Source organism: Juglans regia, chromosome 4, assembly GCF_001411555.2.
Source record: "Juglans regia cultivar Chandler chromosome 4, Walnut 2.0, whole genome shotgun sequence".
Lineage (NCBI taxonomy): Eukaryota > Viridiplantae > Streptophyta > Magnoliopsida > Fagales > Juglandaceae > Juglans > Juglans regia.
This window is the reverse complement of record NC_049904.1, coordinates 25,457,607-25,596,122: the sequence shown is the minus strand read 5'-3', so window position 1 is coordinate 25,596,122 and position 138,516 is coordinate 25,457,607. Positions and strand designations below refer to the sequence as shown.

At 34.4% G+C, this 138,516-nt stretch overlaps 15 protein-coding genes and 1 non-coding gene across 24 annotated transcripts; 9 read left to right on the top strand and 7 right to left on the bottom strand.

The window, feature by feature from the left end:
* The first annotated feature begins 2,974 nt into the window (after positions 1-2,974).
* LOC109018710 (nuclear transcription factor Y subunit B-3-like) lies at positions 2,975-4,052 on the top strand. The gene has a single exon (XM_019000860.2). It carries the CDS (start codon positions 3,297-3,299, stop codon positions 3,882-3,884), a length of 588 nt encoding a protein of 195 aa, XP_018856405.1. The 5' UTR covers positions 2,975-3,296; the 3' UTR covers positions 3,885-4,052.
* Positions 4,053-7,730: 3,678 nt separating this feature from the next.
* Positions 7,731-10,825, bottom strand: LOC109018708 (nudix hydrolase 2-like). The gene is made up of 8 exons (XM_019000859.2): positions 10,681-10,825; positions 9,753-9,818; positions 9,486-9,623; positions 9,099-9,176; positions 8,910-8,960; positions 8,715-8,749; positions 8,365-8,473; positions 7,731-8,090 (listed from the first exon to the last, which is right to left on the bottom strand). The coding sequence occupies exons 1-8, from the start codon at positions 10,759-10,761 to the stop codon at positions 7,890-7,892; spliced, it is 759 nt and encodes a 252-aa protein (XP_018856404.2). The 5' UTR covers positions 10,762-10,825; the 3' UTR covers positions 7,731-7,889.
* A 10,745-nt stretch (positions 10,826-21,570) lies between these two features.
* Positions 21,571-24,225, top strand: LOC109018704 (trihelix transcription factor GTL1). Its single transcript, XM_019000853.2, has 2 exons — positions 21,571-22,101; positions 23,213-24,225. The coding sequence occupies exons 1-2, from the start codon at positions 21,653-21,655 to the stop codon at positions 23,958-23,960; spliced, it is 1,197 nt and encodes a 398-aa protein (XP_018856398.1). The 5' UTR covers positions 21,571-21,652; the 3' UTR covers positions 23,961-24,225.
* Positions 24,226-28,130: 3,905 nt separating this feature from the next.
* On the top strand, positions 28,131-30,704 carry LOC109018705 (nuclear transcription factor Y subunit B-6-like). Of its 2 annotated transcripts, none has more exons than XM_019000857.2 (2): positions 28,131-28,302; positions 29,821-30,704. In XM_019000857.2, exons 1-2 carry the CDS (start codon positions 28,248-28,250, stop codon positions 30,396-30,398), a joined length of 633 nt encoding a protein of 210 aa, XP_018856402.1. In that variant the 5' UTR covers positions 28,131-28,247; the 3' UTR covers positions 30,399-30,704. The 2 variants fall into 2 exon arrangements, with proteins under 2 accessions (XP_018856402.1, XP_018856401.1); XM_019000856.2 differs by having other exon boundaries at positions 28,134-28,302; positions 29,812-30,704.
* Positions 30,705-30,932: 228 nt separating this feature from the next.
* TRNAT-CGU lies at positions 30,933-31,004 on the bottom strand. The gene has a single exon. It is a non-coding gene; the product is annotated as a tRNA-Thr (tRNA).
* Positions 31,005-35,983: 4,979 nt separating this feature from the next.
* LOC109003615 (tRNA (guanine(9)-N1)-methyltransferase) lies at positions 35,984-37,758 on the bottom strand. Its single transcript, XM_018981831.2, has 3 exons — positions 37,240-37,758; positions 36,714-37,073; positions 35,984-36,275 (listed from the first exon to the last, which is right to left on the bottom strand). Exons 1-3 carry the CDS (start codon positions 37,651-37,653, stop codon positions 36,072-36,074), a joined length of 978 nt encoding a protein of 325 aa, XP_018837376.2. The 5' UTR covers positions 37,654-37,758; the 3' UTR covers positions 35,984-36,071.
* Positions 37,759-49,454: 11,696 nt separating this feature from the next.
* On the top strand, positions 49,455-68,742 carry LOC109003616 (sister chromatid cohesion protein PDS5 homolog B). 5 transcript variants are annotated; one of them, XM_018981836.2, is made up of 35 exons: positions 49,455-49,712; positions 51,924-52,127; positions 52,240-52,421; positions 53,422-53,548; positions 53,693-53,911; positions 54,101-54,317; positions 54,428-54,573; positions 54,710-54,855; positions 59,357-59,506; positions 59,635-59,683; positions 59,768-59,959; positions 60,342-60,524; positions 60,613-60,767; positions 60,854-60,980; positions 61,122-61,271; positions 61,409-61,468; positions 61,642-61,778; positions 61,926-62,043; positions 62,184-62,318; positions 62,447-62,643; positions 63,262-63,424; positions 63,546-63,692; positions 64,415-64,495; positions 64,586-64,771; positions 64,877-64,976; positions 65,061-65,257; positions 65,366-65,476; positions 65,759-65,838; positions 66,530-66,581; positions 66,704-66,790; positions 66,884-66,930; positions 67,121-67,183; positions 67,270-67,421; positions 67,709-68,130; positions 68,221-68,742. In XM_018981836.2, the coding sequence occupies exons 1-35, from the start codon at positions 49,620-49,622 to the stop codon at positions 68,269-68,271; spliced, it is 4,926 nt and encodes a 1,641-aa protein (XP_018837381.1). In that variant the 5' UTR covers positions 49,455-49,619; the 3' UTR covers positions 68,272-68,742. The 5 variants fall into 5 exon arrangements, with proteins under 5 accessions (XP_018837381.1, XP_018837380.1, XP_018837379.1 ...); XM_018981835.2 differs by having other exon boundaries at positions 64,874-64,976; XM_018981834.2 differs by having other exon boundaries at positions 64,586-64,976.
* LOC118348323 (transcription factor GTE6-like) lies at positions 55,503-56,484 on the bottom strand. The gene has a single exon (XM_035689855.1). The coding sequence runs from the start codon at positions 56,344-56,346 to the stop codon at positions 55,513-55,515; it is 834 nt and encodes a 277-aa protein (XP_035545748.1). The 5' UTR covers positions 56,347-56,484; the 3' UTR covers positions 55,503-55,512.
* A 1,741-nt stretch (positions 68,743-70,483) lies between the features above and the next one.
* Positions 70,484-73,998, top strand: LOC109003617 (protein C2-DOMAIN ABA-RELATED 11). Its single transcript, XM_018981837.2, has 4 exons — positions 70,484-70,682; positions 71,195-71,349; positions 71,884-71,979; positions 73,319-73,998. Exons 2-4 carry the CDS (start codon positions 71,239-71,241, stop codon positions 73,613-73,615), a joined length of 504 nt encoding a protein of 167 aa, XP_018837382.1. The 5' UTR covers positions 70,484-70,682; positions 71,195-71,238; the 3' UTR covers positions 73,616-73,998.
* A 1,096-nt stretch (positions 73,999-75,094) lies between these two features.
* Positions 75,095-77,124, top strand: LOC109003618 (DNA oxidative demethylase ALKBH2). Of its 2 annotated transcripts, none has more exons than XM_018981839.2 (4): positions 75,095-75,406; positions 75,780-75,896; positions 76,027-76,216; positions 76,656-77,124. In XM_018981839.2, the coding sequence occupies exons 1-4, from the start codon at positions 75,179-75,181 to the stop codon at positions 76,844-76,846; spliced, it is 726 nt and encodes a 241-aa protein (XP_018837384.1). In that variant the 5' UTR covers positions 75,095-75,178; the 3' UTR covers positions 76,847-77,124. The 2 variants fall into 2 exon arrangements, with proteins under 2 accessions (XP_018837384.1, XP_018837383.1); XM_018981838.2 differs by having other exon boundaries at positions 75,097-75,406; positions 76,647-77,124.
* A 1,601-nt stretch (positions 77,125-78,725) lies between these two features.
* LOC109003620 (acetyl-CoA acetyltransferase, cytosolic 1) lies at positions 78,726-88,100 on the top strand. Its single transcript, XM_018981842.2, has 14 exons — positions 78,726-79,046; positions 79,599-79,697; positions 79,830-80,003; positions 80,108-80,213; positions 81,642-81,780; positions 82,299-82,376; positions 82,457-82,522; positions 83,494-83,579; positions 83,699-83,798; positions 83,880-83,990; positions 84,086-84,127; positions 84,345-84,431; positions 87,181-87,266; positions 87,884-88,100. The coding sequence occupies exons 1-14, from the start codon at positions 79,001-79,003 to the stop codon at positions 87,915-87,917; spliced, it is 1,254 nt and encodes a 417-aa protein (XP_018837387.1). The 5' UTR covers positions 78,726-79,000; the 3' UTR covers positions 87,918-88,100.
* A 213-nt stretch (positions 88,101-88,313) lies between these two features.
* LOC109003619 (cellulose synthase-like protein E6) lies at positions 88,314-93,921 on the bottom strand. The gene is made up of 8 exons (XM_018981840.2): positions 93,579-93,921; positions 93,095-93,428; positions 90,382-90,522; positions 90,142-90,276; positions 89,802-90,014; positions 89,460-89,684; positions 89,017-89,364; positions 88,314-88,930 (listed from the first exon to the last, which is right to left on the bottom strand). The coding sequence occupies exons 1-8, from the start codon at positions 93,872-93,874 to the stop codon at positions 88,385-88,387; spliced, it is 2,238 nt and encodes a 745-aa protein (XP_018837385.1). The 5' UTR covers positions 93,875-93,921; the 3' UTR covers positions 88,314-88,384.
* Positions 93,922-102,339: 8,418 nt separating this feature from the next.
* LOC109003622 (WEB family protein At1g12150) lies at positions 102,340-106,316 on the top strand. The gene is made up of 4 exons (XM_018981844.2): positions 102,340-102,418; positions 102,560-102,627; positions 103,520-103,713; positions 104,121-106,316. Exons 3-4 carry the CDS (start codon positions 103,537-103,539, stop codon positions 105,609-105,611), a joined length of 1,668 nt encoding a protein of 555 aa, XP_018837389.1. The 5' UTR covers positions 102,340-102,418; positions 102,560-102,627; positions 103,520-103,536; the 3' UTR covers positions 105,612-106,316.
* A 313-nt stretch (positions 106,317-106,629) lies between these two features.
* On the bottom strand, positions 106,630-111,928 carry LOC109003623 (phosphatidylinositol/phosphatidylcholine transfer protein SFH2-like). Of its 2 annotated transcripts, XM_018981848.2 has the most exons (11): positions 111,577-111,928; positions 111,465-111,493; positions 110,355-110,438; positions 110,188-110,241; positions 109,367-109,444; positions 109,126-109,179; positions 108,916-108,975; positions 108,716-108,811; positions 108,370-108,471; positions 108,078-108,158; positions 106,630-107,196 (listed from the first exon to the last, which is right to left on the bottom strand). In XM_018981848.2, the coding sequence occupies exons 1-11, from the start codon at positions 111,629-111,631 to the stop codon at positions 106,882-106,884; spliced, it is 1,008 nt and encodes a 335-aa protein (XP_018837393.1). In that variant the 5' UTR covers positions 111,632-111,928; the 3' UTR covers positions 106,630-106,881. The 2 variants fall into 2 exon arrangements, with proteins under 2 accessions (XP_018837393.1, XP_018837394.1); XM_018981849.2 differs by lacking the exon at positions 111,465-111,493 and having other exon boundaries at positions 111,577-111,927.
* Positions 111,929-124,056: 12,128 nt separating this feature from the next.
* LOC109003626 (U-box domain-containing protein 35-like) lies at positions 124,057-126,044 on the top strand. Of its 2 annotated transcripts, XM_035689797.1 has the most exons (5): positions 124,057-124,173; positions 124,356-124,676; positions 125,330-125,448; positions 125,546-125,661; positions 125,784-126,044. In XM_035689797.1, the coding sequence occupies exons 2-5, from the start codon at positions 124,409-124,411 to the stop codon at positions 126,013-126,015; spliced, it is 735 nt and encodes a 244-aa protein (XP_035545690.1). In that variant the 5' UTR covers positions 124,057-124,173; positions 124,356-124,408; the 3' UTR covers positions 126,016-126,044. The 2 variants fall into 2 exon arrangements, with proteins under 2 accessions (XP_035545690.1, XP_018837396.2); XM_018981851.2 differs by having other exon boundaries at positions 124,057-124,676.
* A 1,039-nt stretch (positions 126,045-127,083) lies between these two features.
* On the bottom strand, positions 127,084-131,796 carry LOC109003625 (serine/threonine-protein kinase D6PKL2-like). The gene is made up of 3 exons (XM_018981850.2): positions 131,399-131,796; positions 129,406-130,492; positions 127,084-128,113 (listed from the first exon to the last, which is right to left on the bottom strand). Exons 2-3 carry the CDS (start codon positions 130,368-130,370, stop codon positions 127,237-127,239), a joined length of 1,842 nt encoding a protein of 613 aa, XP_018837395.1. The 5' UTR covers positions 130,371-130,492; positions 131,399-131,796; the 3' UTR covers positions 127,084-127,236.
* Between the last annotated feature and the right edge of the window lie 6,720 nt (positions 131,797-138,516).

Below are 138,516 nucleotides of genomic sequence, written 5' to 3'. Positions count from 1 at the left end.
TATATCAATCAAGTTTACTACATGTAATATAATTTTTCTAAAATTAAATCGGGACGGTCGAATGAGGACAATTAGAAAAGAAGTTAAAGGTCTTTTCAAAGAAAAAAAAAAAAAAAAAAGTTAAAGGTGGCACGGGATGATCGCTAGCCATTCACATTTCACACCCAAGGGAAGTCTTTGTATGGCCCCCACACACATTGGGCAGAAGTACGGACACCGAGGTTTCTTACTTTTAAACTTTTCAACACGGCCAAAAGTTTTTTTTTTTTTTTTTTAATCTTCTTAAATATTTAAAAGAAAATTATAAAATCATTAAAAATATTTTTTAAATCATTATAAAAAAAATAGATTCCATCTAAAAAGAGTATAATTTTTTTTTATTATTAATAAGACCCATTTTTTATAATTTATTTATTTAAAATTTGCAACTTTCTCGTAGTGGATGGAATGTCTCGCTAAGAATAGTATTTTCCGCTAAAATTAATCCACCAAGCGTCATCAATTGTAAGGATGACGATCGATGTATATTTATAGCTCTACGTTGGACATTAATCTAGCAGCGGCTAGCTTGAGTCATGTGTATATATATACATATCTGCGCCTTGCGCCTATACTTAAAAGTGGCTATGCATGTACTGTTTATTATTGTTAATGTCACTGTTTATCAACAGTAATAAACAGTGTAGAGGTTTCTTTTTTTTTTTTTTTTTGCAATTGTTTATATTACCTTCATTACCGTTCATCAACAATAATGAACAGTGTAAAATTTTTTTTTTTTTCGCATGTTTTTTTCTGCAAGTGTTTATATTATCTCTTTCTCTTTAAATAGACTTTTTTTTGTATTCATCTAAAGAGTAAAATAAATTATTACTTCTATCAAATGCTTGCTTTATAGTCGGATTGTTATGTAATTGTTATTTATAATTCTTGAATTTTTAGTGATTATATTAGAATTTGTAAAAGCAAGTATATATAATTGAATTGATTGGATCAAATTTGTGTGATAAGTATTTTTTAGATTTTTATTTAAGTTATTTAGACTTTTATAGAGTAATACTAAAAGTGATATATCATTTTTAATTTTCAGATTTAATCTAACGGTAGAAGTTTAAATATTGATTTAAACTAACATAAAATAGATAATTAAAATATAAATATTCTATCATACACTTAAAATTAATTTCAATTTATATATATATATATATATTTGTCGATATCTTAAAAGAGGCTATCATATTACTGTTAATCAACAGTAATGAACAGTAAATAAGCTGTGTGGTTTTTTTTTTTCGCATATTCCTATACTGTTCATTACTGTTATGAACAGTAAATAGGTTTTTTTTTTTTTTTTCACGTTTGTTTTGTTTTTTTGTTTCTTTTAGGTTCGTCTGTGTGAATGTCAATGTGCGACGTAATACCACAATTGTGCGTGGGGAATGAAAGAGAGAGAGAAATGAAAGGTGGGGAAAAATATTGGTTTATAGGTTTTAAATTACAACTCTTCATCTTTAATTTTCAGATTTAATCTAACGATAGAAATTTAAATATTGATTTAAACTAACATAAAATAGATAATTAAAATACTAATTTTTTATCATTAAATAAATAATAAAATTTTACTGTACATTTTTAAGAAAAAAAATTATCTAATTAATTTAAATTTTTAATATAATTTAAATTTCATAATAAATGATGAACATAAATAAATAATAATTTTATTTTTATACATTAGAATATTTTAATATTCAAAATTATATTTTATTTTTTTCTTTAATTTGATAGATGTGGCAAACGTGCTTTGCACGTTTATCACCACTAGTGTATATATTATATATATATATATATATATATATATGGCTCACCCCAAAATTTATATTATTTATGCAAGTTTAATTAATACGATTATTACGTTTGTTTATATCATGGACTCCAAAATTTATAAAAATATGTTCATGCACTCCATTTTGAATAAGTCGACAAATATGTGACACATGCACATAAAAAAAATCATATTTTTAATGGTGGGTCTTTCTATTTTTTAAATGAAATATCCGAGATTTGTATAATTTAAATCTGCATTTTAAAATTACTCGAGATATTATATAATTCTAAATGCATGATATCTGAAATAGATGGAACAAAAAGGCCAGCTCATTTGGATGTTGAAATCACTCATCTTATGTCATTTTTTTCTCGACCATCATTCAAACACAAACACTTTTTAAATTAAAATATTCAATTTTTTTATCTAATTATTACAACTTTATCAAACTTATAAACAAACCACAAAATATAATTCAAATTTTTCAATCTCAAAATAAAAATATATAAAAATTATATTCTAACAATATTTTAATTTTATAATATTTTTATTCAATTTTTTTTTCATTTTTTAAAACCAAATAAAACACTTAACTCAAAACATTTCACTATTATTAATTTATTTATAAATTTCTCATTTTATCTCAACATTCAAGTGAGTACGTCCTAATTATATTTAGATAATGCTATATTCTATCGTGAAGTACGCAAATACAATACAGTTATTTTAAAAAAAAAAAATTATTATTAAAAAATTAATTTTTTTATATAAATTTCATATTTATTTACTTTTAAAAAAATAATTATACATTACTTACTTATTCACAATTACAATTATCATTTATCCCTAACATTTATCCCATTCTATGGAATCCCTTCAAGCATATACATGTAAAGCATAAGAAGCTGTACCGACTGAGCCTAGCCAGCCGACACCACCAAAGAAGACCTAGCTACCAAGATCATCACGTGCTGGAAAAACCTCAAGGAAACCAGAGATGATGGATGATCTACCTTGTTCACATTTCAATCCAACGGTTAATGAGACACCCACGTCACAGAAACTTATCGATAAAACGAACGGTCCAGTCGTGTTCTACCTGTCACTCATGAGGCCTTCTTAAATATTAATATTTAATATTGGAAATATTTAATTTAATTTTAGTTAGACATCGATCCCATGACTTCAACTGCTACTACTCACAAACCTAGCTAGCTACCTTCAATATCCCACATATAATTCCCACAGCTTTCCATACCCTACTGCTCTCTTTGATCCAAAACCCTATATTTACAGCCAGTACCGTACGTGTTTATCTCTTCATGCACTGTTTCTCCTGTTTTTTTGTGAGGCACATGAGATAGATCCAGATAAGTCTCAAGCTAGAGAATTTTGACATCTTCTTGGCCTGCCCGGCTTGCTTTATACGTAGTACTGCCAATTTAATTGGTTGTGTGGCCGCGCCAGCTCGCTCATGGCTGACTCCGAGGACGAGTCTGGAGGAGGGCAAAACAACGCAAACTTCAACGGCGAGTACTCTTCCCTGAGAGAGCAGGACAGGCTTTTGCCTATAGCAAACGTGAGCAGGATCATGAAGAAAGCGTTGCCGGCCAACGGGAAGATCTCCAAGGAAGCTAAAGAAACCGTACAAGAGTGTGTGTCGGAATTCATCAGCTTCATTACCGGAGAAGCCTCCGATAAGTGCCAGAGGGAGAAGAGGAAGACCATCAACGGCGACGATCTTCTGTGGGCCATGACAACGCTGGGGTTCGAAGAGTATGTGGAGCCGTTGAAGATTTATCTGCAGAAGTTCAGAGAGATGGAGGGAGAAAAGAGTAGCAGTACTACTAGTACAGCTGTGGCCGGCGGAAGGCAAGGGGAGAGGGATATTGGCGGCGATGGCAGTGTTGGGAATAGTGGGAACTCTGGGGTTGGGATGATGTATGGTGGGGTGCAATCCACTATGATGATGATGGGTCATAATTATCATGGTGGCCATGACATGTATGGATCATCAGTCAGTGGAAGTGGTAGTGGAGCCTCCTCTGGAAGGCAAAGGTAGGTCCAATTGTTTCAAGGATAATGCTTTTTTTTTTTTTTGGGTATGCATGCATGATAGAAGGATGATGATGATTTCAATTTGATAACTTTGTTGAATGTTTACTTAGTTGATGAGTCTGGAATATTATGGATGATTACATATATAATATATTAATATATTGGTATGCCATGGTTGATGTTGATTAGAGGGAGGATCCATTTTTGTGGGGATAACGTGGGTTCTCATGAAATGTTCTTTTTATAAAGTAGTACTAGAGGATGAAAAAGACAGATAAATGGCATAAATTAGATCTTCCAATTATCATGATCGTTGTTCTACCTAAGATCAGAGACGGAATCAGAATTTCTTATGATTAAGTTGGAGTGCAGCTTGGAATTAGTAGTTAATGTATATTAATATATTATTCCATTTAATTGGAAAATAAATTTTTTGATAATTCATCAATTATATTATATATTAAGATGTCTTTTAATTTTGATGGGTCAAAACCTATATTTTATTTTTTGGATATATATTAAGAGAACATAATGCTAATCTATGTTCCACACATCCAAGGAAGCATCATTTTTTAATCTCATTATGACTTGGTCGTTCATAAGAGATTATTTCTTGATCAGAATAGTGGAATGAAAGGCACTACAAGAAAGATATACCCATTTTCAAATCATCCCGCAAAGATGAACGTTCAGAAAGGTTATCGAGATTATCAATCGCTCTTGTTAGTGGGGAGGAATAGGGAGGGAAGGGAACGAGACCAAGCCGAGCCACTAGGAGAGTAAGCCCTTCCCACATGTCAAGTTGAATAAATGAATGCAGCCTCAACCAGAGAAATCAACCCGCGCCTTTTAGTTCGGTTTTAGAAAACTTGCTGGTCGCGGATTAGTGCATTGTGCCGAGCTTTCCTTTGGGACTTGACGCTTTAGCTTTAGATGGTCATAACTATTTGAACCACTCTTCAACAGCGTCCTTCAGCTTACCATATGGAAAAAAAACAACCTCGTGTCTGATTCCTATCTTTATGCTTATTCGCTTTGTTCCCTCACTCTGACGCAGCCATAGATTGAGCCCTGAAGTCCTTTCCTCGCGACTCCATGCACTAATATTCGAGGAAGTAGCTCTCGACATGAAAGATATACAAGAAAATAATTAAAATAACTATGCTCCTGTCGATACCGCATCACATCATAGGTATTTGCATCAGTTGTGAGTATGTTAACATAAGTATCGCATACGGGTATTTGCACCCGATGCATACGTAATGTACGCATCACGTGACAGGTAACTTCACTTGCATGAGTGCGCATAACATGAACGTGAACTGTGGTTGGCACTATCGGCGTTGGTGCCTGATTTCGCTCTGGTGGCTAGTTACTTAGGCCTCATTCTAAGCCTATTGATGGTACTTTTTCAACCCAAGAGATTTCACACTAGTTTATTTTAGGGGTGTTAGAATGGGGATAAACACCATGGAAAGTTACTCCAGGAGGTATCCTTGGCTTAGTTGGCTGGGCTGCATGCCCAATCGAATTTCTTGCAATAATAGTCAATCTGATGTTGTTCTACTATCCTTCTCATTTTCTTCAATTCTCTAAGCCTCTAATGTTCCAGGATTCATAAGATAAACTGTTCATCATGGCCCCGGTCTTTTTTTCTCTTGGGTACTTTTCAAATAGAGGAGGCAATTTGATATATCAGTTAGAATCACTAGCCATTTCAACCGATCCTCTTCCTCCTGATCATTTCTGGTTAGGAATGAGTTTTCATTGACTCACTTTCTGATTGCAAGTTTCACGTACAGTACTTATGGGTTGTGTAAGCGCCACACACTCTTTTTGAAACGAAAAATTCTATAGGCAACCGGCCTGCGTCCCCCTTGCGGCCTAGCAGCTAACGTGGAATTATTTAAAAATAAAATAGATAGAAAGAAAATGAAAGCAAAGAGAAATGAAATGGGTAAGCTTCGTCTTCGCCTTAGCTGTCAAAGCTCAAGCTGTTTTCTCCTGAGCTATCTTCTCCTTGTCTTGGCCCGAGTTTCATCCTCTCTCGAGCTTCGTCTTCTCCCAAGCTTTGTCTTTCTGGTCTGTGGCTTCTATGTTCGTGCGAGAGCATAACCAGAGAGTGGAAGTGAAGCATTCTGTCTGTGGTCACCATCGTGGGTGAAGGATTCCAGTTGTTGTGGTCGCCGTCGTCACACAATCTAGATCTTTGAGTCGCAATCGTCGTCGTTGGTGAGAGAGAGGTCTGCGGTCGCTGTGAGAGGCCCACTATGATTCGGAGAAGATAGGGAGAAGACGATGGAGCGGGGGGAAGATAATGGCTTCTGTGTTCGTGGGGATGGGGGTTTCGATGAGTCAAAGACAAAGGACTTCGAGAACTGTCTTTGATTCATTTGGTTTTTGTTTTTTTGTTTTTTTTAAATAATTCCACATCAGCCGCGTGGCCACGGCAGGGACGCAGGCCGGCTGCCTATAGAATTTATCTTTTGAAAAAAGTGGTTACATATGAGATTTACATGAAAAATTAATTTTTTAATAATAGATCTCATGCACTTTTTTTCAAAAAGAATGCGCAACGCTTAATTTGCCTACTGGTTGTGGAATATCCAATCATGGACTATATTATTTTTGAATGGCTAGTTAGCTGATCAGGAAAGATTTGAAATAGCTTTTTCGGCCTGTTCTGATGGTTTGATATTATTTGCAACGATTGGAAAAAGATTTCAAATCACATCTAAGAGCTTATGTTCAAAATAAGTAATTAAGTTTATAATTGGGTCGAGTTTCTTAAAATTATTATAAACCACAAGAAAGTTTCTATATCTAAGTGCATGGCTGCATGCGTGGCTTAGTTCATGATCAATCTTGCATGCGGCCAATCAATCTTGCATGCGGCCTTTTGCCAAAAATCAACAGGTATATGCCTCAAATTGTATATGTATTAGAGTTTCAATATTGTAATAAAGGGACGCTCATAGGTGGACATCCCTTCTCCTTCATTATTTGCACCTACATGCAGGGTTATGAAGTTGCTTAATAGCCATTTGGAGTGGCTATATATATATATAGTCCTTCAACTCCCCCCTTTGGGAGGGTATATATAAGCTTCTTCTACAAAAATGAAAATATCTCTCTAAAATATGTGTCTATTTAGTCCTGTCATTTAGGCTAGTGTGGAACATGGAAGTTAGTATTGTCCTGGTTGATCTACCACGTGACACACTTCATCATCGACAAAAATTATTTCGGACGAACAACAACGGTGAAAAAATTCGTCGAATAACCCCACCCAATCTAATATTTGCGGCTAGAAATAACACCGCTTCTGGTCATGTACTCTGATCTAAAATTTATAAGAAACAAGGTCAATTTAGAAACTACTGCATCAAATTAAGCACTCGAAAAGTTCTAAAACAGTTTATAATTTGCCCCGAGCTAGACTTACCCACGTAGTAGCTATGTAGAGATCGAGATAAATAATTATATTATATATAAGAACAACCTTCATCATTGCTCCAAAAGGCTACACAAAGATTTGACTTGATCATGGCCGGCCTACACCATTATATATATATATATATATATATATATGTGCATGAAGCCCATTTTCATGACCTATGCAAATGAAATCGTCACCTTATAACAAATGAAGGTGTTGGACTCTTCAACGGTTTCAATAAACAAGTCCACATGAATATACAAATGACATAAAAAATTAAGGTAAAGAATCATCAAATTTTCATTTATTTTACATATTAATGCTCTATATATGCAACCACATAAATTACTAATTCTCAATATTATTTCCCCTTCCAATTGGATATTATATTTCCAATACTACTACTAATGCTAGCTTGTAGAATGTTGGAAAATCAACTGCTGAAAAGAACTACTACGTACAATGCAGCAACTTTATCAATTAATATTATTAGTTGCAGTGCATGTAAGCTGGCCGTATACAACGAATATGAATCAAATAATATTAATGTGTCTCCAAACTAGCTGTTAATTACTCCCTACTGAGGCCCCATGATGATCTGTTCATATACAAATAGCTCCTTTTATCAGAAGAAGAAGTTGATGTTGCTGGCACTGCAGAAAACCCAGAATACTCCCTATCTATCTTCGCCGAACATAGATTGTTGATGAACTTCATGAGCTCGTGTTTTTGGACATATGGCTGTGCCGCATATTCCTCGAATGGCATCCACTGCAGGCAGGCAGGCAGGAAGGCAATTAATTATTATGAATATGTGTGAGGCAATTTATAAGTTTGTTGATCAATATTGCTAGCTGTAGTAGTACTGCTACTAGGGCTCTTATATATATATATATATGCAGTTGTGTTGGGAAATCAAGTTAAGAGGTAGTACTCATGATGTGATCTTGAATAACACAGTTTATATAAAAAAATATTTCTTATTGAACAAAAGTGAAAAACATGAGATCCTGATCCTCTAGTTTGACCAAAAAAATTATATTACCTGAGCTGCCTCTATCTCTGAATCCTGTTTCTGGATAGCGAAGGAAAGGGGTCGCAGCATGCACACAAAGAATAAATCCGACTTCTCAAAGAACGACTTGTGGGTTTGTCTGTAAATTATTTGGAAGAAGAGTCATTATTCTGAGTTCCAGAAAACAACCAGAAGCTAACAAGAAGCTTTGGAGATAAAGAACGAAAATGATTATATCCATCTGAATAATTGCATGAATGCAGGAGTTTTCTTAACAGATCTACAATTTTAAGGTAGAGTAGTGCATGCTCATGTTAATGTATTGATACCATGTACAGGCATGGATTCGCTAGTAATAATTCCACTAACATGTTAATTACCTGAATGTTAGTACTTCCACAAATTCTGCGTCGATCTGAAGCAGCCAAATTCCGGAAAATTTGAAAGCAAAATAACATGATGATCAGTACGTAAAACTAAGAAATGCAAGAATATGGCTTAAGTAAATGATATTTTTACACTCAAGTTTAATTAAAAAATAATAATAATTAAGTTGCATGATTATGATCACTTACTCCCGTCTCTTCTTTTACTTCCCTCTCTGCCGCTGCACAGATGTCTTCCCCCTTTGGATATCATGATAAAGTAAGTTCATTGATCAGGAGAATATACAAAATTACTGTATTTAATTAGTCTTCTAGTTTACATGATGTGTATGCATGGTTGACGAGCTTATTAATTAGCGGCCTGATCGATGTGCTTACCTCTTCGACAGTTCCTGTAGGGAGTTTCCAGACTCCTTTACCCCGCAAAGATCCATACTTTTCTTGGACAACTAGCAACTGCATGATGGCCAATAACAGATAATATTGATGATTGAAGTAATTCAGACCCCAAAAAATTAAATAAAACTAATTTCAAAAAATATTGTATCATTCAAAATATTATTATTAATTAATTATTGATCATCATGAGTTTATTTATATAATAGATCATACTTCTAAAATCAAAACCTAAAAAAGGGGTTGGGGTGGGGGACGAGGCGGTGGGGCCATACCGCCCCCCAACCCCGCCATGTTTTGCCCGGCAGGGGCGGGACCCGCTGCCCACCCTTAATCAGTACCATTATTTATAGTGAAATTAAAATATACCTCTCTTTTTTCATTCATGATAAATGCACCAATACCCACTCGGTGGGAAGCATTTGCAGGAAGAGTATGAGCTCCTCCAGGAATCCAATATATGAGCATTAAGTAATTCGGTTCTGCATGGTGGTACAAGAATCCTTCCTGCACATATCAAAACCATGAAATAAGGTTTAATGGAGTACATTATATCATGTAATTTGATCTTAATACTCCATGATCCAGCTTCTTAATTCTGAGAAATCACTGAAAAATAGGGGGAAAAAAACTGACCTTAACAGCAGCTTCCACAAGATTGACCATCTCGATGGGTAATTTGAGCCAGATTCCCTTCTTTCCCTACAGTTCAAATTAAGAACATAAAAAGTCAGTACTACAAGATTTTGACAGAATATTGTAGCTTTTTTTTTTTTTTTTCTTTTTTGCATGAACAAATTTAAATACATTTCATGTGATCAAGTGTACGTGCTTTGTAAATAAGTACCCAATCATGAATAGCATACGTGAAGAGATCATGACGACCAGATTGGTCAAAGCATGCACCGATATTTCAGGAAGAAAAATACAACGGCCACCATAATCATGATATATATATATATATGCTAATTAATTACAACCTTAATATAATATCATATCACCATGGTCATGCATATATATACAACAACTTTATAATACTCATGATTACTGTCTGCATGCCCGGCCCAGCTAGCTCGATCGATGATCTCTTTTGTAATTAGAAGCATATAATTACACGTAGGGTTACGTACGTACGTATAGACAAACAGCTCAAAACCAGGCCGCCATTAACACAACAATAATCATACATATATACAATTACATGCATAAACAAACACAACCATTAATAATTGTTTAATTAAGATATTATAATGATTTACGTGTCCGCGCGCGGGCATGCACCACTTGGTTTTAGCAAAACCATGGGGTTCTAGTTGCTCATTGCCTGATCTCATCTCCCAACATGACAAATATAGATAATCAACTCATGACAATTGACATGCTGCACTAGTACTATATAGCAAAACCATGGGGTTCGGTCGGACTTTCCACACATATATACATATTATGTGTGTATATATACACACACACACACACCAGTAATGCTAGTTACTAGTTATAGATAAATTCTAGGTAAGCCCTTTATAAAATGTTGGATCCCACTACAAAATATTGAAGTAAATACCTGCTGTCTCCAACGTGAAATGGAAGATCTAAGAAGAGAGCCAAAGACAGCAGCGTCGATGGGGTGCAGGGCCGGGGGCATTGCCACAGTGACCCCACTAAACGGATCATTCACTTCATGCGCAGTTATTAGGTTTTTTTCATTACTTTCTTCACCAAACACTCGATTCCCGGACGCCGACATGATGGCTACGTACAACACCAACTATAAAATATATTTAGTACAGATCTTGTAACCTCGACAACTTACTTCGGAATTAAACAAGCTGTTCTCGTGATTTATTTGGCTTGTATAAGAAAACCGAATGTGTATATGTATAAGAGATCAGAGAGAGAGAGAGAGAGAATGCAATAGGATGCAGTGGATCTTGGGAAGATCAGCTAATTCCATCCATCGTTTTTATACACACTTCAATTTGTTCTTAGTCTTTCGTTTTGAACCGTTCCTCTCCACTGTCTTTCTCGGCAACACAACTTCCGGTCCCCTGCGTACGAGCAGGGCTTCGGACTTTGATTCTTTGCTCGCTTATAAATTTGCTGATCTACGACTCGATCTTTGAATTGGACACAAATTACCGCTCTGAAACTATTGATCACGCGCGAATTCGCAGAGATATATCGACTTGCATACGTACATATAATATGATAGACCTTTTGGTTTTTGCAACCGGGTCTCCTGTCCTGGAAACTACCATGCAATTATTCATGAGAAATCTGGCTCATGGTCTTGTTAAAATTTTATTAAATATATTTTATTAAAAAATAATAAATGAGATTGTTTCAAATGCAGCAAATAAGTTTTTTTTTTAATAAAATATATACAGCAAAATTTTAACAAAACGTAATCTATACTCGAAGATCAACGCAATCATGTCCGTATATTTTTAAGAATACTGTTAGTGGATATCGAGAAAAGCTATTTAATAATATAAATTTTATTTTTCAAACATTTTTTAACTTCCTCAAATATTTTTTGAAGAAAAAATCACAATTTCGTTAAAAAAAAAATACTTTATTAACTATTCACCCATTCACACTGTTGTCAACGAGTCAAGCTGCATGCGCGAATAATCTTGTCGCCTTTGACTTGTTCTTTCGTATATATAACGAAAGGAAATCTCGACGTTTCAAATATACTACTTTTCATTATTATATAAAATCTGAGTTTATATTATGATAAAACAACGAGTCTCTTGGTCTTCAACTATATACGCGTATATGTCATTCTTTTCCAATTACATTGATTTATACCACGCGTTTCAAGAGATTACATAAGTCAACTAGTCAAGTATCCAAATAAATAAATAAAGAGTTAGTCTATATAAATTGATCCCTAAATGGAGACCGTTCATACAAGTTCAAACAGTTATATGTTTAAAAAAAATTTAAATTTATAATAATATTTTTTTTAAAATAATATTTTTTTTTCCTTTTATCCTCATTTATTAATGGGACTAGACACGTATTTTCTTACTCAATACTACAAATAGAATTTCTCATAAATAAAAGCTACCTAAATTACTACACATCAAATGAGTAGAACTAACATTTTTTAAAAAATATTTTTCTTCTTTATATAAATTAAGTTGTTTAAAACTCGATGGATTTTAATTTAATTATTAGATATTTTTAAGTTTTGAGTTAAGTTTGGACGAGTTGAGACTAATCAATCAAGCTCAACTCGAATATTGACTGCATTTGGATGTGATTAGTTGAGTTGATTAATAAATAGTAGTATTTTGTTAATCCTATTGAGATGAGTTTAACTTTTTTAGTTTGAGATGAGTTTAATTTTTTAGTTTGAACATATGCCTCCACAATGGATCCTTTTGGCCAGGCTTTGCTTAAATTTGTCCAAATGCCTCTCGAACAGATACATCTACCTGTATTGACTGGTCCTACGAGCAATAACTCTCGGGGTAAATGGACAGTTAGATGGGCCATTACATCAAAGAAGTTTGGTGGAAATATCATTATCATCTTGCAAAGAATGAGAACAATGTCAATCTCAAGATGTTTCACTACTTCTTACACGTCCGTGCACATAATTTTCTGAAAAATGTGCAAGTTCCATCAATACCAAATGTATGTCATGTCTTAAGTAGCCTACGATTGTTGTTGGTAGTAGCCTTTGCATGAATATGCTTGTATCATGACTTTCATACCCGATATCTTGCAGTCACTAACATTAATTCATCTCGAAATATTAGACATTAAACCATCAGGAATTTTAACACTTTTCATTCATACACAAAACTCTTCCTTTCATCTCCATGTAGCATGAAAAATACATGAAGGATTATAACTAGATCACCAACTTCCATCAAATGTAAGTCTTTTCTTATACCGATTTCGGCTAAGTCTCATCGAGCATTGATACTATATTTTGTTTTACCTAGAATATTCATCAATATACCTAACACATTGTCACAAATGTTTTTTTCAATGTACATTACGTCGAGATTTTGTCTAAGTTTAAGAGATGACCAATAGTGCATATCAAAGAAGATACTCCGTTTTATCTAGTTTGACTCCTCAGGGTTGTGTTTTCACCTCTTACTACCTTTGCCAAAATCAACATGACCAATGCTATTTAAGTCATGCATTATATATTTCAAACGAAGGTTGTGTAGGTGTCATCCGGTGATCTTCTTTGCCATTAAATATATTCTTCTTAGTTCTCCAGATATGACCTGCTGGTAGGAAGCCGGGATGATCCATGTAACAATGCTTCCACCATATCTCAACCACAAAGATTCTGTATTCAAATTATAAGAAGGACATGCCAAATTTTCTTTAGTATTCCACCCAGAAAGGTTATCATATGCAGGAAAAAAATATATTGTCCACAATAAAATTACATGCAATCGAAATCTTTGTCTAACCATGGAATCATACGTATCAACCTCATTTTCTCACAAATCAACTATTTTATCAACTAAAAGGTTTAAGTAGACATTAATTTCAATCCAGGGTGATTTAGGCTCAAGAATTAGCATAGACAACATGAATAATAGATATTTCATACATAACTATGGAACTAGATTCACTAGCCATATGCTATATGGTTTGTTCATATTATTGAATGGGTTGAATCCATTACTAGCAAGACTAAGCCTCACATTACGAGCATCTTCAGCAAACCAACGATGTTGTCTAACAAATGCGATCCACACCTCAATGTCCACAGGATGCCACAGAGTGTTTTCATCCTGAACCCTTTCTGGTTGATGCCACCTTATGTATACTGCAGTTATCTTGGACATAAATAGTCTCTACAACCTTGACTTTAGTAAAAAATATTGCATTACCTTTTGGAGTATTGGTCGTTGAGATGGTATAGAAGAAAACCATCTGGATGCCTTACACTTAGGGGATGTTTGGGAACAATTTCCATCTCATCACATATTATCTCATCTAATCTCATATCATTTTTTTCCCAAACATCATTTAAATACAAACACTTTCAAATTAATTATTAAAACTTTTCCAAATTTTCAAACAAAAAACAATTCAACTTTTTCAAATTCTAAAATAAAAATTATATTAAAAAAATTATATTCAAATAATATTTTAACTTTATAATATTTTTATTCAAATTTTTCTCCCCGTTTTCAAAACTCAAAAAATACTTAACTCAAACTATCTTTATACTACTATTCTCAAATAATCTTACTACTATTTACAAAATTTTCATCTCATTTCCCAAGCATCCCCTTATGGCACTCTTGCTTATTGGCCTTTTCCTTCCAAAATAGTATGCAATTGTTTAAGTATGCATGTTTTCAAAAGTTGTAGCAAGATGTCAAAGGACTTTACACTCCACCTACCAACAGTTTTGATGTGGAGCAACCTCACCATGATGAGAGTTTAGAAAATGTTGTGCAACCATCATAAAGTGGACACCGAGCATCTTGCAACAGCTTCTCAAAAATGCTTCGTTCGGGTTCAACCGTGTTAATTCCCACTATATGTGCAGTCATGTCTTCATCAACACCAACGGTGGTTGCTACATGAATATCACCCAACATATTGTCAATATCATCAATTTAACCTTTGTCACCATTATTATTATCATCTTCGACCTCGCTAGTCAAATTCATGGGTTCTTGCTCTCCATGAAATATCCATCGTTGTAATTTGGATCTATGCCTGTAATAAATAAATGTTGTTTCACCTCGCTTATAAGTAGGAAGAAACTATTGTGACATCTACAACATGGACACTTGACAGTTAACACTATTGTTTCTAAGAGCATGAGCTCGAACCATTATGAGAAATTGCTTAACCCATTCGCCATATTCCCTTTACCTAAACCTATCAGCGAGATGCATCCAACTTTTTTCTATCTGAAAATAATGTAAGATCACGACTATATTTATTATCATAGACATCTGATCAATCAAACATGGGATTGGAGTTAGTATACAAAAGATGTAACATCAAAACATAATGTTAATACATTCCCTTAATCATTATAATAAATTAAAGTTATCACACAATTGTTATTAAACATATCGAATGAGTCTTTAACAAATATAAACAATTTGAATAATTCCATTTCAAAGATCAGTTTGTTTGAAAATTAGGATCTATAGGCAAGACAATGGAAATAGATCATATAAGGACAAACACGTGGAGTAGTTTTTATTACTTGGTGCTCATCCTACCATAATTCATCTCTTATATAAGTTTTCATAGTCCTTACATTCTCAATGTCCTTAATTATTAGGCCCAATTATAAGTTTTCTCAAGAATTTTCTTAGCCCAGAAATATCGATATTAATTATTAAGTACTATAGACGTATGGCTGGTTTTAATTCGTAATGTAGTCATGCATGGGTTTGTTTAAAAATGATCTATAGGCATGAAAATGGAAATATATCTTATATGGACTGACAATTGAAGGTGATAAATGAGGAAGAATGGGGATTGGGGGTTACGATTTATACAGTAACCAGATGCATTGGTTACTATTACACAAGAAAATGAGTCTCTGGTTAGATTGCATGATCATATGGAGAGTGATAATAAAGATAATGTTTCTAGACTTCTTATTTGTTTTTATCTTTCTCATTTGTGAAATGGTGTTCAATTATTAGGCAGTAACCAATAAGAGTTATATTGTACCCTCACCATACATGATAAAAGTGGATGCAATAATTGGCAGATTTATGGTACTATATAAAATGCCCAACAGGCCTTCACCTCTACACACAACAAATACAAGTTTTGTACCATTTAACAATGTTGATCGTGTTGAAAGTTTTTGTGATGTGAATAGTAAGATTGCTTAGTTAAAGACTACATGAAGTGTGTGTAGAAAGTGCCACTATATTGTCAGCTCCTTGTTTTTCTTACTACACAGGGGGGAGAATCGGTTCGAGCAATTCTGTTAGAGTCACTCTATTTGCTGACATTTGAAAAGTTCATGGTCTGTACTATTCTATTTTCGTACTCTCATCGATTGGACATAAGGTTATGACTTGAGTTACGCCCATTCCATTTGAAGAAGATTTATTAATCTACATCAGTCCTATGGTCTTTTATCAGAGCACTCTCAATGGCTCTTGTAAAATACATTTTTCTTTAAAATATAAAGAAAGATAACTAAAAGTCCCTTTCATTGGATCATCTATTCTATTTCTATTTTACATTTAGTTACAGTAAATCATCTACATGTAGAGGTAACTATTCATTCCTCTAAACAATTTTTTTATTATCATTTCTCTCTCATTTCATCCTCTTTCCTTTTTATCTTATTTTCATTTTAACCATTTTATCACTTTTGCACAAGCTCCACTCTCTTACTTCTCATATACTCTCTAGCACTCCATTTATAGTCCCTTCAACTTTTATGCAAGCAAAAGTTTTGATATTGTTAATAATAAAGACAAGTATTTTTTTATCGTTATACTTTGTTTTAAGTAATTTAAAATATTACATTATACGTAAAGAAATATTACAAATATCAAAATATATGATGTATAGAGAAATATTTAAAATATATGTTGAGTAGAGAATATAATATTTGAAATAAATAAAAAAGATTAAAAAGTATAATATTTAAATGATATAAAAAAAATAGATAAACTGATATATGACGTATTGTAAAAGTCAATATGTAAAATTAAAAAAAAAAATAAATTTTGATGATGTATTTTAAAAGATATGATAAAGAAGTCATTGAGGGTGCTCTCACAAAACATGTTTTTGGTTGAGGATATGGATAGGGGAAAAAATTAAAAGATGGCAGGGACAAGGGATCTTCTTTTGTTTTTCCATGTCTCTAGCCATGCTTGTTGGCATTGTAACCTTGTTGTAGGGTTATTAGAATAGATAGATGGCGCCCACCATGCATATGGTTCTTCATAAATATGAGACAATTTGTTAGCTTGTCAAGGGATCATAATGAAGTTATGCCAAATTTAATTTGTTTTAACAAACTTCAGTTAAATTTGTATTATGCTAATCATAGTGTTCAAATGATAAAGTCTCTTAAATTGACAAGTCTGAATGTTTAGAAATTTTTTAAGTATCTACCCTATTCAAACCAAACACTAAAAAGGGTGCAATTGGATTTAACACACTAGCACTATAGCCAACACTAACATCTAAATTCCATCTTTGAATGTAAACTTCAAAATTTCATAGGTTCTAATGTACTATGCCCCATGCAATATGCTGGCTCAGTGAAAGGGTTGTACCTATGTGAATATAATTGGCTTAAATCAACAATCACCTAATAATTTTACATATCCTAATTTAAATGCAAAAGAATTTCAAAGAACAAAATAAAACAAAGAGCCTAACTCATGGATACATGAAGTAATATCAACTTCTTGATTAGTAACTTTACAAATCATCCTGATGCATTTAAAATCTACTTAAATATTGAGTTTTTCCTCTCTCTGCACCTAGAGTAGAGGCTTTCTCTCGTCTTGCTACGAGTTCTAGTGGAAGTATGGCTTATGCATTTATGATCTCCTGCTGATGACTCGCAATTCTTATGTGGGCAAGTTAATTGGCAGTATGATTGGAGAATTCCTAGAAGTTGATTTGGATAAGGGGAAAGTAGAGTAGGGTGAGTTCATTAGAGTAAGGGTTCTCTTAGACATTTCCAAACCACTTTAACAAAGAAAAAAATTAAAAGTGGGGGATGAGAGTTATTGTTGGGTTCAATTGGCTTATGAAAGGCTTTCAGATTTTTGCTACCAATGTGGTTTATTAGGTCATTCATATCGTGAATGTCTAGATTTTAATCCTGTTACTGATGAGGTCGAGCATATGCCATATGGAGTTTGGCTTCGGGTGGGGGTTTCATTGGTTAGACATGGGTGGAAGGCAGGTTCTAAGGTTAGGGTGATGGGGTGCGGCGGAATGGAGAGACACTGTCACCTACGTGGTTGAACCCATAAAGGCGGTAGTTATTCATCCAGTGGAAGAGCCCGTAAATGCTGGAACAGTTGAGAGTCATCCTTCAAGGGGTAACGACTCATTATCAGAATGTGTGCATGATGGGGAGAAAAAAATGGGTACTAAGAATGTGGAAAGGCAGTCATATTTGGAGTCTCAGCTAGATCAAAGGGGCAATCTCTTATCCATTGATGGTGACGATAGACTTGGTCAACAACGATTGGGAAAAGAAATCACAACGGCTATAGAGAAAGTGTGGGACTTATTGTGTTCGAATGAGGATGAAGGGAGTCTGTTATGGGCATGGGCCCAGCCCACTTGACATCTGCTACAATTGTGTTGTCCACAAGCCCACATGAAAAGAAGCCTAAATCACACTTTCAGGCATAAGCGAGATTTAACAAACCGATTGAGAAAAGCAATGATGTGGAGATTGAAGAAGAACAACACAGAAACAAAGGGACAATGCAGGCTTCTCCTGAAGATTCAGCAACTGTTCATGGACGTAAAAGGAAGCTTATTTCTGTGAATGAAGATAAAAGGCCCAGGAGTAAGAGGTTTGCATATAAATAGGTTCAAGTCTTTGATGGCTTTAGCAAGGAAGTTACAAAAGTGATTTGTTGGTCACCACCCCCATCTTATTTTCTAAAATAAAATGTGGATGGTGCAATTTTATTTGATCATCACAAGGCAGGAATTGGGCTTATTCTTAGATATCAACAAGGTAATGTGGTTGTCACTTGCAATAAAGTAGAAAGAGAAGTTGATTCTTTGAAGTTTATTGAGGCTAGTGCAATGTTGAGGGGATTACAATTTTGTGCTCAATGGGGTGTTCAAAAATTGATATTGGAAATTGATTGTTTAATTCTTGTAAATGCTTTGAACTTCCAAACTGCGTATTTAACAAATTTTCCTTTTCTTATTCAAGACATTCGTCGCATGCTGATGGGTTTTCAACAAGTTTAGATTTTACATGTCAGTAGACTAGGCAATGTGGCAGCGCATCCATTAGCAAGGAATGCATGGATTGTTGAGGATATTGATATGTGGTGGGGATCTTGTCCTTCTTTTGTATCACAAGTTGTAAGGTTTGATAGAAATAATATCTTGTAAGGACTTTTTATTATTGGAATGAATGATTCATTGGTTATAAAAATAAAATAAAATAAAGTTTAATATCCATCTGATCTCATCACCAACCAAACATGACACAATATACAAAAGAAATTAAAATGATAGGGGTAGGGATAGGGTGAGAGAAATCGAGAGAAGTGGTTGTGGGGACAGAGCTAAATCATGGTAGATGAGTGACAAAATACCTTAATTTTACGGTAACGTATTTGTAGGGCAGACAAAATCTCAAATGGAGTGAAGAATGTGGGACTAATCGGTCAGTTTTGTTTATGTGATGAGAGAGAGAGAGCGAGGGAGGGAGACTTACCAGCTAGACAAGGCAGCGGCAGCGCTGCATGGGAAGGGATGGCAACGGGCACTTTGTGCAATTGAGAGACACAAATGTTTATGTTAGATAAAATTTAGATTATCAGGTTGGAGGAGAAGAAAAAGAATGGAGTATATTATTCCTCAATTTTTTGTGGCACAAAAAGTCACTGCAACACAATTAACTCTTAACCTTTTATTGTGTCGTCTCAAAATCACCGTAATATACAAGAAAATCACACTAAAAGATTTGTTGATCAAAATTCTATGCAGCAACATGATTTTCATTGCAAAAATTAACTCATAGCATCTCAATTGTGGTCACCATAAATAAATCGACCAGAATTGAATTTTGCGTCAAAAGTATACCACATCAGAAATAAATAAGCTACAAAAGGTAGATTTTTTTTTAAAGAAAAATTTTGCTTATAATCTCCTAAACCACACACTAACATGTGATGTATCATTTTTGTCCTTTTATTAAAACATACACATATTGATGTATAAATATGTATGTATAAATAAAATGACAAAAATAACAAATCGCATATTAATGTGTGGTGTGAGGATGATAAGTAGCATTTCTCTATTTTGTAGAGACCTGAACTCGGTTTGACACTCGAATTATAATCAAGACAAGTGTCTAATCAAAATTCAGCTAGATTAGAGAATTTTTTAAAGTTATTCTCTTAATTTAAAAAGTAAATAAATTAAATGAGTAAAAATCGAGATTTTTATAACTAGTACATACACATACATATATATATATATATACATATATATCTGAATACTATCTACATATAATACACTATTTATATAATGTATCTATACAAGTGAGTGAGATAATAAGTCAAATTGAGTTTTCTATGACCTTATTCATGAATACTAATTATATTGAAACGAGTCTTTTAAAAATTGTATTGTTTGATACTCAGTCATAATTTCATATTACGAATGGACTAATAGTCTTATTTAATAAATAAAATAAGAATTTTAAGTAGGTGACAATAGGGGTGAAAAACTTACTCCTCAGTTCGGTTCTGTACAAAAATCGAAATCGACCGAAACTGGTATTTGAGAAGAAAACCGACCGTGTAAGGGGTAAAATCGTCCGTTTTGGTTGCTGGGCGGTTCACGGTCGGTTTGGCAGTTTGTTGGAAATCAGTTCTTGCAACCCCACCACCAAATTCAAAAATATCTGGCAATCCCGAAATAGCCATTCAATCCCACAACAAAATCAAAAAAATAGAAATAACATTAGACAAAATAGGATACCACAAAATACAAATCATGATGGCACCCTCTGGAGTGAAAGTATTAACTAGAAATCAACCCAAAAGAACTTTTTTAGGAGTGAAAACTAAAAAGGCTAGTGGATCCATGGGAGTGGGATGCACTGTTTGTCGAAGGGACATGGACGTCGTGGAGGTTGGGCCGCTACCGCTGTCACTGTCGATGCCACAGCCGCTGGAAAGGAGGGCTGCGGAAGGCAGAAACTGGAGATCGAGGATGAAATGAGGGCTGAGGGCTCGAATGAGAAGAGAAGAATAGGGCACACCCTTTTGAATAAGCCCTAAGATGAAATGGCACTGTTTGGATCGTCGTTCCCCTTTAGTTTTTTTTTTAAAACTCAATAAATAAAACGATGTCGTTTCACTTATTTTAGAATGTCATATATATAAAAAAGGAGTTGCTGATGTCGACCGGTTTATCAATTTTTTCTTTATTCAAATTGAGACCGAACTTATCGATATCGATTTTGTTAAAATTTCGCCGCCGACCGACTGATTCATTGTCAATTTTTCCAATTCTAAACTTCGACAGCCGGTTTAGATCGGTCCCGTCGGTTTGCCGGTTTCGGGTAGAGCCTTAGGTGACATTATGAGGATGAGACATCAAAAATTTGTTAATTTTTCTATGCTAACATCAGCTCGAAGGACACCACCGTAAATATCTACAACAAAAGGCTATCCGCGTGATTTCACTCGCTTGCCCTCACGCAGTCACTAGAAAGTACGGAACGGCTTAGGGAAAATATTTTTTACCCTCTTTTACTCTCTCATTTTACTCTTTTTAGACTTTTACTCTCTCACCGAAACCCTTGGAAACCTTAAAAAATGGAGCCCTTCGCCGGCGACCGTGGAGTTCCGGACCCCGACGAGGCCTTCCCAGACCACGTCACTCCATTTCCCGATACGATGGACCTGATCTACGATCACCCGACGGCAGCAGTTCACTCGCCAGAGTTGGTAGCGCACCTCCAAAACCTGCCGCCGCAGAAGCTCCGCCCGATTAGGTGCTTCAACTTCCGGTCTCCGGAGAAACTGGAGGAAACCCAAAGGAGGTGCTCTCCGGAGGAGGCGGTGGCGCTTGGGTCTATCAACGGTCCCGTTGCCGAAGTGCCGGGGGAGTGCTTTGGGCATCCGGTGAAGGTAGAAGTCGGCGAGGCCTTCAAAATCGGGAAAGGTTTGGCGGCGGATGATTCGGAGCGGTTCGGATCGGTTACTGGTTGGGGTGAGTGGGGTCCGAACTGTGTGGAAGAGGACGTAGAGTCTGGAACCTCAAGGTGAGTTTTTGGCTTTTTCCCACTTAATCCATGCATCTACCTATCAAAAAAATAAATATATATTTGGATCTTTGTTATTATTTGAAGTAACTCTACTATTTTGACATTGTCAGAGGTCAATGAAATGGGTTAATAAGGGCTACTCTACCAAACTAATTACCATAAAGTTGTTGCCTTTGTTTTTTGGTTTCTTATGCGTTTAACTGAAATTTGAGGTACTTCCAGTCCCGTTAATTTTTACATTAGCAAGGAATATGATGTTTAGAATTTTAAATGTGCTACTTTTCCCCCACATAGATTAAAAAAAGAGCCACCTCTTTTATCTCTTTGTAGGCCTTGTACTCTATATGGAACGTGTGTGGTGAGAATTTTAGAAATTGGAAAGTAGGAACGTGCTGTCCTGTTGTATATTGTTGTGTTATGCGATCATGCTGATTTTGCAAGTACGAGTTAACGTATGTGGCCTATTGAACCATGGTGCATGTACTGTTTAATGGATTTCTTTATTTTTTTTCTTTTGCATGTGTAATAGAATATTTTGTCGAGATGAGAATTAGATTTGGTTGGTAGCTTTTTGGGATACTGGCATTATGGTAGTATACTGTTTATGTTTGGTATTGAAAAGTTGCTTTAAGGGTCTTGTAGTAAGGCCAGGTGATGTAGGAACTTGTAGGCTTTTCTGTTCATATAATTTCCAATATTTTTATAAAATGCTATATTAGGAGTAGAGAAAGGATTTATATAAGTCTTAAATAGACAAGCTTCATACAAGTTCTTATAAAAAAGTAGACCCTATCTAAAAAAAAGTGTAAAAGAAATTATATTTTATTAGTGGGATCTACTTTTTTTCACAAGGCTTGTATGAGACTTGTCTATTTTAAGCTTGTACTTAGCATTACTCATTTGGAATAACGTATTGTCGGCGGCACTTATGTAAACAAATTTTTGGCGGCTATGATTGGCTTAAGAATAATGTTATATGGAAGTGTTTATATTTGAATTAAGGATCGTTCCTTGTTCTTAAATCTATCAAGGGGTTGGATCTCAGGGCATTGCTTTAATCCAAACCCCAAATCACTTCTGGAACCTAACTTATTCTTTTTGCTTTCAGCTCTTCTTCAGATGACGATTCCACAGCAAATATGAAAGAACCAATGAACCGGAAGAGAAAGGGAAAATCAAGTAGAAAACTTGAGCTTTTTTTGGAAAGTTTGGTGAATAAAGTGTTGGAGAAGCAAGAGCAGATGCATAAGCAGTTGATAGAGATGATAGAGAAGAGGGAGAGGGAGAGAATAATCAGAGAAGAAGCTTGGAAGCAGCAGGAGATGGAAAGAATGAAAAGGGAGGAGGAAATGAGAGCCGTTGAGACATCTCGCAGCCTAGCCCTGATTTCCTTTATTCAGAATCTGTCAGGCCAGGAAATCCCAGTTCCACAGCCAGTAAACACCCAATGCAAGGAAGAAGACGGTTCTGAAATTGGTATGGAACACGACATAAAATGTGACCCAAATGGTAAAAGATGGCCAGAAGCTGAAGTACAAGCGCTGATAACTCTTCGAGCTGCTTTGGAGCACAAGTCTTGCCTTACTGGCTCTAAACGATCTATGTGGGAGGAGATCTCTGTGGGAATGTGGGGTATGGGCTATAACCGGACTGCAAAGAAATGTAAGGAAAAATGGGAAAACATCAACAAGTACTTCCGAAGGTCAATGGAAAGTGGGAAGAAGCATTCTGCTAATGGTAAGACGTGCCATTATTTTCATGAATTGAACATGCTGTATAGTAATGGACTAATGGATCCCGGATTGCTTGTTAAAATCACAGACAGTGAGACTGAGGCTAAGAGTGAAAATGAGTGAACATTTGTGGTGCTCGACATCTATATGGTTATCGGTAATCCTTGATAACCTTTTGGCCAATTGTTATAATGGATCGAGCTTTAATTGTATCAGCTTTGAACCTATATATATAAAATATACTCAAAAGATTATTTGGCTGGCTAAGGGGAGTGTTTTATGCTGTGTTTTTTGTCCAACTGAAACAGATGAAGCCTGCAGTTAGCCAAGTAATCCGAGTGCTGGGCTGGAATCGGTATTCTTTTCATGCTTTCTCCTGTCTTCTAAATTCTTGGCCCCACAGGACTTAGTTCTAGTTCTTTTTGGCAATTCGAAATTGGATTTGGTAAAGAGGAATAAGGACTCATTTGGACATTTATGATATCTCAAAATTACTGTGAATAGTAATAAAATAGTTTGAATTAAGATGTTTTATTAGATTTTGAAAAATGAGATAGAAAATTTTAAATAAAAATATTTTAATATTAAAAGATTGTTTGAATATAATTTTGTAATATTATTTTTATTTTAAAATTTTAAAATTTTGTATTATTTTTTGTATTTTGTTTGAAAGTTTAGAAAATTTATATCGAGTTTTGTATTTGGATAATATCAGATAATGATTAGATAAAAATTTGAATATTTAAAATTAAAAATATTTTATGTTTGAATGATGTTTGGCAAGTAAATATCTGATAATATATGATAATACTTTGTTACACAAACAAGGCCTAAATGTGTTTAGAGAAAGATAAAAGAATAAATGTAATTGTGCACTAGGAACATGCATGGTTTGTGATTTGAGTGATTTGAAACTCTGACTTAGGTCTCGTTTGTTTTCAAGAAACATTCCATCTCATTTCATCTCATTTCACTTTATCATTACAATTTTCTCAAATTTTTATATAAAATAAAATAAACAATTCAACTTTTTTAAATTTTAAAACAAAAATAATATTAAAATATATATTCTAACAATATTTTATTTAACTTTTTAACTTTAATTTTAACTCATCTCATCTCATCTCTGAAAATAAACGAGCCCTTAGAGTGTCGAGTGTCGAGGTATAAAAGGGTGGGTGCATTTCCTATTACGATTGCAAAATTAAAGATATCAAAATGAAAAAAGATATTCAAGGCAAATTACCATTAATGCTTTACCATCTTATGCCAAAAAATTAATAGAAATCGGTTTTTTTTTATTTTTATTATTATTATTATTCCTCCCAAACTTAGAAAATTTCTGGTGGTCAAGTTATTGAATCAAACCACCATGTGCAGGTAGTTTTCTACCCATAAAAGACAATATCTTAATGAAGAGGGAATTGCGTGTTCCATATATATATATATATAAAAGGCTGAAAATAACAATTTTCATTTAAATATAAGAGTAACACAATTATAAATAAAGTAACTTAAGAGAAGCATGTGAGAAGATCGGGAAGCCAACAACCTTACTTGTTAGTATATATATATATACTACCAGAAAGTGAGCATTTGTGATGGATTACTTGTTATTTGTAGGAAATAATTTATCACAGATAAATAATTTTCTTGTAGTTTTCTTCTCTAGACCAATATTTTGCAATGATCGATAATTCTACTACTACTTTTCCTCTTTTTAGTAATTTAAACATGGTATTTAATATCTACACATGACATCGATCAGATTAATTAAGCCATGAAATATATATATAATTACATAAATATATATAAAAAAAACCTCGATGACAAAAATACAATAAACTTCATTAAAAGGAACTAATTAGAAGGGGTACTAATTAGGAGAGAATATTCTAGTAATTTGTAAATGATTACGTACGTACACACTCGCACATCAACCCAAAACCCGAAAATCATCATGTGTATCACAAAATTAGACGTGTATATATATATATACACACACACCCACCAACGACATCTGTGTATTTATATGATATAAAAATTACATAAGACTAGGCTGCTTGATAAAGGAAAATGAGAATGATAATCAAAACCACAGGGAAAACAAGGAGTAGAGGGACCGTAGGTGGTTGCAATGTACTCATCACCAAAGGGAGAAAGCTGACGAGGATAATCGCCACCACTATTATCATCATCACACTCGAAGCCGCAGCAGCACCATGCTGATCATTCTCTTCCATGATCTTGATCTTCGATCGATTGAGCCCTCCTCACTGCAAACCTTTCTTACCCGATCGATAGATCAGTACTAGTGCACGAATTAATATGTTAATTTGACATTACATGATCAGTAGGTGTGGTACTAAGGCATATATATATGTATATATATATATATAGATAAATAGCTTTGCATGGTGTCGATTGGGAGAGGACACCTCGGTTGGCTAAGTATATATATATATATATATATATATATATATATATATATATATATGTGTGTGTGTGTGTGTGTGTGTATATAATGGAATTTGTTCATTTCCAAATTCCATATTTAGTAGTGGTGAAGTCTCTAAGGTAACGAATTAAATAGAAAAATGTCTGTACATAATTATCAGTATCTACCCTTAATTTGATATATATATATAAATATATCTATATATATAAGAAAAGTCTCATCTCTCTTAACTAGTATTGAAACCATTTATATATAAATATTCTTGGGAGACCAATATTCCATGGCTGAGAATGTTTTATGGTATTCGAATGGTGGGACTTTGAATTTTTCTTCCAGTACTAATAAATTATATTCCACGCGGACAGCTGAAGACTTTGGCCACTACTATATTCTACGATTGGGCTCCATGTTTTCAAAAACTTGGAATGGTAGTATTTTGTAAGTATAGTTGAGATGGATTTAGGCCTTCGTTTGGTTGATAAACTCCTCTCAACTCATCTCAACTCATTATTACAACTTTTTCAAATTCCAACACAAAATATAATAAACAATTTAACTTTTTTAAATCTTAAAATAATAATATTATTAAAAAATAATATTCTAACAATATTTTATCATCTCAACTCAACTCAACTCAACTCACTTTAACATCCAAACACAATTTTAATTTTTTTAAATTAAGATGAGTTTAACTTTTTAAGTTAAAATGTATAAAATAGATAGAGATGGATTTAACTTTTTTTTTATGAGAAGTTAAAAAAAATAGTGAGTCCTATCAACAACCAAACGCAACCTTAATTGTTTCAATTAAGGTTGCGTTTGGATGCTGAGGTGATTTCATATGATTTGAATTAATCTATGAATAGCAATGTCTTGTGACTTTTATTAAGATGTGTTTAAATATAAATAGGTTGAAATGTGTGTTTCATGAATATATGAAGCTGTATGTTGAGATGAGTTTAACTTTTTATAGAAATAATTGAAAAAATTAGTAAATCCTATCAATAATTGATTTGAAATGGATTGAGATCGATCACTTTAACAAGCAAACATAGACGTCGTTTTGGAGATAGATAGGCAGCCCTATAGCATTTAATATTATCCCAATAATAAAATCAACATTTAGTTGAATCCATTTAGGATATTTAGGATAACAAATATAAGTGGAGATTCATACCCATCTGGGCTGTGAGAAATTCCAATCATTCTAAGATTATAGTTTCATTAATGCTTGGGTGGAGATCCTAGTTGATCAATTCTCTCCAAGATTGTTATATTAATTAATCAACTATGTTTAACTAAATATTAATATGCTATAAATTGTAATCAAGAACATATATTCAACCATTAATCATCTCTAATCCCTGTCTAAAAGTGTAAAAAGATGAGACAGAGATCTTATAAAAGTAATTAATATATGGATTGATATGATTTAATATATTAAACTATATTAATTTATAAGTTTACTCTAATAAAATAATTAGTAGACCTATCATTTCTTGCGTAACAACATTGGAGCTAAGAATGTTTTTCGAGGCTAGATACAAGCTGCCTACAATGGTCGCATCCCAGTTGTTGATTGAGCCCATGGCTTCCATGGAAGGTGGGGTGCAGCCTCAAAGCTAGCTAGCTAGGCCCACTCTTACCGTAAGCTCAGGGCAGCAAGCAAGCTAGCTAGCTAGCTACGTGGGGTCCAACTTGAGGGGGTCCGAGTGCTGTCCAACTTGTATTTGACCGGCAAAGCTAATGCCAATGGGTTCCTCGTTCACGTCGCAAACTGCCATCTGGTGTCCGCTTTTTGGCACTATATATCTTCATATTACTGCTTATGTCATCTCTCAACTCTCCCTCTCTCTCTCTCTCTCTCTCTCTCTCTCTCTCTCTCAACATTGATCTGTTTTTCAGAGACAGAGAGAAGAAAGAGATCAGTTTTCACTTGAAAATTTTCAGAAATGGAACGTGGAGCAGGCTTCAATGGCTACCACAAAATCCCCTCCAATAGCCCCGGTAATGTGTACTATATATAATATAAAACATCAAGACAACTAGCTACCAACGTCTTGAAATATATACCTATATATATATATATATATACGCATGCAATATTTCATTAATTATGTGTTAAATGTGGCTAGCTCTTTATTTTTTAATATCCTTGTTAATGGTTTTTCTCCAAGAAATCTAGCTTTTGATTCTTGAAAGGAAGCAAAACAAGCTTTTGATATGTCAAAGATATCATCCCCTGTAATGTTGTTTTTTGCATGCAAATGTATCGCCTTTTTATATACAAATGTATCTTCAATCTCAGAACAAGTTTATGCACCAAAGCCACTTAATGCAAGGACTTTCAGGCCCGATCAAGCCATCAGCTAGCTAGGCTAGTGAAGGATCTGAGCAGACCACTTCCTGCATGGATCTTTTGGCATATTTTCTCCTTTAGATTATTTAAACTGCTTTGAGTTTCTCTATATGTTCAGTTTATGCAACTCTCTCTCTCTCTCTCTCTCTCTCTCTCTCTGTGGTACATGATCTTCTGGTTTTATATTCAAATATGAATGTCCTGAAGATATGCATGCTCATTGATCAATCTGCTTGAACTAGATAGATATGTTTATGATCTGTTTGAAAACTGTTAGGCTGTTTTGTTAGCTTTTGATTAGAATAATGCAGAGATCAGATTATAATCTCCTGCTCTTTTCTTTCTTTTATGTTGTTCACCTCGATCGATCTAGTACCATTGAGGTGCTGTTTGGTTGGGAGGAAAACGGCAGAGAAAATATTTGAAACACATGCAGGGGTGGGGTTGTACAAGTGGCATGCTTCATACATGCAATCTATGTCCCCACAGATGACAAGTGCCTGCCATGCATACATGATATGCAACCCCATCAGTGGGACACCCATCACTTTATAACCACATTGAACTGTTGTCCAAATTAGAGAGAAACAAAAGTAAATTAAAAAGAGGAACGTTAGGTAGAAATTTTAAACAGTACAAGTCTTTTTTTATTAAAACAAATGAATTTTTTACACTTTTTAGTGTACACATAGGACACAGCCTACTTGGTCTTTCCTTACATAAACACATCTTATTTGATTTGGCGCCAAAATTTCTTTTCAATTCATCTCAATTCATTTTATTTTATTATTATAATTTTTTTAAATTTTTACATAAAATATAATAAAAAAATTTTACTCTTTCAAATTCTAAAATAATATTTTTAAATTTTTATATAAAATATAATAAATAATTTAATTTTTATTCTACTATTTATAAACCATCTTAACTTATTTCTGAATCCAAACTATTCACTCTTTTTATAAAAAAATTGACAAAATTTGACTATTTTTTAAAAAGATAATAAAATTTATACATACGTTCGTGTTAAAACTGTATTTAATATTATTTATTTTTAATATTATAGAGTGCATGATCAACATCACATTTCAAAACCATTTTAGCTTAAATTCATAGATTTGGTAACCATTTATCATGATATCAAACGTTAATTGTAGTTGTTACAGGGAGGAAGCTAACAAATATCAAAATAAGGCCGGCGCCGGAGACCAACCACATCAGCAATCATTCAACCACTACTGATGACAGTGAATGCACTGTGAGGGAGCAAGACAGGTTCATGCCGATTGCCAACGTGATAAGGATCATGCGCAAGATCCTCCCGCCGCATGCCAAGATCTCCGACGATGCAAAGGAGACCATCCAAGAGTGCGTCTCCGAGTACATCAGCTTCATCACCGGCGAGGCCAACGAGCGTTGCCAACGCGAGCAGCGCAAGACCATCACTGCCGAGGACGTGCTCTGGGCCATGAGCAAGCTGGGGTTCGACGACTACATCGAGCCCCTCACTGTGTACCTCCACCGCTACCGGGAGATGGAGGGTGACCGTGGCTCCATGAGAGGCGAACCGCTGGGGAAGAGGGGCGTCGAGTTTGGCACGTTCGGGGTTGCTGCAACATTTGCACCGGTGTTTCACATGGCCGGCGGACATCATCAACATGGGTATTTTGGAGGTGCAGATCATCACATGGGGGGTGGATATCTGAGGGATTCGACCAATGCAGGCAGCAGTGGTGAACGGTGAAGCACATCCCCAGTAAAAATAAGAGTAGTACTACTGCGTGCAGTTAACAACTTAGTGCTGATCTCAAATTTTCAGATGTAACACTAACGTAGTTAGTGGGAAGAATGAAAAAGTAGGGGAGACAGAGAGAGAGAGAGGGAGAGAGAAGAGACTTTTAAGTTGTTTGAATTATCTCATGCATGGAATTGAATAGCATGGTGTTTTTTGTGTGTGTGTTGAGGTACTGGTGCTGGTGTAATGCATAATCAGGGCACTGGCATGATTTATGCTTTAATTTGCAGTTTTGATGATGATGATCTCAGTCTATATTTCTGCCTTCTACTGCTCAGTTTTGCATTTCCAGTATTATAATATAGGCAAATTCAGAATAAAAAGTATGATTACTCCGAATTAGATAGGCAAATTCATGATCATACATCCACCTAAGTCCAGAAATCAGCAAAAGGCTTGAAACTCGAGGTAAAACAAGCCGAAATGTGCACTAGCGACGTACAAATTGAGTAGAATGCATCACCGGGTGATGCAAAATATTAAAGCTCCCAGCGAGGATCGAACTCGCGACCTTTCGCTTACGAAGCGAACGCACTACCACTATGCTATGGAAGCCGCGCTGCTGTTGTATGCGAAAGTTCTTTTCTTATTTTCTAAGAAAAATGCCATATCGCACAACAGTTATAAAATATGAAACGCACGAAATATGAAAAGTCTAATTTAACCTTCTTTAAAACAGAATCCTAGTCTGCTCATTTTTCATTTGGAAGAGGACCTCCCACAGAACCTTAGGCTGCGTTTGAGTAGTCAACATATCTTAATATTTTTCAAGTATTCTTATATTATTATAAATACTCCACATGTCAAATGTAATGAACTATCTTCATATCAAAGTCTTTTCAAAAATTACTATAATATTTATCACTATTAAATAAAAATAAAATGACTATAATATTTATCACTATTATATAAAAATAAAAAATAAAATCACTATAATATATAAATAAAAAATAAAATCACTATAATATTTATCACTATTATATATAAATAAAAAATAAAATCACTATAATATTTATTACTATTATATATAAATAAAAAATAAAATCACTATAATATATAATAAAAAATAAAATCACTATAATATATAAATAAAAAATAAAATCATTATTATATATAAATAAAAAAATAAAATCACTATAATATATAAATAAAAAATAAAATTACTATAATATTTATCACTATTATATATATGAAAATAAAATCATTATAATATTTATCACTATTATTTATAAATTAAAAATAAAATCATTATAATATTTATCATTATTATATATAAAAATAAAATAAAATCACTATAATATTTATTAATATTAAAAAATCACTATAATATTTATTACTAAAAATAAAATCACTATAATATTTATGAGACCCACACATTTTTCAACTATCTATCCAAAAGTCAACAACTCAACATACTTCACACATCCAAACAACTTAAAATAATCTCAATAGGACCCACAAACTCACTCCAATCTCTACTCATAACTATTCATAAATATTATCAACATTTCTCAAGTATTCTCACTACCCAAACGTACTTAATCTGCTCTTTTTCATTTGAGATCTGGTTTTTACCCTTCCTTCCAATTTCACATCAAATTCACACAATTAGAAACCATCAAGTCAACTTTAAAATTTCAGAATGTACATAAAAATGATTTCTTTAAGAAAAAAACACTGCAAATCTTGGCCATGGCTGCCTGCATTTTTTTTTCAAATTTTTTAAGCTGTAGAAGGCCTAAAATATACACATACAAATAAAGATAAAATGGATGCTATCAATTTAGTTAAAAATCACTAAATACACATACAAATGAAGATAAAATATAAAGAGAGTAATCTCAGATTATCCAAAAATTTACAGATCATTTACACACGTATTTTACTCAAAAAAATATATTTATAAATTTCTTCCCTTACACACATGTTACACAGACCAGGGAGAGAGAGGTGATAAACTTATCTGGGAAGCGTGAGATGCTACGGAGCGAAGGATGAACAATGTCAGTGCATGAGAAAAATATTTCCTTGTTTTCGACGTTTCTGGGCGGAAGGATGAGAGACTGTACATACGAGGAAGAAAAAGTAAAAAGTAAAAATAAACATTGATTTGACTTTTTGTTATTTTGTTATATTTTTTTATTTTATTTTCCTTTACGTACCCACGTCAGCAAATTCGTGCATTTCGTATAAAAAAAAATAGGCTTCCCTGTAGCAGCTCTCTTTTATGAAACTATATTATTTTCATAAAAGCATTTTCGCTCCTTAAAAAATGATGGATGCAACCGGCCTGACGAACCCTCGCGGCATCGCATCCGATGTGGCATTAAAAAAAACGACGTTGTTTCAGTTTTGTTTGAAAATGCAGAGGCCTCCATCCCACGAGTCTTCGTTTGTGCTCTTTCTGAAATTCCCAAGTCTTCTCCATCGACGAATGCAACACCCCCACGTTTGCCAAAGACGACAACATCTCAGGCTTCTCTCCAGTTGCTATCGTCTTCTCCACTGACGACGTCTGAGGCTTCTCTCCAGATTGTCCATACACTAACTCCTCCACACGTTGCCTGCACCAAGAACACAAAAAATCATCGCAATTCGACACCTGTATTCACATCTCCTCGAAGTTCAATTCGGTGAAAGTTTGAGCTTGGATTTGAGCTAACTCCCAGTGAAAAATGGAAAATGAACTCCGCAAAAGACTCCACTTCGAAGAAAACTATGAGCAACGGCAGTGAAAAAGGCTAAATTTTTGGAAGCAAATTGATTTTTATTTTTCTTTTCTTGTGTGTATATGGCAAAGAAAAAAAAAATAAAACAGAAAAAATCCTCAGCACCAATGAGATCCATGAACCTCCACCTCCACCCTTCTTGAAGCACCAAATTTGACATGGGAATCTCAGGAACCTAGTGGGAATTTCAGAAGAAGAATCAAAAGACGACCCAAAGCTCTAATTTATCTCCTACCCACTAACAAGCACGGAGCTGAGACCCACGAAGACGACCCCTCTGCTAATTTCATTCGGGCATCTGTTGGTCTTCTAAGAAATTAGCAGCTTTTTAATACAAGTCCCACGAAGAAGACCCACGAAGACTTTTCTTCATGTCCGTTTACTTTTTCCATTTTACGTTTTTGCAGCTTTTTAACTTTTTGTTTTTTTCTTTATTAATTTTTTTCCACATATGTTTTGCCACGTACAACCGGTTGCATCCCGTTTGCGCAAGCCAGTTGACCGTAGCAAAATTGTTTAAAAATTGTGAAAATTGCTGTATTTGTATTATTTTTCTTAATTTGAGATTAGAGTTGAAATGTTTGATCGACTTGGAATGGCCTAGGTTCATTAAACAAGATACAACATTCCCCTTCTGCCTGCCCACTCCTTTTTCTCAAAGTTTTTTAGAACTTAAAGGTCTTGTTTGGATATAGAAATCGTTTTATCTTATCTCATCTCATTATTATAAATTTTTTAAATTTTTACACAAAATATAATAAACAATTAAATTTTTTCAAATCTCAAAACAATAATAATATTAAAAAATAAAATAATATTCTAACAATATTTTATTCAATTTTCATTTAAAACCATCTCACTATTCAAACGGGGCCTTAAATTTTCTTGGGAGCACTAACATTTAAGGTTATAGCACACCAACTACGATAGCTAGGTTGCTAGTTTTCATGAAATTCCTAAAAAAATCTCAAGAGGATTCGCCATTTGATCATTTTAGAGAAGTATGTTACAAGTCTAGTGTCTCACAGAACTTAGAACGAGTTTAATCACGTAGCATGCATATAAACTCTTAGACATCCTTCAAGGGGAGATCTTACCAAAGGATTCATATAATTTGGTATTAGGATCAATCATCACATCGAGTATGGAATTAGAAATAGCACATCGAGTATGGGATCGATTGATTTGCTACTTTGTAATTGGGTCTGAAATGGAGTAACCTAGAGCTTAATTGAACTTTCTTGAATCCATATATAGACATAATGCTACCAATGTAATCAAATATTGATAGATGAGTGGAACCCTTAAAAAGAAAATGAAGCACCATCGGGTAGTGTCAATAGAGTGCGTGAGCGGCACATGTTTGTCTATTGTTATCCAAGTGTCTCACAATGTAAGTTAAGTACTAGCGTTGTGCAGGAAACTCTAAAACCCGATCCGTCCGTGCGACCCGATCCGACCCGATCAAAAAAACTGGTTGAAATAACTTGCAGGTCGAACCCTCTGAAACCGAGCCGTCCCTCCCCATTTTATAAAAACTTCAGAATGTCACAGGTGAAATCAAAATTATTATCTTCTGTGGTAAACAAACCCTAGACAAAGCCCGACAGAAAATGGGAGTGAGAGAGAAGGAGACCCATTCACAATCGACGCGTTCGCATCTCTGTTTTTCTTGTCCATGACCTTTTAGTTGACTTTTCTTTTGGATTCAGATCTACTTCTACTCAAATCCTTGTTTCTTGAATATATATTTTATATTATTCACGTAAAGGACGCTTTCTTCATTTGTTTGGATTCTGATCTACTCCTACCCAAATGGTCCCACGCAATCGATATTGTTTTCTTCATTTTATTTGGATTTTGTGGTAGGTGGTTCAAAAATGATTTGTAATGTTTTGGTATTTTGTTTTCGCATGGAGTCACCGTACCACGGGTTTCGCCTTAGCCAAAACAACATTCAAGCTCAAACATCCATTAGGTTTCTTTCATGTCCATTTGTTTTCCCCCCTTTATGTATTAAGATTGGATCTTTGGTGATACTTGTGCGTTTTACTATTTTCTCATGGCTACGGAGATCGGAGAAGGTGATGCTAATGAGGAGGTTCCCAGGCCTGGTGATTAATGTTTGCAAAATCAGCCTTCGCTACTACTTGATTTTGATTTGGGTTTTGCAGTGTTCTGGCGTCGATTTGCAATTTGCCTGCTTCCAATCTCGGGTCGGGTCAGCCCATATCGGATTGATTTCGTCTTGAGTAAGATCAGGCCCAGACATGGGTCGGGTTGTAGCCCTATTAAGTACAAGCTTAATCACACACATAAGCTCTTGGAAATCCTCCCCTTGCAAGGCAATTTCTAAGGATTAGTTATACTAATACTCGTGGTTTGGTATCAAAGATTCAAGAGTAAATTGAAAAGTACAAAAGGAAAAACTATTTGTAGATGAGTAATATTATACCGTCTCAAGGGTGTATAAATCTAACACTCTTTCTAAAAAAAAAAATGAGATCTACTATAGAAATTGATTTATCAATTTCTTTTATATGAATCTCAGATTTATCAACATTTTTTCAAAAAAATTCCACACGTTCTAAAACTGTAAAAAGCATTTCCTTTTGCAGACATGGGTAGCTCATCCCACAACGATCACCGCGCCACAGACAATGGATGCAAGAGCGCTGGTGTACCCATAATGCCACAACAAGGAAAGGTGCTGTGAGGGGGTGGCTAGCATCGGGCCCGGTCTAAGCAAGGCCCTGGTAGCGCACGTGATTATATTATGCAGAAGACTTGCCATGCACCAGAAAATTTTGAACCTCAGCTTGAATTTTCGCTTTTACAAATCCACTTCTTCCTGGGGAAACATATAGAACAAATTCAAATTTCAAGTTAAGAACTAGGAAGGGACTTCAATACACTTCTTTTTTGAATCCAATTGGTCATCTTTCTCTTCCTTTTCTTCCCCTTCTACTTTCTGATATCCTTCTGAATCAGCTTCAGGTCTTTTCCTTTGAGGAATCACTTGAAAAAAAGAAACTTTCCAATCCTTTGTTTCCATAAACTTGAGGAGTATCTCTATCACTTGGTTCACAGTTAGGACCTGCACTCAAATAGAGGAAAACAATCAGCCTCATGATAGCGTTGGCAGGAGAGAAGACCCCACACGGATTGTAGCCAAGAATTATTACATTTCAATATTTGAATTAAGTACTATCACAAACAGCTTTGATAAAATAAGAATACAACATGATAGAGGCAATATTCCAAAATATACTCCCAAATCCCATAATAGCTGAGGACCACAGATTTTTTCAAAGAATGAATACACAAACTCTTCATGGAAACCAGAACCATTTGAATGAAGAAATGCTTGCTGTGAATATGCAAAGTCACGGATTGAGAACCTGCCCACTTATGGTTTGGTAGCTTGGGGGCTAGAAAATCATTTAACACTTGCATCCTAACCTCCCACGCGTGAAAATGATGCAAGGGGTAGTCCTATCCTTGGCATATTCAAGCAAGAGAGACAGAACCATACCTGGGAACTTGACATCTTCAAGTAACTCCCAATCGGGAGCTTCGCTGTCTGGATTCCTTGCTCTTTTGCTTTCTTCATGGTTATCCCTTTCCACCGATTACGGTCCACTAACCCACCAACAATATATATCTTCTTGGGATCAAGTTCCTCGAGAACAGTTTCTGCATCGGCCGTGAGATACACCAAGCTTTCCTTTTGATCTTCTAATGCTTCAATATATGATCGATCTTCCTTCTCAATTATCCACTTATCAAACCCCGGGAGTCTTTGCAATTGGCTTCCCATTTCTCCCTCGCACCCCGTTAACCAGAGATGGCAAGGGCTAGAGCATCTTCCATTCACCGCATAACAATACATAATCTGCAGATTCAATCAATGGCAGAGGGCATAAAATTATCAAAACAACTCGCCTAAATATTGAACTGTTCCCCCAACAAACATGAATCATCCACTATTCAAAGAAAAAAAAAATACAGGTAACAGAAAGGAGGGAAAAAGAGAGCAACTTGGGGATTAGGAAAGAGACCTGTTGAACGAGACTGTGAATCTCAGTGGGGGTCATGAGGTGAGCGAAGTCGAGGTCTATGACGATCTTCTGGCCCCAATCTCTGGCTCCAGTGAGCCTCTCGATCTTCCTCCCTCTCTCCTCCGACCTCTTCTCCATCCTCTCCTTCCTCAGGCTCCTGCGGGACTCGATGAGCTTCGATCGCTCCTCTTCGGTTACGCTGGCCAAAGTCTCCTCCCACTCCTTTCGCCTCCGCTCCAAATCTTGCCTCTTTTGCTGCTTCGTTAGGGCCTTCTTCTCCGCTTTCTTCGCCTCGAACCTCTGTTGCTTCAGTAGCTTCTTCTGGGCGCTCTTCGAGAGAGGTTGTTGAAGGGGGGTGGGGGCGGGATCCGGGGGGTTTTCGAGGGCGCTTTGGTCATTTTCCACGGCCTCCATTGTTAGCTACGACCACAAAAAAACTGCGACTCTGTGCGCGTGGCTCTTTGAGCAGACGAGGGACTGTGTTTGAGTTTTAGGTTTTTTGTTTGCTTGAGAATTGGAAGCTGCAGACAGTGAAGCGTTATGTCGCCTTATTAAGTGCTTCTGCCACTCGCCAAACATAGCAGGAAGCGAGGGGCATGACGAAGGTTTTATTAACGCGTAAATAAAGTTATAAAAACGAACATATTTCGCCTCGAAACAGCATTTTGGTGACGCTAATGTAGTTTTCGTTATCATACTATAGGGCTCGTTTGAAAACAAATTTAATCTCAAAACTCTATCTCATCTCACCTCTGGGGTTGTAGTCGGTCTAATTTGGTCTGGTTTTAGACAAAATTTAAGATTGAATTGGTATACACCGATTTTAAATTTTTTAAAATTAATTACGCACCGATTACTCTTCTAAATTGGTACTTCCAGTTTTACCGGTTCAGTCCAGTTTTCGATTTTAATAAAATGTAAATTTGTCATAAAAAATATATTTATAAAACTATGATTCGGAAAAAAATTTCTTATTAAAAATATGTTACTATTTACAAAAATCTATTTTATAAAAAAAATCTGTTATGTAAACAAAATCTGCTATAAAAAATTGCTATAAAACAAAAATTGAAAACAAAGATTTGTTATAAAAAAAATTTTAAAAAAATATGCCATAAAATTTTATTAATGTATATATTTTATATTTAAAGCATATGATCAAATAAATTTTCACGTTTAAAATTAAAATTTTATGTTATAAATTATAATAACATTATCTTATATATAATTATATATTATATATATAAATTCTAAAATTAATTAAAATATATAATATAATGAACCGGTCCGGTCCGATCCTAAAAAGCATAGAACCGGAACTGGATCGGTACCGGCCAGTTTTGGAACTAAGGGAACTCGTCCAGGACCAGATCGGTCCAAAACCAGGTCAGGCCAGTCTGGTCCGGTTTCTCGGTTAATATTTACACCCATACTCTCATCATCTTATTCTCAAATATCACTCAAATATAAATAATTTCAAACTAATCATTACAACTTTTTCAAACTAATAATTATAACTTTTCCAAACTTTAAAAAAAAATCAACTTTTTCAAATTTCCAAACAAAAATAATATTAAAAACTATATTTTAATATTAGTTTAACTTTATAATATTTTTTTTCAACTTTTTCTCTCTCATTTTCCAAAACTCCATAAAACACGAGTGGTTTGGTTACACAAAATCAAATTATTTCATCTCATCTCATCTCATCTTATCTCAATTTTCTCAAACTCTCACACAAAATATAATAAACAATTCAACTTTTTTAAATCCTAAAATAAAAATTATATTAAAAAATTAGATTTTAACAATATATTATTCAAAACATCTCATCTGAACTGCGTAATTCAAACTATCTCATTACTATTCACAAATATTATTACTATTTACAAAAATTTCATCCCATATCACTCCTCAAGCTTGTCCTAAGCTGAATCCGGCGTATATCATTAATAGAGGAAATGTGATAAATTGAACATATTTGGAACTAAGGGAACCCGTCCCGGACAGGTCCAAGACTAGGTCAAGTCAGTCCAATCCGGTTTCCCGGTTTCTTGGTTAATTTTTACACTTATACTCTCATCATCTTATTTTCAAATATTACTCAAATATAAATACTTTCAAACTAATCATTACAATTTTTTCAAACTAGTAATTATAATTTTTTCAAACTTTAAAAAAAAAAAATCAACTTTTTCAAATAAAATTATATATTAAAAAACTATATTCTAACAATAGTTTAACTTTATAATATTTTTTTTTCTAATTTTTTCTCTCTCCATTCCCAAAACTCCATAAAACACGACTGGTTTGATTACACAGAACCAAATTATCTCATCTCATATAATCATTACAATTTTCTCAAACCCTCACACAAAATATAATAAACAATTCAATTTTTTCAAATCCTAAAATAAAAATTATATTAAAAAATTATATTATAATAATATTTTATTCAAAATATATTATATGAACTGCATAATTCAAACTATCTTATTACTATTCACAAAATTTCCATCCCATATCACTCCCCAAGCTTGTCCTAGGCAGAATCCGGCATATATCATTAATAGAGGAAATGCGATAAATTGAACATAATCTTTGAATTCAGCCTTGGGCATATTTTCTTCTGTGTCTCTCTTCCTCCGTCTCATTGTGTTTGAATGTCAAGATCACATCAATCCATCTCAAACTAATCATTATTGAGATCTATTATGTTTTCAATTTCCCATAAAAAGTTTAATTTCAGCTTATTTTATACATTTAAACACATATATCAATATATTTATATTCAAATACATTTCAAGAGAACTCACAAAATATTACTATTCACGTATCAATTCAGATCATCTGAACATCCAAACTCAACCTTACTCTTCTCATCTTGGGTTTGCAAAATGAGATAGAGTAATAATACATGTACAACTATTTTTACAATCATTTATATAAGTATGTTTTGAAATAAAGATATTTATATAAAATGACGTTATAAGATATAATTTTATAAAAAGTGATAAGAAGTATTATATATCTATCATTTTCTAATGAGATATGGGTCTCTCCTTGATTGTTGAGGCTGGGAGTCTTTGCATTGGTTGAGCATATCATCCTGGATAGCTATGGCTAAAGGCAAAGGTTTTGGATCTTAAGGCGGTTAGGATGACCTTGCTTAAAGCATGTCTTGTGGTGGTGACGAGTTGTTGGTGGTGGCTAAGCAAATATGTCCTCCTGTTGGATGGATTAGAACTTGGGATGGATGGAAATAATGCCACCTTGCCAAGCGAGAGAGGGGCAGAGATTCAGAGGTTGTTTGGATACAAGAAATTTCTCAATTTATTTTATTTTATTTAATTATTATAATTTTTTTAAATCTTAAAATAAAAATAATATTATTATAATAATATTTTATTTAACTTTTATCTCATATCATCTCAATTCACTATCAAAACCTCTCCTTATTATTATTATTATTAGTAGTAGTATAAGGTCATCCCACACGTCAATCTTTATCTAATATATTATGGTTGTCAAATTATTATTTATCTTAAAAATTTAAATTGATGAGAAATGATAGATTTTTATTATTTAATTTATTGAAATATCTATGTGGAGTCACTTTTGCGTACTCCTTATGCATTCTGCTAATTTGATTGGTTATATCATTTTTTTTAATATAGAATAAATGTCGAGTTCTGCCATATTAATAGAATATACAAAGAGTACGTAAAAGTGATTATATATAGCAGAATTGTTAATTGATATATTAACACTCACTCATAGCCAGACTCTCCATCAATGAGTGAGTCTAACATGAAAATATTTAACTAAATAGGATAGAGTGTAAAATCAGGATTTGAACTCATGACCTCAACAATACCATGTAAAATCATCACTTATCCAAAAAACTTAAATTAATAGGTAGATTTTTATTATTTAATTTATATTTTAACCTGTCACATCCCTAACTTTCATGTGTGTGTATATATCTCAAAGTTTTAAATTTTAAACTCACAATTCTATAAACATCAAAAATTAAAGAATAAATATATAAAAATATTGACATTCAAACATATGCACATGAGAGAATTCCATCCGGAAAATTAAAGTCGAAAAATTAAGCAAAGGGTATAAACATCAGCCCCTAAGTTGATTTTCAGGACAATTAATCCTTCCAATATTCAACAAAAGATGATTTGAAGCTGATTAAGAGAAAATATTTCTTGAGGAGCCACGAACGTACTGAAGTTATTTATTTGAGATAGATTTTATTACAACAACTAAGAAAATCAAACCTAGTAATGACTCATTTGAAAGCATAAGAAAGAATGGGAAATGGGTTTGTGCAATTGCTAGTAAAAGCTATAAGACAGCCGTTAAAACTGAGAGCACTGCCATAATCACATGTTAATTTGACATTCCATACATTACAGTGTCTGTCACAATGCTTGTTCACTTCCTTCGCAATGTTAGCATAATAGAAGTCATTGATATACGGGTGTAATTACAAAATTTGTTGAACATGTTAGAAACAACTTCATCATCACCCATCCAATTATTAATTATTCCATTTCGACAAAGTATTTCGACATCCTTTGGAGTGTTAATAAGATAATCCATGAGGGTCGCAAAGTCAATGACATAGCTGAGGTCAATATCTTGACTATGTTCCTCATAGGCAATTAAGTTTCGGAAGATTGACTCTATGTGATCTCCTATGTTTAATGGTGGAATTTCCATTACTCCATCGTTAAACTTTATGTGAAACGAGTTACCTATCCCTGCCTTCTTGAATTTGGCTCCAACCTCTTGAAGTTCCATGACATTTGGTATCGTCTTCCATTCCTCCCACTTAAGCTCACCAAGTAGAATATCCCTAAATTTCTCTACCACCTTGATTTCGAGTCGAAAGTTTGTGGCATAAAGTATTGACTTTCAGTCTTCATTCTCATTTGGACCAACTAGATCCTTTAATTTCGATGTCTCTTTGAATTCGACCTTTCCCTTTTGAAGCTTTGTGTTAAACCAATGCACGATCAAGAAGTCTTGTTGAGACCCTCTCACTCACATTGTTGAAGATTGAGCTTTCATTAAGAGTAATGTCATGTAATCAATGACGTGTTTGCTAGCTTTTCGGATTGATTGCCAAGTAGTGTCTGGTTCTTCTCACTTTTATTTGCAGAGTTTGTGCTCTCGAGATTAGCATCATTATATTGTTGGTTGCAACCATCACTCATCTCATACAATTCAGTAAGAATAGAAACGGAAGTTGGTTTTCAAGTAACAGTAGATCACGCCTTATGGCAAATATCATCCAGGTTGTTTGGAAGATTGGTTCATCTTCAATGAGTTTGAAGATTGGATCAAGTATAAAAGCTTGTACGATTGTGTCACGCCAAATATGAAACACCCATCAATTAAGTAGCATCATTTCTACAAACTCATCTTTGGATAATTCAGGGAATTGATCTGCATAGAATTAACTAGCTCTTTTTTCATTTTCTCCCATGGTTGTAATATATCTTTATGCAATTTTCTTCATTCCTTCTTTTAAGCATTTGTTGGAGAAATCTCAATTTGTGTTTTTCCATAAAACTAAGGTGATCCTTTCCATGGTGATAAGGATTGATGGCAAGCAGATCAGGCTCATATGGAGATAGCATGATGAGAAACATCTCCACTAGTAGGCATATCTTATTCTAGATATCAGAAAATAGTTTGTCAGTAATATTAATTGTTTTTTAAGCCAAATTTTACACATGCATCTTAGAATATAATGAAAATGCTTAAGCTCAACATCAACAACCACTCACTTCAGTTAACGTCTCTTTCTTTACGTAGAAAAATTGATTGCTTATGACTTTGATCAGTGGCATTCTACTCTTGGTCAATTCCATTTTCGATGGTCAAAACCATTATCTTATACATAGTTTCAAGTATAGAGCTAGTTAGTATTATGCCTCGTTTGGGAACTCATCCTATCTCATCTCATCTTGTAATGCCTCGAGTAAAAAGTTAGAGTTTTGAAGTCCAGTCTATCGATTTTGGGTCTAAGTAATTATAATATTAGTGGACTTTATACCCATAGTAACTTAGAACTCACTTGTCAAACCACTCAGACTTAATGGAAACTCTTTAATCCAACCCATTAGTGTTTCTTTACTCCAGCCAAGGAGATTGATTGTTCTAAATTAGGCTCTTGAATTCTTAGTAAGGAATTTATCTATTTATTATTAAGGTATGTTCATCAAAACTACGAGTGAGTAACTGCCTAAGCTATTTAGGGTTGTATGATTTTCGGTTTTGAGTTTTCATAATGAGGAATCATCTTTTAGCTAATGGAATGTGTAGTGTCCTTTATTGATTTGCCAGGGTCATAAGCAATCATGAGGAAGAGGGTAAAGGGGTGCTCAATTTTGGCCAGATTTTGCTACTTGGAACCCATGAATGTATTGTCTTATAGCTCCAATAGAGCAATAATGAGGAAGGGAGAGAGCGGTGCTCAGTTTTGGCACCCATGCATTGAATCATTTGAGTTCCAAGAGAAGAAAATGACACTTAGCACCCTCATTTGGTGGTGTCCCTTGGGCTTTTCGAAAATTTTAAACAATAAGAAGGATGAAAGGGGGGCGAGACACATGGCAAGCAGGCATTGAGGTTTAGCTGAATCTTAGCATTTTCAAGGCAAGTGATCATGAGGATAGAGGAAGAGAGAGAACCGGTGGGTGAGAGTGTATTTAAGGGGAGGCATTTATGGCACTCAAACACACCCCTAGAGGAAAAACCAAACTGTCACTTTGTCTCCACTAGATTCTTCTTACACTTTCTCCTCCCCCTCTCATGCATAGCTCTAAGGAAACCTTAGTTGCTTCTTTCTTCAACACAATCACCATTCACACTCAACTTGCTTGAAGGTTTGGAGTATAGAAGTCGAGCATCATGAAGGACTATAGCTTGGTAAGGAAACTTTTATAGGGTGTGAAAATTTTAATCCAAGATTTTCAGATGTGGATAAAAGAGAGTCCTAAGTATGTTGAGTTGTTAGTTTTTAAGTCGAGAAAGAGGACGAAGGTATACATCTGTGCTACGTATGTCGTGGTTAGGACATGCAAATCTCTTTGGTTCGGTTCTTTGTGTGAATATTTTGTTTTAATGACTTTTGGGAAAGGGTTTGGATGAAGAATGTGACAAACCTATTGTTATTTCACCCATTAGGATTATTGTCTGTACAAGTAAAGTTTTGCAAGAAAACCTATTGTCATTCGGCCTCACTAGGGTTCTTGCCCATGTTTGTGTATATGAGTAAGCCAAGTGTATGATTAAAGGTTGAGGTTGGAAGGATTTACTATGACCGAGTGGATTTATGAACTTTTAGCAAATGAATTTCTAGATCCACCAAGTACACAAGTTAGTATGATAGTGTAAGGATTTATTTTCAAATCAAGTTCTAATATTTAGAACATATATATTTTCAACTTGCTTGCTTGTTCATTGACATTTTTATTAAATCGAAAGTTTGTAAGTTAGCCTATAACTTACTATTGGATAATATGCATATATTTTCAACTTGCTTGCTTGTTCATCGACATTGTTATTAAATTGGAAGTTTGTAAATTAACCTCTAACTTATTGTTGGATAATATGCTAATGTATTTGTGTAAACGTTACATAAATATTTGTGTTTATCTATAAATGCTGGAATTCTTGTTAAGATATATCACATGCTCAATTTTTTTTGTTATGACTGAATCATGCGTATGCTCGGTTTGTCATGCTATGTCCGGAACTTGTGAATACTTGGAATATTGCTCATGTGACATGTTTGATTGTTGCAAATCATGCTTTAAGTGATATATTGTATCATCATAAGATGTGCCCATATAGCATGTCCCAATGAAAAGGCCATAATCACATAATATGTTATCATCGTTATGTTGCCATGCATTTCACATGCTATGTTATGCTATGATTACATGCTACTATCTCAAGCCATGTAAGTTTATTAGATTGTGCATTATAGTAAGTTTTGACATGACTCTAATACTAAGATGAAGAAATATTCTAGTGAAACTCTCATATCTACTTTGGAGTGACTAAAGATAGAGTGGTAACTCTGGGATTGACAAAATACGATCAACATGCTTCGAATAAGATCACAAGGTTTCTAAAGTGAAGTCGTGGTGCCTAATGCAGTGGGTACAAAATGTGGTAAGTATAGTGAAGGCATTACGAACTACCGTATTAACTAAGGGCTTTTGGTGAAGGCGTGTCAATTTAACATTACTCATCTCTTACACCCGATCTTTTCACTAGTGGCAGAACCACATTAATGGTTGGGCCCCCAAAATTTTTTTTAAAATTCAAAATTTCTCCTAATTTTTTTTCATAATTATATATATAGGAAATGGCCCACCAAAAAGTTTATAATTATCATATGCCCTCCAAAATTTTCTAAAATTTTTATATACATATAAATATCTTTCCAACTTTTTTCCTATAGTCCTAACATATTGTATACTTTTATATATTATCTATTTTCTATGATATGGTCCCTCCAAAATTAAACTGAAGTCAGGTTTATGAGAAATAATAAACTTTTTAACTTGTATCCCAAAGTCTTTTATTGTACAATACTAGGCTTCTTAATATAGAACCCGCAATAAATTAAATTCAAAAAAATGATTTAAATTTGATGATCTATAGGAAAAACAATTGAGAAGTTTTTATCCCTTAGATTTCATTGAGCAAGAAAATATTTATTTAAGATCTCAATTATAGTATTATATATTTAATGTGACACCAAATTAATATATATATATATAGATTTTACATTAAACTTGATAAACTAGATTACATACTAAAATGAAATATAGATTTCTATCGGATCACTTTATAGTTTTTACGAAAAAAATAAATTATAAATATTTCATTGCAAAAATAATAATGGATTAATATATATTCACGAAACATTGTCGCCAGAAATATGAAATAGATGTTAAGTTGTATTTTTAGAATTTTATCTTTACATGTATATAGCAAATTATAGAATCTCAATCTGTTGAGATGAACGGAAAATGTGATTCATAAACTTCCTCCAATTAAGGAAGATGGATTATAGAACCAATTCAAACCCTTATCTGAAAGTAATTATAAATCATAAACTGATTACTATCTGTAATTTTTTTAATTCTAAAAGCAAAGATAATACCCTATTCTGTAGTGAATCATTAAACGGAAAATGTGATTCGTAGACTTTTAATAAAAAAAGAAGAAGAAGAAGATGTATTAAAGAATCAATTCAAACCATTTTCTCGAACTAAATATTGCTCGTGACTCGATTCATATCAATACCTTTTTTAGAAAATATATTTATAATTAAAAATTGTGTAATTGTCGCGTAATCGTTTTGAAAAAAATAAATAAAACATAAGATCTACATAAAAAAAATTAATTTTTTAATATTGAACTTCACTCATTTTCAAAACGATTAAGCGACGGTTCCACAATTCACGATTGTATATAAAATTACTCATTTTTATGATTACTTTTGTGTAATCATTTTGTGACTAGAGTATTTTTTGAAATTTAGTATCTCATTACATTAGTTATTCCAAGTCTTTTTCTTACTCTTTTTTTTTTCATCTATGAAAGCTCCGTTAGTTTGACAGAAAATAAATAGAAAATTGATTTTGGCCCTAAAAATCTAAGAATAAAAAATTAAAAAAAAAAGACTAGGTATTTTAATAAAAAATAATCTTAAACGTTAACAAATTGAAAAAAAAAATTACGAATTTACAAAAACATAAAAGGGAAAAGAAAATATGAGGGGTACGTGGCTAGCTAGCACTTGATCATTATCAGTTACCTCCTAAACTCTAATTAATTAAGTAGTAAGTACTACTTATGCTTTAAATTCAAGTCTTTTTCCTTACCCCTCCATTAATTTGAATAATTTGATATATTAAACAGGAACTCAAAGAACTTTTTTTTTTAAAAAAATAAAAAACGTAACACCGAATTATTCAAAATTCTAAAATGAAATGTAAAAAATTTCAACCATTTATGCCAGAGTATAAGAGATTAGGGCATGTTTGACTAATAATGAAATGAGATGAGAATTTTATGAATAGTAGTGAAATTAGTTGAGTTAAGATGCTTTATTGGATTTTGAAAAATGAAAAAAAAATTTTGAATAAAAATATTATAAAATTAAAAAATTATTTTAATATAATTTTTAATATAATTTTTGCTTTGAAATTTGAAAAAATTATAATAATTAGGTAATAACTAGATGAAAAAGCTGAAAATTTGAAATTAAAAAGTATTTTATATTTAAGTGTTGTTTAAGAATGAAATTATGAGAAGTTTTGAGATGAGATCACTTTTCAAACGTGACCTTATTTTATTTCAAGAGTTTTTTTAGTAATGTTTTTATTATAATATTTATGACAAAATATCTTTTTAAAATAGTCTTCTTTAAGGAGAGGTTTGGACTTTGGATAGTGAGATGAGATGAGATGATTTTAGATGAAAGTTGAAAATTGAATAAAATATTGTTAGAATATTTTTTTAATATTATTATACTTTAGGATTTGAAATAATTGAATTATTTGTTGTATTTTATATGAGAATCTGTGAAAATTATAATGATGAGATGATTTTAATATCCAATCTGAGCTTAAAGGCACAATCTTTTTTATAATTGTTTTTTCAACATCGGATTAAATGGAAGGGTTTATGTGAAATTTGAAGAAGGGTGAACAAAGAGTTAGGCCTTGTTTGTAAACCAATCTCTTCCAATCACATCTCATCTTATTTTCAAATATCACTTAAATATAAATATTTTTTAATTTTTAATTTTTAAAATTTTCATTTAATATTTACCTAATTAATACAACTTTTCTAAATTTCCAAACAAAACACAAAAAATAATTCGAATTTTTCAATTCTCAAAGTGACACAAACAATTATCCTCACATATTGTATTTGTTTTGTGATAAAGATGAGAATGTTAAGCTTAGTTTTGTTCATTAAAGTAGCATATCTTGACAAGAGTTTGGCTCATATATAGTGAAAAATAACTAAATGTGTTCTAGTAAGTAAATGAATGGGTAGAATTGGTTGGTTTGGATGTTGAGTTGAGATATAACTCAACATTCAACATCACTTAGACACAAATACTTTTAAGTTGTGCTTGATTAGTGAGGTATTTCAGTCATCTTTTCATAAATAGATGAGTTTAATTCATTTCAAACCAATCATTGATGAGATCCACTGCTTTTTCAACTTTTCATAAAAAAATTAAACTCATCTCAACATACTTCATGCATTTCAACATAATTTTGTTTTAACATTTTCATCTAATCATTAAAAGCTCTCCAAACTTTCAAATAAAACATAAAAAATAACTCAACTTTATTAAAAATAAAAATAAAAAAATTATAATTTTATAATATTTTATTCAATTTTTTCTCTATCATTTTTCAAAACTTCATAAAATATTTTAATTCAAATCATTTTACTATTATTCATAAATTATTTCATTGTTATTCATAAATTTTTTAATTAATTTCATCTTAATATCCAAATGAGATATTATTACTTTCTGACGTGACACGTCCATATATTTTTCCATATTATATAAATTAAATGTAATTCACAATTAAACAAAAAATAGTTATTTATTATATTATAAAAGCAACAGATATAACTTCATCAAATTATTGAATAATTTATAATCATTCTCTCGTATTAATAATAAATTATTCTGCTATTAAATTATTAAAAAATTGTAATACCCACTACCAATGATTAAAAATAAAGAAATAAAATAAAAGGATTGAATTTATTTTAAAAAAATGATATTTATAGTTATGAAGTGTATAAATATCATGTAATTCTTTTGAAAAAATAAGTAAATATACTAAATATATTACCTATATGAAAAAATTAATTTTTTAATAATAGATCTTATTATTTTTTAAAATACGGTATTTACGTACTTTATGATAATACGTAGCATTACTCTTTATTTTTTCTTTTATTTTATAGTTTAGTGTGATTATATCTTCTTTTTGAAAATTAGTAAAGATTAATTTTGATTTTTCTGTTCAGGGGAAAAAAAAGAAAAAGAAAAAAGAAGATGTAAACCGAAATATCGGATGCATATATCCACATGAGCATCTTATTATGAAGTCAGAATCTCGCGAAAATTTCGCTCACATTTGGAGTTCATTCCGGACGCTCGTTCGAAACTCGAAAGCCCCCCAAGTTCCAACCCCGAACACAGAGAGAGAGAGACAGAGAGAGGGAGAGTATTTCCTGGCCATGAGCAAAGAGCTCGTAAAACCCTCGGACGACACCCTTTGCTAAAACTGGAACAAATGGCTCAGAAGCTTCAGCAGCAGCTCAAGGAGGTCGGATCCAAGCTCGAGACCCCTCCCTCCACCAAAGACGCTCTCGTCAGGCTCCTGAAGGTATGCATTTTCATCTAATTTCTGTCATACGTTGGTTCTTCCTGTTCCCTTTCTCCGTTGGTTATTTCCCATGTCTGGTTTCCGAGAAGCCTAACCAAAACAGTGCTAAAGAAAGCACACACATTTGACTCTCTCGTAAAATTATTTTTGTATTATTTTCTTTGGAACGTAGTTAGTAAGCTATTAGCTGAGTTTTATGGTATAATAAATTCAGCCAGACTTATATGCCATTTGAGCTAAATAGTGCAAAAGCTTTAAAATTCATGTTTAATTTTCTTTCTTTTAATTAGGTTAAATGGAATGCTTACTTGCATTTACACCTCCTAATGTCGATATTAATATATTTGATGGAATTTTGGGGAGAAATCGACTGAATAGGGTTAATTTGCACAGTGTTTTGAATCCCTTTGATAAATTAAATGATTGATATTTACGGTGCAAAACTTTTTGTTTTTGCTCTGGTTTGTTTCGTGTAGCAAGCCAATGTAAACTAAATAAATTGAGACTTCGAATATTCTATTTTAGGTTTATGAGGACAGAATTACTCAATTCAAAGTAGCCAGCCAGTTCTAGTTAGGATCGGTCTGAGTGAAGCTCTTTTTGCTGTCTCCGGGTCAAACTCCCTAGAAAATTTGATTTTGTTGAGCTAGAAAGTCATAATTTTGATGGGATTTTGATCGTATCTGGTCCAAATAAGATTCTTTGAGCTGACTGTTATGGAGTCTGGCTACCCCTGTTAGTGATGGGTAAAGAGCTTTCTTGTTTGAGTTAATTTGGAAAAAGATCAGTGACACACCCTGATGGTTTAGCTTTGAGTTATACTTCTAGTTGTTCTTATGGATTGATTGAGCTACCCAGTGTTCATCTGGGAGGGCATAATAGTCAGCTTTGATCTGTACACTTTATCAAGATCTTACTGCTGTAACCTGTAAGCTCAATGAGTTCATGCACATAGGATGATCTTGACATGAAAATCTATTTATTGAGCAATTTCCAGTCTGACACCATGAAGAGGCTGTAAATAAAAGATCTGGTTTGAGGATACCTGAGACAGAGTGTTTTTATTGGTCTGTTTTTTTTTATTATTTGAGAGTTGCATCTGTGCCTTGATGTGTCATACTGATCCCATCAGACCAAAACTTTAGGAGCTCCTAGATCATTGTGTAATGACAAAATGTTTGGTCATGACAGTTTGTTGGTTCTTCATTCTATGGTTTCTGCCAACATCAAATAATGTTGTGTTCATTCAAATTTAGCTGTTGGATTAAAAATACAGATGACCTTTGTTCTAGAGCATATCTTTTCTGATTGAAGAATTGATTGTTTTACAGTTCCAATGACTGTTAAAAGATACTTACTACACAGTGCTATGATGAAAGAAAATGCTACAAGTTGCCAGCACCATTGAGGTCATAATATTGAAAGACATGATGTGATAGCTAAGAAAAAATAGATGGAAACTGTGATAGGATATAGGTGATGACGTCAAATGATCATATTTGCAAGTTTCCTCCTGGTTGGAAGTATACAGAATAATCAGAATTATGTCATGTCTTTATCCATGGATGGCAATCAGATGGTTACAAGATGTCAATGTACCTAAGATTTCACTTACTTTTATTGTTATGTGAAATAAACTTCTCATTTTGTAACTTGAACAGCTGAATGTTTCGATCAACTAAAATACCGTTCTGAAGTGCTGTTGATTGGGCTTTTTAAACTGACCTACAAACCTACATGTTGCATACAAACCACATATGTCTGATTTGTGCCTGTTAAAACCACTTAATTGTTATTATCTGTCCTATATTATTCTCTAGGTCACTGATAAATATGTTATGTTGAACTCTTAGCATTGACACACTTCCTAAATATGTATTCTGTTGAGTTTGGCAGACAACCAGTGATTTAGATATATCCTCTTAATGAAATGAAGGAACGAGATCAATCGTGGTGAATAAATAAGTAGATATTGTCTGTTTCCTTTTTAACAAGATACATCCTTTGATTTTCTCATTGGAAGTAAGCCGAGCTCGTATTTTATCATTGGCATTGAACATAATTATCCAAAATATTCAATTCAGTCTTGTTAGATGTGCACAATATTTAATTCACGTTGTTGGATGCTAAAATGTGTGAAATTATACATATGAGTTAGGTTTCTCATTTGGTTAATAAATATCATTGCATTTTTTTCCTGTCAACTTGCAGCAAGCTGCAACATGTCTCTCTGAGTTGGATCAATCACCATCGGCTTCAGTCTTGGAGTCGATGCAGCCTTTTCTTAATGCAATTGTAAAGCCAGAATTGCTGAAGCATCAAGATAGGGATGTCAAGCTTTTAGTTGCAACATGTATTTGTGAGATAACCCGCATTACTGCACCTGAAGCCCCTTACAATGATGATGTTCTAAAGGTAATTTTTTTTTTCTTTTTTGTAATTGGCAAGTGGTTTACGATGTTGGTCATGCATTTCCATTGTACCTCTATTTAAATTGTACTCCCATCTAATTGGTATCTATTTGCAGGATATATTTCGCTTGATTGTAGGCACTTTTAGTGGGTTAAGTGATACCGGTGGTCCATCATTCGGTAGGAGAGTGGTTATCTTGGAGACTATGGCAAAATATAGGTCATGTGTTGTAATGTTGGATCTCGAATGCGATGATTTGGTGAATGAGATGTTCAGTACATTTTTTGCCGTTGCCAGGTTTGCCGTTATCAATTTTTAATAATTTCAAATCATTTTCAATGAATGTGCTTCTTTAGAAAGATGCTGATTCCTTTTTGAATTATTTGGTGGCCATAGGCATTTATGGCGTCGCATAAATGGATGTATTAATATAGCAAAGGAATTGTTTGCTTTTAATTGAATGACACATTTTTTACTGATCTTTTTTATCGATAAACAAATTTTATTGATATAAAATAGACAAAGGCCCGAGTATACAGGACATATACAAGAGTGTCACTTATGCATGCTAGTTTAGTGATACAAGGAAGTCATGAAAAGACATGCCATCATTTTTTACTGATTGCTATGCTAAAACACAGAATTTTCACCTTTTTCCATAATTTGTTGGACTATGAATATCTTAAATTCAATTGTAATCTCTTATGGTTTAAGCTTTTCTGAAATAGTGGGTTCAGACGTTTTGCAATGAGAATTTGTGGGTAGATGTGCACTTGCTGTTAGCTTTTCCATCATCTTATTTTATTTTTAATTTTTTGACTTGGGACATTGAGCATGTATTAATATAGTAAAGGAGTTGTTTGCTTCGAATTGGAGGACACACTTCTTTTTTTTTGCTAAGTTAAAAATTTTTATTAAACACAATGTAATAGGCGAAGCCCAAGTACACAGGAAGTATACAAAAGAAACACCTAGTTACATTCTAATACTAGAAAAGCGAGACACACTTTTTACTGGGTGCTGGGCTACAACACAGAATGTTCATTGGCTTAAATGATTCATTTTTCAGTAATTTGTTGGAATATGACTCTTAAATTGAATTAGAATCCCTCTTATCGTTAAAGGTTTTCTGCAATAGTGAGCTAGGATGTTTTGCAATGAGAGTTTATTGGTAGATGTGCACTGGCTGTTAGCTTTTCCCTAGTTTTATTATATTTTTTTAACTTTTTTTTACACTGAAGGTGGGATATCTCCTGCAAATATAATAGCTGCTGTACTAAAATTGTTACATATGCAGGGATGATCATCCAGAAAGTGTTCTGTCATCAATGCAAACAATCATGGTTGTTCTCTTAGAAGAGAGTGAGGATGTCGGGGAGGGTCTTTTATTTGTTATATTGACTGTATTGGGTCGTAACAAAAGTGTAAGTACCTTTTCTATATGCCGGTATATGCAATTGCTTAAATTGTCCTCTTATTATATGTAACATATTTTGCTGCAATAGTGTTGAGTATTCTTACAATGCTACTTCACAAGGGAATTGATGTTAATGGAACTCAAATTCCAGGATGTTTTTATGGCTGCGAGGAGGCTTGCAATGAATGTCATAGAGAGCTGTGCTGTAAAACTTGAAGCTGGCATAAAGCAATTCCTTATATCATCAATTTCGGGAGATAACCGGTCGGTGAACAGTCACATTGACCACCACGAAGTTATTTATGATATATATCGCTGTGCTCCACAGATCTTATTAGGAGTTGTCCCTTACCTTACAGGAGAGCTACTGGTAATTACTGATTCAGCAGCTTACGGTTCTGTGCATCCATTATTTTTTACAAGCCTGTTTACTGTTACCCCCATGTACCTTGGATGCATTGCTTAGCATCTGTGATAAAATTGAGTTACTAGTAAGAAACTTAATGTTGTTATTTAATGAGGAAAAAATGCTTCTCTGTTCCAATTTCAACATCTGCAGACTGATCAGCTAGATACTCGTATAAAAGCAGTGAGTTTAGTTGGAGACCTCTTTTCTCTGCCAGGAGTTGCTATCTCTGAAGGCTTTCAGCCAATCTTTTCAGAGTTTTTGAAGAGGTTGGCTGACAGAGTTGTTGAGGTTCGAATGTGTGTCCTCGAACATGTCAAGAGCTGTCTGCTGTCTGATCCATTAAGGGCTGAAGTTCCACAAATTATTTGTAAGTGAATTTGATTGATTTACAGATTTACGTTCTTCTAACATGTACTTATCAGAGAAAAAACATTTGTGTGACATCTACTGACTTTGATTTTGGTCAACATTTTATAGCTGCACTTTGTGACCGGTTGTTGGACTTTGATGAAAATGTTCGTAAACAAGTTGTTGCTGTAATCTGTGATGTGGCATGCCACGCTCTAAATGCTATTCCACTTGAAACTGTGAAACTTGTAGCCGAGCGCCTTCGGGACAAATCTGTACATATGCTTTCCCTTCTCTCTCTTTTTTAATTTGTTCTTCTTTTCTTGTTTAAAGTCTCCAGCAAAAAAGAAAAAAAGAAAAGCCTATCTGCCAATTTTTATTCCAATATTTTCTTTTGCTCTGAATTTCCAGCTGCTTGTTAAAAAGTATACCATGGAGAGGTTGGCTGAAATATTCAAGGTTTATTGCATGAAGTGTTCCGATGGCTCAATCAATCCTGATAATTTTGATTGGATACCTGGCAAGATTTTAAGGTGTTTTTATGACAAAGATTTTAGGTAAATTTAATTTTGCATGCTGCACAAGATGTTTTTGGTTGGCTTCAGCTTTTTCTTGATATTTAACGTCATGCAAGGAAAAGCCATTTTGGTTTGCATTTATACAAATAATATGAATAAAGTATTGAGTGGCAGCATCCTCCTATTCTCATAACAAATCAAAAGATGATGGGTTGTAAGATTTGATCTTTTATGAACTTCACTAGATGTTTATGATTTGAGCCACCAACAGAAAAGTTGAGTCGATAAAGGTATATGTGCTTTGATTATTTATTAAGGTCTTGCATACTTGGGGTTGCGCTTATAATATAATTGCTTTTACTTGTAAAAAAAACTTACTTTAGTAATTCATTCATCACGTATAGAGGTATTACATAAAGCAACTAGATCAAGGTTGACCCATAAGTTAATCCTGGTATGAAAGTTGTCACATATATGTCAATCTGGTTTAATTTAATGTCAGCACTAGGTTTTGTCATTTTCCCTCCTAGGGTTTTGTAACACACCTGATGTGTAGTGTTTGGATAACTAGAAAATATGAGAGAAAATGTAAAGAAAATGGTCAGATTCGAGGTTGACCTAGCCTCCAAGAGAAAAGAGAATAGAAAAGATTTTCATTAATGATTCTGGATAGCTGAACCCTAGAGCCCTTGACTCTTACATAAAGAAAATGATCCCTACATGGGCCCAGGCTAACACAACTAAAGGCATACAATAAAATAAAACTAAGGCCCAAGGCCCACTAACTTTATTGTAGTCCAAATAACAGGAAGCATTAAAGTAAAGGAAGTTGTAAATGAAAGTAAATTGGCCCAAGGCCCATGGCCCATGTAATCCGGTTGTGGACTGTGACAACCCATCCCCCATAGAAGCACCTTGTCCACAAGGTGCGGTATCCTTGCCCACACTTGTCCCACCACCTGGGTCCCACCACGCTTGTCTCAGTTTCTTTCTTTCCTCTAGGAGCCTCTTCTCTTCGGTAGTAATTTTTTTGCACTTTTGAACAACCACTTTCTGGAGATCTTCTAAATGCTTATCAAGCTCATACAGCTCATTACTCAAATCTCTCGCCATTTTGGCATGAGCAGCCTCTTGAGCAAGCTGCATATTAAACTGTGCCTCTGCTTCCTCCTCTTCTCGTCTTTTTTCCTCTTCAGTAACTTTAGGAAGGAGTTGCAGCCACTTCTCAAAATTTTTCAGCAAAGTTTTGGCCATAACATGAACATCACTTCTCTCATCATTATATTTCATGGCATTTTTGAAAACCAACCTCACATCAGCCCATATTTCCCGAACATTCTTATATCCGGTACCATCCTTGGCCTCCATTTGATTTTTAATTGTATTGAAATCCATGGGCTTGTTAATTACCTCATAGTAGTCATGCAGCTTAAGACCTTCTACATCTACAGGTTCCATAAAAGGCCATGCCCACTTGTGTTGCATAATCTGGCGCAATATTGTGCCAAATTGGCGCATGAGCTCTTGCATTCTCTTTGTAGCAGCTGCTTCTCGACGTGATGCATCTTGCTGCTGCTTCTTGAAGCTTGGAATATGTTTCTCCTTATCTTCGGCACTCAACTGAAATGTCTGATTCCAAACAAGATTGAGGTTTTTCTCAACAACCTTTGTTTTGACCTTGAAGAGTGGTCGAATATACACCTCATCTTCATCTTCTCTGCCATACTCCACTGCGGCCTTATCCTTGCTATTCGGAAGAATTAGAGGAGCAACAGACTTCCTCGGATCCTTAGCAGGGTCTATCATTGCCATTAGCAATATGTTTTTTGGTTTCAAATCAGTGTATATGATAGAAAGTTGTTTGTGCAGGTAATCCAACCCCACTAAAATATGAAAACAGATATCCTTCACCCTATGAATGGGCATACCCCGATAATTAGTATACTTGCTAAGAGTAAAAAGATTATCACCCAAGTACTCAAAAACCATACAAACATGCTGCCCATTAGGACCCGAATGCTTGAAATTATCCAAAAGCTTCACTACACATTTTTTATCATCCGAGTCGCCCTCAGCTATCTGTTTCAGGATGGTTACCTCATCCATCGCTGCCTCAGTATAATGTTGTGCACTCTTTAGCACTTTCAGATGCTCTGCCTCCAAACCGAATTCAAGTACTACAAAACCATCTCCATCGTTCTTAGGTTGTTCACTGCAGCGCCTAAGACTGTGCAAAACACTTCCAGCTTCTTCCATATTGATGGGTACGGTTGGCAAAACAACAAGCAGTTGATGGGCAATTTTCTTATCTCCTAAAACTTGCAAACCCATGAATCTTTCCCCTCCACCATAGCTTACAATACCTCTCAGCAGCAATATATCAAGCACAAAAGGAGCGAAAGACTTCTTACCTCTCACTTCCCATGCAACCCGTTTCTTTGCTCGCCTCTTTCGCAGGTTGTAGCCGATTGCAATATGCCGAACAATTTTAAGCTGATCACCATCCTTGATGCCGTAATTTCTGGTAAAGTCAGTTTCTGTGACTAGCTTTTGACCATTATAGCACAAGCTGAAATGTCCCCAGAGATGCGACCATGAAATTTTGCACTGTACGAGCTTTTCATCTTCTAATCCAGGTGGTGATGACTGGTTCAGGGCCTTCTTTGCCGCCAAAATGTCGTATGGGTTAGATATATGGTAGTAGAGGGATTTCTTTTTCTGAGTTGTGAGACTGATCAAGGAGAGGGAAATGGTGCATATCGGCTGGCGTGGAGAAAATGGGCGACAGATTGCCATCGTCGATGCCATTGAATCTCGGAGCATCAGAAGCATGACAACGGGCTGAGTGGTGGAATAGATTGCCGTCGTCGATGCCATGGTGGAAAAGATCTGATGCGTCACCGTGCGCTCAGGATGGAATGGAAATGAGAGCGAGTTCATCCTCTCGTCGTCGCAAGAGAAAGAAAAGAGAGAGCCGTCGAAGTCTTGAAGGCCGTGATCGACGCCACCGGGATCGAACTCCCAGATGATGGTTAGGCCTCTTTTGATTAATGGGTCTCTGTTGCTAATGGCGACCGACAAGCAGGAAGAAGAGGAAAAATATTTTCTGAGATGAAGAGAAGAACACGAGATTCTTAGAGAAGGGTCAGAGAATGGTAGAAATGGTTCGAGATTTTTGGGAACAAAAAGCTGAGGGGGCTTGATTTCATCTTTTTCTTCCATAGCAACTACATCTTCCTCTTGTATTTCACAGATTTGATCTTCGAATTGGTTGAAACTTTCCTGAATGTTGCTAGCAAAATCGTCAAAGGACTGTTGAAATACTTGGTGCATTTTGTTGTGACTCTCCCGCAAATCCTTCAGATGTTGTTGAACAACATCGAAGCGTTGAAGATTATCTTCCATCAACTCTTTGATAATTAGTAAGGATGAGATGATGTTTTCCATTCTCATTGGTAAAGCCGATGCCAATGAAAGACTGGCTCTGGATACCACTTGTAACACACCTGATGTGTAGTGTTTGGATAACTAGAAAATATGAGAGAAAATGTAAAGAAAATGGTCAGATTCGAGGTTGACCTAGCCTCCAAGAGAAAAGAGAATAGAAAAGATTTTCATTAATGATTCTGGATAGCTGAACCCTAGAGCCCTTGACTCTTACATAAAGAAAATGATCCCTACATGGGCCCAGGCTAACACAACTAAAGGCATACAATAAAATAAAACTAAGGCCCAAGGCCCACTAACTTTATTGTAGTCCAAATAACAGGAAGCATTAAAGTAAAGGAAGTTGTAAATGAAAGTAAATTGGCCCAAGGCCCATGGCCCATGTAATCCGGTTGTGGACTGTGACAGGTTCATTTGGTGATTTAGCTTTTGGCGCGAGCAAAATATGAAGTATCATTGTAATTATGTATGTACTAATTATCCTAATCTTCTTCTCTGAAAAATGGTATAACAATAAGAAATCAGTAGTATAAGAATGCATGGCAATGTCAATTTACTAGACTAGCGAGAATCCTGCAAAGAGATCCTTCCGTTCTTGCATTATGAAATTATTGTGGCTGTCACTCCAGAAAGGTTTCTGGCTTTATGCGTTTCGGATGTGCTTACACCCAATGGTCTGGTCATTCTTCAATTGACACGTCAATCTTATTGCCCTTATAGTTGAATTCTTGTCTTGATCAATCATCACACTTTTTCCTTGGGATGATTTCAGTAGTGAAGTGAAAATGGCAAAAGAAATTTTCTTTGGTTGTGTTGGGATGCCGGCCACTTGATTTGTGTCTTCTTCTGAACTGAATATGGTGCAGAGTACTCCCTACATGTATATTAACTTATTGCAACGGTAGTAATTGCTATCATTGTACTATCTTTATATCAATAAAATATCTTCTTATAAAAAAAAAGTAATAGCTATCATTGTATGACTTGGTGCTAAGAGGGTGGGCCAAAAGTATTTGCTTCTTGATTTTTTTATAATGTAAATTTTGATTCTTTTTGGTGAGTGTTCATGTTCTTAATTACTTCAATTGTTCAGATCAGATACAATTGAGTCTATTCTGTGTGGGTCTCTGTTCCCAATTGAGATGTCCATCAAAGATAGAGTTCGACATTGGGTAAGAGTCTTCTCGGGATTTGATAAAGTGGAAGTGAAGTCCCTCGAGAAAATACTGGAGCAGAAGCAGAGGTATGTTTTATAAATGTTTTGTTTTAACATTAGGCAACTCCATGCGACTTTTGGTAGACTTCCCGAAATCTCAGCTTTTGTTTTTGATGGATTGTGTACTGATTTTGGGAGATTTTCTTGGGGTGCAGGGTACAACAAGAGATGCAGAGGTATCTGTCTCTTAGGCAAATGAATCAGGTTTGCAAACATTGAAATTTAGAAGATATTGATCCGTTATGAGCAGTCTCAAAATCGAAGTGATTGATTGTCCTCCAAATACAGGGTGTTGATGCTCCTGAGGTCCAAAAAAAAGTCCTTTATTGCTTCCGAATTATGTCTCGCTCATTTGCTGATCCTGTAAAGGCTGAAGAGAATTATCAGATTCTTGATCAGTTGAAAGATGCTAATATATGGAAGATTTTGACAAATCTTGTTGATCCAAACACTAGCTTTCAACAAGCTTGTACTTTTCGGGTAGGGATTAAGCTACTGAATAATATCATGTATTCTAGAACTGGTTTTGTTCATGCCACATGGTTGGGAGGAAATGGGTGGACAGGGGTAGTTGGAGGGCCTTGTTTTTAACTCCTTTGTTTGGTTTTGATTGGACTTGATATACCACCTAAAATATGGCAATGAAAACTCTTTAATGAGTCGAACCAATGTTTAGTGTAAATGCAGCCAAAACTTGAAAGGAATTAAGAATTTTTAATTCGAACTCTCTGTGACCTGTGTCATGGACTAATTTCAATCTCATGAACCTCGCTTATGTTCACCTATCTTTATTTAAAACATCGGAAACTGCATCCTGTTCTGTATGGAATGGCTTTCATACTAGATTTTCATTTACTTGCAGGATGATTTACTGAGGATACTTGGCGAGAAACATCGACTTTATGATTTTTTGAGTACTCTCTCTGTTAAGTGTTCTTATATGCTTTTCAACAAGGAGCATGTGAAAGAAATAATTCTGGAGGCTGGCACACAAAAGTCAGCTGGAAATACGCGATATACTCAATCTTGTATGAACATACTAGGGGTACAAACATGATGTTCCTACCTTTTGTGTTCTATCCAAAAAATTTTTTTGAAGGAGTTAATGTTAATTCTTCCGTAAACAATTTCAGATTCTTGCATGCTTTAGTCCGTTGTTGCTTGGTGGGGTTGAAGGGGAATTGGTGAACCTTCTTAAAGATGATGATGAAATTATAAAAGAAGGTGTTTTGCATGTTCTAGCTAAGGCTGGCGGTACCATAAGAGAACAATTGGCAAGTTCATCGAGGTGCGACTCTTGAAATCTTTGACGTTATAACTTATAACAAATTCTTCATGTATTATGTTTGTTATCTCTCTGTTGTTTACATGCAGTTCCATTGACCTTATATTGGAGAGAATATGTATAGAAGGCAGTCGGAGACAGGCCAAGTATGCTGTACATGCGCTGGCAGCCATAACAAAGGATGATGGACTCAAGTCACTTTCTGTACTATACAAGGTTCGTTTTATGTTTCATTTTCCTATTTCACTTTCTGGCCTATGCTGTACATGCATCACCTTTAGATTTCCTTGACTCATAGCAATGTCAATGTGTAGTTCTGGTATATGCTAGAGCTGATCTTTCTTCCTCAATTTTCAGAGACTTGTGGATATGTTGGAGGAGAAGAGACATTTGCCTGCTATTCTACAGTCTCTAGGGTGTATAGCAGAGACTGCAATGCCAGTTTTTGAAACTAGAGAGAGTGAAATTGAAGATTTTATAATAAACAAAATTTTGAAGTGCAGTAATGTACGTCTTCCAAGATCTACTAGTCTTGTGCAATTATTACCATTTTGATTTGATTTGATTTTTATTATTAGAAGAGATTTTGTTTCATTTATATGTGCCTCACTTTAAATTTGTGTATGCATTCTTTACTGTTTCAGAAAGCAGAAGATGTTGCAAAAGGATCTTGGGATGACAAAAGTGAACTTTGTTTATTGAAGGTAAACTGTTTAGGGCAGAATTGTATTTTAGTTCTTTTATTCAAGATAATAAAAGTTGGATGCATCGAAATTCATTGCTCGATAATGACCAGAATTATAATGTTCTGATATTTTCAGGATAATTACCTTTACAATTGGCTTACCCTCTCTCTCTCTCTCTCTTCCTGCTGCAGATATTTGGTATCAAGACAATGGTTAAGAGCTTTTTGCCTGTTAAAGATGCCCATCTTCGTCCTGGCATTGATGTTCTTCTGGATATTCTAAGAAACATACTTTCTTTTGGAGAGATATCAAAAGACATAGAATCAAGGTATTGTTAGCTTTGTGGAGCATTTTTAAATTACACTACAGTTTTCTGTTTTGATTCACTTTAAACGTTTTTCTGCTGTGATTTTCTTCAAAAGTTTAGTTTTTTTATGAAGTTTGAAATTCATGTAAAAGTCTTTCCATCTTATAGTTTAGTTGATAAGGCCCATTTGAGGCTTGCTTCGGCAAAAGCGGTTCTTCATTTGTCCAAGTACTGGGATGAGAAGATACCTGTTGATATCTTTCACTTGACCTTGTGGACATCAGAGGTGGGCTCCTTTACTTCAAAGCTGCTCCTAGTATAATCTTGATTTTCTATTTTGTTTATATAATTATGGAAATAAAAGTGGTCAGTTTTCACAATGATCTGAGAGTGATAGATTAATTTCTCCTGGTACTGATCTTGTAGATTAGGTTCCCTCAAGCTAAAAAACAATTCCTGGGCAAGGTCTATCAGTATATAAAGGATCGGTATTTGGATGCTAAATATGCTTGTGCATTCTTATTTAACATCATCGGATCCAAGCCACTAGAGTTTGAAGAGGTATGTATGCCAGAGTTGATTGATTAGTAGTAGTTTCTATGTTCTCATCAAGTGCATCCTATGGATGCCATAGTGGCTAGATTTGTGAGATCTAGTTGGCTGAATTTTGCATTTTGTTTGCTATGCAGGAGAGACACAATCTTGCTGACATTATTCAAATGTATCACCAAACAAAGGCTCGACAAATCTCTATGCAATGTGATGGAAATTCCTTGACAGCATATCCTGAATTCATCCTCCCATACTTTGTTCATGCTCTTGCTCATCATTCATGTCCTAATATTGAAGAATGCAAGGATGTCAAAGCATTTGATCTTATATACAGGTATACTTACTGTACATTTTATTTTATTCCACCTTTGATATGCATCCATTGGGTCTTGAACCCGTAATCTCATCCTCCACCCTGTTCTTATTGGAGGCGGCAGCGCCATTTTGAACTAAACCTCGCTGGCTATTTCACATTTTGATTTTGATTTTGATTTAATTGTATTTATTTATAGAGATTGTTTCATGTTGTATTTCACGGGTGTTAGAATTATCGAGAAGCAGAAGGAATAAAACTCAATGCAAGGCATCATAACACGTTTCTTAATTTTTATGTTATGGAATTAGATGGGTTTTTTTGTAGGTTTGTTCTTTCCCATAGTGTTCTCTGTAAATTGTACACGTGCTTTATTTGGGCACGAAATAATAAAATTGTTGGCGATATCTTCTTGCCAATTCACTGTATAGTAATTTCATTCAGCAAAAAATTATATATTCTTCTTGCCTTGCACTTATGCAGCATTGATGCACATTTTTATCACTAATTTGTCCATTTTTATCAATATGTATTAGTGTGGTATATTTGTAACACTTGACTGATTGTTACGATGAAAATCAGTATGAACTATGGTATTTGATGTGAATGTTCATTCCTTTAGTGTTCTATATTCGTCAGGCAATTGCACTTGATTATTTCCATGCTGGTGCGTGGAGATGAAGAAGCCAAGTCAGAAGCTGGTACCAGCAAGGAGAAAGAGAGGGAAATTATTTCTGTTATTTGTTCTATCTTTCAAAGTATCAAGTGCTCTGAGGATATAGTTGATGCAGCAAAATCAAAGGTGGAGATAAAAATTTTCTTATCTCTTGGCTTTCATTCAGTTAATTAATCTAAACTTAAAAAGAAAGTGAATACAGAGAAATCTAATTCCGTGCTTAACAAATTTCATTTGAAATTGTCAGAACTCACATGCTATTTGTGACCTTGGGTTGTCAATCACCAAGCGCCTAGCCACAAAGGAGGATGACTCACAACGGTCGACTGTGTTGGTCTCCCTTCCCTCTATGCTGTACAAATTGCTTGAAAAGAATGAAGGAGATGACTCTGTGGTAACTTCTGCAAAGAATTCATGTGTCTTGTTTTTCTAATTTGTACTGGATTTGGGATGAGGATAGACTTGCTGATTCTTTGCCATATATATGGTTACCGAATACATTTTATTGTGGCACCCATGCATGGCTTGATATCACCTCGTTGATTGTCAACCGATGATTCTTTATTGTTCATTAAATTACTTGAAAAGGGATGTTTTTATGGATCAATTTTGACTTATGACTGCTGCACTACTTGAATTCTTAACTTGATAACACTTGATGATGCTAGGAGTTTTCATGCTGTGCTCCATTTTGGATGTTTACAGTGTACTGTGAAGCTCTTGTGTTGCAATTAGGCTATGATGGCAGATTTGTGTATCTGTGTGGGTATGTGTGTGCGTGGCTGGTAGTGGCATGACATTACTGAATTTGGAAGTAGATGCAGCCTTTCTTAGTTTCTGGGCATGGAGTTGTATTTGTCGGAGAAAAGAATATATCCTTGCTTTAGGTAAAATCAAATATTCAGGATGATTTTGAAGGAAAAAAGCGTTGCTACCTACTGATATGTGCATAAAACCAATCCTCTTCTTTTGTAAAATTAGCCTCATTTATAGTAAATCTGGTACTTAAAATTCTTGGAGTCACTTGCATTAATTCTTTTTAAAATGGGAAATATCTTGCGCCCTGTTTCTCATTTTCAGAGAATGTCCATTAATATCATTTATTGTTTTCAATAGGCCAGTGATGGGCAAACATGGTTGGCTGATGAAAACGTGTTGACTCACTTTGAGTCACTTAAGTTAGAAAATGATGAAGAGGTACGTTTTACCAATCTGTGGCATGGTAATGTTTGGTGATAGTTTGTGCATCTTACATCTTTTACTAAAGTAGTGTTTTTATCACATCAGGTGTTTTCTGAAGTAGCTCAGGATGAAGAACTGAAACCTGGTGAAATAGATGGAAATGAAATGCCTCTGGTAAAAATGCTAAAACGCTTGAAATCTCAGGGGACCAAGGCTAAAAAGGTGAAAAAGAACAAGTCTTTACCAGCTGAAGCAAAAACTGCTGAAAATGATGTTGATATCTTGGAAATGGTGAGGGAAATAAACTTAGGTAACTTGGGTGTGTCTAATAAATTTGAATCAAGCAATGGTCATGAATATTTCCCGAGTAAGAAAACAAAAATGGATCTGAAGCAGGAGAAAGGTAAGAAAAGAAAAGCTAGTGATGCAACATCTGTTATGGTACTGAAACGCCCGAGGTCATCCTCAGCTCACACTGCTTTCAGAACACCAGCAGGTATTTCAAAAGCTCCTTTAAGAGCTTCTGAGGATGCCACTATTAAAGCAAGAATTATTCACTCAATTCAATCCATTGAAACAGATCCAGACATCAGCTCTGATTCAAAAGGAAAAATGTCCACCCAGAAGAAAATGATTGAGGGTGCTGATTCAGACTTGTCGGTACCTTCCCTTCGAAAGAACGAAAGCGTCCATGCAAAACATAAAGGAAAATTCTCTGACCGTGGTCATAATGATGAGGCAAATGAATTGGGAGAAGCAAATGACAGTGACATGGGGGTGAGCTCTGCTACTGGGTTAATCTACTTTAAGAGTTTGATACACCTAATGTTCTCCTGGTGGTTTTAATAGTGAAGATATCCACTTCTTTTCGTACCTCTATTGCAGAAGCCTGATGTGCTGACAGAGACTGATCAAATTGAAATAAGTAGTAATGTTAAGTCTCCTATCGGGTCTAGCAGGAAGCAGAAAAGGAAAAGCATTGCAGGATTTGCAAAGGTCAATCTTTCTGCACTTTCCCACCAGTGATATGTCATGTGTATTTTACTTATTTTGTGTATGTATATATGTTTACATGTGTACTGCTTTTCATTCCTACCAGTGGGTCTCAGATCTATGGCCTCTCCCTCCACAAAGGAAGGAGGTGTTATTTGATCTAGAGTTCATTGGGCCCTATTTTCTTCTCATATTTAAGGTTTAGCTGTTTACTCAGTATACAGAACTAATGGACATCACCATATAACATGCCATGATTTAATCTGATGTAAATTTTCCCCACAGTGCACATCGAAGGCTGGTGGACGAGATATCGAAGACTTGATTGGTTGCAGAATAAAAGTTTGGTGGCCTATGGATAAGCGGTGAGTCATCTTTTTATCTATATTCCACAAAACAATGAAAGCAAAAGAATGGCTGAGGCCATACCTATTCTGCCTCACTCACACAGAGAAACACATCATCACCTGATACTTGTCCATCTGTTGTTGGTAGTTGGGGGCCGAACCTTTTTTTTTTCCTGATCAGTAGATAAGATTTTACTGAAAATAATAATAGGCGTAGCCCAAGTACATGGGATATATGTAAGAGCATCACCTATGTATGATTATCTAGTGAAACAAGGAAGTCATGAATGCCAAGGTTATTAAAATAAATTATGATGAAACCTATGGAATACTGTTAAAACGAACGTTCTAAGCTCATCCATTGACCGCCCACGATCTTCAGAGCTTCTTGCGTTCTTCTCCCTCCAAAGACACCACCTTAGGCATATTGGTACCATCTTAATATTGCTGCTATCTGTGGATTACCATGTAGGCCTCTCCAATTTGCTAGGAAATCAACCATACTTCTCAGCGTTACCCAAGCTAATCCACTCTTGTAAATAAGTCATTCCAAAGCAATTCATAACAATGATTTGGTGTTTCCTTAGATTGCCTAATTTTCAATTGTTCCGGTTTTTTCTCCTTTCTGCAATTCCTGTCAAGGGCCAAAGTCTTCTCCTTTTGATTTTAGACACATACCATCCTAATGTCTCATTGTTAAAATTTCTAGGTTCTATCAAGGCACGGTTAAGTCTTATGATCCTCTAAAGCGGAAGCATGTGGTAAGCTTTGGCGTGCTCTTATTCTCAGTTAGATTCTGGGATTGGTTGATGCAAACGTTTTGTTATGTAATTATTGCACACTACATTTCTACATAATTTCACACCTTAATGTCGAATGGAAGGTTTTGTACGATGATGGAGATGTGGAAGTTCTCCGTATAGAAAAGGAGCGCTGGGAGCTCATTGACAATGGTCGCAAGTCTTCAAAGGTTCATATTCTTTAGCATTCTTTCCTCTAGCTGAGGACATTCTTTTATTTGTTTTCAGAAAAGCAATGACTTATTTCTCCCTTTTTCTTGTAGCATAAGCAGAAGTTAAATTCATCGAATGGCCCTCTTTCAAAAGAAGTGTAAGTGTTGCCTTTCTGATGCAGAATGTAGAGTATCTTCTTTCTCCAATTGTAAAATCAGTTTTTTTACTTTTATTTTGGAAGGAGAAGTGTCCCTGTTTGGTTTCATTATGTGTCTCTACCAGCATCAGCATGGTTCCAGCATCGGTATGCTAAATTATTTTCATAATTTCTTTTCATTGTTTTACAGGTCACCTAGGAAGCAAAATAAAAATTCAGGTGGCTCACGTTTGAGTAAGGAATCAATTAAGAAGTGAGTGAAGCCTTGCATTTTAGGTGCATTTCTTCACATTAAGGTTACATATCTTGGATTTAAATTCAGCTATCTTTCTCTTCTAGTGTTAAAGGGAAAAGAACTCCAAAAAGAAATTTGAAGCATGTACTAAAGGGTGCATCAAAAAGTGACTTGGGTGAAGCTGAGGACAAAGGGGATTCTGATATATCAAATCCTGAACCCGCCACAACGTCTAAAGCTAATGAAATGAACGCAGGTGAAGTATCTGTCTCTTCTGTTTCTAGTATCCAATTCTAAGCATTTAGCTTCAAACTCAACTCATTTTAGCTGATGATGTATATAAATACTAAGCTTTTAGCTATTAGGGTAAATACTATATGTTGGTGCAGAGTTTTGCCTTGAAATAAAGTTTTGCCTTGAAATAAATGTGAGAGCGGGCACATCACTTTCGGATTTTTGTTTCATTCAAGTTCTATGTTTTTGCATCCCTGATTTATGAAACTTCCAAAGACTCGTGGTATTTTAAATGCATTTTTTTTCCAGGTGATTCAGAAGGCGAGAAAGCTGAAAGACTGGATGAGAACCTAACAGACAAGGAGGAATCTGAGATGGAGGGGAAGTCATCAAAAACAAAACAATTAGAAGACATGGAGAAGAGCCTGCATCATCCAGATGAATCTGATGGAGAAGAAAAACCTGATTTTGAAGGAAGAAGAGCTGAAGATGTCAAGAGTGTCCCACAAGATAGTGAAAATGATGATGAGTATAAATCTCATTCAGAAGATAAAGAAGCAGATGAATCAAGCAGTGCCGTCAAAGAGGGAGCTAATGAAGAGGACAAACCAGATTCAGAAGGAAGTCAAGAAACCAATAGAAGTAGTCCCATGAAGCAGGAGAAATCTCGAGTAACGTCTGCAAATCCTTCTAGTGTTCATCATGTTGAAGATTCGGACAATGAGCCTCTTGTACATATCTCCACCCTTTGCTTTTGGTATATAAATTTGATAAAGCCATATTAGCATGCATTATAAAAATTTGGCTCTTATCAAATGCAGATGAGGTGGAAGCATCGAGCAGGAAAAAAAGGCTCAAGACAGGTAGGATAAACAGTTTGGCCAAAATAGCTAGCAGTGACATTCATGACTTTGCCGAGTCCGGGATCCATTGCCTTCTGTTTAGATTACAGGCTCAATGGGTAAAGAAGATTAATGCCACTACAATGGCGTAGAAAACAGAGTAATAAACTTAGAAATAGTTGCCCAGCAGCCACGCTCGAAATGCTAAACAGCCGTAGACATTCCATCGATTAAGGTAAGCAGTTTTAGTTAGAAAGTGGGTGATGATTTCAACAAATGACCGTGGTAGTGGTGTTAGATGGGTAGGTTTTGGCATGTAATTTTATGAGGTATGGTACATCTCTTTTGATCGTTTAATTGATAAATTTGAGGGGCCACATGTACAGATCATACGTGGGCATAGATGTATGTTAGTATATTAAATGTTTGATTCCTGACAACTATCAAAGTCACATAATCTTACTGCACTGCTGCTCCTGTCTATAGACTTGTTAATTTGAACTCTTCTTCTTCTTTGCATACGGAATGTTTGGTTACTGTGACTGGATCTTCCTGTTCAGGTCAATTGGAGAGGGTCAGAAGAAGGTAGCTGAATTGACTCTGCCCAACATTTCCAAGTACTAAATATCTCTCTGACCATAGACTGTTTCCTCAATATCCACCTAATCTCGCTCCCACACTACAAAGATAAAGGGTACATAAATATTTTGTTATTCTCTGTATGCTGGTGTTGCTCTGTCTGATCCTATAGCAAGATATTGTCATTGTTTATTTTCATGTATGCTTTGTCAACTTCAAAGATAAAAGGCAGTTGGTAAAACACTCACAGGAATAAGCATACACCTGATCTGAGTACTTTCAAATGTTTTGACCACAATTCTCACCTCCATATATGGACTTTTTTTTCAGCATTGTTGCATTTTGCATACAACTACCAATAAATAACTTCCAAATACAATTTTCTGAATAGTAAATAAAAAAATCTTATCTCTAAAATTATAATTATTTTCGTACGCTATGCATATTTAAGATTTATATTTATAATATTGGCAAGATAAATTGTTAAAATTTAGAAAGTCAAAGACAAAATAGATGGACCAGTTTATGATTTTGAAGTGATCATATCGTGTCTGGTTCAACAATGAGTTTCTCAGATCAAACGTGTAGAGTATGACAATATATATTCAAGTAATGTTAGATACATGTTTATTTTGTGTAGGGGCGTAACCAATCCGGTTCGGTCCGATTTTAAACATATTTTAAAACCGAATCGGTATACAGCAATTTTGAGATTTTAAGAACCGATACCGTACCGGTTAAACTCTTAAACCATTACTTCCAATTTTACTGGTTCCGGTCAGGCTTTTTTGGTATATTATATATATATATAGTATATATAATATGTTATATATATTATAGTATATAATAATATAGTGATAATATATTATAGTATATTGTAATATATATTATAATTATATTATAGACTATAATGATATATTATAATAAATAATATAGTGATATATTATAGTATATTATAATATATAGTTATATTGTATTAGTATAACTTCTAATACTATAGACTATAGTGATAATATATAATTATTTATATAAGATTTTAAAATTTATGTTATTTTAATTAGTAATTTAGCATATAATACAAATTTATTTTATATATAATTATATATCTTAGATATAAAAATTATATATAATATAAAAAATCATATAAAAAATATTTTATATAATATAAAAAATTAAAAAATATATATATGAACCAGTACGGTGTTAGAAAAAGAAAAATTGAAACCGGACTAATTTCGATGGGTTTTGAAAAAGATGGAATCGGTTCGGTTCGGTCCGGTCCCCTACTAATCCCTTCGAAATAAGTGAGACCCAATATAAAAAAAAGTAGATTTTTTTGAGTTTTTTTTTTTCCGAAAAGGTTTGTATAAAGCTCACGTACCTAAATCTATTCAAAAATGCTATATAAGCACTAATAAATTTTATAAAAATAAACTCACAGATAAATTTAATTTTATGTACTATGTTAGATTTATTTTATAATAAAAATAGTTTTATAATATGACATATCGCATTAAATCATATCAATTTATAAATTTATTTATAATAAATTTTTTTTTCGGTTAAAATTTTTATTTTCTGTTTACACCGAAAAAAAAAAAGAAAAAAAGAAAAAGAAAAAAAGGAGAGAGAAAAGGAGTCCATGGTCAGAGTCCATCAGCTAAACCTAAGACGCGCACTGCTTGACCGTTTCTTAGGACCGAGCAACGACACGGTCTCGTCAAACGTTCTTTACCTTTTGCATAAGACGCACGAGTTACTTCAGGATTCACATCACGAACAAATTAGATCATCGCGTCCAGCCAAACCTCCTCTCAGAGTCTCAGAGCTGAGCCCCCCATATTATTTTTTTTTTGTTTTCGGTAACTACAATCCGCTGTTTCTACTTTCATTTTTTTGGGTTTATTTGCTTTCCGAGTTGGCCATTTTCTCGTGTCTCACTCTGTTGTTTTACTAGTCATTTCGGTTATCGATTGGTTTTGTGTTCGCTATTGGTTACTCGGTTTTGTATTGTTGCTGCTGTTGTTGTCTTTGTATTAATTCAGGGTTTTGATTTGAGCTTGTACTCAACATGAATAGATAATGCTGGGATTGTCTTGTTTACTAGTTTATATGCTTTCATGCAGAGCCTCTTAATTTCTTTTCCTTTTCTTGAAAATGTCCCCAGATTTTCCCTAATTTAAGCTCTCCTTTCACGTAAGCATGCTTTAGGGTGTATTTATGTGTATGTAGGAGTATATGTATGTGGGTATGTATGCATTTGTTTATGTGCAGAAGCTAAATGCCTATTATTTAAGATGAGTGTGTAAATACAGCCTTTTATTTTTGTGTGTGTGAAAGTCGAAAGACACATTTTTGGTACGATTCTTTGCAGTTTTTGGCCTCTTTGTGGCGTTTAGGCATTCTTAGGAGCCAATTATGGCGGAGCCACTGGGACTGCTGAAAGTGATGGTGGTGCAAGGGAGAAGATTGGTAATCCGAGATTTCAGGAGCAGCGATCCTTATGTGGTAGTTAAGTTAGGCACTCAGGTGATTCTAGACTCTAAATTGGATTAATGCCATCATGTTTGTAGATATGCTGGTTTTTCCCCTTTCCTTTTTGCTTTCCTTTTTTCTTGAATTGTGATAGCACCTTGGTATCTAATTTTACTTTGAGGTATGTGGCTGATCTCATGAGCTCTTTTGTTCCAATATTCCATAGTTTTTTTTTTATTGATTTATCACCACCAATGGTAAATACACATTGCTGTTACATATTGTAAAGTGAATAAACAGTAAGAAGTGCAGCTCTAGTTTATTAAGTAATTTGCAAAGGATGAAGTCACTGACTCGAGAGGATTAACAAGTTTTGTGGTAATGGTTTAAAGGAAAAGAATCAGAAAACATAGGTGAAGTTTCTATATGCCTAATGTTTGGCAAAATTATAGAATATGAATAACAGTGATCACTTGAAAACTTTCTCATAGGCACCTAGACATATCTTAAGTACTTGTTACTGGAATCTGTAAATTTTTTCGGCTCTGATAGAATTCCAAACTAACTTATTTGTGTTCTTTGTATCAGACGGCAAAGACCAAGGTTATCAATAGTTGCCTTAATCCTGTTTGGAATGAAGAGCTAAGTTTCTCTGTCACAGAACCTGTTGGAGTTCTAAATTTCGTAAGTTCCTAAAGCTTTGAATTCAGAAAAATTGAAATTGTGCAAGTGAGTCTAACAGCTTATATTGTTTCTCAATTGTTTCAATTAGAGGGGATTTTTAGGTTTTAATTAGAGTTGAGGTGAGTGAAAGGTGAAATATAGTTTTTTTGTTCGTTATTGAGTTCTGTTTCATTCTACCAGCTGAATTATCAAAATTGCTTGGCCGTTCGATGCATTCTAATAACTTCTTGGTAGTCCTTCCTTTGAGCTATCTTCTCATGCTTTAACCAATTGTGTATCTCTTGGTGTTCAACTCCTTTGTTCAACTTGTGAATTCACAGGACATTCAGCGAGCTTTAGTTTTCAAGATTTTTATAATCTTGGCCCAGTCATGTGAGATATTTTTGTGTGATGCCTAGATCTATCATATTGAGCAAAATTATGGCAAGATTTAGCAACTTACTTGAAAAGTCAAAATTCTTGGTTGTGCGGGAGGGGGACATAATTGAGCTTCTTGTGTCAAAACCTTAAGGAAGGGGTTTTCCAAATGGAAATTTGATTCTTTTTGAATTTCTTGAGTTATGCATTTAACCTTAGTCCACAGACCTGCATAGTCCAGCTGTATCTTCTGCTGCTTATTTATCCCCCAAAGTTATTCTTGCCCTGGGCAGTTTTGTTAAGTTCATTATGCTTCCTCCAGCACTTTGATCTTCTATTGTAGTGAAGTGGCAATTTTTTGCTTGGATGCCATCTTGCAAAGCAGATAACCTCGTGGAAGAAGGGGGGATAATCCCTCTTCTGTGCTGTTACATCCAAGAGCAGTCTGGTACCTATTTGCTTCCCAGCACATAGATTTTGTCTGAAAAATCTGGTGTTTTCTGGCTTTTGTCCCGAAAATGTTTGGCTTCTTAGTATTGGCATTTTGAAGAATGAGAGAATTGGCTTTTGTCCGAAAATTAACAGCTATATGGGAAGAGAAGGGATTTGAGAACTTTGGAAAGCTCAGAGGTTCGTGGAGGTATAATGTATTAGCATGAGTGGAGTGTTTACAATGCCTTGTTAGTCTAAGAAGTGATTTCATCTCCGTCTTGTTTTCATGATTGGAACATTTTCTATATGTTTCCCCTCTTATTTTTCCCCTCGTATGTGGCTTAGAAAGAAGTTTAATGTTGATCTGTTTTAGAATATAAGTTCTTCCGTAATAATTTTAGTAATTTAGTTTTGTTCTCATCTCTTCTTTCAACATAAAAAATCTCGTGTTAATGGTCTGTTCCCTTAGCTGGCGAAGTGATCTTACTGATGTTAATGACATTGTAACCTCCAGATTTGTGACATCTGACCAAAGTGCATTTTTCTGCAGGAAGTGTTTGACAAAGACCGTTTCAAGGCAGATGACAAGATGGGACATGCTCACCTCAGCCTTAAACCAATAGTCTCTGCCGCCAGTTTGAGACAGATTCTTGGGGTTTCTTCTGGTGAGACAACATTACGGAAGGTAGCCCCGGACAGTGACAACTGTCTTGTTGGGGAGAGCTCTATTAGTTGCATAAATGGAGAGGTGGTGCAGAGCGTATGGTTAAGGCTCTGTGGAGTTGAGTCGGGGGAGATTGAACTAAAGATCAAGTTAATCAATCCACCAGTTACTCCCTCAAGGTAGATTTCTACAAATACCGAATCTCCGGTTTGCATTGCATATGTTCAGATTTCTAACAATTGAGAGGCGGGGAAGAGATGAATGTGGTTGTAGGTAAGTTTTTCCTCATGTAACCCCTTTATAGATGTTAAAAAAAAAAAAAACACTTCTAATGTAGAATTAGTATACGAATGTGAGTAGGCTAAACTGAAGCCAAGCTGTGTGTGAATGTGTGTTTGTTTAAAGTTACTTATAAAAAAAAAAGTGTGTTTATTTAAAGTCAGATGAAGTAGGAATTCGAATTGATTCTATGGTCCTTTAATCTGTATTATTAACTTGGCTTGTGAATTAACAAGCTGTTGAACGTCAAGAATGGAATGTGGCATAAACTGCCCAGTTTGTTTCTATTTTCCGAGCAACTTTGGTCGAGTTATTCAAAATCAAGTGCATGTTATTTGGCAGTAATTTTTTTGAAAGCAAGCTTTATATATTTTAACAGATGAGGAATACATGAGTAAAGGATCAGGATGAGGGATCCCAACAAACACTCCATTATAACTAATGCAAATGCAAAACAAAAATAAAATGCAGGTGTTGAAAACAAATGCATGTTTCCTTGCCTTCCCTTCCCTTGTCAAGGGAGAGCATGCAAAGTGGCAGTTTTTAGTAGAATGTCAAACTGCCTCTATTTGGGGCCTAAATACATTGTTTACCCTTAAAAATAGATGATGCTGGATCTCTCTCTCTCTCTCTCTCTCTTAATCAGTAAATAATAATTTTATTAAAGTCTATTACAATCGACCAATGGAATAAAGTATGAAGAAAAATTTTTAATCTCATTTATTGTTTGTTCATGATTCTCAAAATTTCGACCATTCATCTCCATTCATATGCACCATCATAAACATATCCTACCGAGTTGTATCTTAACGATAATTGAAGGATGTAATGTTAGTTTTGAAAATCTAGATGCTGTTGCAATGAAAATTGATGATGTCAAATAGATTAATAAAATGAAATGAAAAATGCTAAATATATTTAAAAAAAATTTAAAAAAAATTTACTTCTCCACGTATCGGTTATTGATAGGTTACCATATAAAAAAAAAGTTATTGATATATTGAAAATCATAAAATTTGAATTTTAAAAGAAAACTAACAAAATTAATCTTGTAAGTAAAACTGTAAGTGCATATAACACTACTTAAATGAAATATTGTTTTTCTTGTTAAACTTTGTCATTGATAATTAAACTTATTGCAATACCTTTTAAGTGTTTTTAAATTAAGATTTTTACATAATTACATGCTTTATATATACATAAAATAATTTAATTTTAAACTTTAATTTTAAAATTTAAATGTTATAAATTAAGTCTTATTATTTAAATAATTAGAATGATGTATTCTAGAATCTACTTACAACTTAAAAATGGAATAAATTTTTAAAAAAAAAACATAAAATTGTTTTTATTGTAAAATAAATCTTATCAGTCTTGCTTAAATGGCGCGAAACGCGAAAGAAATGGGGGCTATGCTGGACCTCCGATTATTCTCCAACTCCAAACCCTTTCCTGTTGGTTCTTCCAATGAGTTTGAAGCTCAAAGCGCTGACCGAACCATCTGCGGAACCTAACCCTAACCCTAATGGCAGTGCTGTAAAGAGACTGACTTTCGATTTAGGAAATGGAAGCGAAGTCGTATATATACCCAAGTTCTTTCCTTTTAATCAGGCGTGGAACTGGTTCGATTACCTCAACAATGAGATCCCTTGGGCCAGGCCTACCATTCGCGTCTTCGGACGCTCTTGCGTCCAGGTACCCCCTCCCCGCCCAATTCAATCAATTTCGTTTTTCCCCTTATTTCCTGTTTGTTTGCCTGTGCGAGATTGTAGCTAAAAGAAAAGGAAATAAAAGGATAAGTTATTTCTTCTCTATTTTATAATTGTATCCAAATAAATAGGTCAGTTTTTTGTGAACTCAAATAATGGGTCAAGTGTTTTAAGATTACGTATAATTGTTATCGTGGTCCTGTAGTTTGATTAGTTTGTAGAACGAGAGATTGAAGCAAAGATGGTAATGGTTTTGAACAAAGAGTATAATAAGCTTGGCATTTGGTTCATATATACGCTTGGAAATACTTATTTCCGAGTTGTGGTTTCTAATGGTTTATGGTATTTGTTTTTGCTAGCCTAGAGACACATGCTATATTGCAAGTCCAGGACTGCCCGATCTGATTTACAGTGGATATCAGCCACATGCCTATTCTTGGAATGATTATGCTCCGCTTAAGGAAATCTTGGATGCGGTAATTAAGAAAAACTGTGGAAATCTCCTTGTGTCATCGCTACCAAAAACTTGCATATTATCCTGATGATTGGTTCATTAATGGCGCATACATCGATGATATCCGATATGTTGATCTCTTTTCTATGCAGCTCCATAAGGCTCTTCCTGGGAGTAGCTTTAATAGCTTGCTCTTGAACAGATATAAAGGTGGTAATGACTGTGTTGGTTGGCACGCTGATGATGAGAAGCTCTATGGATCGATGCCGGAAATTGCTTCAGTATCCTTTGGATGTGAACGTGAATTCTTCTTGAAGAAGAAACCCAGTAAGAGATCTCACGGTATGTCAATTCGTCTTTTTGTGGGTGTTTTTTTCTGCACTAGTTGTCGTATTCTGGAATTTCTGGACTTCTTGATTTCACAGATCGAACTAGATTTAGGCCCCGTTGCATCATTTTGGTCTCTTGGCTCGGATTATTCTAATCAAGGAAATTACCCCCATCTCTACTTATCAATAAATAAATAGATAAATATATAATAAATAAAGGAGATTACCCCCATGGCCCCATCTGGCATCTATCACTGTTTACATCATATACACGATAGGTTTCCTTACAAATTCCATGTAGCAGTAAGATTGCATCAGTTTTTTTCGTTTTAGTTCCTCTAAATTATAGACCCGGACACTTGTTTTCCACTTTTGCATTATTAACCAACTGCTAACAAGTTGATTATGTTGATTTTATTTTTGCAATTGTCCTCTGTGGCTAGTGTCAAAAGAACTTGGTGAAGAACCAGCAAGCAAGCGGTCCAAGAAGAGTAGCCATACCAATCAGCACTCATTCACGCTTAAGCATGGATCACTATTGGTAATGAGGGGCAACACTCAACGAGATTGGCTCCATTCAGTGCCTAAGCGTGCAAAAGTAGAGGCAACTCGTATTAACCTCACCTTCAGGCATGTCGTTTGATGGGACCTTCGGCTAAAAGAGAATTGTTTTTCATTGGGCTTTGTTGAATTGTCTGTAGGCAGGCGTTGAGGTACCTGGTGTAACAAGGTGCCACAAGGTATCTTAAATTTTGTTAGGAGATAGAATGTATGGTTTTCCTGACAACTTGATATGGACACTGAAAGGTTAAGGATCTTTGTAGCTTTTAATGCGATATGAATCTGTGTATAGTTCATAACAATTGTCAGTTTTCTCTGTTGTAGTGTTATTATAATTTATCGCAATCGAAGTTGGCTTTATGCATGGCGAGTTTTATATTTCTCTCATATGATGGCTCCTTCTGTTGTTCCACTTCCACCTGACTCTGCCAGATTATTCTTGTTCTCTCCCTTAACCAACTACCCATAATTCTTCCCATTTGCCTTTCTTATCTCCACATCTCCAAGCCCTACTAACTCTATCTTTTTTAGGCTGCTCGTGAAATTTCATTTACCCATCTTGCTTGTTGCTTATTAGCAGTGCTGCAGGGTCCTTCTATACTTGCATAAATTTCTCAATCACTAGTGAATGAAAATGGTATAGATTGGTTAAAGTACAGACTCCCCAACCAAGAAGTAATATCTGCAATAGCAAAGCATGCCGAAAATAACAATGCAGCCTCAAGCAAACTTGTATGTAAAACAGATCAGATGTCCCGAAGTCTTTATTTATTTATTTGTTTTTTGGCAAGTAAAAAGAGAAAAATGCAATGGTGGGGTGGAAATATCCAGATATAGGCAGCAATGTCCTCCTGCCTCGGTGGATCAAATGGGAATGCAGAAACCATATTCGGTTCAGCAATTATGGCAGTGAAGTCTGTGTTGAGCAAAACCAACATAAGCGTGAGGCTAAGATAAGTTAGAGACGAGTCACTTCAAGATGCAGCAAAATGATAGCAATTGATACCCAATATGCATGATGAAGTAGGCTTTCCTTGCTCCTTACTGACACTGTTCTATCCAAGAGTAAAACATATCGGTGCATGAGAAAGTGTACTTTTACCTCTCTTATCTGCTACGTTTAGGTAGTGATGAGGTAATTTTAGATAATTCGTGAATAGTGATAAAAAATAATAATAAAATATTAAATAATAGTGAATAATAATAAAAAATAATGATATAATATTAAATAGTGATATGAGTCTAATTACTCCACTACCCAAACACACCCTAAGTTTACCTAAGATACTTTATCCTAATTTAAAAAGGAAAAAACCAAGCTTTTCATGTTGGAATCCACCAAATTTTGAAATCCACATCATTGCATGCAAGTTTCATGCAATAAGATCATATGAAAATCTGTTTGTAAAACTTATTTTTTACACACCCAACACACTATTGATAGAAAAATTTTCCACGCTAAAAAATTATTGATATTTTTTTTAAAATTATAATAAATTAATATGCAAAACTCTAAAATCATTAGACGCCATAATAAATTAACAGAGGAATGGATATATTCTCTGACAAATCTACTACAGCTACTTATAGGATTTTTTTTTTACTTTTTCTTTCATGTATTTTTTAATATTTTTTTAAAAAATAAAAAAAATCATAATATTATTAAAAATATTTAATTAAAAAAAAATTACAGAGATAGAAATGAGTGAGTAGTATTTTCTTTCTAAAGAAAATGAAAGGGTTATTACTATCCTACTACTTATTTATTACTTATTTTATATTTGATTTTTTTTTAATTTTTAATTTTATTTAATAGTTAAAAAAGTGATTATTAATAAAATTATATATTTTTAATTTTTTTTAATAATTAAAGATGTTAAAAAAATATTGAAAAAAAAAAAGATAAAAAAATAAAAAATTTGAAATGAAGTATGAATAGTAAATAATTAGTAATAGGAAGTAGCCTATCACTACCATTCCTAGAATGTTTGGGAATTTAAGAGGCTAATGTCAGAAAAGGTTTGTTCTTTTTCCGTGGGGAATTGAAGGATAGCTTGATTACGCTTCCCAACGCTTACGTTTGATCGTTTAACGTTTAGCTGCAACCCGAAAAATCACCCGCCTCCCCGGCACATACGCGCGCCCCCCTGAGTTTGAGTGATCAGATCACCAAGTAGCCCTCTTCCTTTACTTTGGCTTGGATTTTCTGTATCACTTTCTTTTTTTGACGATCCCAATGGCTCCTGTCCCTGTGGCATCCTCGGACTCCATTAAACCTCGAGGTTCTTTCTTTCTTTGTTAATTCTAATTTTTTTTTTACTGCCTGTTGATCCCTGTTCCTTCAGATAATTCTGTTATTAGTTTCAGTTAGTTTAGTTGCAAAGGTTTTTGTTAATTAGAATTAGCTCTTGTATGGATAGAGTTCGGTTGATGTACAGATTCTACAGAATATCGGATTTTCTTTTGCTTCATTTTGTCATTCTCTGCATTTCATTCTTCTCTTCCAAATCATTCCATCTCTTAACATGTTCCACCATTTAATTTTACAAGTTTGATAGATCGGCTTTCCTTCTTACTAATCTCGATTAAATATTTCCATAATTCCTCTGATTTCTACTTTCAATTGCTTGGAATTAAGCTATTATTGGCATGCTTATATGCCCAACCGTAGCATAATCGAAAATTCCAATTTTCACTGGCTATTTTACGCTTACCTTCATGTATCGGGTTACTTTTTTTCTTATGATTTTGAGAAGATGCATAACAAGGCTTACAAATTGGCCTTTGGGTAATTCTTAGTCTATGTCAACTCAACCTAAAGTGTTTCCGTGCAGATGTTTGTATTGTTGGTGTTGCACGTACGCCGATGGGTGGCTTACTTGGTACCTTGTCATCGTTGTCAGCTACCAAGCTTGGCTCTCTAGCTATTGAATGTAATCACTGCTACTTATATCTCTTTAATTTGTTTTCTTTTGGTTTCTTCAACTATGTTACTATTCAGTATTGTGTTCCTTAAAACGATTGTGTGTGTTTTCATTTTGATTGTAATGTATTAATTTGGGTAGGTGCTCTAAAGAGGGCAAATGTTGATCCTTCAACTGTGGAAGAGGTTTTCTTCGGGAATGTCCTAAGTGCCAATTTAGGGCAAGCTCCTGCTAGGCAGGCTGCTTTGGGTGCAGGTATACCTAATTCTGTGATCTGCACCACTATTAACAAAGTTTGTTCATCTGGGATGAAAGGTGCGCTCTTCATTGAATTAAAATTATACTTCACTTTTAGTGTAGAAAAAAATGAATGTAGAAATGGGATTGAGTATGGCATGTTCTTATCTTCTTTGTCCCAGCAACAATGCTTGCTGCACAATCTATTCAGTTTGGTCTGAATAACGTCGTTGTGGCTGGGGGAATGGAAAGCATGTCTAATGCACCTAAGTACCTAGCTGAAGCAAGGTTTGGCTATGTGGCATTAATTGTTTACTCATTAGTTTACTTCATGTTGCTTTTGTGCTTTTACGGATTGATGGACTTGGAAGTTGAAAGAAGTACATGCTTCGGCTAGGTAGATAAGATTTTATGGGCTCCCTCTAGGATATAGAAATTCTGTCCGTTCATTCAATAGGGCCATCGCTAATCAGGACAATAACCACTTCCCTTGGATGAACATTTGGGGCAGTAATGTGCCTTAAAGGCTGCCTTCTTGGTGTGGACAGCAGCATTAGGAAAGATCCTGACCATGGGCAACCAATGGAAATGCCGAATCATAGTAATTGATTGGTGTTGTATGTGTAGGAAAAGTTTTGAAACTATGGACCACTTGCTACTTCATTGTGAGGTTGTTAGGACCCTGTGGGATATCTTTGTGGTAGATTAGTCCTCTTCCAGCTAGAAAAGTCCTTATGGTATACCCCCAAACCGTAGCATTATGGAAGATGGTCCTCCCCATATGCCTTCTGTGATGCATTTGGAGGGAAAGAAACGACTAGAACTTAGAAGATAGGGAATGTTTGTGGAGGAACTTAGTAGATAACCCATACTGACATGCTTTTTCTCTAGGCAATTGCTTTAGATTTTAATGGGCTTAATTCCTGTGTACATGGGCTATGCCTATTCATTCATATCAATAATAATTATCTCTTACTTATATATAAAAAAAAGATTTTAATGGGCTTAATGTTTATGATTTCCTTGTATCTATTTCCGATAAGTGTTTTCTCATGTATACATCCAATGTACCTGAGCTATGCTTATTGATATTAATAAAAGTTTTACTTTTTTTTTATAAGTGATAATTCTGTTAATTTGAAGAAAAGACTAGGTGAAGCGCAACTACATAGGACATATACCATTAATAAAATTTTTATTAAAAAAAAAGTAAGTGCTTGTGAAGCATAAGTGTTGACATAGTGTCTTTCTTGTTGAAGCATATGGATTATTGAAGGGTATGTCATCTTGGTTATAAAATAATAGTCTATATTTTTTTATATAAGTAAACTGGTAATTTATATAATTGTAACATAGAGAAGTGAGGTTTGCTAACTGTGGGTAAGTGAAAGTCATTAATGGGATGTCCATGACAATTTTAGTCGACTTGGCCAGCCTTTTGTCCAAGGAGGAAACATCATGAAGATTTCATTGTGAATCAAACAAGTTGATAATCTTTCTGCCTATTGTGGTGATTATGTAAAACATATTGTTGTTTACTTCTTTGACCATGGTTGCAGTTGTTTTACTACTTTTATGTGCTGATGATAAACTGATGGACTTGCTCAATGTTTGGTGCTGCCTTAGCTTTGTATACAAGTGTTACTATTTTTTACCGATAAAAAAATGTTTAGGGAAGTATCTTTGTGATCCATTCTGACTCCATTTTATAAACAGAAAGGGATCTCGATTTGGACATGATACAATTGTTGATGGTATGCTGAAGGATGGACTTTGGGACGTTTACAATGACTTTGGGATGGGAGCTTGTGCAGAAATATGTGCTGATCAACATACTATAACAAGAGAAGAGCAGGTACAGTTCTGCAGTATTTGTCCACTTTATTACATGCAATAAGTTTATTTTTCAACATGCGATATCTTTTATTACGCTCTTGATATTTTTTTAAAATAAATTTATTAAGTACCAAATTTTGTCTTATAATCATTTTTTTATAAGTAAACAAAATTTTTATCTAATAATTTAATGTTCAGTTCATTTTTTTTCTTTTTCTTTTTTTTTTCCATGTATACTTTTTGATATGTTTTGTTGGTATCTGATTCGTAAGTTACCACATGAAGTGAGTTTAGACATCTGTGTTGATGGATGGAATAAACTAATAAACTTTGGAGCATTTGACAAAAGAAAAAGAAAATCATGTTAAGTAAATTTTTACAATGCTGGTTTATGTTATAATTTTGCAAAATGTTTTTTCTTTGATGTTAATTTTCCCATTGCACATTACTGATATTTCCTGTTTGTGATCTCCAATGTTTCAGTTTGCATCATTGATTCATTATATTAACTTCTGCTATATCTATTTTTTCTTGCAGGATAATTATGCTGTTAAGAGTTTTCAGCGGGGAATTTCTGCACAGAATGGAGGCCTCTTTGCATGGGAAATAGTTCCGGTGCGATTCCTAATCTTAACCAACCAGGAGAGCTTGTAGTCTATGGCATCAAGTAAATATCACCTGATAATTCTGTGCAGGTTGAAATTTCTCGGGGAAGAGGGAAGCCTTCCACAATTGTTGACAAGGATGAAGGTTTAGGAAAGGTGAATACAATAATTAGACAAGGATTGACTTATCAACTATATAATTCTTTGTCAGTTGACTGATAAAAAACTGATATAATTATTTGACCCATAGAATTTGAACCTGAAGATATCTCTTCTCAATTGAGTACTTGATATGTGATTGGAGTACATTAGCTGAAGATGACTACCATTTTACCAAGTAGATTTCACCAATCAAGCTAATAGAGTAAGCTATTTGTCTTTATGTATAAACAACATTGGCATCAGTGCCACATAATTATTATTATTTTTTTTTGATAAGTAGTGCCACAGAATTATAGAAAAGAGAAGGTTAAGATATTGGCTTCAGTTCTTGTCCCACCTCATGTTATTTAAGGCACATCAGTTTCTTTTTTGATTGGATGTTGGTTTTAAACAAACCACTGCCTTGCCAGTTGCCCCCCTTGAAATGAGAAAAAAATTTCTAAAAGTGTTCCAAACCCCAGCATTTTCAAATAATTACCATTTTTCATATCAATTATTTCTGTTTAGGGTTAAACATATTATTCTCCCTAAATTACCAGGTTTTTAGAACTTTTTTCTCCCAAATTACCAAAACTGATACACATCAATTATCTCCAGCTATCAGATAGCATCCTTAAATCAAGACCTGATTGTTAGGATGGTGAAAAATAGGCAACATGAGAAGTGTATTTAACCCTTCTATTTATTATGTGGTTTTTACCATGAATGCCATGAGCTGTTCTCAAACAAAAAAGAAATAGACAATTGGAGTGAATTTGATCTTTGATTAATACATAGTAGTTATGTTATATTGGACATTAACTCCACGTTTGTACTCCTATAGCCAAAATTTTGGAGCTCTTAATGTCACGTCCTTGTCTTATACTTGCTCTTTCCTTTCCCACTTTTACTTCTGAAATATTGAGTTTCCTTCAATCTGTCTCTTTTTCTTTCTCTCCCCCTCCCCCCTTATACTATCATTTTAGTTTGATGCTGCTAAACTGAGGAAACTCAGGCCAAGTTTCAAGGAAGATGGGGGTTCTGTTACTGCTGGCAATGCTTCTACCATAAGGTCTCTCTCTCTCTCTAATTCCAAGATAGATGTGTTGTATAATCTTGTTCCTTCCTTGTATTGGTGATGAAGTGAATTCCTTCTGATTCACTCTGGTTTGGGGATGTCATCATGGATAGTGACGGTGCAGCAGCATTAGTGCTAGTAAGTGGAGAGAAGGCAATTCAACTAGGTTTGAAGGTGATTGCAAAGATCAAAGGATATGCTGATGCAGCTCAGGTATTATGAACATTAGTATTCATATTTGGTTTGATTAATGAAACTCGTGTAAAATAGTGCTAAAAAGAAGAATCCATGCAGGCACCTGAATTATTCACAACTGCCCCGGCCCTTGCAATACCAAAAGCTATTTCAAATGCTGGTTTGGAAGCTTCTCAGATTTGTTACTATGAAATTAATGAAGCTTTTTCTGTAAGAATTCAGGCTTTCATTTTTTTCATCCCCCTAGTCAGTTGTTCATTGATCTTGAATTTGATAGATATGTGTGCTTAAACTAATCCTTGCAGGTTGTGGCACTTGCCAATCAAAAGTTGCTTGGTCTTAATCCTGTGAGTCTTAGACTAACCCTTTTACTATTTTACTCATAGAACTCAGAAATTTAGTTGCTTTTAGATGTTTCATTCTCTTGCGCAGTCTCCAAGTATTATAAATACAATCCTTATATAAATTTTTTAGTTGCTTTTAGATGTTTCATTCTCTTGCGCAGTCTCCAAGTATTATAAATACAATCCTTATATAAATTTTTTGTCTTTATAATGAGTGCAGGAAAGACTTAATGCACATGGTGGAGCTGTATCATTGGGACATCCTTTAGGATGCAGTGGAGCTCGTATCTTGGTCACGTTGTTAGGGGTAATAAATGAATGTTATCTTTATATGTTAGAGAGATTACACTTTGCACCCAAAATTACCACTATTTTTGCAATATGCACCACAAACTACCAAAACTGTTAATTTGCACCCTAAACTGCCCAATTATGACAATTTGCACCTTGGTTAAGATTTGATCATTATAACTGTGCCATATGTCCTGTTTTTCATTGATCATAATGCAGATATTAATAAATGGTGCAAATTACTAAAATTTAGTAGTTTAGGATGCAAATTGCCAGTTTTGGTTGCTTGAAGTACAAATTGAAGGATTTTCGGCCTATCAGCCTCATTGCTAAGGTGCTTGCCAATCGTCTAGGAGAGGTTTTCGGGAGGATCATTACAAAACCCCAAAATGATTTTGTTTAAGATATGCAAGTTCTGGATTCAGTCCTCATTGCTAATGAATGCATAGACAGTAGGCTAAAATCTAGCCAACTAGGAATCCTATGCAAGTTAGATATGGAGAAGGCGTATGATCATGTAAACTGGGAGTTCTTACTATATGTGCTTGGGAGGTGCGGTTTTGGGGAGAAATTGTGCTCATGGATTAGATGGTGTATTTCTAGGGTGAGGTTTTCAGTATTGGTGAATGATTGCCCAAATGGTTACTGTAATAGCTCTCGGGGCCTAAGACAAGAACATCCTTTGTCCCCACTCCTATTCATTCTTGTCATGGAGACACTTAGCAAAATGATTCTTGCCTTGGTGAACAATGGCTTTATTGAGGGATTCTCGGTGGGTGATCCTAATAGGGACAGTATTAACCTATCTCATTTATTGTTTGCATATGATACACTTATTTTTTGTGAGGTAGAACAAAGCCAAGTTCAAACATTGAGGGCATTATTACTTTGTTTTGAAGCGGCATCCTGCTTAAAAGTGAACTTTGATAAATTATAATTGGTGCCGGTGGGCAATGTTCGTAACATCAGGCAGCTGACTAGTATCCTTGGATGTAAGGTTTCCTCGCTTCCCATGAACTACCTTGGTCTTCCTTTGGGGGCAGTTGCAAGATCTATATCGATTTGGGATACAGTGGTGGAGAAGATTGAATGCAGATTGGCAAGTTGGAAGAGATTATATCTCTCTAAAGGCAGTAGGATCACCCTTATCAAAAGTACTCTGTCTAATCTACCAACTTATTTTTTATTTGTATTCCCAATTTCAGGAAGTGTGGCGAACTGTATTGAGAAGCTATATCGTGACTTTCTTTGGGGTGGGATAGGAGAAGAATTCAAGTATCATCTAGTCAAGTGGGATAATGTATGTTTTCCAGTCTCTTCGGGTGGGTTGGGCATTAGAAATTTGAGGATCTTCAATCGAGCCTTGTTTGGGAAGTGGTTGTGGAGATATAATACGGGACCGGAAGCCCTATGGAAGTTAGTGATTGCAAATATGGAGGCATGTGGGGGGATGGTTCACTAGGAAGGTTCACGGAGTTTATGGAGTGGGAGTTTGGAAACACGTTCAAAGGGGGTGGGGGATCTTTAATCGGCATACTAGAATGGTGTTGGGCGATGGATCTAGAATAAAATTCTGGACTGATCTATGGTGTGGAGACCAAGCTTTAAAGGATTCATTTCCAGCAGTCTCTAGGATCGCAGGTGAGAAAGATGCGTAAGTGGCTAATCGTATGGAGTTATTTGGGGACCTAGTCCAGTGGAACGTGAATTTCACTAGAGCCACCCAGGATTGGGAAGTTGGCAGCATTGAGGAGTTCTTTGCTCTTCTATACTCCATGAGGCTGAGAATCCAAGGAGTAGACAAGATGTGGTGGATTCCCACCTGTAAAGGTACATTCTCGGTCCGCTCTTTCTATATGTCTCTTTCACAACCACAGAATACGGAATTCCCATGGAGAAAGATATGGAGAAACAAGGTGCCTCCCAAAGTGGCATTTTTTTGTGTGGATAGCAGCATTAGGTAAGATCTTGACGACGGATAATCTACGAAGACGTAAGGTGATCATAGTAGATTGGTGTTGCATGTGTTAAAAAAATGGTGAAACTGTGAATCATTTACTGTTGCATTGTGAGATGGCTGGAACGTTATGGAATGAAGTATTTAATAGAATAGACTTAGCTTGGGTTATGCCAGCCACAGTGACAGAGCTCATGGCCAGCTGGATAAATCTACGAGGTCTCTCACGAATCGCAGCGATGTGGAAAATGGTCCTGATTTGTATCATGTGGTGCCTGTGGAAGGAGCGAAGTGACCGGACATTTGAAGAGAAGGAGTGCTCACTAGTAGAACTTTGATTATTTTTTGTTAGCACTCTTTTTCTTTGGGCCACATCTATAGATTTTTGTGGCCTCGATTTTCATGATTTTCTTGTTTCTATTACTTCTCTCTACATATGTGTGACCTTTTGTATACCATCTTGTGAACTTGGGCTATACCTATTCATATCAATATAATTGTTTACTTATTAAAAAAAAAGTGCAAATTGAAAAAACAGTGGCAATTTAGGGGTGCAAAATATATTTTTCCCTTATTTTTTGTATATGCATTGTTTCACATGTTTTGAAAAATATTTTACTTCTCTCTCGCTCCCCTCACATACTATGTATATGGCTGTGAAGTGATTCTATGCTTTTCTCCTGCTATAGAAACCATTTGAGAGATGAGGACTATGTTTGAGGAAATTGAGGAGTGCATCAAATAATTTATTTCTTCATATATTTGTTCGCATTTCAGATAATATTTAAAAAGGAGAATTTTGTTGTAGGTGTTGAGACACAAGAATGGGAAATATGGGGTTGCTGGCATCTGCAATGGGGGAGGAGGGGCATCTGCCCTGGTTCTTGAGCTCATGTAAGCCATCTACATTTGTTGAGGCATATGCTCAGTTTAATGCTTCAGAATTTCTAGCCCTTTATGATCCTATTAAGTATGAGGGTTTGAAAGGTTCCTTTTGAATAGTAAATAAAGTTCATGATTAACATCGGAAAAACTCAATGCGAGTGTGCTCCAGCTGCATCAAAAATTTTGTCATTACATGTAGTGCATGATACAGTGATACACCTATTCCCAATTTCCGAGTTTAGATCTGGGTCCGTTATTTCAAGAACTCATTTTCCTACTCAATAATTGCTTGTTGCCATTTTGACCTGATAATCTTTTTACCACCTTCACTTGTAAATTGTAATAATTCCTATTATCTAAATTCTTATCAGTTAAGGTTGTAGAGTAGTCTTGTTACTTATATTTGATCAGATAGCTTAATTATGAACCATAAAGAAGAAGAAGAAAATAAAAACTCACAAAGTTGATTCTCTTAATTTTCTTGAATAAACCATTGCACTATTGCCCTGATATTTTTGTTTCATCATTACTATTAGAAATATCAAAGAAAAAAATATATCATTTCAATCTCTCTTCCCATTATTTAAAAGTTCTAGTAAGTCATGGAAGAATTTTACATCTTGCAGGCCAGTTGCTCAGGTGGGACTTTCGAAGTTGTGATGTTTATTTCCCCTCTTATTGGCATACTTACAGTTTTGTTCTTTTTCTATTTCAATATTTCTTCTCAAATAATGAAGTTAAAAATTGTTGAATTAGATCTGCTTAATAAATATTCATTATGTTGTTTCATCACTTTGTCATCTTTAATTCTTTTCTATTTTTGGTTCCAAACTTTCTTCGGAATAGTGTTCTCCATTTTTGGGTGAATTCATATATTCGGAGGTATTGTGTTTCATTAATTTATTAGTGTGTTTAAATAAGGTGTATTCAGCCTACAACCTGATATCTTTTGTGGCATTTAAGATTGTCAATGGACGCTTTGCATATTAGAATATTCTCATGTCATACAATCTATTAAAACTGGTAATAGGCTAGACAAGTCAGCATCATTGGCAATTAGAGAAGTGAAAATGTTTCTGAAGCATAGCTTGTTACAGCTGAAGTTTTGCTTGGCATCGAGATAGAACTTAGCACAGGGCTAATGTACAAGCCAATAGTGCGAACATAACTGCCTGTGTTGTTACTGAGCTTGGCATCCTGCCATTGTCTTTCCTGAGGAAAAGACCTTGGTAAACAGGCAGGTTGATTAGAACCAGGAGAGCACATAGAAGAATTTGCAATGAAAATGGGTCTGAAACCCAAGTTTTCATATCCATAATCAATCTCTTCATTCCTCCAATGAAACAGAATGCATTTAGCAGTGCAAGCGTAGCTAAAATGGTAAACATTGGGGAAGAAGTGCCAAACTCCATGACCTCCTGCTCATATCTCTGCGACACATCATCTTCAGCCACCTTTGCCGTGATGACAAAGGCCGACTTTGTATGTCCTAGTAGTTTTAGAATACTGTCAAAGAAGCCAAAGAAGTAGGAACTAGTTCTTTTGAATAGCCACATCCTTTGATCATTCCACCATCCTTGGAATGTGCCCCCACACCAAACAAATTCTCCCAGACTGTATGCCCGGTGGACAAAGATGACTAGCGCAAATGGTAGCACCCATGGGTTTGAAACCTGTTAGTGCAAGATGATTCTATTCTTAGAACACAGATTAGCAACAGCCATAGACAAGTTTGATTCAAGCAAGGGAAGTTTCGTACCTCTGGAAACAAGGAGATACCTCTAAGCAGGAACAGGGATGGCACTATAACATAGTACAGCGTAGGCAAGCAGTTTGCAGCCCATAGCAGATAGAGAGAGTACGAAAGTTGAAGTTTAAGGGGAATCTTTTTATACCCATGGACAAAGGGACAGTATCTTGAGACAAAGATTTGAAAATCACCTCCACTCCATCTTTTATGCTGTACAAGTGACTGCAGTAATGTTGTTGGAGCTAGTCCGAGGAAGCCCTTCTTTTCTGGATTGAAATATATGGATCTCCATCCTCGACATTGTATAGCTAATCCAGTAAGGACATCTTCAACTGGATAGCCATACTTCAGACCCTTCTGCAAATCAGAATGTATATCATGAACAGGTTCATAAGAAGTTTAGTCATGAGTGAGAGAGAGAGAGAGAGAGAGAGAGAGAGAGAGAGAGAGACCTCCTTTCCCCACTGAGTATTATCTTCATAGGTGCAACTGGCAAGGACTTTGCATTCGTTTTCCAGCGAACTGGCACTCACTCCTACCTGTGGCTTGTTCCATATTTCCCAATCTGTCTTGCGTTCCTTGCTATACTTCTGTCCACAGAGACTCTCTCTTCTGTGAAAGCACCCAGTACCAATGTAGCAAGGCCCTCCATGCCCATCCAATCCTGGAAACTCGACCTTTATCACCATTCATACAACGAATATAAAATCAGCTGAATGGTTCTCCAATCAGGTATAGGTTTAATTGATTCAATAGTTTGAAATCACTGTAAGTTGGTGGTTGATAGTACGTACCATGCTCCCTATGTTGAAGCTACTACTGTAAACATCATTCTTGGTAAGATTCTCGAAAGTCTGTGGAAACTGTACAAATCCAACTTCATCACCTCTTTCTTCATCCATAAAAAAACACACAGCATCCCTCACCGACTCCGAATTGCTTGAATACATGTCGCAGTCCACATTAAGAATTATCGGAGAATTGCTCATCCTTTCTGACACCCTAATCTATTTCTCAGTTACAATGGCCATAATATAAACAGAAAACTGTTATTACATGAATTATATTGAACTGATCAGCCATAGCTTGAAGAAGCATTCTGCATGATGTGTATATGGAAGAAGTTAGGTGTACCAGTGCATTCATGGCTCCTGCTTTGAAATTGTGGTGGTGCTGGGGTCTTTTTTCACGTGCCAAGTACACCAGAGTTGGCAAAGGTTGTCCTTCGATGTCCACAGCCTTAGGGTCTTTCCCATGACCAACAAGTACCTATGAATTATTTAGTAAGCGGAAGAGGAGTTGACTGAATTTTATGCAATATTTATATATTCATTCCATGATCAGACATGACTGAGAATGCAGAAAATAAAGTACTTGAAGAATGGTTTGATGATCGCATCGGCTTGCAACCAGGTTCCACTCTCTGAATCCCTTATGTTCTTTGCGTATTTCTTCTGAAACTCGACCCAACTTTGTGGTGGTTTCAATCCGTTGTTTCATGTCTTCATATGATTTCTGTGAACCAAAAAAACTCATAACGAAAGAAAAATTTGGAAGATGTTTTTCAGCCTGAAAATTGGAAGGAACTTTATATATTACTACAAGAAAAATGAGTACTTATAACGAGTTATTTGCGATGGAAATTACTATTTGCAGCGAGAGTAGACTCATTTTGGTAGGAAATCATTGTTTTGGTAATATATAACTGTTTACAAATAAGTGTCTTCCCTGTAGTATATAGCTTGACAGGGATATTAACCAAATTTATTGAAAGAAAAACACTTCCATATAACTAGTAAATGTGTGGTTTGGATAGTGAGATGAGATGATTTTAGATGAAAGTTGAATAAAATATTGTTAGAATACTACTTTTTAATATTATTATTATTTTGAGATTTGAAAAAATGTAATTGTTTATTATATTTTGTGTGGAAATTTACAAAAATTATAATGATGAGATGAAATGAAACGTTTTTACTATCTAAACGGGGTATAGTCTTGAAGTGTTATACAATAATAAGTTGAACCTTTAAAAAAAAAAGTTCCAATGTTAGTATTCTTATTTTCAATATTTTAAATTGAGCAACTAATTGATCTTCAAACACCGCATGAATAGTACTAAGTTTAGATGAAGATTTGTACTATAGTTAAATATACCATTTTTTGTAAAAAAGAAAAAAGAAAAACCATGATAAAATAAAACTAGAAACTTAATTTGGATATATTATTTTTATTTTATAAATTTAATTAATGATTTATAGTGAGAGTTGATGATGTGGTTTCACTTGTTACGTTTGACCACTAATGATTTCAAATTAGTTAAGTGTTGAAAATGATAGTTGAGAGCTTGAGAGTTGAGTGGGTAACATAAAGAGAAATGTTTTTCCTACTAAGAGAAATATTGCTTTCATCCTATATTTTATTATCTTTGATCGTACTTGTTGATGTTGTTACACTTACAATACTTTTATATGTCTGCTATTTAAATAGAAAATTATTTAAAATATGTCATATCAATATATATGACTCAAAATAATAAAATATAAAAATATAGAATAGTATTTCCTTAAAATAAAATAGATAGTTTAGAGATGGTATAATTATTTAAGCCTTTCATATTATCTAATCATTATAATTTTTTTAAATCTTAAAATAAAAATTATATTATAATAATATTTTATTCAACTTTCATCTCATCTCATCTGAATAACCAAACGAGATCTAAAATGTTAATTTATCTGTTAACTTATTTTAAAAATTTATCATACAGAAGTTGGCGGTGGTAGCCCAATTATTTTTTAAAAAGGAAATAGAAAGTTTTAATTGTGTGTTAGTATATTAATTTTACTTATAATGATGAAAATGATGATGTGAGAACTTATATTGGAGTTAATAAAATCCCAATTATTTATGCCACATTTAAGATTAATTCTTGACCATTAACACATTTTTGATATTACAAAGGAGACAGCCTAAACCTTACGTACGACTAGTTTAAGGTTGTGTTTAGATGTTGAGTTAAGTTAAATTTTTTATAAATAGCAGTAAGTTGAGATGATAAAATAAATTTTGTGGAGTCCATTTAAGATGAGTTTAAATGTATTTAAATATTAAAATGAGTTTAGATATATTTATCAGAATTTGAAAAATGTTGTGAATTCTGCGTGTAAAGAGGTGTTGAGTTGAAAAATATTATAGTTCTCACGTATAAAGACGTTTTGAGTTGAGTTGAATTTAAAAATTTAAAAATTAAATATTTAGATATTAGACTCAACTTAAAATTAAATTAAATTGATTTGATTATAATGCGAACAACCAAACGGGCCTTAGGAATCCTTCGACCTCAATTATTATGTTCATGATGGCCCCCAATCCCATGCTATTCACATAAACTTGACAGGCTCTGGCCTCTAAAAGACAAATACAGCCCACCTTTCTATGCATAAGCATATTTTAATGGGATTCCGCATATCAAAGTAATTGAAAAAATTCTATTTATAATTTTCATATATTATATTTTTTTTTATTAAATATGTAATATATAGATAATAAATAAATAAATTTAATAAATTTTAAAATAATAAAAAATAAAAAAATATAATATGTGATGTATGAAAATAATGAATAGTAAAACCCTTCTACTAAAAATCAAGAGCTAAGTCAAACGATTCAATCTTATAATATATTGGATGGTGTTATAAAAATAAATTTATAAAATGATATGATTTTATATAATAAATTAAATTTATTTTTTAATAATAATTTTATAAATCAATATATCATATCAAATATAGTTAATTAATTAATTTATTTTATTTAAATTTTTTTTATAATTAAAATATTTATGCGTGTGTAGGATAAATATATCGTCTAGATCTTGTGGTAGAAAAGGATGCATATATAGATCAATTAATTAATTAATTGTAGTTTTGCACGCGATAGAGATCGATCATGGAGGTGGTGCGTACTGTACATGTGTGGCTAAGGAGAAGCTGTACTTTTACGGCCACCTGATCTACCTCTACTCATTGATCTCCAAATAAAAGGATCGTACGATGACCGGAAAAATAATATATAAATAAATTACCTTGACGGAAGACCAGTTTTTTGCCATGACAGGATCATCCTCCGGTAGTGGCGGCTGCTCAGCGCTGCGGAAATATGCATCCGGAGATCTTGGTTCAACTTTGAACTTCTTGCAAAACGGAAGCCAAATCTTTGAGAAACGCGAGGCCTCTAGCATGGCGTAAAACGTCAAGTCCGAGCCACCATCGTCTGAGAGATAAACGTTTAGCTTTTCCGGTGGATAGTCAAAAGCCATGACTGACAGCACTGTGTTAATCACCATGACTGGTGGTTCTATCGTGGGGTCTGCGGTGCACACGAATATGTCTATTCCCGGCAAATTAGAACTCTGGTATCTGTTTGTTCCATGCAGGATTTATATATCATGTACAGTACTACTTAGTATACATAAACCTAGCTGGCAGTACATTGCATATATGCCTGCAAATTAATGGAGATGAGAGAGAGAGAGAGAGAGAGAGAGAGAGAGGGAGAGAGAGAGGAACCTGAGAGAGAGCCGGTCTTTGAAAGTATAACGGTAGATGGGGTTTCCTCGGACAACGGCGGTGAGAAACCAGTAAAAGCAAAACCATATCTCTGATACAAACAATCCCACCCAAGCCCATCTTCTTCCTGCTTCTTCTTTTGCTGGTATATAGCTGAGTCTATATATAAAGATTAAGGATATACACACGAAGATTAAAAGTGCATAGAGTTGAAAATGGATCCGTGTTCTTGGCGTCTTTGTTTCAAAAAGAGGAAGATGACGATTATCAGTATTTCCAATCTCGATCTCACCCATCTCTCTCGCTCTCACTCACTCACTCAAGTCTCACATGTTCCTTGGAGTAGGCGTACTAAGAGGTTTTATAGTGCTTCTAATTAATAATTTCTCAAAGAGTAAGGTTAGTAACTTAGGCCTTGTTTGTTTTCCAAAAACATCTCATCTCATCTCACTTTATCATTACAACTTTTTCAAATTCTCACACAAAATAAAATAAACAATTCAACTTTTTTAAATTCTAAAACAACAATAATATTAAAAAATATATTCTAATAATATTTTAATTCAACTTTTTAACTTTAATCTCAACTCATCTCATCTCATCTCTGAAAACAAACGAGCCCTTAGTTATAAGTCTTAAATAGGCAAATTTCAAATACATCATTTCTAAAAAAGTGGGTTCTACAAAAAACAAAAAAAGAATAGTTTTTTATAGGCTTTTGTCCACTTTTTAAAGATATGTATAAAATTTATCCATGTGAGATTTATGCAAATCATTCCCCTCTTCAAAAAATTGAAAACCAAAGGTATATGTAGCTAGAAGCAGCAAGACCTCCAATATCTCTTACCGCCCAAGATACTGTACACATTTTATTCCATGTGTTTTTGGGGTTTTTTCTTTCTTTTTATCCTGGATCGAGAAATACTAATTAGCAGCCTATGTGTCCCACTAAAAGGTTTTGCGATGATCATATTTTCAAAGCATTCAAGCGGGGATGGAACACTCATGTTGGACAGAATTTAGATTAATTTTGACATTTGTTGTTAACAGATAATTGATATAAAGATAAGAGATTCACCCAAAATATAGAGAAAACAACTCTATTTCCAATTGAGAATTACCAAAACTCCCAAATATCCAACCAAACCCACAAGCTGGGCTAAAATAACTATAAATTCAAAAATATCAAGATTTTGTCAAAAATAACAAAATTATAATAAACGCACAAAAAAAAAAATACTTCAATAAAAAAAGAAATATGCCAAAAATCTAGCCAAAATCGAGATAAAAATCACTTCCTAACCGAGAAATAAAATATTACCTTAAAAGGTAAAAAATATCTAAAATTGGAGATTTGAAGGGGAAACAGTTGATTTTGAGTTAAAAAACAATGACCATTGAGAGTAGCTGGGTGACCATGGCGTGCGCGTCGAAATTTTTTTTTCGAATTGGAGTCATATACGTAAATCCAATACTCGTAACCAAAGTAATGGCCAAAATACTTATATGTACTCAAAATTACCCCAAATCAAGAAAAATACATTGTTTCCTGCTATAGTTGCACTGACCTACCGTCTTGAGGTAGTTTAGCGCCATCAATGTGCAATCTAATAGCTTAATATCATTTAACTTAGATCCCCAACATCAAACTCAAATAAGAGAAGTGCATCAACCATATACATGACGTGGCCCATATCAACATGTGGAGCGCACACATACATGATTGCCACTTATTTGTGGCTATAAATGGTGTATGTAAAGGTGTGAAACTTGCATATACGGATTCGGATAACAGGCCATAACCGAATCTGTATACGGTTTTTAAAAATCGGATAGTTATCCATATGGATAAATCTGAAAATAATCTGGACGTAATCAGATGTAAATCCGGATATCCTGGTTTATTATCTTTTTTTGGATGTAAACCCAGATATCCAGGTTATATCCGGGTTGTAACTGGATATTCGGGTTTATTACTTTTTTTTTTGTTTTTTTTTAAAGACTTTTTAAAACTTTTAAAAATGTTTTACTAACACTTTTTTTTTTAATTCGGATATAATGTTTAATATCCAGATTTGAAAAATATATATATTTTAAACACTTTTTAAAAGTTAAAAAAAAAAATCTTTTTAACAATTCAAAATGCTCTTTTTTATAGGCCTTTATGTTATTATTTTTTATGTTTATTATTTTTTTATACAAAATAAATAATAATACATCAACACACACAATACATGCATACTACATATTAGATATGTACTAACTCTTCTTCAAAATATGCAGATCAAGTATAACATGATATATAAGATGAACTTCAATTAAATAAGTCCACCTAGTCCTCGTCTATTCTCTTCCAGGTCCAAGACATGTCTATCACTGACTTTGAGCATATGGGACAGCAGTATCTATGTGATGTAACAGAGTCAAGTCCAGAAGCAAACATAAATGTTTTGCCATGTAAACAAATAAGACTAAAGCAATAAAAAGTCGAGATTTCTTACTTGTTGCACTTTATCATCTCTTCGTAATAATGCACAACCAAAGACATTTTTAGAGAGAGAGAGAGAGAGAGAAATGCTACAAATGCTATGCAGATAGAAATCAAGCTAAGGAATTGTCAAAAACTTGTAAATTTTATTATTTATGTCTTTAATAATTCATGTAAATGAAGAAACTACTTATTACATTTTATAATAACTTGTATAAAGTTTTATTGTAATATGTTATTTTATTTTGTCCTTAGATGTAATTACACTCGTTTTTACATTACCCTTTGTAGTATAAATACCTTGTATTACTTTACAATAATATTAATTCGGAATATACACAGAAGTATTTTTACATGTGTTTTACATTTAATATGGTATCGGAAGTATTCTAGAAGTCTTCTTCCGCACTCTACTTTCACGATTTTTCCCCTTTCTCATTCCTCTTCTCATGGCTCCGAAATCTTCCATGGAAAAAACATCCAGTCCTTTCTTCCTTCATCCAAGAGACAGTACTGGTACTGTTCTTGTTACGCAATCTTTGAATGGTGATAACTATCACTCATGGTGTCGATCGATGCACATGGCGCTCTCTGTGAAGAACAAGTTAGGGTTCGTCGACGGATCCATTCTCAAACCTTCAGATCTTGCCAATACAACGCTTCCTTCTTGGTTGTACTGTAATAATATGGTAATCTCATGGATTCTCAACTCTGTTTCATCTGAGATTTCTGCTAATATTCTCTACATTAATACGGCACATGAGATCTGGAATGATCTCAAGGAGTGATTCTCTTAGAAGAATGGCCCCCATATTTTTCAATTACAAAAGTTGATTTCCACTATTTCTCAGTGCCAATTGACTGTTAGTGCCTATTTCACTGAGTTGAAAGGTCTTTGGGATGAATTAATCAATTACAAACCAATTCCGGTTTGTTCTTGTGGAGCTGTTCACACACTTAATTCCTATGTTCAACAAGAGCGCATACTTCAATTTCTTGTTGGTTTGAATGAGTCCTATATATCTGTTAGGGCTGAGATCCTCTTAATGGATCCTCTGCCTCCTCTTAACAAGGTTTTCAGCCTTGTTTTACAAGAGGAACAGCAACGTACGATTTCTATATCTTCTGCATCTTCACATGACAATCATGCTTTTACTGTGAACTATGATACTAATCGATTTGTGAAGCCTGTGTTCAAGAAAGAGCGTCTTGTGTGCAAACATTGTGGCCTTGTTGGTCATGTTGTTGAGAAGTGCTTCAAGCTTAACAACTTTCCTCCTGGATACAAATTCAAGCCACAGTCGCAGTCCATGGTCAATCAAATTGTCTCTGAACACCTTTTTGGTTGCATCTCCATTTTCATTAACTGAGTCTCAATATCAGCAGTTATTAGCTATGCTTCAGCCATCTGATCCTGTTACCTCCTTTGTCAATCCACCACACACTGCTAATACAGTTTCCTCTGTTTCAATTGTTGGTATAGACTTTTCTCATATTCCATCTATTTTTTCTTCCAATTGTGTTTTACCTACTAATCTTGGTTTGTCTTCTTGGATTCTTGATTCGGGAGCCATAGATCATATGGTTCCATCAACATCTTTTTTTTCTTCCATCATACCAGTCATTAACACTACTGTCAAGCTTCCAAATGGCTAAAGTGTATCTGTTTCACATATTGGTACTGTTCACATTTCTAAGGATTTGATACTTAGAGATGTTCTTTGCATTCCAGCTTTTTCATTCAAATTAATTTTTGTTAGCAAGTTAACCTTAACTTTAACTTACTGCTTGTCTTTTTTTTTTTTTTTTAATTTTTTTTTCTAATTTTATCTTTATACAGGACCTGAATCAATGGAAGCTGATTGGAGAGGGTAGGTACAAGGGAGGGCTCTATTTTCTGCAACAATCAGGCTCTTCTACTAGTGATTTACTTCAAACTCATTCTTTACCTGTAATAGCATCCAATTTAGCTAAACAGCTGTTTGTTTGTTCCAAATCCTCAAAACATGCCTTGTTTGAACTTTGGCATAATAGATTAGGTCATCCTTCTGTTTCTAGGATGAAGTTTTTACATAAACTTGTGCCTAATATGTTAGATACTAACTCTCCATGTCTTGTTTGTCCTCTGGCCAAACAAAAGAAAATTGCCATTTCCTCATAATTCTCATGTGTCTGCATTTCCATTTGATTTGGTTCATTGTGATGTATGGGGACCCTTTTCTATCCCCACAGTTGAAGGTCATAATTTTTTTTTTAACAATTGTTGATGATTGTACAAGGGCACCATGGATTTACCTATTAAAATGCAAGTCTGAAGTTTCTTCTCTTATTCCTCAATTTTTTAAACTTGTTAAAACACAATTCCGTAAAAAAATTAAGAAAATTCGTACTGATCATGGTTCTGAATTTTCCTTAACATCTTTCCTTCAATCTAAATGTATTATCCATCATTTCAGTTGTGTTGAAACTCCTCAACAGAATTCTGTTGTTGAGCGTAAACATCAACACCTTTTAAACACTGCTCGGGCCTTAACATTTCAGTCCAATTTACCTATTCATTTCTGGGGTGATGCCATTCTTACAGCCACTCATCTTATAAACATATTACCTACACCTTTGTTGGGAAATAAATCACCTTGTGAACTACTTTTTCAATCACCTCCCACTTATGATCATCTTAGAACCTTTGGATGTCTCTGTTTTGCATTTTCTCTACTTAGATCAAGATCTAAGTTTGATCCTAGAGCACGACAATGTATACTTCTTGGTTATCCTTTTGGTATTAAGGGTTATAAACTGTTAGATCTTACTACAAATAATACCTTTGTGTCAAGACATGTTGTTTTTCATAAGCATGTTTTTCCTTTTAAATCTCATTTTCCTTTTGTTCTACCTTCAACTTCATAGCATTTTAATATTATTCCAGGTCAACCATCAACTTTTGAACATTATAATATGCCTTCAACTGTATCTTCACTTCTTGCTGAGAATTTTTTCTCACCAAATACAGATTCTCCCACTACCTCTCAAAACCATACAGATACACAAATCTCGACAGCCATAGCCCCTGTACCAGAATCTGAAATAGTTTCTCTTCCAATTCGTAAATCATCTAGAGATAGAGGAGCTCCTGGTTATTTGTAGTATTACTATTGCAACTCTCGTACTACACACTCTACATCAAATTTCACAGGTTTTGTTCCGATACCAGCAGATATTCCATATGATCTTAATCATTTTCTTTCTTATCATAGACTATCCCCTAAACATAAATCATTTGTTTTAGCTATTATGTTGATATAGAGCCTGAGTTTTATTATCAGACAGTCAAGCACTCTCATTGGAGAGATGCTATGGCTGTCGAGATTCTAGCCTTAGAGAATAATAATACTTGGACTGTTACCTCTTTGCCTATTAGACAAAAATCCATTGGATGTAAATGAGTTTATAAAATCAAAGATAGAGTTGATGGTTCTATTGAGCGTAACAAAGCTCGATTGGTTGCTAAGGGGTATACCCAATATGAAGGATTAGATTATTCTGAAACTTTTTCCCCTGTGGCAAAAATTATTACTGTTCATACACTTCTTGCCATAGCTGCTGTTCAGAATTGGTCTTTGGTTCAGCTTGATGTGAATAACGCTTTCTGACATGGGGATTTAGTTGAGGGAGTTTATATGACACTTCCTCCTGGTTTTCAAACTAAGGGGGAGTCTAAAGTGTGCAAATTAAACAAATCCCTCTATAGTTTGAAACAAGCATCTCGTCAATGGTTTTCCAATACTCTTCTTGAACTTGGTTTAGTCAGTCTAAAGTTGATTATTCCTTGTTTACTCGTTCCAATGGTGCTTCTTTCATTGCACTTCTTGTATATGTTGATGATATCTTAATTGCAAGTAATGATTCACATGTTATTGATGATTTGAAACTGTTGCTGGACACTAAATTTAAGCTGAAAGATCTTGGTCAACTTAAGTACTTCCTTGGTTTGGAAGTTGCAAGATCTCCTAAAGGCATTTCCCTATGTCAGCGTAAGTATGCACTTGAGATATTACAAGATGCTGGATATCTTGGTGCTAAACCAGCAGCTTTTCCAATAGAACAAAATTTGAAACTCAGTAAAGATAGTGGCATTTTATTAGCTGATCCTACTATTTTTAGAAGGTTAATTGGTAGATTGTTATATCTTACCATCACACGGCCAGATCTCACATTCTCTGTTCATTGGCTTAGTCAGTATATGGATAAGCCTCGTGAACCTTACTTACAGGTTGCTTATCGTATTCTGCAGAATGTCAAGTCCACTCCAGGACATGGCTTATTTTTTCCAGCTGACTCTTCTTTTTAGATCAAGGCTTTTACAGATTCAGATTGGGCTTCATGTCCTGATACTCGCAAATCTACTACAGGCTACTGTGTCTTTCTTGGAGATTTCTTGGTGTCATGGAAATCTAAGAAACTACAAACAATTTCTCGTTCATCTGCGGAGGCAGAATATCGTTCGATGGCCACTACAACTTGTGAAATTGTTTGGCTTCTTTCTTTACTCTCAGATTTTAGAATTTCTCATTCTAATAGTGCTCATTTGTTTTGTGATAACACAGCTGCACTTCATATTGCTGCTAATCCTGTTTTTCACGAGCGCACAAAGCATATTGAGCTTGATTGTCATTTTGTTCGTGACAAGCTTCCAAGCTGGGATGCTGAAGACATTTCATGTTGGTTCTCAACATCAACTTGCTGATGTACTTACTAAAGCCTTGGGCAATCACCAGTTCTCTACATTAATAGTCAAGATGGGAGTTCATTCCATTTACTCTCCATCTTGAGGGGGAGTATTACATTTTATAATAACTTGTATAAAGTTTTATTTTAATATGTTATTTTATTTTGTCCTTAGATGTAATTACACTCGTTTTTACTTTACCTTTGTGGTATAAATACCTTGTATTACTTTACAATAATATTAATTTGGAATATACATAGAAGTATTTTTACATGTGTTTTACATTTAATAGTACTACTCATTATCACTATCCGCACACCCAACATGCAAAGAAGATCATATGGCACGACATTGATACTCTGAGCAGCAGACCTGATTTCCAGTGGGATACGGCCAATCCAAAAGCATACCACTTTGGCAATTGATCACCAGGGTTTCCAGTCATTCCAAATTTTGCAGCAATTGATATTGTAATTATAAGTTATAACCTGTATTTGCATTAAAAAAAAAAAACATCAAATATGCATGTAAATTAATAAGAAGCTAGCGCAAGATAAAGCTATACAAAGGAACCCATGCAATTATAAAAAGAGACTTAGAATTATGATATATATACCTGACATATATATATATATATATATATATATATATCTCTATTATATAAGAGGCTATCAAACAGAAATTCTTATCTGAACGGAGCTACAATAATTTTAATTATTTTCCGTTAACTTTCCGTTTGATAGCCTCTCTCTCGATTTTAAAATAAACCAGACCCTCTTTCTCTAGAAACCAGACCCTCTTTTTCTAGAAATTCGCTCGTCCGAATCCAGTTGAGGGTATGGGGAGCTTCGGCTCTTTCTTCCTCTTCCTCTTCCTCTCCTCCCTCTCCTCGCCGGCCCTTCGTCTCCAGCGGTTTCGTTTGGTTTTTTTATTTTTTTGTTTTTTTAAGATTTTTGGCCGAATAAAGGGGATAGCCGTTTCGAGCTTCTTCGATGACCATAGTCCAACACACGCACCACCGGAAGAAGCCTCACCCGCGGATCTTGCGGTCGACCTGATTGGGAGCCAATCGGAGCAGCGGGTGAGGCTCTGCTCATCGTAAGACTTAAAAAATAATTTTTTTAGCAATTGATTCTTTAAGTTATTTTTTATATATATAATCCAAATTAGCCCAAGAAAAGTCATACAATAAGAAAGAATCTTATTCATATTCATATAAAAATCTAAAATATTACATATATAAAAGAAATCATGTTTCATATTCTTTCTTTATTTATATATATTTTCTTTGACAAAAACCCTTGGGGCGACCAATGCCCACGGATCTAGATATGTATATTCGTCTAGGAGTTCACATTAACCTTACGGTTGCAATTCACATGAGCCATGCAATAATTCACAGTTCCTTTTAATTTGATCCCTTCCGACGAATTAAAATGTATGGTTGACATGTATTTACCCTTAAAAACCACCGCAAACCTCTCAGTCTTTTCCACTAAAAATAGGAGAATTAACTGTACAAAATAAAAGAGGTCTCGACCAACCTCATTCTTGGTCTGTTCTTGTCATGGCCAACGTCGGACGCTGATCATCATCGATCATCTCATGAGCTTCAAGGAGATCTAGGTACGTAATCATCTTAATTAATAGTACTAAATAATTAGCTAATTATTAATACATTATGATCTTTTTTTGTTTTGTAAATTCGATCTCAACTTGTTGGAAGGTTTATGCATTTTTAATTGCTAGCTTCCTGAAATGTGTCAGGCTGTTGCTCATTGCAGTTCATGGCTGATTAAGATCACTGTGTCCTGGTGATACCATCCTGCATTAAGGTACAGAGATTTACCTTTTTTTTTCAATGTCTTTTAGTTTATCATGAAGATATTAACAATGTTGCTAGCTGCTCCTTAAATTGGTTCATCATGTGATGAATGTTACACCTTATATATGTTTTACTACTGCATATAATTCGAAGATCGATGCATCCTTACTTGGTAAATGATCGAAGGAATAATATCATGAATCCATCTTTCATATGCTCTTTGAACAATTTCATGACTCATGATGGTATTGTTGATGCCGTATTTCACGGCCTGGGCAACTCCACGCAGTTGAGCTCGAATTTGGTTCCTATTAAGATAGAAAATGGGGGACTCGGGGGGCCGTGGTACCTCCTTGCTTAAGTTAGTTTCAATGAAGGAGAGAGAGAGAAATAATCAATCAAGGAAGATTATTGTTCTACAAAGAGAGAAATAATCAATCCTAGGATATAATGTTCTTTTGTAAGATTATTTACTTGTCTGTGATAATGATCGACACTCTTATCATTCATTTACAGATTGTGGTAAGTGTTGTATGTGCAAAATTATGACTATATATACCTTCTTATACGACTAGTCGTGCACCCGCGCAATGTGTGATCGATTGTGGAATAATCTAATTAAACATTGGCTTCTTCTATCACGAAAATTATATATGTGATAGATTTTTTTTGTAAAAAAAAAAAAAAAAAGAAACCATCTGAATGTGTTAAAGAGTGCTTCCAAACACTCCTAAAGAATGGGTGATGGAGTTTCAGCTGACATAATTTTAAATTTTGTGTCATAATTCGATAGAAAAATCTTTCTCAGTTCATGATTATATTGGAAACTCATTGACTTTGTAATGTAATTTGATATCTCAATCTTGTATGATGTTAGCTAAATTGATTTTGCATTTGTTAAGCTTAAAATTAGGAAGAGATGGCCAAGATTCAAATAAAAGATGGCCAAAAGCCTCCAAGTTCTGCTAGACCAGAAGTGGGAGAGATTGACACCAGGGCACCTTTCGAATCTGTCAAAGCTGCTGTGGGTCTATTTGGTGAAGTAGCAATCTGTAGGGAGCAACCTGTTGCCAAGAAGTCAAATCTTTCTTCAGGGGTACATTATATTAATTCTAGAGTAATACTATTTACAATCATGGAGTACACAAGCGCCGCGCAATCGTTTTGAAAAAGAGTGGGATTCACTATTAAAATATTAGTTTTTTTTTTTATGTGAGTTTCGTATTTACTCACTTTTTTCTAAAGGGATTATACGGCGCTTGCGCACTCCACGATTCCACGATTGCAAATATCATTTATCTCTTAATTCTATAGCCCAAATTACATAAACTGAGAAAGAACATGATCAAGACTATTTGTTGTCTTTACCTGTGATGCAAATATAGTGCATGCAATACATAGCTTGTTCTTTGGAATATGTAAAGAAAAAAGTTGATTTTAAAGTTGCAATGCAAGAGTGACAATGGTGGTAAAGATGTGATCTTTTTCTTTCTCATTTCCCAGAGTGTTCTGGACAAGGAGACACAACTGCTATTGGCCCAGAAAGAACTGAACAAGATAGAGGAACAGCTAGAGAGTTCAGTGACTGCAAAAGCTCAGGCACTTTCAGAACTTGAAAAGGCTAAGAAGACCCTGCAAGACTTAACCACCAAGCTCAAGACTGTAAGTGAGTCTAAGCAATCATTAAACGAAGCTGCAGAAGCTGTGAAGAACAAAACCAAGAAACTTGAAAGAGAAAAATCAAGAAATGCCAACGGACTTGAAGCTTGGAAACAAGAACTGGACCATGCCAGAAAGGAGTACCTGACCACCGTCACTGAACTTGATGCTGCAAAGCAAGAGCTCACCAAACTTCGGCAGGATTTTGATGCGGCCTTGGAAGTGAAATCGGCTGCATTCCAACAGGCAGCAGAAGCTCAGGGTTCAGCATCTATCAACACAGAAAAGGTTAGTGAGCTTTCAGAGGAAATTGCAGACATGCAATTATCAATTGAACAACTACAGCTTGCCACTCTACAAATCCGCCAAGAAGAGACAATGATTGTGGCAGAAAGAGATGCATGCCTACAACTGTACAAATCCACAAAGGAAGAAGCAGAGAAAAAGCTGCTCTCCATGAAAATAGAGGCTGATCCCGTATCTACTAGATATTTGAAGGCTAAGTATGCAGAAACAAGTGCTGACATTGAAGCCATGCAAAAGGAGATGAAGGCAGTTCATGCTTCTGAAATGAATGCTTCGAGAGCTGTAACCTTGGAGCTCAATGAAGCCACAAAGAAACTGCAGGAAGTAGCTGAAGAAGAAAGATCTCTTCGAAGCTTGGTGAGTTCCCTTAGTCTGGAACTAGAGGATGTGAAGAACAAGCGAGCGGAATTGAAGGATGACATGGCTATGGAATCCTTTGCGGCTAAGCTGAATACTGTAGTACAGAATAATAAGGCAGAAGCTGAAAATACTAAACGGGAAGCAGAGAAGATGAAGAGAGAGGCTATTGAGCTTAAGCGAGAAGCTGAATCCACTCGTATTGCATCAGAGGAAGTAGAGAGAAAGCTAGAACTTGCCCTCAAAGAGGCTGAGGAAGCAAAAGCAGCAGAGCATAGAGCCCTTTACGAGATGAAGACTTCTTCTAAGAAACGGGATGGTCTTCCTTCTTTGAACTCAGAGACTTGTGCTGCCATCAAATTAACTTTGGAGGAGTTTGAGTCCTTTAGTAGAAAAGTCGAGGAATCTCAAAATATGGCTAAAAGAATAGAGGAAGCTGCCATGGCTCAGTTAGAATCAATCAATGTGAGTATAAGTCAAGCAAATAAAAAGCTGGAGGCCAATATGAAGGCAATCCAGGAAATCAAGGATGCAACCGAGATTGCTCTAATAAAAGCAGGAATGGTTGTGAGTGAACCCCAGAGGTGGAGACATGCAGAATCAAAGTGGCGATATGCAGAAACAAAGTGGCGACATGCAGAATCAAAGTGGAATTTGAAGCTCCGGCTATGATAAAGCATCTGGGAAGGCATAAGGATCATTTAATCATTTCTGCCGCTGCTCTAGGATCTTATAAGCAGTACCTGCTACTGCTAGGGAGACCGGGAAGTCCTTAGGGGAAACCTCTGCTTTGGAAAGTCACATTTGCTCAATCTCAGTGATACTTTGCAGCATTAGAATATACATTAGAACAACTGGAACTCCAGAACTTTGTTAGGATGCACTTGTAGAACATTTAAGGAAGTCATCATGTCACTTCTTAAAAAAAAAAAAAAAGAGCAAAATAGGTCAGATTTTGCTATTTGTTCTTCAAGAGTGATGTAAATGCTCTTAAATATTGATGGAAAAGCAGCTCACTTACCAGATAGCTTGGCACCACTGGCCCCTGGTTCAGGCTTGTTTGCCATTCTATAGGAGTTTTCAACAGCCATACTTACTGGTAACCTCTGATTTTTATAATTGGCCAACACCAGATCACTCCATGGTATTTAGCAAGCCCGGCCAAAAGATCCAACAGTCAACAGTCAAAAGCCAAAGGCTCAAAGTGATTCCTGTGCTATTAACATTTAAACCTGTACAACTAAACTCCGTTTTTATGTTGAGTTGAGATTAGTTAAATCAGTTGAGTTGAGCTGGTAGAGTAAATTTTATAGAATCCACCTAAAATGGATCTAAATGTATTTAGATGTTAAGATAAATTTAGATATATTTATAAGATGTTAAAAAATATTATAGATCCCGCATGTAAAAAAGTATTGAGTTGAAAAAAATTATAAATTCAGGTCTTGAGTTGAGTAATGTTTAGTGATTTGAAAATGAAAAATAATAGTTACAGTGGTGGGTGCGCAAGCACCGTACAATCATTTAAAAAAATAATAATAAATACAAAACTCACATAAAAAAATATTAATTCTTTAATAGTAAACTTCACTCTTTTTCAAAACGATTATACGGCATTTACGCACTCCACGACTGCATATAACATTACTCTTTAAAAATTTGATATTTAGATGTTAAACTCAACTATAAATTAGACTGAACTGAGTTGATCTCAGTATCTTCCAAATTCCAGCCAATTTGTCAAGTTACATCACATTAGCTTTCCCTTGAATTCGTGTACGGAAAATGCAAGTAACTACTATTACATTCACTAACATTGTACAAATATTATGGTGGGACCCGCATGGCCACATTTCTTCTCTAATAGCTACAATGAAGCGAAAGGGCATCTGAGTGTTTTGTCATGTCAGAGCAAATCATGCAAGAAATTATCTGCATAACTTCAGTTATCTTCAATCTTTAGCCCATCTAGCGAGTCATGTATCCTGTTCCTATTCCCAAACTTCTGTAATTCAGATTGTATTGTTTTAGCAATCTCTGTTCCTTCTGCGGCAGGCTCAGGTAGATCCACATGGAAAGAACCTTGTTTTACGGGTTCAACAGGTTCACATATCAAGGATTGCTGCTTGATGTAGTTGTAGAGCTGTTGATGAAATGGATGATCCAATGAATAACAATTTCCATAGCTACGTCGAGATGATCCAGAGCCGGAGCCTTCTCTTCTACAGAAATGTGGGAGAGAATCATAGTCCATTATCTACATGAAGCACAAAAGCCAACAATGTTAGCCATCTGAAAGGACAGAACAGGAGACTGAGCATCATTCAGTAAGCTATCAAATGCAATCATTATTCTGCATTCTTTATCTGTAGCCACAGCATTTTTCATCATCTTTTCAAAAAGTACTTAACATCAAAAGCGGAATACAAGATGTTTCACTATTGAAAGAAATGGATGAAGTGGCAATATCCCTGCCTGGGGTCTTTCACGATAGAAAATATCCCATCCCATCCCATGGACTTTATGATTGTTAGAATGATAGGAGTTTCCTTCCAGAAGTTTCAAGAACTTGTAACTGAGGTGTCCCCACCAGATGTCACTTCATGAGCTGTATCGTGTCACCACCTTTACTATATATTTGGAAGAGTGGAATGGAGAAATAATTCATCCCAACTCTCACACTTGCATATTCTAACATGGTGTATTGGAGCAAGATTCTGGGGTTCAAATTCTTGTTTATTCTGCTTGGATTATAGTTTGTCTGTCTCTGTTTTTCTCCCACTTTTTTCACACCAGAGACTTTTTCCAGTCACCAAGAACAGCTCAAATAGAGCTTCATCAAGGCACTGACTGTGTGGGCTTAAGTGGTGCTGCCATGGAGAGGAGTTTAAACAATACAAACAGACGCCATCACTTGACAGTGTATAACACAGATTTTTAAGAGGAAAGAACATTGACTACGGCAATCTAAAAAATAAATAGAACCTGTGAAAGTGTTAAAAAGCTGTCCTTAGGTAGAGGGAAACAAGGAGAACTATATATTAGAATCGTTCAGATATCTAAATCACCTATTATAAAGAAGATTTTGGATAATGGGGCAGAATTCATAAATTGCTGAACATTCTGGAGCCAACTTACCTTTAAGAGCTCATCTCTCCCACATCCTGACAAGACCTGAACTTTTTTCCTTGTCCTCTCCTGCAAAAGAGGCTTGACAACCTGCTAACAGTTCATGTGTTAGCTTGTTTACATGTCAGCAGGGTCATAGGTATACTGTTTTGCAGGAAAAATACATTATGTGGCATTCAGTTCTGAATGAGCTTAAGATATATAAATAGGTGCTCAATTTGAAGCAATGCATAATGGAGAAACACAGGTGAATTAGTAAACCTGAATGCATAATCATAATGATCAATAACGTTGGGCATACCTTCCAACAAGCTGAAAAAACATAGGGGACATTTACAATGTAATATGCATTTGTCTTCTCTGGGTAGTTCAAGTCATCAATTGTTGAGATAATCGTTAATAACTGCATGAGCACAAAAAACCCAACTGAGGGAATGTTACATGGATATGTACAATAAAAATTTTAACAGGAAATAAACACTGATAACTAGCTTTAGTTTTGCTGCTAAATGAGAAACATTGAAAGTACCAATATAAAGCTAAAATATATGTTAAGAAACAAATATGGGAGTAATAAGGAGATTTAAAATGTTAAGCGGGACAGCAGGGAAGAGAAAATATAAAACTTCAACAAAGGCAAGTTATACCTTTATCTGACTCAGTGCTGAAAGCTTCAGGCCAGTCATGTCCAAAACCTTCACACACGTGTTAATAGGCTGCCCAAATTTTTTAGATGCAGAAGGCTACAAAAACAACAAAAGAAATTGTTTCTAAAAAAATGTTCAACAAATTGGAAACTTTCAGCAACAGAGGTCATTTCAAACAGATTGGAAACTTTAACACTCACCAAAATTACACGGTCCCGATATTCATTGATTTGAATGTGTGACTGCACATAGTAGTGGACCTGAAAAGAAGAAGAGACACAAAAATCCTCGATTGAGATTAAGCAGTATAAAAGGTTGTTCCATCTTAGAATTTATGTCAATCAGACCCAATAAAGAATTGTATCATAACAGTTGCTTTTGATAAGTTGGAATTATATCATAACACTTACAGATGCTTTATCAAATGTGCTCAGCCCGACACCAATTGCAAAGACAGGCAGCCCCTGGAGAGGATGGCAAGAGTAACAAGTCAATACCACAGAGAGCAATGCAATTAAGATCATTACTTAGTGTAAGGTGCTCCCCATCAAGTAACATGTTACAGTATTAAATATGTAAGAACTGTCCTGATCAAAGGAAGTGGAGTCTACAAAGCTGTGAACAAAGAAAATTTTTGTGAAGAATGAGCACCTCCTTTGAGTAACCTGACACTCCTACCAGCTGTGAATCACGCACTGCTCTGTACAGCTCACTGGGAACTATGGGTTTCTGCATAAAGGAATGGCGTCCAAATCAGAAACACGAGAACCAATTGACCACTACTATTATTATAGACATTGATGTTATTTCTGCTCATAATCACTAGAGCAACACAATCTATGACCCAAAACATTGTTAATGGGCATGCCCTTACGAAGAAATCGTGGTTGTCTTTAATGGGTTCCCAAGTCAATTAAGTTTCTGACAGATATTATGAAATATTGCTGCTCTGAGACTAACAATATGACACCCTACCTGCTCTATATGATTTTCACCCATAACACAGAAAATTACTGACTATAATTTTCTAATACAACCAGCTCGTAAAGGCACTACAGTGCCAACTAGCTTAAAGAATACAACAACTACACGTGGCATGGCATCTATAAATCTGTAACTATGAATTGGCCATATGCATACTCCCACTAGATAATTACAAATATTTATTCCATGCGGAATGGTATATTTAGTTTGTGGATAATGGGAAAAATTACCAGAACTTGATATGCAAGGTAGACTGCATAATATAACTATCACTGAACTACAAAATACAAACTTTGTTACAACCTCGTGCCTTAAACAAAAGGCCAAGAAGGGATTCTATCAGCCCATCTCTAGCTTGATGCCTCAATTCAAAGATTCAAAAAAATCCATTAATAACAATTAACATCTGAAAAATTATAAACTTGAAAATAATACAAACTTTTTTTTTTTTTTGATAAGTAAGATATAAACTTATAATACAAACTTACTGATAAGATGTTGTCAATCTCATTTTGTACCCTCCAGTTTAAAGAATCCACCAACTGCAACATCATACAGGCATTGTGTACTTCATTAGTAAAGACGGGAAATGAAAATTAAAATTTTACAATATAAAAACGTTACAACATGTTTCAACCAAAGATGAATATCCAACCATTTTATGGGCTTTGGCAACATTCCACTCCCTTGCTTTTAGGAAACGTGCCACAGTTTCGGCTAAACATCCTTGATGAATATTCTGTAGATTAAGGAACAATTATTATTAAGCTCAAACATCAATAGATTTGGAAAAGCTGCATGACATGTAGTGAGGCATACTGCAACAATTTTTTTACCGGTAAACTATCTCTGGCTTTCACCAATCACATTAAAAGAAAAAAGAAATAAATGGAAAGACATCTTCATATTCATAGATAATTTCCAACGAATTAAAAATTCAATAGAAAATCAGCAGTCCTAACCAAAGTACAGTTTTTTGGTTTTCCCTCAGTTGAGAAGTTACAATGATCTTGTATGCAGAAGACATTGCAAATCATTATTCTTATTAAACTCTTCAAACTTGCCACACATTCTGGATTGTTAAAAGCAATAGATGTTATTCAACGTTTTGGCTTGGTATGGTTATGCAAACTAAAAGCTTTTGACGTCGTCGGGAAAGCTTTTCATGAAGCTTCCAGCAACCGATGGTTTGATGACTAAGGAAAGTATAATGGTAAGCGCCAAAATCCATGGACACCAATGGTAGCCAACATATTGAAGAGATTCCAGAGTGGAAGAAAAAAAATTAAAGACTTCAACTGTCCACCAAGCATACCATATGCCTTAATGGTATCACCAAGTAAAATAACAAATTAATGGTTTAAATGTAACCTTTTAGTTGTAGTAATTCATAGTTTGACTCAGATGAGACCTGGTTTGAATGAAATCACATGCCAGTTTTACCACACAAAAGACCCGTAGCCACCCAAAAGACCCAGCGACCAGATCAGAGTATTCAATCAGGCAGAGCTAATAAAGATTTACAGGATCAAACTCTATTGCGAACACAGAAGTCACCGTAACACAACAAACATCACAACCGAAGTACAACAACAAATAATAACAATAAGGAACAAAAATCTTAACTTTAGAAACAGAGAAGAAAGACAGAAAGTAAAAAGAAGAATACTTCGAAGCTTTGTGACCAGGTTGAAAGACAGATCAGATGCAGCATAAAAAAAAAAAAAAAAGAATAGGAGAATAGTGAGAATGCAAAGTTGGAAACCTGAAATGTTCTCTTCAATGGCTCCTCAACTGCTATCATTAAAAAATAATAAGAAAAGAACAAACAATAAAAAGCTAATAAAACATAAAATTAAAGTTCAGAAAAAGCAGACCTTGATCCATTAATCCTAGGAGCTGCTTGATCGCTTCCTGAGAAACGATCCCCATTTATTCCTCTCTATTTTTCCCGAATGCCCACCCACAAAATTCCCTACCGTCAAAGCACCTCTCCCTCCTTATGCTTTCGACTCTGTGTTTACCAGAGCTTGGTAAGTTTATCGAAAGACAAACCCAGCAAGAGTCAGCTCACACCATAATATAAACTCAATCACAGAGAGAGAGAGAGAGAGAGAGAGGTCAGGAAAGGTGGGCCTACAACCCAGTCAACCCCATTGCCAGTTTCCACGTAGAAATTTGTTTATGTCGTTGTTTTTGCTCTGGTTTTTGTCCAGTTTCACACCATAACATTACGCTCCAACATCCGTTAGATCTTTTTTCTGGGGATCCGAATTTTTATGATAAGTTAAAAAAACAAAAAAGTCAGGGATTCGAATGTTATCACCACACCGTCCCTCTCCCACAACTCCCGAAAAATACGTACAACACACTCCTGACTAGTCCAGTTCAATTCACTGTGTTATCTTTTAGATTCTTTATTTTCACGATTATTCTCATTTTACCTATTTTATTTTATTTAATTAGTATAAATTTTTTAGATTTTTATATAAATAAAATAAATAATTTTAATTTTTTAAATTTAAAAAAATAATAATATTAAAAAAATATATTCTTATAATATTTTATTAAAATTTAAATTTTTATCTCAACTTATCTCATTTACAAAAATAAAAAACTAATTTCGTTAGATTTGATACTTTTTCGGTAAGGACCCCGTTGTTCTGCAAATTCCCTGCTATTTTATTCCAGAGTTAAGTATTTGATAGATGTGTTTTTCGTTTAAAGAAGAATAAATATAAATAGAAATTATTATTAAGAGTATCTATTTTGTATACATAATGTGACATTATCTAAATCATATATCTCTTTAAATAAATATTAAAAATAATCAACTAAAAACAATCACGCAGTAAATATAAAGTGTGCTGCTATAATAACTTTTCTTTAACATTATTCTTTAAAAAAAGTTCTATATACATAATTTAAAAAAATAAAATTCACACATGTAAATTCACGTTTCATATAATACCTTACGTAATAAAAAAAATAATTATATAATCTGACATATTAAGTTAAATTATATTAATTTATAAATTTATTTATATTTAAAATATTTATTTTATCTAGACGAGAAATGTTTTTTGGTAAAAAAAAAAAAAAAAGAAGAAGATGATGATTTAGATATTTCAAAAAAAGGGTGACTTTTGTGTACATAATTATTCGGTGGGTAGACATCATACGTATCTCTTATTTGGGAAAGAGATGTTTTTATTTTTTAAATGCTTTCTATAAAATTGCCGTTAAAACATTGACTAATCTAGAGTTCAAATCCAAATCAAACTTCAATTTTCGTTTAACTTCTTGTTACAAAGGATGATTCTTTCAAAACTAAAGAAGAAGACGACCACAACTGCCTTGCTGTCAAGATTCTACACATGCATGCAACGCAATGTGTGAATATATAGATTAATCTAAAAAAAAAAAAACTTATTTGTACAGTTTAAAATGTATAAGTTTCACACACTGCATTAGAAAAATAGAAAAATCTAGAATTCATTTAAAAAAAAAATTCACTTTTTAATGATAGGTCTCACATTTTAAAAAAAATAAATAAATAAATAAGAGTATGCAGAACTTATACATCTTAAAATTGTATCCAAAACATCAGTAAAAGTATAAATTTCAGCTTTGACCTTTGGGCGTGTCCATTAGTATAAATTTTACTTTTTATTTTATATTTTTTAACATGTTTAAATATTTTTAAAAAATAAAAAAAATACACTAATATATTAATAATTATTTTTTTAATTAATAAATAAAAAAATATATGAACAGTCAAAATGAAACGACATAATAGCAGAGACAATATATATTAATTTGCAAATGTGAAAAGCGAAAGGGGATAGCTAATCTCCACAACATGAACACGTAAGGAAAAGGAACTAAAATGTCAAACCAATGTTACGAGGAGAAAAGCAACAAATCTTTGTCTTTGTTTGAAGGTGTCGATGAATTAAGAGAATGGCGGTAATGTGCCATCTCCTTAGAAGACTGCACGTATACATGAATGAGATTATGCAGAGATCGACTCCAAGTTGGTGGCAGCCTGCAGGCGGCCGCTGGCTTTGTCTCCCTCAAAGAGCATGTCATTGGGTAAGAGGAATGGAAAGATCATGTCACTCTGGTGTATTCGTAGCCAAGCAATGCTCACGCGGTCGTGGAGATATTAAGGCCAACATCGATGCGCACTACTGCTGTGCATTCCCATTGTATTTCAGATGATTTGAGGTAGATCGTGAATAATAATAAAATAAATTATAAATAATAATAAGATTTATAAATTAAAGTTATTGAATAATAGTAAGATGAGTTGAGATGAGTTGAGATGAATTGAGATGAGTTGAGATGATAAACGTCTCCTTAATCTAGAAGAAATTATACTCTAGATATAAAATAATTTTATAAAAATAAATTTATAAACTTATTTAACGTGATACATCAAATTATAAAATTATTTTTATTATAAAATAAATTTAACGTAATTCAATTTATTTTTATAAAATCATTTTATAACTCTAATACTTTTCTTAAACTAGATGTACGCTCGTGGGGTGTGCGAGAAAGTCCACATAGTTGATCATTATACAAGTTATCAATAAGTGAAATTTATTATTAAAAAATTAATTTCTTTTATATAAATTTCGTATTTATTTATTTTTTTAAAATAGATTATGCGACCAAATATCATTTGTCGAATGAAATAGCTTAGGGTAAAATTGAACTTACCACAATAAAAAGTAATGAGTGAATGACCGACAGCAACAGGAAAAAAACAGCTAATAAAATATTAATAAACGGTTGGTAGAAAGTGCAAAAACCTAGAAATGCAAGGAATACACAAAGAAAGAATGAAGAGTTGGACTATCAGCCGCCTAGAGATAGTTTGACCGCTAATCTTTTTTTTTTATTTATATTTTTTTAAATATATTAATATTTTTAAAAATATTAATATATTTAAAATCACTTTTTTAATTATTAAATAAAAATAAAATAAATTTTTTTCTTTTTTATTGAGCGGTTAAGTAGAGCTGTAAGATTTGCTGGGTAAATTAATATTTTCCAAGAATGAAAGTGTAAATTCGTTTGTATTGTAATTAGAGAATATAAAATAATTAAAAAAATAAAATAAAAACAGATAAATACTATAAGGTGGCACACAATTTTTATATATTATAAAAAGGAATGATATTTACATAACATGACGTGTTGGAACTCCAACATTTATTTTTAAAAAGTGTTAAAGTTACAAAAAATTTTCATAAAAATAAAATTTTAAATTGAGATATTTTTATATAATACGTTAAATTTATTTTATAATAAAAATATTTTATAATTTAATATATTAAATTACGTTAATTTATCAAATTATATTTATTAATTTTTTACTATTCAAAAAGTGTGATTGACCTAACCAACCCACCTTTCTTGAGAGAGCAGTGATAGCCATATCACTTAATTACAAATTTTCTACAATTTTTTAATAAAATAATATTTTTTTAAAATTTTAAACACATCAAAACTAAAATAAATATTTAAAAAAATATTATTTTTTTGAGAAAAATGTAGAAAAATAGTATAGAATAGTAAGGTTATCATTTATCTTTCTTGGGGAGTCAAGTCGGTCTAGCTAACTGTAAAGCCAATAAAAAAGGAGTTGTATAACTGTTCCAGGTCAAGGCTCAAATATTCTGACTTTGAATTTTTAGTTTTTTCTTATTCAGAAATATGTCTCTCTTTTTTTTTATTCTTTCAATTCGACCCCGCAATGGACCAAGAAGTTGGGCTCAATGCAGATTGCAGCCCAAAAGAAGATCCCATTTTTTTTTTTTTTTTAAGGAAAAGTCTATATGCAACCGCCTTGGGTAACCGCGGGGAACCCTTGCCCCCATGGCAAGTGAAACGACTCGTTTTAAACGAAACAGACCGTTTTCTTTTACTCATTTCCTCTGTTTTGAAACTCACTCCTCCAGTTGTCTCTTCGTCTTCCTTCATCTTTCTCTTCATCTTCCTTTGTCTTCTCTGCCTCTCCCCTTCGTCTTCAACAATTTCACTTCGCCAGCGATCCTTCGTCTTCAACAATTATCCCTCCTGCGATTTCACTCGTTTGCTGTTCGTACCCTCCATTCCATTTTAAGAAGCTTCGGTTCACTCTAGCGATTTTTGGTCTTCAACCATTTCAATCCCTTTAGCACGACGGGGCATCTCTCCTGAGAATCTGAGGGCAAGCTTTAATGGAGACAGAGTCACATAGTGCAAGAGTGCTAAGCTTTTCTTCCCAGACCCGAGATCGAGATGGGTTTTTCTTCCAAAACCCAGACGGCGCGATTTCCAGTTCCTAGACCCAGGCGGTGAAATCTCTTCTTCCAGTTCAGAGATCGAGCAGAGCAGAGCTTTTCTTCCCTTCTTCCAGACGACGCAATCTCCAGCTTCCCTCTTCAACAATTTTTCCTTTGTTTTCGTTGTGTTTTGTTTTCATTTTCGTGCTTTTTTTTTTTTAAATATATCAGCTGCTGGATTCCTCACGGTTACAAGAGCCGGTGGTATATAGAAGATGAAGTTGGATAGATTAGAGTGATTAAAGATGAAACAATGCCGAAAAATTTTCTTGAAAGCAGATGGTTTTTAATCCGTCGGAGTGTTTGAAAAGGAGGAAGATTTATTTTCTTGTTAATTTTTTTTTCCTGTATGAATTCGAGTTTGCTTTATATTTGAGAAAATTACGCGGAAATTATCCCTATTTTGAATCTCTTATTCAAGGTTACATTGAAATCTCAATTTCATCCATTTTTCATGGAATTTATTTAATTTCAAAGCGAATAACATGTAAATATTTTCAACTTCTAAACCAAAATTGAATAGCTGGGGAGTCTCTGCGTTCACTGAATTGTTTTATTGGATGGGAAGATAGCTCAGCTCGTCTTTTTCAATTGATGTGTGTGTATGTTATGTTCCTTTTAGTTTTTAAAACCCAACCATCTAGTGTCTGTAATGCTGACCAAGGAGAGAGTAAATGCAGGAGTTGCGGAATGAGATTATTTTGACAGTGAAGCAGTCAGCAACACTTAATCGTGCAGGTGCTAAGAATATGAAACCCAGACAATTATCTGATGCCATATATGATGATGAAGGGGAGAGACAGAGAAGATGAAAGAAGATGAAGTCTGGAGGAGTGAGTTTCGAAGCAAAGGAAAGGAGTGAAAGAAAACGGTACGTTTTGTTTAAAACGAGTCGTTTCACTTGCCACGGGGGCAAGGGTTCCCCCGCAGTTATCCAAGGCGGTTGCATATAGACTTTTCCATTTTTTAAAGGTTACTGAAGGCTCATAATGCACATTGTTTAATCCTTTGAATGTTCTTTGATGGCATATTTATTAGATCTTATCTATTATATCCTATTCGCCTGCCCACGTTCGATTCCTTCATGCCAATTGGATATTCTCTAGATGTTTTACAAAACAGACTTTAAGGTTGCATTTGAATGTTAAGCTGAATTCAATTAAATTGAATTTTTTATAAATAATAGTGAGTTAAGTAATAGAGAGAGTTATATGGAATTCATCTAAATTGAATTTAAAGTGTATTTAGATATTAAGATGAATTTAATATTTTTTATGAAAAATTGAAAAACGTTGTGGATCTCTCACATATTAAAATATTTTAAGTTAAAAAAGATTATGAGTCTCATGCGTAAAAAGGTTTTGAGTTAGAATGAGTTTAGTAATTTAATAATTGAATGTTTGACTTAATTTAAAATTAGACTAAATTCAACTGAGATTGAGAACCAAACGCAGCCTAATATTAGATACAATTTTAAAAGACATAAATTTCACGTATTTTCTTTTAACAAAAGTAGAGCACAATAATTAAAAAGTGAATATTTTTACGTATGTTATAAATTTATTTATTTTTTAAATGGGTACACAGAACTTACGTACTTTAAAATTGTATAAATAATTTTGAATTCTTCGTTATTTTGGGATGGTTATACTAAAGGGTAGTGCCGTTGTGGCACTCAAGTTTATCTACTTGGTATGTCTCTAGTATAAATTACACCTAATATTTTTAAAAAATAAAAAAATATATATAAATATATTAATAGTCATTTTCTTAATTATTAAATAAAAAATAAAAAATTAAATTAAATTAAATATATGAAAAATTATATTGAAGAGATAAACCTACCAACATGATATCATTTTCCTTAAGCTAAAAATATCATGGAAATGTGCATATGTAGCTAGGTAGGGTTGAAAAATGGGTACGCTATAAATCATATCATTTAATACAATCAGTGTACGACTCCATATAAATAAATATTCACACCTCCCTCACCAATATGATTAATTATTTCAATAACTCTTGTCGTTGAGTTGCTATCACTCACTCTTTCTTCTTTTTAAAACAATGATTTGCTTCATTCATATATCATATATGCATGTAGGCTATACTATATCTATATATATATAAAGAATTACAAGAAGTTTTGCCTGTCCTATGCATAAGGCTATATAAAAATGCAAAAGGAAATGATTTTCTTTATTTTATGTTTTCTCATATCTAATCATATTGATTGATACAACGCATTTTAATTTTAAGGGAGTGACTTTCAATATTTAAGTGAAGAGAAATGATATTTGTAGTCTTAAGTTATGTAAGTTTCGTGCACACCCTTTAAAAAAATTGGGTAAATCTTGGAGTGCTACATTCAATACTGTTGTGTTTCTTATTAATCAGTTGCCCACTGTAGTTTTAAATAACAAGTCACCTTTGAGATGGTTTTCAGATGTTCACCACCTTATTTATCTCTAAGAATTTTAGGATGTGCATGCTTCCCATGTCTAACACCTTTTGGATGATTCAAACTTGAGTACAAATCTAATAGATGTCTTTCTCGGATACTCACTTCAGCATAAAAGATATCATTGCATGGACGTTCAAAAAAGGCCGCATATACATATTACATCATGTTGTTTTAATGATCTCATGTTTCCATTTCAACATGTACAGGGTCATATATTAGAAAATATTCAATCATTCAAGTTTTGGCCCTTTCCAAAAGACTTTCAAAATGTACAACTACAGTCTGAAATTTCTACACTCGTGGACCTGGTGTCATGCTCTTCATCTACTATTGTTGATACCTCACATTCAGCCTTACCTGATGTTCCTGACACTAGTTTATCTCTTGCATCACTTGTTTCTCAGCCCCGAATAAGTCTCAATTCCCAACCAAACTCATCCCATGATCACTCAGGCTCAAGATGGTACTAGAAAACCCAAAGTTTACTACTTTTTACGTCATCTTATTCCCACTTGTTTATTGGCAGATCTGATTACTCATTCAAAGGAACCAAAAACCTTCAAGTAAGTACTCAAAGTACTCCACTAGTGCAAGGCTTTGCAAGAAGAAATAGATACTTTGCATACTAATCATATGTGGACCCTTGTTCCTAAACGCCCAGATATGAGCTTAGTGGATAGCAAATGAGTGTTTAAAACTAAAACTCATGCGGATGGCTCTCTTAAAAGATATAAAGCTCGTCTCGTAGCTTAAGCTTTCACTCAATTTCATGGCCTTGATTATGATAAAACTTTTAATCCGGTTGTAAAATCCTGGATGATTTGATTGGTTTTAACGTTAGTTTTATTTCAGGATTGGTCTCTCCGGCAACTTGATGTAAGTAATGTCTTTCTCCATGAAAATTTACAAGAAAATGTTTATCTCTCTCAACCTCATGGCTTTGTGGATCCATCTTGACCTGATTATGTTTGTCACATTCACAAGGCTTTATATGGTTTAAAACAAGCTCCTAGAGCATGATACATGAAACTTAGTACCTATCTTAAGCAAATGAATTTTCAGTGTTGTCCTTATGAAACCTCCTTGTTCTATAGACATCACGACTTTAATATTATTATGCTTTTAATATATGTAGATGGCATTATTGTTATCGGAAGCTCATCTCCACAGATCACGCAATTTATTTCTCACTTGTCCTTAGGCTTCAACATGAAAGACCTTGGCGATCTACATTATTTCTTGGGGATTCAAGTTGCTCAAGATGCATCTATTCTCACATCGACTCAAGCCAGATATGTGCTCTCTCTTATGCACAAATTTGATTTAGATGGTGTTAAATCTGCTTTCACATCTCTTGCTTCAAGATCACAATTGTTTGCTGCCAAGGAGTTTTATTATATGATCTACCATATATCAACAATTAGTTGCTCCCTACAATATCTTACATTGACCTGTCCTAATATAGCTTATGCCATAAATCTTGTCTGTCATTTTATCCAAAATCCTCATGATACTCATCTCATTTTTGTAAAACGAATATTCCATTATTTGAAAGGGACTCTGAACCTTGGATTGCATTTTATTAAAACACCTCTCAATGCCCTTTATGCCTATTGTAATGTTGATTAGGCAAGTTCTCGGGATGATAGACGCTCTACTACGGGCTTTGCCAATTTTCTTGGTGACAATTTACTCTCTTGAACATCTAAGAAAAACCACGGTGTCTAGATCAACGATAGAAGCAGAATATCATGCTCTAGCGGCTACAACGACCGAACTCGTGGTTTCTCAATCTTCTCACAAGTCTCGGCTGATCGATTACATGTCATTTTTTATATACATTACATCCCAAAACCTTGTAAGCTCTCTCTCTCTCCTTGTATTTTAGGCAACCTAGAGTAAGATTTTTGTTTTCATTTTCTAAAAATTAAAAATAAAGTAATCAAAACAAATTTTATAAAAAAGATAAAAACAAAAGCTACCTTAAAAAATGACATTTAAATAACTATCAACTTTACCTATCTACTTTTACATACCCCAATATAAAACATACTTCAAACTAAATTCATATTACAATTTTCTTTTCTACTTTAACAAAACCCAATAAACAATATATCTCAAGAAAATTTCAAAATTTCTCAAACACTCTCAAAATCTCTCTTAACCAAACACACCCGCTATATATACTCTTTATTTTGTGGGAAACTAAAGAGTATATACTATATATACGAGGATAGTGGGCCTTCTCATCCCGGCCCAAAGCAAGCAAGCCAGAAACCTCACAAGGTTAGAGCATTTGGGTTTGGGCCCATGTAGCTCAATTCTCTTCAAACTTATCATGAAATAATATCTTGTTGGAAGAACATCATGATCCACGCTTCTCTCTCGAGTAAAATAAGGAAGATATGACTCACAACATGATCATCCATTTAAGTGGGGAGAAGAATACAGGCACAAACTCAAGCAGTACTACTCTCACAAATCCTGACTTCTTTCTTTCACCATGCTTCATGCTTTGCTTCCTTGGTTGACCCTTTACAAACCCAAGCATGAAGCACAAGATCATCAATGTCCTTGCTTTTCTTCTTACCTAATTTCTAATAAATAATCTGACAAATTGATTTCAAATAATCACAAAAATTAGTCTTGTGGCCCCCAAACAAATGAGAAGCGATAAAAATATAAATAAATTATATAAAAATAAACATACAAAGTGACATGAATTCACGTGATCCGTTAGACCTATTTTACAATCTAGCGTACTACGTACACCTTTATATTTAAAGTATTTCTTCAAACAAATACTAGATTATGACTTGTGAGGATTTAGATGGATTTGTGTGAGTAAATAATTGCACTCAAATGGACACCTCCGATAGGGACATCAATATATAAGTATACTATACAAAAAACTCCTTTGACAATCAACAATTTCCACGATTCTCTTTTTCCTTGATGGATATTGCTTTGTTGTTTCTCTTTTCACACAACATCATGGAAGACTCGGAATAACGATGTTGACGTTCCCATGGGCGGGTTAAAGCCGGCCTGGTATTGTACTATTATAAGACAAATGTTTGGTTTACAAAACATTTTATAAAAATAAACTTCATAAATTGACGTAGCTTTTTGCTTTGAGTTCTGTTATATATAGTTATTTTTACATATTTTTTATACACTGATGTGGTTGGCTAAAGTAATTATTTTATATTAAAAAACTTGAGGCAACCAATCATATTAATAGAGTGTATAAAAAGTATACAAAAATGACTGTATATAGAGTTTTTGTATTGCGTTACATACTGTAAAATAGTTACACATGTGGTGTCACTACAATAGAAATTAGTTTTTGTGACAGTTTGAAAATTCTAACAGTGCCCAAATTGTCACAAAAAAGCATTTTATGTGATGGTTTCAACAAACCGTCACTAAAGGCAGATGAAAAATTACATTACGTTCGAACGTATACATATTCACGCTAGAATGTGCCCTAGAAATTCGAATGTGGAGACTATTTACGTGTGAACGTGAAAGTTTTTTACGCCAACGTTCGAACGTTATTGATTCACGTGTAAATGTTAATTGATTTAATATTAAAGTTGGATATTTCAAATTAAAAAAGATTGTGAATTGAAGTGTAGTGATTTAACATTAAAGTTGTATTAACATTAAAAAAGATTGAGAATTGAAATTCATAAACAGTAAATATATTAAATAAGATTTTTCATTAAATATGATAAAAATAAAGTACAAAATATTCCTGAATTTTGTAAACAACACGATAAAAGTAAAAAAATACTCAGAACAAGTTAGTTACATATTTATTAAAATCGTCAGTCAATGTGTTGACTTTTGTGTCTAGGATATCTATCGGATGGAGAATATCGGTGACAAAATCTCCAGCACTCTATTCTACTAACTGAATCTTTCGGTCGATGTGCACAATAATAACTGAGACCATTGCATCAATCCAAGCAGGCCGCCGTATCTCCTATAGATGTACCCGTCGGTGGCTGACTAGTACTCTCAATATGAGGAAGCAACACCAGGCCCAAATTGGGTTTGAGGAACGGCCAGGCTGACGTCGAGCATGCCTCTTCCCCTATCCAATGCTCCAACGGTGTGTGGTCATATCGATGAGGCTCATCTGGTCTGTCATCCACTCCTCCACCTGGGGTTACACCCTCCAGGCTAATAATAGTTTGATAATGAGGACTTCATATGGGAGGTTGTCCGTGGAGACAACGCTCGCCTAGTCGATAGACTCTCTACGTGCCACTCGTATAAGGAACTATGAGCGAGTCCGGCTAAATGTAGTCTTATGTGCCATAGGATCCACATTTGTTGCAACGATAAGATGCAACATGCAAAAAAAGGGAGGAATTGTACCTGACTGAAGGAGTTCTTCCTATCAATCTACATTTAGGCGCCACATTTGTTTATATGTGCAAACGTTACTTTCTGTGATGGCACAAAAAATCATCACATTCGAACGTTACATCTTACAGAAGACTTCCAATCATCACAAAAAAAAAATATGACGGTTGAACAATAAATTGTCACAAAAAATATTCTGTGACGCCTTTTAGGTAATGGTCGTGGTGACGGTCTCAAATCATCACAAAAAAATTCTTATAACGGTTTGCTTATTTTTTGTGACGGATTCGTCCATCACAAAAGCCAAATTCTGTTATAGTGTGTGACTGTGTGTTTTGAGTTTTTATTTTTTTTTCATGCAGATTTATATTAGTTATTTAGATAAAAATAATTCAAAATATCAATTAGTTTGGCTGGATAACCAAAAAATTCAGATGAGGAAGGATAATACATCTCAACTTCTCATAATACAACGTGTTAAATTCTCGATAAGACCCACGTTAATTAAGCAACAAACAAGGGTGAAAACAATGGAGCATTCCGTCTCAGGCGGGGAGTGAGATCAAGATGCCAATAAAATGAAGGCTGGTGATTAAATAATATATTTGAATGTGGATTTATCCAAGGAGAGGTGATACATCTAAAAAAAAAAAAAAAAATTCTGTTACGTATAGTCATTTTCGCATATTATTTACGTATTTTATTGATGTGATTGACCAATTAAGTTATTTTATATTAAAAAAAATAAGGCAGTCAATCACATTAGTGGAATGTGCAATGAGTACATAAAAATGACTGTATATAGATTTTTTGAAAAAAAATATTAGAAAAAAAATTTACAAATAGGCATAACATACATTAGATTTATTTTATTATAAAAATAATTTTACAATATGGCATATCATATCAAGTAACATCAATTTATTTTTATGAAATCTTTTTATAGCTAAAGTAATATCATATACAAGTATAAGTGGATCCACTTAACTTAAAAAAAAAAAAAAGGATTAATATGATACGATTGAACAGCATTTTAAAAACTGAGATATTTATAAATCATAAAATCACAGTCAGATTATACATACATACATATATATATATATATATATATATATTTATATATGATCAAACAAAAATGGCTGCAGGATCAGATGTTGAAGGCGCCAACCAAGGAGAATTCCAAGCAGAAAAAACTGATCGACCCCTTTTCATGGCTAACTCATCGTTGGTAGTAATAGTTTTAAAGGGACCGAGGCAACAAAATCGTACGTAGGAAGATTCAAAGTTTGAGAAAGGTCGCTGGCCGGAGATTGCATGAAGTTTCCAACCCCCTTCAATATTCGTGCTTTCTGTCTTCCTAAATTACTGTTTCGGTTCCTGAAAACAATGTTATTGCAAGTGTTTTGACCTTAAAATTAAATGATGTCAGTCTCAGCCGAGAAGACAGGATTAATGCTTTCCTCCATTAATGGAACAGCAAGCGGCGGATATGAGGAGCAGTTCAGCAAATCATATAGCAGCGCGACCGAGATGGAGGAGGAGGATGGTGAGAGTTCGAGTGACTTCTTCGAGATAAACCGTGGATTACTCTTTGGAGATCAAGAGTACGACTGTGAGGCAAGTTTGTTTTCTTTTGATTTTCAGACCTGGAACGACTGTGTCTTTGTGGCAGTCGGCGATACAGAGTCGAGCTCGAGCATCGGTGCGCTGGCGTGGACCCTGAAGCGCCTTGTTAGCCCCTCCACCGTGCTTCGTCTCCTGCATGTCTTCCCGGTTATACGCTACATTCCAAGTCCATGTAAGACCTCTCTCTCTCTCTCTCTCTCTCTCTCTGTCCAGATAGCTGTCCTGCAGTCCTGGTCAAACCGGTGTCTTGGAAAATCATGTACCGTGTAATTCTTGAGTTTGAATTTAATTTTATTGGTTGAAACCTGCAAAGTTGAAAGTTGTACTGAGGCCATTTTTCTACATCAAGATGCATACATCAAGGGAAGATCAGCAAGTGCAGTTATGCGTTCTCTCACCAGAAAGACATTTTCTACCTGTACAACTACTTTTTCTATTGAGATTTCAGTGTTTGTGGCCATTCTTTTCTTTAGTAAATACAGTCTGAGGGATGCAAGTCTCCATATTCTCTTTGAGAAAAATGGAATCCAATACGAGAAAGTTTATTTATTTATTTTTATGTGCATCACATGTTTTTTCAATTTTTTTCAAATGGAGTATGCGAGTCTTATATGCCGTATTTAGTACTATTCTTCTTTTAACGGCTTAGATCATGCTTGACCTTAGAGAATGGCATGGAGTTTGACACCATTGCCTCTGAGAGTGTGGTCAAGCTGCCTGAGTTCAAGTTATCATCAATTTAATCTAATGTGTGTGTGTGTATATATATATATATAAACACGCATATTAATTCATATTTTAGTGAATATTTACTTGTGATGATAGTAGGACTGCTTCCAAGGAGTAAAGTGAATCCGGAGCTGGTGCAGAACTACGTGATGCAGGAAAGAGGCAAGCGGAGGAAGCACCTCCAAAAGTTTCTTGATACATGCTCTGTTTCCAAGGTACAGGCCAGTCTTGGATCAAACTTCAATAATATCAGCATTATATGACTTCGTTTAAGGTTAAATTCTAACGTTCTGTTCTATGAAAATGAAACAGGTGAAAGTAGATGTAATGCTGGTCGAAGGTGATAACATCACAAAGGCTATCGTGGACCTTATTCCGATTCTCAATATCAGAAAACTAGTGCTTGGAACCACAGAATCAAGTTTAAGGTACCATATCAATGTCAACTACCCAACAGTATAAACAACAACGTTTTCAGAAACTTCCAATTTCCAAGCATTTTTTGGGTTATGACTTGTAATTATATATGCTGTTAATTTGAATTTGAAAGGAAATCAGAGTCAAAAAGAGGAAATGGGATTGCTGATCAGATCCTTCACAATGCACCCGAAACCTGTGAGATTAAGATCGTCTGCGGGGGGAAGGAAGTCATTGACCGGATGATTGTTTGGCCCTCTCCAAGCAGCAATAGCAGTAAGTCTAAATCCATGCGAGAAGGAGAAGAAGATAAACCCCATGCTTCCTTCTTGTGCATGTGTTTTAACTTTAAGACCCATGTTTAGGTCCTTGTTTGTTTGTGTGTGTGTGTATATATATATATATATATATATATATATATATATGGTATGTAGGGAAAGATCTTGGGAGTTGTATAAATCCCAAAACCAAAGCTTTTGCAAAAACTATGCGACATTCAATTAGGCTGTTGAAAAATAAATAAAACTAAGGTATTTATTTGCCTAAAAAAAAGAATCAGTAGTGCAAAGCAAGGTAGACCCAATCTATCTTGAATGTATAAGCCAATGACGATATAGCTTGAAAGTTGAATCTAGCTACCCCACATTTGCTAATCCATCTACTAATTGATTTCCCTCTCTATATATATGGTTGAGATATCAAAAGATAGGAAAAGTCCAGGCCATTCACCACAATATGATTAAGATAAATCTATTATAAAATGTGTCTGAGATCATGTAGAGTAATAAAAAGAAGACTTATACGCCACGAATCCGAATAATCCAATACGAATCCAAATGACTCGAACCCGGCTAATTGTTTTACGACCCGAATCCAACTGACTCGGACTGAATGGCAGACATAGCTCAGTTGGAAGCATCGGACCAAAAGATCTTGCATGTTTGATCCGATGATACAAGGATGTGACCAAAAGAGGCATGCCGTACAACCCCATATCTTCTAGTTCGGGGAAACCATTCTTATGTGAAGGCAATTACCATAATAATCTCTTCTAGTCCACATTAGCTTCGATGGGATTCTATTAAGTCGTGTAATAAGCTGGATAGAGTACATTTCCATTCAACTTGGTATATGAAAGATCCATCTAGCTAAAAAGTGAGCAGGTGCAGAAAAACAAGTCTGTGGAACTCGTTCAAAGATGAAAGAGTAGACGCATGACCGTATTGATCTAACCATGGTTCAAACATAGCCAAAAAACGAAAAAAAAAAACCAGACTACTCGATGACATTATGTCGATAATTTTATGATAGATGTATCGGGACAAATTGGCAATGATCATTCTAAAATATTGCGGAATTCGCCATCCCTGGCTGTGGAATTGTTTGATCATTTTTAATCATGAGGGAACTGTTCTCAGATTAGGCTATAATCATGCAAAAAAAATAAAACCTTTCAGCTGCAACAGCAATAGTACAATTTGCTTATATCTAAGTAAAACATCTTCATAACCACCACTACTTGTCCCTGAAATGTTCAAAACAGTTCCTTTCTAATAGAAATTACAAGCAATCAATACCAGTAGACACTAAAAGAAATCAAATTCAAGATAATTATCTGAACCTTTCTTCTCAGGAGCAGGTGTAGCTGCAGCAGCTTTTTCACTTGTTGATGCTGTTGGAGCAGGTAATCTCTCAATCTCAACTGGTTTTGGAATTTCAGGCGGAGTAGCACAGCGTATCAATGCCCAATTTACACCTTCAAAGAAGGTATGCTGCTTGATCTCAGTTGCCCCTCGTTTATAGGCCAATCTATGCTGTGGTTCCTTTACAAGCAACCCCCTTATGAGATCCCTTGCTGCAAAACTGACAATTGGAGATTCAGGAAAACGAAGAGGCTGACCCACAACATTGAACAGGGTAGCTCGATTTCCTGATCCCTTAAAAGGAGTTTTACCAAACAATAACTCATACAGAAATATTCCAAAAGTCCACCAATCAACAGCACTTCCATGACCTTCACCCTTAATGATCTCAGGTGCCAGGTACTCATGTGTCCCAACAAAAGACATAGACCGGGCATCAGTTGGCTCAGCCATGAGCTCAGGTAATGGGCTGACTTGGTTTCCTATATCATTTTTGGGTTTCCGGTCCTTCTTGGACTTGCTTGAAAAGAGACGAGGTGAGAAGCATGTTGTAGGGGCTACACAGGACGGCTGGATGCAGGAAGGCTCAACGCAAGCCGGCTGGACACAGTACACAGGATTTTTTCGTAATGGATCAGACTCCATAGATGAGGTTTTGACAAGAGTTGGACTAACAGTACAGCGTAGTGAAAGATCAAAATCAGAAAGCATTATGTGTCCATCATCCCTCACAAGGACGTTTTCTGGCTTAAGGTCACGGTAGACGATACCAAGCATGTGGAGGTATTCTAGAGCTAGCAGGACCTCGGCTACATAAAATCTGCAAGTTCAATGAAATACAACAATTTTTTTTAGCAGTAAACAAATTTTATTGGTAGAAATAGATATAGCCCAAATACACAGGGCAAATACAAATGAAATACAACAATTGTCACCATCAAGTATAGTATGAAAATCCTCAAGAAAAGTATACTAGGGAAAAAGAAAAGAAAAGAAAAGAAAAGAAATCATCCCAACCTAGTACAATTATAAAAGACCAGAGTACGACAAATTTTAGTACCAGGAATAACAGCTGGGGAAATCATTCCTAAAGAGAAGGAAAAAATCCCAGTCTTGGCTTCCAGTACAATATCAACCTTCAAAATGATTGCATCCTTGTAGGTGGATCACAAGACAAAAAAAGCAACTGATTCATGATTTAACCATTGACTATCTTTAACTCTATCTTTGAAAATAGTTTTATGATTTCACAGTGATTGTGGTTTAATACAGCTTGGGATTTTTTTTTTGGAATCAGTAAAGAATACAGCTTGGGAATTGGAGCCCATAAAAGTCCTGATGTTTAGGTTCCAACTAAAACTTTTAACGATTCTTCTGCATGGTCTGACACATGAGCAATTCTTGAAGATCCGCTACTAAACTTCATTCAAGGCTCTAGAGGAAATGACTTGGCATCATGCAAGCATTACAAAAACCTTCAGATACATATGAGTTCCAAGTTCCATCATTTACAGGCAGCTTTATGGATAAAACTTGAGAACTTTGTTTTTTTTTTTTGATAACCGTGGGTGTCCGGGCCAGCTTGCGCACACCTCAACTAATCCCATGAGGCCCTAAAGTTAACGACCAGGTAAACCTCCAATGGCCCTAAGGGGATTCGAACTAGTGACCATTGGGGAGCAAACCCAAGGCCGGACCAGCTGAGCTACCTCTCAGGGTTAAGGATAAAACTTAAGAACTTTGTTTATGCAAGCTGAGTTTCAGACTCTACTCGATATTCGGCCACGTTATCCAACAATGGGGATGGACAACTGACTAGACCTGATAAAGTAAATCTTCTTAGGAGAAGAATAAAAGATAAAGGCCATAGAACAACAGAAATAGATCAACTATACGACACAATCTATTCAATGCTTTTATATGAGTTCCAAGGATAACTAATTCCTGAAAATAATAAACAACTTTTGCCTTTTCGAGGATTGGCTGCTTGTTTAGCATCCCAAGGCTAAAGGTGTAAAGAGATAATAATAAGCAAGCTGGAAATGAAACTGAACATGCATGTCAACTAAAATTAAAAATTAAAAAAATTATGGCCAAGCTTGCTTAACGTACTTGACAGCCTGCTCGGGGAAATGCTTCCCTGGCTGCCTCTGCCTAAGAGTATGCAAATCTCCACCAGGACAGAACTCCATTACCAAGCATGAGAACTTATCTGTGTCAAAGTGGGTGTACAGTGTTGGAAGGAAGGGATGGTCCAGAGATTGCAGTATCTCTCTTTCTGTCTGAGCACGAAGTAGCTTTTTACGAGTTGCTAGAGACCCTTTATCCATAACCTTCATTGCAAAATAACATTTCGTTCCACTTAACTCAGACAGATACACACTGCCAATGTCCCCACAACCCAGCCTCTTCAGCAGTCTAAAATGGCCTAAACCCAAAACCCCATCTCTTGCACGAATAGCTTGGATGGCTTCCCATCTAATATCATTTGCTTTGTGAGGCTTGCTGATACTGGTGCTAAAACTGCTGGAGGTACTTTCATCGCTTACATCACTGCTTGTGCTTCCTCTACACATACTGCTCTTGCCACTCTCAACGAAATCAACACGGTCACTAATCTTGGCACTGCCACTGGTCTTGGCAAGACTGCTGTTCCCATCACTAACTTTTGCAGAAACTGAACTGTTATTCACGCTACCATACTCGGATGCCTTCTTTTCTTGACTGACGGAACCTTCCAGTGAGCCTCTTGTATCATTTACAGCAGAATCTACTTCTGTTGCTGCTTCCTCAAGACCCAGTAAGGAAGCACTCGAATCAAATTTATTAATGAAAGAATTGGACAACCCCTTTTTATTAGAATTTGGTGACTCTTTATTTTCCGCACCTTCACCCCTAAGTTGCTTTAATGTGTTTTGAACAGATTTTGGTACTTGTTCAAGTGCAACTACATCAGATTTGCTTGCTTTCGAAAACTCTGGAGCCAAAGGCGTTGGATCATTTGTTTCCACTGTTTGAACACCAGCCGTTTTCCGTTGCTGTTTGGTGGAAGCTCTGACACCAGTTTTTGAGGCCATCAGATGTAACTAGAGTTTTAACACCAGTAATTCTTCACCCAGTTCATCCACTTAATCCATTGCTCAGCATCCATTATCATCAGGCAATATCTTGCATAAGGGGCCAAAATACTTCTCCACCTCTGTCAAAATCAGCATTTCATCAATTAAAGGCATCAATAATATTAATTATTGCAAACCCAACAAACTGCAAAGTGAAAAAATACATTTAGTTTGAACAACTTCTCGCTAAGATACAAAAAGTGAGTGTCCGCGGAAGTATATGACAAAGTCCATTAATAATAAAATATGTGGGCACAAATCCATTGATAAAATTTAAGCAAAAGTGGAACTATACACATCCGGCTCCCTTTCAGTTTTCACACGATCCAAACATTATCAGAAAATTAGATCAGAGAGCACACATATAGAAAACTTAAAAGATGAGCTAAATATGAGTCAAAATGTACATTTTTATGAGCAGAAAGTAAGATAGAAAACCCCATCAGTCAATTAAGTTTAGTTTTCCTCGGAATGAAAATAATTCAAGTACAAAGCTGCATGCAGACCTTAATTATATGATTGCTAAGGATATATCCTTGGAAGATTGTTAGTCAGCCATCGAATTCAATCTGTAGTCTCTCTTCCACCCAAATAAAGGTGAATAAACCAATAAGAAAATTAAAGGAAAAAAACTAAAAAGTTACCACAAGTACAAAAGATTCGAGGACCACCAAAAAGAAGCAAAGAATTATTCAGAAAGCAGCAAATCAGATATCGCAACCTTCAAATAGATTTTAGGGAAGAACCCAAATAGATAAATCAACCACAGCCAAATACGAGAGCATGATCAGGCGCCAAATACACCAAAATCCCGATCTCTCTCACAAAGCCATAGCCATAGCCATCAGTGAAAACCCAAAACAGATCCACAAACAGAGAACAACCCAGGTGCAAAAAGCTAGTGTAGAAGGTAAAGTAAATGAAGCCCGTCAATAAAAATGAAGTGAGGCTCAAAGGGGTGGAGAGAGAAGGCGCAAAAGGAGTACCTGATTTCAAGGATCACCACTCTAGCGGCTTTCCTCCGGCAGTGAATTAAAAAAGACTATGCCAAGAGAAAAAGGGAGCTCTCCTGAGAGCTTGATACCGGTGTAGACCTTAGAGAGAGAGAGAGAGAGGATGGCCAGAAGGAGAACTAAAGAGAACTATGCTTACACTACATTGGAGAACTGAGCCTCCGCATTCGGTGGATACTAGGCCCAGAGAGAGAGAGAGAGAGATGGGTCAAAGATCTGGAAGCTTGCTCTTTTATCTTTGTTTACTCGTCGCATACGAGTTTCTATTGGTTTATCACATCGTATGAGAAAGAAGTAAAGGAGCAGCCTTCGTATCCTGTCTTGCGTCTCCTGTCTAAAGTCATGCATTTGCTGGCAGCCTTCGTATCCTTAGTCAGATTACCAAAACGTCCTTAATTCTTTTTTTTTTTTCCTTTTCGTTTTGAAATGTATTTTTTTAATCCCTCTTATGCTTTTCATTTTCTTAAACTTTTTTTGGAGTACAACTTCCTACTCTTTTTTATTAAACTCCATGATTACGAAAGAATTTTGTGTTGAATGGTATAGGGCATTGTCCTCAGTCCCCACCAACAAAAATATATGTAGTGGGTTAATTAGGATTCTCTTGTATTATAAGATTTTTTTTTTTTTTGTATAATTCAAATTTCTACTGTTTAAAGTATTTATTCGGTCATGAATGAATCTAGATTAGTGTAAAACATACAAAATTATGGGTACAACAAAATTACTTATATGTTCGATCTCTCAAAAGGAGTAGAATCGAATTTAGCAAGCTTAGAAACTATCATAAAAGAGCAATAACTTCTCATTTTTAAACAATGTGGAATCTCACGCATCATCTATTCTTATCAGTCAGTATGGGGTATCACAGCTCATGTGTGGATAAAATAGTCTAAGTACAAGTTTCAAATACTTGACTAAGTTAGCAATTGAATTTCAAGAGAACTTTCCTAGTTGTTACGTTGATCTAAACTAAGTCATATTCGTGATAATTGAGTAAAAAATGGGTCATCTTGAAGGGATACAATTTCAAAAAAGAAGTCGAGTATGAATAAGTTTTCGTAGAGAGAAAAGAAACGAATAATCCGATTTCAGAACTATGATGCTTGTATCTTATGAATTCTTAGAAATCTAGCTTTCAATATTACTTGCAAGAAATCAAACAACATGTCTCCTTCAACAATTGTAAGTATCCCAACTACATTATTTTTTGTTTTGTTGATGTTAGGTATGTAAGTAGGAACCTTTGAACACTAATTCATCATCTAGTAACAGTAAAACTACAATTAATCAACTATACTCCACTAGGGATATAAATATATACAAGTCAATCAGGACCGACAAAGATTAATAATAAATGACTGGTCTAGAGGTCGCCTGTTACAATCTATATACATGACACATACTTTTAAATATAAATTTGGCATTGGATTAGCCAAATGTCAGTGTTTGTAAATATTTGCCTCATTTATCTAAAAAATACTAGTATTTGATTAGTCAAATGAATAGTTTTATAGTTTTGAGCTACAGTGATCTCCTCCCACTGGTCATATTTGGCCTTACACTATAGATAGACCAAATGAATATTGTACTCAAAAAAATCCCGTCCAACTGCCCTCCCTCCCCTTTTCCCTTGTATTACTCGAGCCTTGCTTTTCTCTCCATCTTCTCTCTGTCATGGTAGTCTTCCTGATCTCTCTATCTAGCTTCTCTTTGTTTCTCTGTCCAGAAAATCCTTATGTTTCCTTGATGGTTTATGTCATACTAGGTTTGTGCGATTTCCTCTCTCTCTCTCTCAACTTTCCTTGGTGGTTCCCGTCGTCAAGCACCTTATGTTGACTCTCTCATATTCTGGTGCCCGACAATCAACATCAATGGTGCGTGTATGACATAACACCACCCATCTTGGGTTTTTATCCTAGAGTGCCTCCCCATTGCTGATCTATTTCAACCCGAAGCAAGGGTAACATTTCGTGCTTCTTAATTTTCAATCTTAGATTGTGCTTGACTTGGATTTCTTCTTCGAGAGATTTTTGTATTATTGTTTTCTTGGGTGTTGGTTTTTTGTAGAAGTGTTGGGTTTTTGTTGTTGTGGGTGTATTTGTTTGTTTATGGGCAAATCTATTGCTCTTTGTCATGCTCTTTGTGCAAATATGATTTTTGACCTTGTTTATGGACAAATCTGTTGCTCTAGAGTACATGGTTATTGCGGCAAATAATGATAAGATTACAAATAAGTTTATTTATATTTGTTGATATCTTATCCTGATTGTAAGATCAAGCATACAAGCCATTTGATAATAATTATTAAACTTTGATCTTCATACTGTAAACAGTTAACAGTATAAATGTAAACTTTGATCTTCATAGATGCATCAGAAAATTATTGAAGTAAAGAGTACATAGTAACAGAAACTAAGCTGGAAATTTGAGTAAAAAAACGTAACTAACCTCATGAAGAGCACTTTTGCGATCATCAATTGGAAACACATCAACCAAGCCATATGATGTCTCAAATAATGAATGCACAAAGGGACCAGGCCATCATTTGTTGCATGTTTGAAGGCACCAGGCCATTAATTACCTATTATTTGTTGCAAAATTGTCATTTACTCATTGTTGGACAATTTTATACCATTACAACAAATAAGCTCTTTTGGGGCGAAAAGTTTCGTCCCAAAAGAGCTTTTCATCCCAAAAGACTGGATTTTCATCACAAAATATATTTTGAGATGAAAATAAAGCGTATCAAGGTCATTCCAATTCACTGTCTCAAAAAATATTTTGAGACGAAAATCACAATTTCATCTCAAAAAATATTTTTTGGGATGAAATTTTATTAGACCGTTCGATCATGTTCCAATGGAATTTTTATTTTGGGACAATTGAATCTTGTCTTAGGAAGTCGTTCGAACGTCCAAAAAACCATTCCAATAATATGTCTGTTCGAACAGGTACTTCATGGCTGGTCGATCGATATTAGTCCATTCAACCAAATAGACATGAACAAATGCTCGAACAAACAAATTGATGATCGAACATAAATTATATTAATTTTTATAATTGAATAAGCCGTTTGAACATGTTTGGGACGGAAATAGTGAGTTGCCTGTTCGAAAGGTTTGCAACGTTTGTTTACCGTTCGAACTCTAACTTGTAAGGTTCGAACGGTTGTGTCCGATGTATATATGTTCAAACGTTTGATAATCATTTGAACGATTAATATTTTCATAGAAAATACTAATTTAAAAGCAAATAGATATTTATATTTCAAAAATACATTACAAATTGTTCAATATAAATAAAACTAATCTAATAAGTCAGAAATAAAAAAATAAATAGTAATAATACTAATAATGTTATCAGTACATAATTTTATAAATCCTAAAATTTATATAAAACACGAAAATCACTTGCTTGGAGGCCTGAATTGTTGCATTAGCATATGTATTGGGAATTGCATATCTTTTTGTTGATCTTCTTGTTTGTTTGTTTCGTCAATTGAGCCTCTAACTCATGTTGTTTTACAATCAATTCTTCGATCCTAGAATTCACATTCTTTAACGCAATGACAGTAGTACTTGACGTTGATGAAAAGTCTGAAGGCTTTGCATAGCGACTAGAACCCCTCAAACATTATGAACTTTGACCCAGAACTTGTGTAAAAATTTCAACATCACTTGTTGATGAATTTTGATATGATGCAATTTCAGCATTGAAGGCAACAATTTTATCATACACACAACATATAAAATTAATATTAACAAAATAATTTAAATATGTTTAATTAAAACAAATTATAATACTTACATAATTTTCACGAGTATCGGAATTGGTCCACTCTCCATTACTATTAGTAAGTGATGCATCATATAATTTTTTCAAATCACAATTGGTGTCTGACTCTTGCTACAAGAGACATTGTTAAGATATAAAGTTAATATTAAAATTAATACAACCAAAAAATAAACTATATAGAATAAAAAAAAATACATTACCAATTTTAGAGAGAGGCAATAGAAAGATCTTGAGCCTGCATGATGATGAATTTTCGACTTCAATCTATTTGTTTTGTTTATAGAACTTCGCTCCTGCATAGAAGTTGTAAAAATTAGTAAGTAAAAATTATAAATAGGACACATAAAGAATTCATTTAATTTACTTTATATGATGGATTCTCAAACATGTCCTAAAATATTTCCCAATCTTCAGATTGAACATCCTGAAAAGGATGCTGGCGGACATCTTACTTGTTCTCATACTTCTTGTAATGCTCGTGACACCTCGTCTTATACTTGCAGAATGCATTACACATCAGCTCATCGACAGTCTTACGCTCCTCTCTCCTATCAAAATTTAATTCGAAATTATTCTTGAAAAAGTATATACACAAAGATATTATCATTTATAATGTTAAATAATATCAATATAAATTTATTATTTAAATATTACGTACCAAACAACTCTTCTTTATAAGCTATTTCACATATTGCGGGACTTTATGCCATGAACTCGTAGCCAAAGGTGCATAAGTTCGTGTAAGAGCACCCACATGCGATGCAAGCCAAGATGCTTGTTGTCCCTCGCCTCTGGTATGTTCGTCAGGAATATTAACATTAATCTTATCCACTTTATGATATTTTTTTAACACCACGCCTCTAGTAGTGCATCGTCTGTGACGAAATTGTACTGTTATCTCTATAAAATAATATTTAGTTATTTATCTTGTATCAATTATCAATTATCTTAATTGAAAAAATGAGTATTAGCTATTTACCTTGTTCCGTATAATCAGTCTTTATTCTTTAACGATGAGTCAGACGAAGAGTTAGGAACAGATAGAGATGTGATTTGAATTTCCTTCCTCTTTGGTGGCATAATTGCAAGAAACTAGTCAATCTTCTGTATCAATTTTGTCTGTAGATTCGCTCTCATCATTTGTAGATACTTCATATGACTCAACACTTTGATCAATTGTTGCATCAACTATTTCAGCCTTAATATCTTCCCTATGTAATGAAATTATCTCATACTGGCTCATTCACAAATAAGTTAAAGGCATGTTGACTCTCTTGATATGCTTATTGAGTAGAGGGATCATCTTTTTCTTTATCTTGTCTCTCTGTCTCAGGGATAACGTCACAAATATTTTTAGGAGAAAATTTTTGTACTAATTGACATTGATTTTCTAACTCAGGATATTCTAAATAGAATACTTGAGATGCTTGGGAAGCCAAAATAAAAAGATCATATTCATACCATTTTTTTATGTATTAATACTCAGAAAATATTCATCATGACATTTTTTCCTTTGAGGATTGCTTAAATCCCACCAATCACACTTAATATATAAACCACAAACTCCCCCACATATCTCATTCCAATTATATCTACGATAATTTCATAGAAATCAACGTTATCTCCATCATGACTCCCTTCGATAAGGACACCACTATTTTTTGTTTCTCTATAAAGTTTTCAATAAATTGTGTGATACATAATATTGAGCAGCGCGTCTCAAGGGGCCACGCGCCAATGCATATAGTTACGAATACTTAATTATCTTATAAGTATATTTTTAGATTAAGTATTAATAATTCTTATGTTTATTATTTTTAAATTATTTATAGCTTAAGTATCCCAACTCAAGAGTACAACAGTTCAAACATTTAAATGTCTGTTCGAACAGGATAATCCGTTCGAACGGAATATTATAGTGTTTAAACGGTTTCAACCTATAATCCAAACGCGAGTCAGAGACGAAACACAATCTCAAAAAACATCACAAACTCATATTCAGAAAATACTACAAACATACAACATATATATTTTGAATAGCAACTATATATACAAAACATGACAAACATACAACATATATTTCAAATTTAATCCAATAAACACGTACATAATATATATATATATATAAACTATAAAATCAATAAACACCTATATTAAAGTATAGATTTCTCCAATAAACACCTAAACAATATATATATATATATTAGAATCAATAATTGATTTAGAAATAAAATAAAAAATAAAACCATACATTTAATCAAATATAAGTGTGCAAACCCTCTTTGTAAAATGATAGAATGAAGGATTGTGCGGAGAAAATTGTGGATTTGGAGAGAAAACATATAAGAAAGGAAAGGATAAGAGAGCAAAATGAGGGACTGACGGAGCGTAGAAATTTTTTAAGCTCTAATTTACCGTTCGAACGGAAATAATTGGCGATCGAACACGAAAAAAGTTCAGCGTGCAAGTTTTCCTGATGCAAAATTTTTTATCGAAGCGTTCTATCGGTCATAAAGTACAATCGAACGGTAATTCACAAGTCATTAATCGGCGATATATTTTCCTATCATTGCAATAAACCATTCAAACGGTTTTTCATACATTCAAACACAAATATATCCTTCGAACGATTTATGTATACAATTCGAATGTATGTACCTTAATGTTTAAATATATTTATTTTCATCATTATACATATTAAATAATAGTATACTACAAAGTATCATATATATTATACTATACTAAAGTATAAAGGAAAATGTAAGATCATATATATTAGTTATCTATACTCACATATATATACCCTTAAATATATATTATAGTATAGAAACGTATAGAGAAATTTGTGAGATCATATATATTAGTAATATATACTATCATATATATAGTATCATATATAACATAGTATAGTATAATTGAATATATAGTATGATATATATTAGTTAAATATAAACTCATATATATAGTACTATATACTATCATATATATTATCATATATAATACTTTGATAGTAAAGTATTATAATATATTACTATTATACTATAATAATAATTATATATAATAGTAATTTTCATTTAAAGTATTATACTATCATAGTATATATATATATATAATACACTATAATATTACAATATATATAATCTATTATAATAGTATATATATTATACTAAATTATAGTATTATAAATTTTATTTAAAACATATACTATTATAATATACTACAATATACATTTTTACTACTTTCGCTCTCTCTCAAAACTCTCGTTTCCAGATGTGACTCGAGGGGGTGGGAGC

Coding starts and splice junctions, on each gene's coding strand:
- LOC109003623 (XM_018981848.2), bottom strand. CDS start 111,631: ATGGGGATCGTTTCTCAGGAAGCGATCAAGCAGCTCCTAGGATTAATG. Junction 109,445..110,187: donor AGATTGACAACATCTTATCA/GTAAGTTTGTAT, acceptor TCCTTTATGCAG/AAACCCATAGTTCCCAGTGA. Junction 107,197..108,077: donor GGAGAGATGAGCTCTTAAAG/GTAAGTTGGCTC, acceptor TGCTTCATGTAG/ATAATGGACTATGATTCTCT.
- LOC109003620 (XM_018981842.2), top strand. CDS start 79,001: ATGGCTCCTGTCCCTGTGGCATCCTCGGACTCCATTAAACCTCGAG. Junction 81,781..82,298: donor CTATAACAAGAGAAGAGCAG/GTACAGTTCTGC, acceptor TTTTTCTTGCAG/GATAATTATGCTGTTAAGAG. Junction 84,432..87,180: donor TCTTGGTCACGTTGTTAGGG/GTAATAAATGAA, acceptor ATTTTGTTGTAG/GTGTTGAGACACAAGAATGG.
- LOC109018705 (XM_019000856.2), top strand. CDS start 28,248: ATGGAACGTGGAGCAGGCTTCAATGGCTACCACAAAATCCCCTCCAAT. Junction 28,303..29,811: donor AATCCCCTCCAATAGCCCCG/GTAATGTGTACT, acceptor CGTTAATTGTAG/TTGTTACAGGGAGGAAGCTA.
- LOC109003619 (XM_018981840.2), bottom strand. CDS start 93,874: ATGGGTGAGATCGAGATTGGAAATACTGATAATCGTCATCTTCCTCTT. Junction 90,015..90,141: donor CAGGAGCCATGAATGCACTG/GTACACCTAACT, acceptor ACTGAGAAATAG/ATTAGGGTGTCAGAAAGGAT. Junction 89,685..89,801: donor GCTTCAACATAGGGAGCATG/GTACGTACTATC, acceptor ATGGTGATAAAG/GTCGAGTTTCCAGGATTGGA.
- LOC109003626 (XM_018981851.2), top strand. CDS start 124,298: ATGATGTCAGTCTCAGCCGAGAAGACAGGATTAATGCTTTCCTCCATT. Junction 124,677..125,329: donor ACGCTACATTCCAAGTCCAT/GTAAGACCTCTC, acceptor TTGTGATGATAG/TAGGACTGCTTCCAAGGAGT. Junction 125,662..125,783: donor ACCACAGAATCAAGTTTAAG/GTACCATATCAA, acceptor TGAATTTGAAAG/GAAATCAGAGTCAAAAAGAG.
- LOC109003617 (XM_018981837.2), top strand. CDS start 71,239: ATGGCGGAGCCACTGGGACTGCTGAAAGTGATGGTGGTGCAAGGGAGA. Junction 71,350..71,883: donor TAGTTAAGTTAGGCACTCAG/GTGATTCTAGAC, acceptor TCTTTGTATCAG/ACGGCAAAGACCAAGGTTAT. Junction 71,980..73,318: donor CTGTTGGAGTTCTAAATTTC/GTAAGTTCCTAA, acceptor ATTTTTCTGCAG/GAAGTGTTTGACAAAGACCG.
- LOC109018710 (XM_019000860.2), top strand. CDS start 3,297: ATGGCTGACTCCGAGGACGAGTCTGGAGGAGGGCAAAACAACGCAAAC.
- LOC109003618 (XM_018981838.2), top strand. CDS start 75,179: ATGAGTTTGAAGCTCAAAGCGCTGACCGAACCATCTGCGGAACCTAAC. Junction 75,407..75,779: donor TCGGACGCTCTTGCGTCCAG/GTACCCCCTCCC, acceptor TGTTTTTGCTAG/CCTAGAGACACATGCTATAT. Junction 75,897..76,026: donor TTAAGGAAATCTTGGATGCG/GTAATTAAGAAA, acceptor TTTTCTATGCAG/CTCCATAAGGCTCTTCCTGG.
- LOC109003615 (XM_018981831.2), bottom strand. CDS start 37,653: ATGGAGGCCGTGGAAAATGACCAAAGCGCCCTCGAAAACCCCCCGGAT. Junction 37,074..37,239: donor TTCACAGTCTCGTTCAACAG/GTCTCTTTCCTA, acceptor TTGAATCTGCAG/ATTATGTATTGTTATGCGGT. Junction 36,276..36,713: donor TGAAGATGTCAAGTTCCCAG/GTATGGTTCTGT, acceptor ATTTGAGTGCAG/GTCCTAACTGTGAACCAAGT.
- LOC109018704 (XM_019000853.2), top strand. CDS start 21,653: ATGGAGCCCTTCGCCGGCGACCGTGGAGTTCCGGACCCCGACGAGGCC. Junction 22,102..23,212: donor GTAGAGTCTGGAACCTCAAG/GTGAGTTTTTGG, acceptor TTTTGCTTTCAG/CTCTTCTTCAGATGACGATT.
- LOC109018708 (XM_019000859.2), bottom strand. CDS start 10,761: ATGCCCCCGGCCCTGCACCCCATCGACGCTGCTGTCTTTGGCTCTCTT. Junction 9,177..9,485: donor TCATGAATGAAAAAAGAGAG/GTATATTTTAAT, acceptor GCCATCATGCAG/TTGCTAGTTGTCCAAGAAAA. Junction 8,750..8,909: donor AAGTAAAAGAAGAGACGGGA/GTAAGTGATCAT, acceptor TGGCTGCTTCAG/ATCGACGCAGAATTTGTGGA.
- LOC118348323 (XM_035689855.1), bottom strand. CDS start 56,346: ATGCAAGAGCTCATGCGCCAATTTGGCACAATATTGCGCCAGATTATG.
- LOC109003625 (XM_018981850.2), bottom strand. CDS start 130,370: ATGGCCTCAAAAACTGGTGTCAGAGCTTCCACCAAACAGCAACGGAAA. Junction 128,114..129,405: donor TTCCCCGAGCAGGCTGTCAA/GTACGTTAAGCA, acceptor TTGAACTTGCAG/ATTTTATGTAGCCGAGGTCC.
- LOC109003616 (XM_018981833.2), top strand. CDS start 49,620: ATGGCTCAGAAGCTTCAGCAGCAGCTCAAGGAGGTCGGATCCAAGCTC. Junction 54,574..54,709: donor AGCGCCTTCGGGACAAATCT/GTACATATGCTT, acceptor CTGAATTTCCAG/CTGCTTGTTAAAAAGTATAC. Junction 59,684..59,767: donor CTCTTAGGCAAATGAATCAG/GTTTGCAAACAT, acceptor CTCCAAATACAG/GGTGTTGATGCTCCTGAGGT.
- LOC109003622 (XM_018981844.2), top strand. CDS start 103,537: ATGGCCAAGATTCAAATAAAAGATGGCCAAAAGCCTCCAAGTTCTGCT. Junction 103,714..104,120: donor AGTCAAATCTTTCTTCAGGG/GTACATTATATT, acceptor CTCATTTCCCAG/AGTGTTCTGGACAAGGAGAC.